This window comes from Ahaetulla prasina, chromosome 3 (assembly GCF_028640845.1).
Source record: "Ahaetulla prasina isolate Xishuangbanna chromosome 3, ASM2864084v1, whole genome shotgun sequence".
In the NCBI taxonomy this organism is placed as follows: Eukaryota; Metazoa; Chordata; class Lepidosauria; order Squamata; family Colubridae; genus Ahaetulla; species Ahaetulla prasina.
In genome coordinates this window covers 146,126,083-146,270,261 of record NC_080541.1, presented here as the reverse complement: position 1 = coordinate 146,270,261, position 144,179 = coordinate 146,126,083, and the positions used below count along the sequence as shown (strand labels likewise).

The 144,179-nt window shown below is 39.4% G+C and overlaps 1 protein-coding gene across 1 annotated transcript; it reads right to left on the bottom strand.

Annotated features, from left to right (window-relative positions):
* Window positions 1-35,442: 35,442 nt before the first annotated feature.
* On the bottom strand, window positions 35,443-99,711 carry SNX7 (sorting nexin 7). Its single transcript, XM_058175870.1, has 9 exons — window positions 99,458-99,711; window positions 79,442-79,624; window positions 72,563-72,673; window positions 71,974-72,138; window positions 69,934-70,138; window positions 65,649-65,848; window positions 63,334-63,420; window positions 54,061-54,213; window positions 35,443-36,244 (listed from the first exon to the last, which is right to left on the bottom strand). Exons 1-9 carry the CDS (start codon window positions 99,644-99,646, stop codon window positions 36,161-36,163), a joined length of 1,377 nt encoding a protein of 458 aa, XP_058031853.1. The 5' UTR covers window positions 99,647-99,711; the 3' UTR covers window positions 35,443-36,160.
* Between the last annotated feature and the right edge of the window lie 44,468 nt (window positions 99,712-144,179).

Below are 144,179 nucleotides of genomic sequence, written 5' to 3'. Positions count from 1 at the left end.
AAAAAAAAAGCTTATATGCTACTTCAAGTTATAGCCAACTAAAATATTTCTCCTTGGAAGCATGGTTCTGAATAAGTTGGGAAAGAAAATATATAGATATATTACTGCAGCAAAAATCCCTGTGGCAATTTTTTTTATTAATAGTACAAATAAACTCTTTGTTCTAAGGAAATGAAATGGATTCTGTATCAGCAATAATCCAACTGAGTAATGTTTTAATAGAGCTGAGCATGTCCAATTTGAAATGAATAATTTAGTGAGTTTACCCATTTTTATTGATTTGTAGATTTTTCTTGTGTTTATCCTGGATTCTTGGAATAGTTTGTAAATTAGGTGTTTGGGGAGATATATGTATATATAAAAAAGATTCTAGGAATAATTTGGTTTAAGGCTGGGCAAGACGCTAAGGAAATGATTAGAGTCAAATAAAATAGGAAATTATATTATGTTGGGGAAAATACTGCAGACAAAAAATTAAAATAGAGAAACAGCAAGAATACAAGTCTAGTACCAAGTTATTGTGAAAAATTATGCAGACAAACCTGTGCTTGTGTTTCTTCTGCTTCTTCTCACACATTCTGATTTATTGCCCCTGTGTTTAATTTAGGCACAACACATAGATCAGATTCATATATATTATATCCTCTGCCTCCACTGTGGCCATACCTGCACTATGGAAGAGCATTCCTTCAAAATTTGAATAATCCCAACTCTGCTGAGCTTGGTGACCTTGGCTTTTTCAATACCACTGGAGCAAAATGATTCCGTTGTAATCCATTGGTTGCTGTTTTAAATATTGTGGTTCCCTGAAGTGTCCTGACATGTTCCTGCTTTGTAATGTTGTATTTTTTTTCAGTCTTTACTTTTTCATGTGCTTGCTAACCATGCCTTGGCGATTGAGGTGGCCAATGCCTTGATTAAATACTAAATAGCTATTAAGATACCACATGGATTGCTATCTTTGATGCTCTCTGTTCAGCTGTGTCCAATTCTCAGTAGTTCTGTAGACCAGCACTCTCCTCTGTTTGGGTTTCTCCTCTGTTTTGATTTACATCACACTAAATCAGAGTTGTTGCAAGCTATAAATTATAGATTAGCACAAGGAAGTAAAATATGAGGTGTGAGATTACCTGAGGTGGTGTCTTCTGACCACATTTGTAAAAGAAAAATTAAATGAAATCTTAGTAAGCTTATTTGTATTTGCAATAGTAAATAATTTGAGATTCCCCCCCCCCCATTTGAAAAGACCTGTGACACCTGGAGTTCAGTACACTGCGTGAATCCAGAAAAGTATGATTTATTCAATAAGCCATGGCTAAATATATGGCTAAGAGGAGCAAGTCTGGTACAGTGGTTAAGACACTGGGTTACAAAATGGGAGTTCTAGTCCCTCCTTAGGCGCAAAGCTAGCTGGGTGACCTTAGGCCTGTCACTCCCTTTCAGCCATAAGAAGAGGGCAATTTCCAACTACTTCCAAAATGCCTTCCCAAGAAAATTTCATGGACTAGTCCAGGCCATTGGAGTCAACACTGACTCAAAGGCACCAACCATCACCTCCAATCAAACTCTGGTTTAATGACTTCGTGATTCCTGTTGGCATGGGCACAGTCATGGCCATAGCAGAAGCAGAGGATATAATATATATGGATCTGATCTATGTGTTGTGCCTAAATTAAACACAGGAACAATAAATCAGAATGTGTGAGAAGAAGCAGAGGATGCATAAGCACAGATTTGTCTGCATAATTTATCACAATAGCTCGGTACTAGACTTGTATTCTTGCTGTTTCTCTATTTTAATTTGTTGTCTGCAGTAGTTTGGCTTGAAATTTGAATGAGACAAATGTTGTTTCTACTAGGTGTGGACTCCCTTGATCTTAGAACCACATATGGCCTTCTCCATCAGCTTTTTTTCAATGATGAGTTTAGATTTTTGGCAATTCACCCATTTTGAAACTGGCTGAATGATTATCTTTACTGTCACGGAATTTAGACCTCTAAGAACAGTTTTGAAAATCAGTAGATCAATAGGAGGGAGCAAAAATTAAAATTCAATCTGTCCTGCCCTCTGAGTTACAGAAGCTCCTGATAAGAAATGAAAAGGTGACTGCTCATCAAGTCATGATTACTTTTGCATATAAGGAAGTCTTCTTGGCAAGATTTCAGAAGTGGTTTGCCATTGCTTGGTTTTCAGGTCTGAGTCAGAGGGGCTGGCCCAAGGTTATCTGGGTTCATGCTTAAGATGGGACTGGAATACATATTCTCCTGGTTTCTAGACTGGTAACTTAACTTCTAGACCAAACTAATTCTTGGTTATAGGCCACAGGTGTAGAATTTCTATCTATCTATGTATGTATGAGGGAAGAAATTGCTTCCTGGAGCCCAGACGCTGGGAGGGAAGATCCTGCAAGATTTGGATTCACTCTGATTATCTGTGCAGGAAAATCAAGGCAAGCGTACTTCTAATTGCTGCACCAAGAACTCTATACAATGCAATGCCAGGCTGGTAAAAGTGCCATGTATTGGGTGCCCAGAGGGTTATTTACTTTCTTTTAGCTCTAATCCTTTTTCCAATGGGTTATTCTGATAGGAACTTAATCTTTAACATTTGGGGTATTTGTCCCAGAAAATATTAAAATCCTAAAAGATTACGTACTTATTTTGTTGGAGATAAGGTAAATGAATTTACTTCCATATAATTTCCTAATTTTATTCAAGTGTTCACTTTTATTTCTTTTTTGTTCAGGGTCATTTTAGGGTCAGTGGAGAATTTCAAACTCTGATTTTGCTTATGTTTCTGTGTATATACCAAGCTTCAGTTTAATTTTTAAACATTCATCTTTTTAGAAACAGTCATGTTATAATCAATCATAAATCTGCATACTTTAGTGTTATAACAGGCTTGATCAATTGAGTTTTATAGAAGAGGGAATTTCCAATAATTATATTTTGCTTTCTTTAGTTTCATAATTATCCATATTTCCCCAGACAACAAAACCCATAAAATAACACACTTACAGTCAACACAGAGACCTGTTTCACACAAATAGCAATGTTGACCTATTTCAGAACTCCATTTTAGAATCTGCTGGGAAATCATGTGCCTGAATTCATCCATTTCTTTCTCCTAGAAAAGTAGATGTCGGTGAAGCAAGATTTATCTTGATTAATATGCAGTGAATGTGCAATGCTTTTGTAAACCAATAAATGTTCTGAAATCATTTCACTTTTTCAACTGAGTTTAACCGCAGGAATAAGTACCGCAGGAATAAGGGAAATGATCACTAGGTTGCATTACTTTTTTTTTATTATTTATTTATTTATTTTTGTCACAACAGTATACACAAACAAATGTCATAGATAAAACAAAATAAATTAGATACTTTACTAACTTCTCCTTGCAGCAAAGAATAACTGTGTGATTATTTAGCAAAGGGCAGAGATAATTGCTTTATTCCACATCAGATTCGAGTCCAGCTTCATCTGTACTGCCATACATCAAGTAGAGTCTCCTTAAATGTGTTGAAATTTGAGTTCCCCAAGTTTTCAGTCAATGATGAATTCTGATTCTTCAACACATCTGGAGATAATTAAATTGAGTCAGGCTTCTGTACTCTGTGAGGTGGTGGCTTTCAGAGTCTTGGACCAATGAAAGTACCTGCTGCTTGATAGGATGTCAGGAACTACATTTGTGATCCTCTGCATGTACAATACATGATGAACTTTGCTGTTTGGTGACTCCATCTCCTCTTTCAAGCTGCCCAGCAGGGATGGATGAAACTCTAGCATATGGCATGAATATCTCTATTTTTTTCCCCTTTCCTTCACAATCTAATTTTAAAATCATTTATGTTTATTCCCATAAAATCATTACTTTTGCATCTTGTGCTGGTAGCTGATTTCTTAACATATATGGGAAAAAAGTCTGTCAGAAGAACCCACTTATGTTCGCTACCGGTTTGGAAATGGGAGTGCACACGTGCTCGCTTCGCATGCGCGTGCACAGAGCACCCGTGATGACATCCAGGTGGGTGGGCGGAGCCTCCCGCTGCCGCCACTATTGGTTCACCCAAACCAGGGCGAACCAGTAGAAACCCACCACTGCTGTCAATCCAAGGTAGCCTGGAACTAGATTTTTTTAATGGAAGATCATTTTGCTTCTCTCATGTAGCACGTAACAGACATTATTTAGCAGGCAGCATGGAATCTGGTCTTGCATCTCTGTAGCTTGACTATTTTAATTGTAAACGTAGATAAACTTTTTAAATTGTAAGCTTAGATAAACTAGACATTGCTGATTTCCGTGTGCCCTTCTCCCCATCCATGCAGAGAAAGGAAGATCGATTGAAAGTGTGAATCTAGCTGGGTTTATGCCCTTACTGGAAAAGCAAGAAATGGTCTTCTCTTCTACTCAGAGGAAGAACATGCGGATTTAAAATGTAGATTCACATTTTCAAAGCGTATCATTGTACGGGCATAGAGTTGTCTAAATAAAATGTCCAGATGGAGAGAAAGCTGCACTGCTGTGAGCATTTTATAGAAAGTTGCAAGTAAAAGTAGACAGCTCATCTGGCAAATAAGGAACTTTGGAGCTTAATAATAATGGCATCCACAAGGGAAATAATTTTGTTTATGGATTTGTTGCAGTTGACCAAATGCAGCTATGTATTTTTGTTCTAACCATAGAAATATGCATATTTAAACCTATGAATCTCACCAAATACTGCATATGTTCTGAAGATGTTCAACTGAATCACACTATGTACGATTTCCTGATAATATCTTATAGTTATTAGCCATATGCTGCTGGAGGAACAATGGAAAAGAATAGATTCAACTTACAATTCTTACAATTACATTACAGAAATATTACAGAAAACATTATCGTACTGCACATCAGGCAGCACTTTATGGTCAAACTGACAGATCTCAGCAGCTAGTTTTCTATTAAGTTAATTACACTTAGGCTATGATTAGTGCTGAAAATGAATTTTGGTTGCATGCTCTCTTCCTGCCCCAAATGGTTAGAAGCATATTTGATTGCTATGCAACCAATTTTCCTAATTATATCATGCTTCTCAACACTAACTCTTATGCCTGACTTCTATTCCAGCTGTCCTAACTACATGGTCTCTAATAGGTACTTTCTCACTGATGTCAGGAAAATCAGTTGCAGTGATTTGTATTGTTTTTCTCTATACTTTCTGTAGGTTTTACTCCTCATTTCAAATGCCACAAGGTCTTTGGATTGCTTATTTGAAAAATTTTTCTTGACAACGAAGGCTAAATATATTGCTAATGTAAAAGTAAATGCTGAGGCCTGAATGGTTTTTTATTTATTTCGCAGCAAAATGCCATACCAAAACATTTGCAAGCGATTAAAATTATTGTAGTAGAACCCCAGCTCCTTTTCAGTCATCCGGTGTTCTTTCCTATAGCAATACACGAGAATTTGACTTAATTCCAAGAAAAGTTAATACAAATACCGTATCTTGCTTATCCTCCAATTGATAGAAAGGACAATCAATCAAATACAGGTAGCCCTTAACTCATGGCTGTTAATTTATGGATGGTTCAGAATTACTCCTTGATATCAACCACTCTGCTATTCCAGTTCTGAAATCTTATATATATATTTTTTATCAAGTCAATCTTTGGAGCAAAAGTATCAAGTGATCTAAAGTTCACATATGCCCTTGGATCCACGTGGCAAACATTGTGACAGCTACAAAGTTTCATTCCTTTTTTATATATATACATGTGATGCATGAGACACACATAAAAAAGGTGGGGCTTCATTATCTGGCCATATCTTCCATTTGGATGGCTCTGGTTCAGGACCCGGTAATGCAGATAAAGTAAGAACATTTCCTGCTTCAGACATTCACAGTGACTAAGGAAATGCTTCAGGGAACTGGAGGCTAAAACATACTGTATGAAGAATGGTTATAGGAATCGGGTATGTCTAGTTTAAAGAAAAGAAGACTAGGGATGACATGATAGCAGGATTCCAATATCTAAGGGGCTGCATAAAGAAAAGGGGGTCAGCCTATTCTCCAAATCACCCCAAGGCAGGAGAAGAAGCAATGGATGGAAACTAATCAAGGAGAGAAGCAACCTAGAATTAAGGAAAAATTTCTGACGGAACAATTAATCAGTGGAACAACTTGCCTCCAGAAGTTGTTGGTGCTCCAACACTGCAGGTTTTTGAAGAGATTGGACAACCATTTGTCTTTTTTTTTTAAATTTACATTTATATCCCGCCCTTCTCAGGGCGGCTTACACTATGTTAAGCAATAGTCTTCATCCGTTTGTATATTATATACAAAGTCAACTTATTGCCCCCAACAATCTGGGTCCTCATTTTACCTACCTTATAAAGGATGGAAGGCTGAGTCAACCTTGGGCCTGGTGGGACTTGAACCTGCAGTAATTGCAAGCAGCTGCTGTTAATAACAGACTGTCTTACCAGTCTGAGCCACAGAGTCCCCTATATCTGAAATGATATAGGGCTTCCTGCTTGAGCAGGGGGTTGGACTAAAAGATCTCCAAGGTCCCTTCCAACTCCGTTATTCTGTTATTCATGATGCTCACATGTCAACAATATATGGTTAGAAGAACCCTCTGCATATACAGTAGAATACAGCACATGAATTAGCCAGAATATGAGTTCAGATCCAGAGAAAACAATAATAAAGAAGGCTAGAAGTGAATATATCATGAGAATGATCCTAAGTCCAAACTTAGCAGAGGAAATTCCATCAAGTCAACTAACACTTGGGGAATTTCAGTCATTCGACACACTGCTGGAATCAAGAACAGGACTTAAACAGAACTAAAAGCCTTGGACAGGAAGACCAGAGAAATAATGACAAAGCCCTTCAACCAGACAGTGATGTTGACAGACTCTGCTTGGACAGCAAAGAGTGAGTGATGCAAGGGGTGGGGCTTAATCAGATAAATCATGTGTTAAGTAGTGTTCTGTTTTAGATAATGCCTGAATGCTGCAACTGTTATTAGAGACAGCAGTGATATTAAGCAACACGCAAATTTGTTAATTAAGATATACATGAAAATAATTATTTTGTTCTTTTCTAATTGATGTTAAGAATAGATTCTGGTCTACATGTCTATAAATCATTACAAGTAACTAAAAACTTAAACATATGCTTTCTATGGAATAACATGAACCGGGAGTTCATGTGCATATTTTTTTTCCCAGTTTTCTTACTCATTTCAGAAGAGTGAAATGGACCCTTAACAGTCTTAGCATTAGAACACTAATTTTGCCATAAATTTAGAAGGAGAATTTCTGAAACACAGCACTGCAGTCCATATTGCAACAAATCCTTCAAACTCATGAAGCTTATGTGAAATCACTAAAAAAAACAAACCCAACCATCTATAAATGATAACGGTGCCCTTTACCAGAACAATCTATGGGTTACTATTTCTTGAGACTTATTGAAAATTAGAGCAAGCAGTTCGAGTAGCTTGCAAGCACAGAACAAAATGGCTGTTTTCAAGACACAATAAAATATGCTTCTTACTACTTGTGCGCAGTCAAAGGCCACATAGCAGGAGGAGAATTTAAAGGCCTTTATTGAATTTTATAGAAACTGTCAATCAGCTGCACAAAGGAATAAATTATGCCCTTGGTTTTCATCAATACAGAATATGATTGCAAACCAACAGCAACTGCAAATATATTTCCAAGCTTGAAGCTTAATTAACCTTATAAAAGAATTAAGATTATTAGGCTGTGTCCAGTGATATTAATGAGAAGTGTGAAGAGCATGAGGAAATTCCCCATATTTCTAGAGGTTGATCTCTCTACCTTTTGATTTTCCCATTACATCTTAACTCTCCCATTCTGAAGAAAAACTTGTCAAGGAATATATAGCACAGAAATGAGGAGGATAGTTCCCCTGCATGGAAAGACTTTTGCTTACACAATAGGAGACATGATTGAAATGCCTTTGATTGATTGCAAAAGGCAATGAAAAAGCCAACTGCTTCAGAACAAATGTAACATTTCACTTTAAGCTACCTTAATCATTCTCTGAGAATCGCATAAAGATCCTGAAAGGTTAATATAATTTATTAAGAACATGAAGCAATTGAAATTAATGTTCTATAGGAAGTCCTTGACTTACGACTAAAACTGAGCCCAAAATTTATGTTTTTTTTTTTTTATTATTCAAAAAGTTTTACAAAAAAAAATTTTCCCCCCCTTAAAACCTTAAGTCCCTTAAAACAGTGTTTTGTCAACAAAATTGAGGATCCCATCTTAGGGTGGATCCTGTTATATGGCTAAATAAATAAACAAATAAATAAATAAAGCATTGGGTTTGCTTCCTCTAACAAGCAACAATAACAAGTGGAGAATGGCAATTTTGATTGCAATGGGGATTTAATCTCTGGGTAAAACAGGTCTGGTGAATATAGGTTGGAATTGATACTATCAGTTGTCAGGCTATCATTTGAAAATGATTCCAAGCTTTCCAATGACTCAAAATAATACGCATCAAGGTGCATAATTTATTGAATGGCTATGGGCAAAATGTCTCAGGCAAGTTCTGTTTTTCTTTAAAGAGAAAACAGAAGTGTGAAAAGAATTCTCCAGCCAAGATAATTCTGGAGGTTGAAGTCCACCCATCTCAAAGATCCGAGATTTGAGAAACAAGATTTAGCAAGAAAAAAGTTTAGGAAGCAGAGTCATTGAGATGTATATGGAACTAAACTAGTTATTTGGTACTAAATGTCATTCCACCTTCAATCTAAAGCTTGAAAGAAACCTTTGTTTGGCCAGGGCATTCATTTGAAGATTGTCACCCCTACAACTTCGCTGTGTTTTTAGCCCTGCACTTTCATTAAGCAAGAGGATGAAATTATAATCTTCACTAGGCTTTTGTACAGCTGAATTGCAAAAACACATATAACTGATGAGAAAAAAAAGAAAGGGTTGAAGGATGGTTTGGAAGACTGAGGTACTCAAAAGGAAATGCACACACCCTTTCAGCTGGTCAAGAATAAACAGACTTTTAGATCAACCTTCCCTGATTGGTGGTCTCCAAATATATCGGACCTCATCTCTCACTATTTCAAACTAGTACAGTCTACTTTGGCTGGGGAGTATCATCTGAAGAGTATTATGTTGATAAAAAGTTGCTTTAAGAAAGAGAATTAGCTCTGCTTGAAGGAGTTAAACCCCTCTATTTAACATGATTTAATTTAGAACTACACAGCCTTTGGTATGACCTGAGCATAGCTCATAAAATCATCTGCTACAATGTCCTACCTGTCAATGACTATTTCAGCTTCAACCACAACAATACACGAGCACACAATAGATACAAACTTCAAGTGAACTGCTCCAAGCTCGATTGCAGAAAATATGACTTCAGTAACAGAGTTGTTAATGCCTGGAATGCACTACCAGACTCCGTGGTCTCATCCCAAAACCCCCAAAACTTTAACCTAAGACTATCTACTTTTGACCTCACCCCATTCCTAAGAAATCTGTAAGGGGCGTGCATAAGAGTACCAGCATGCCTACCATCCCTGTCCTAATATTCCCTTTAATTGTATTCATTTTATGTATTCAATTCATGCTTATACTTATATATATTATCTAATATGTACTCGACAAAATAAAATAAATAAATAAAATAAATGATCATTTATAAAAAGTTCCAATGTGCTTTTCTTTGTTCCTTCCTAAGGAATCTATTTTGAAGTCAGTGCTTTCTTTTTGACAGAGAATTGGAACCTGTAAAACACAATGGAGCTAATTTGGCTGGTAGTTTATCATTCACATTAAGGGGTCCTCCTTTTGATCACGATCGGAAGGGTCCACAACATGAAACTTCAGCTCTTTCATCCCAAAATTTGAATATTATTTTCCATGCCAGAGGCTCAATATTCAATGTGAAAAAAAAGTAGCAGTCCTGGTGAGTTGTACAGAGATCTCATGGGTTCCTGCTCCAGGTACAAAAATCACCTGTGCTATCACCCGCTTTCTTTTCATTTATTTATTTATTTATTTATTTATTTTTATTGTTTGAATTTATATACCACCCTTCTCCCGAAGGACTCAGGGCGGTTTACAGCCAGATAAAACACACATATAAACATATAAAAGTTAAGAACATTATTAAAAAACTTATTCAAATTGGCTACTAAAATCCAATAGAACTAAAAATTCAATTAAAAACTCCATTTAAAAGACATTAAAAAACCCCATTAAAAACTATCAGGCCAGCCCTGCACGCCGAAACAAGAATGTTTTTAGCTCACATCTAAAGGCCCGGAAGTCAGGGAGCAGACGTAACCCTGTGTGTAGCTCATTCCAGAGGGCAGGAGCCCCCATAGAGAAGGCCCTCCCCCTGGGGGTCGCCAGTCGACATTGCCTGACCGACGACACTCCAAGGAGGCCCTCCCTATGGGAGCGCACAGGTCGATGGGAGGCATTTGGAAGCAGCAGGTGGTCTCGTAAGTAACCCGGTCCTAAGCCATGGAGCGCTTTAAAGATGGTAACCAACACCTTGAATTGCACCCGGAAGACCACCGGTAACCAGTGCAGCTGTCGTCTCACCGCACTGCTATCTTGGACATGCTCAGTCCACATTCCAAGCCTGTAAGTCAGAGAAAGTGAAAGTAGTCTCTGCTGCATTGTGTTAAGAGTTTACATGGGCATCCTCCATGAGTCTGAGCTGATCAGGTTGCAGTACACAGGGTTGGAAGTGTGACTTGGAGAGAGATGAGTTGCCTGTGAATCAAATAAAACCCGAGGGGAGAGTGCCAGTAATGAAATGAAGCTGAAAATCTTCACTAGCATCATTCCTAGAAGCTGAGTAGGAGGAATGCACTGTTTATCTACTGTGTGCTGTTTGCTAAACAGCATCTTGAGTTTGTAAAAGAGATGCATGCTTCTTGACAAGGAACTGCCTGTACCAAAAAAGTATTAGATGGAATTATTGGTAGGAGAACCTCTAATTCTATTTTAAGAAGAAGGACGTTCATTAAATCTTTGGAAGGGGTAAAAGATTAATGGAACATTCAGCTCAGTGCAAATACATTCAAGATATCTAATTATGATTTGTGTGCAATGATTATTTGGGTTGCATTATACACACAGAAACATAAATGTAAAGTAGTGGCCAAAATTGTGGAAACCTTTTGGGAAAAGTATATTTTTGAGGTTTGATGGCTAATAACACCATTTTTTTTTTGGAGTAGTACCATAAAATTATATATCAATGGAAAGATAATTTAATCAAGAATGTAATGCTTTTCAACCTTTGATTGAGAGATAAAAAAGTGGCTTTTTTTGTGGAATTCTAGATTTTAGGCCAAATTCCTGCAGTCTCTGCCAAACAGTCCTTGCACTCAACTTCACATTGCATTGCGCCATTTCATCTTGTATACATCCAGATGATTTTCTTTTGCCACCTAGGCACAGTCTCTTAATTCTTCTATCATCACTTGCTATTGTGCACCTTTTCCTGCATTTACCAGTGTGGTTTTGTAGTGACTGAATCTCCTTACACCTCTTCAAAAACTTAGAAATGTCACCTTTGGTTAAGTTTCTACCAATTTTTCTTCTATTTTCTTTATAACTGTAGCCTTGTTCACTTAATAATAATATATTACATTGCTTTCTTTTCACCATTACTTCAATTTTTTTACGTTTTACACGCTCACTAAATGAAAGAACACAAAAAACCCCAACCAACTTGATAGCAATCACATAACACACTGATAAATGTCCTCCTCTCAGTTTCAATACATGACATCAATAACTGAATCCTACTGTGATCTGATTGGCTCATTGTCAAAGCAAGATGGTACCTGATTGGTTCTCTAAACACTCATGCTCATTGGCTACAATCAAATGCTACCTGGTATCAACCTAAGCAAGATGTGCTTTCTTTTTCTGGTTATTTGGCAATAACTTTTCATAGAATACAGATAATTGAACAAACTTTGTTGCATTACATTCTTGATTAAATTATCTTTTCATTGATACATAATTTTATGGTACTACTAAAAGATAAATGGTGTTATTAGCCATCAAACCTCAAAAATACACTTTTCCCAAAAGGTTTCCATAATTTTAGCCACTACTGTATATAAAATATACACATGTTTTAGAAAACATTTGGCAGGAACCAGCAGCAAAGTAAAAATAATCATGAGATTTTCCTATAAAGGTGACCTACCCTAAGGGATAAAGAAATGGAATGAGTTTGGTCAAATAACTTTTAAAAATAAGTTTCATTTACTTATTTAATAAGCTAGATCAATCTTTTTCATACATGTGCAGAAAGGGGTAAACCTGCTGTCCTTGCTGTGCATCTATTTTGTTTCTTCCCCATTTATTTTTTTCAATTTCCCACAATATAGTTTTGCTGAGCATGGCACATTTCAAATCAAAACATAAATGTGTCCCTAATACATGGAGAATTAGGGTGGAGGCAATCCGGGGTTGCTATTCAGCAGGTTCTGAGAGGTTCTGGAGAACCGGTAGCGGAAATTTTGAGTAGTTTGGAGAACCGGCAAATACCACCTCTGGCTGGTCCCAGAGTGGGGTGGGAATGGAGATTTTACAATATCCTTCCCGCAGGAGTGGGGTAGGAATGGAGATTTTGCAGTATTCTTCCCCTGGAATGGGGTGGGAATGGACATTTTGTAGTATCCTTCTCCTGCCATCCCTACCAAGCCATTCCCACCAAGCCACACTATGCCCACAAAGCCACGCCCACAGAACGGATAGTAAAAATGAATTCCACCACTGAGGCAATCTAATGGCCTTTGATTAAAAATCCCAGAATCACCCGACCTATTAGCGGGGAAAAAAGGGGAATTGTAGCCCAAATCTTTCCAGGTCACTAATTCTCTTTTCCACCATTTGTAACTGAATTAAAAGTATTGATCATGCAACAACTATACATTCCAATAATACCAGTCAAGCAATACTCATGCTATTTCGCTTGGGAATTAATAGATGCAAATTTGGATAACCATCTCCATATTTATTATCATTCAACTAAACATATGCTTTCCCCTTTTTTTTTTTTTAAAAAAAAAATCAAGCTCAGTTGGGCCTGGCACAGGAATTCTTGCTGTCAGATGTCTTAGTCTGGCTCTGGAGAGATCTGATCACTGATCAGGGACTTGCTTTGGCAACTGTCAAGAATGCCCTACTAATGCCCTTCCCAATTATATAAACAACCTCTGAGCAATCCAGCTGCAAGATGGAAAACATGGAATGGATCTCTCTTCAGAAGGAAAGAAGCCAAAAGAGAATATGCTTCTCTGCCCTAGTGCAGTTCCCCCAACTCTCCTTTCTAATAGTTTATAGTGTTAATTACCCTGTTAGTAAAAAGTAAATGTTAAAAGACACGAGAGCAATAAACAAGCACCTGCATGGGATGTGGCCTGCTGGTACTTTCTTTATCTCTCTCTTTCACTCGGTCTTTTAAAATGTTCTGGCATTTAAAATCATTTAGACAGACGGAATGGAAGTGTCTAATAAAATGTGACATTTCATTTTATTATCTATGTTTGTTAAGTCAATTCTTATGATCCTTTTTTTTTTTTGCCATCAGTGCTGTGAAATACTCTGATTCGGCTAGGTACAGTTAATACCAAGCCAACGTGATTTTTCATGGGGCAAAATTGGGAACAAGTAAATACCAAGTACGGCCATGTTCCTAATGTTCTAAGGGTGAAGACAGATAGCGTGTCATGAAAACACAATTGTGAAAAATCTAAAACATCGCTATGACTCATTCTTGCTAAACTGAACTTAAATCCAATCTAATATTTTTTTAAATAATAATAATAATAATAAAAAATTATTATTAAATAATAAGAACAACAACAACAACAACAACAACAACAACAACAACAACAATAATAATAATAATAATAATAATAATAATAATAATAATAATAATAATAATATAAAATGCAAAACTACTGTGGGATTTTCGAATACAGACTGATAAAGTTTTGGAACACAATACCCCAGATATCACGACTGTGGAAAAGAAAAAAGTGTGGATAGTCGACATTACTATACCTGGTGACAGCAGAATTGATAAGAAACAACTTGAAAAAGTCACCAGATATCAAGATTTGATAATCGAATTGCAGAGACTCTGGTATAAACCAGTGCAAGTGGTTCCATCGGTACTCAGCATAATTCGCCGATACATCACACAGTCCTAAATGCTTGGGAAGTGTTCGACTAGTGATCTGTGATACGAAATCTAGCATAGTTATCTCGTTTGCTGTGTATACTGTCATTTTGTGTAAATAATAATAATAATAATAATAATAATAATAATAATAATAATAATAATAATAATAATAATAGTTGTTGTTGTTGTTGTTGTTGTTTACGTCCTGGCTCATATTGATGCTAATATCTAGCCTGGAAAGCTGACACTAAGTATAATATACAAGGTAGTGGATCCGATTTGGCTTAAAACCTTGCACAAACATGCATTTGCAAGCCTAATTTTAACACTTTTTCCGGAAGGATATTGTTCTATTGTGATCCTCTTCTGCGGACATCTGCAAGTCCTGCATTTGATCAAATATTGTTTTAGGACAGGGCTGTCAAACTTGCAGCCTGTGGGCCGGATGCATCATGTTCTGGTCACACCCACCCCATTTTAGCGAAGGGGAAAAGTCACGATACGTCATGTGATGAAAATGTGACGCCATGAATTTGACACCCCTCTTTTAGAACTTCCTAGAACATCTTTCCTCTACCTGATACTCTCTAATCACTGGGTTATATTCTGGATGTTGTAATCCAAAGGCACCTGGAAAGCACCACGTTGGGGAATACTGGAGTTAGACAAGCCTCCCTCTTAATAAGCTACTCAAAGACATCTTTCAAATACTTTCGACCATGGTGCCCACAATTCAGTGGTGAAATCCAAATTTTTTTACTACTGGTTCTGTGGGTGTGGCTTGGTGGGTTTGGTTTGGTTTGGCTTGGCTTGGTGAGCATGGCTTGGTAGGCGTGACAGGGGAAGGATACTGCAAACTCCCCATTCCCTCCCCACTCCTGGGGAAAGGATATTGCAAAATCTCCATTCCCACCCCACTCTGAGGCCAGCCAGAGGTGGTATTTGCTGGTTTTCCGAACTACTCAAAATTTCTGCTACTGGTTCTCCAAACTGTTCAAAATTTCCGCTACTGGTTCTCCAGTAGAAGAACATGCTGGATTTCACCCCTGCCACAATTCCTTGGCATGCTGGGCAGAACTGAAGGGAGTTGAACTAAACGTATCCCTTCTCTGCCCTTATTTTGTTTCCTTTCAGGTGCCAGTCATTCTGTGGCTACTGGGACCTCAGCTTGAACGACGAGGTAAGAATAAATATTCTTGCTTATCTGTTTTATTTCTCGCAATGAATTTAACTGCATTTTGTTGGGGTTGCATTTTTCTCTGTCGTTGCCTACATACACATAGTTGTAACTTTCCTGCTTAGGGAACCCCAGGAAGCTCCTTTCTTTTATGGAGAATGACTCCTTCAACTCACAGCCGTATACTGTGCCTAGTGAACCTTGAACAGAGCGACAAGTTGAGACTGGGCTGTCAGCATTTCTGTGCCCTATTTCTATGCAAGCCTGATCATCCTTCCTGTGCTACCTCCTGTGGTGTTGTCTGTTGTGCTCCTTATGCAAACAGTGAAGTCCAAGCTTCCTCTAGTATATATATATATATATCTCAAAGTGTTTAAAAAACCAGTAATTTTTAAGCAGAGATAAAGGCTGACATTACAACTTGAATCACATTTTCAGCCAAAACCAGAAAACCAACTTTTCATGAAAGCATTATCAAAGCTCTGGTTGGGCTTTCGGTTTAAAATGAGCCTTTGACTAACTGTTTTTCCCAAGCCTGGTGTGCAAAATCCAGATAACTAATAGACGAGAGTAAAAAATTACAGAAAATTCCTAACTCTTTGGGGCCATCTAACACCTTTGGCAATCCAGATCTGGAAGCCCTGATGATTCTCCCATTTTCCAGATAATTCATGGTTGCCTTAGCTGTCATTTATGAGCCAGCCAGAAACGTAGGAGTAGCAATAGCAATAGTACTTAAACTTATATACTGCTTAACAAATGCTTTTACAGCCCTTTCTAAGCAGTTTACAGAGTTAGCATATCGCCCCCAACAATCTGGGTTCTCATTTTACTGACCTTGGAAGGATGGAAGGCTGAGTCAACCTTGAGCCGGTGAGAATCGAACTACAGAACGGCTGGCAGCCAGAAGTCAGCAAAATTAGCTTGCAATACTACATTCTAACCAGTGCCCCACCTAGCTCTATAATATAATATAACAATATTGGGGACTTCTGGTTGACATCACGGCGAGAAGAGCTAGAAAAAATAGCAGAGCTCCGCCGTGTTCCGTGAAATGCAGCCGGCAACTGATTGCTGAGAGACCCTACAAGGTTAAGCCGCCCTGGAATGGTGGTGAAGAAAGGAGAGGCGCTTCATTGATCACAAGGAAACTGCAATTTCTTCGTTGATCCGAAGAAAACTCTCCTGAACAGCAGGAGGGAAAAGGCCATTTTTGGTCAGTCACAAGCTGGGACAACTGGGATACTAAGCTCTTGTGCTGGAGCAGTGTGTGGACAGAGCAGTGAAACTGGTGAGAAAATTTCCAATTGTTACCTTAGAGACTTAATTTAAGATAAAAGTTCCAAAAAATGATCTCCAAACACTAAAAAAGTGGCGATTAGATTTATGGAGAAAGATTAAAGACTAAAAACTAAAGAGGAAGATTAAAGATTTAGAAGTAAAAGAAAAAGCTAAAGGATGATTTAAAACATAGAAAGCCTGGAAAAGCCAAACAACATTGTGAAAAGTGACTATTGGGAGAGATTTCTAAACTTTATTTTCTAAACTTTATCTCTAACTCCCCTGACTGTATGACAATCAGCTGTTTCTGGTTTTTTACATTCTGTGGAAGGCTGGAATTGGGAACAGGGGAGCCATCTACTGGAGGAAGAAGATTACTGCAGTGTGTAAAATCCAGAAGGAATGGTGAGAAAGTAAATAACATCAGAAAAGCTACCTGACCTTGACTTTATCTTAGTAGGCAACTTGGGCGCTGGGAAATATTTACTGAGCTTTTTGAAGATTCAGAAGGCAAATTAAATTAAACACTAAAACTCTATTGGAGCTGTACACTGAAAAGTGGATTTGAAAGATTTGAAGCTAAGTTGGATTTGGGTTATTAACATTATGTAATAGATCATCTTTAGAAGGCCAGATCCTGAAGATGAAACTGAAATACTTTGGCCACCTAATGAGAAAGAAGGACTCACTGGAGAAGAGCCTAATGCTGGGAAAGATTGAGGGCAAAAGAAGAAGGGGACGACAGAGAATGAGGTGGCTGGATGGAGTCACTGAAGCAGTAGGTGTGAGCTTAAATGGACTCCAGAGGATGGTAGAGGACAGGAAGGCCTGGAGGAATGTTGTCCATGGGGTCGCGATGGGTCGGACACGACTTCGCAACTAACAACAACAACAAATAGATCATCTTACGAAGCAAAAGAAGAAAAGTGACAGAAAGGGAGGAAAAAGAAAAAGAAGAAAAGATTAATAAGATTTTAAAAGCTGGACAATTGGGAAGGTGTAAATTGAAAATTATAAAGCCTGAAAAGCACAAATTTATAGACATTTTTGGGACTTTGGGATTGACCAAATCTTACCAATAATTGATTTTTTTTCTGGAATTTTCAAATATTGGGATACTGGGATATTAGGGGTATATTAACCTGTTACAAAACGATCCAGCAGGAGACAATAACATTTTATGAAGAAATGTTATGAAGAGATAGCGACAAAGAAGTAGATAGGAATATTTAAAGATAAAGATGTGAAAGTAGAAGGCTCTCAACAAATGGTGCAAGGTATTAGTAGAGCAATGCTGTTGTTTGAGAAAGGAAGAACACGTGAAGACAGATTTAAAGATCTTCAGATATTATTTTACTCAATGGGATTCTTGGTGGTCTCTGAGCTTGGTTGTTTGCCTGCAGACATTTTATTATCTAATTAGGTAACACCATCAGTGTGAGTTACTTAGCATCAATAGAAAAGAACATCTGTTGGTCAGAATTGAGCTGTGGAGTCTTTGGTGCTCTCTTAGCTTGATTGTTCACTTGTAGGTGTTTTATTATCCAACTAGATAACATCATCAGCACTTTATATCAGTGCTTAAGCATCAGTTACTTAACACTGCTAAGAGAGGCAGAAAATCATCACTCTTTGCTGCCACATAGTGGTCATGCAAAGTTTGCATCCCAGACCTGGCAACCGTATTAGCAGGAACGCACTCTATCTATCTATCTATCTATCTATCTATCTATCTATCTATCTATCTATCTATCTATCTATCTATCTATCTATCTATCTATCTATCTATCTATCCATCCATCCATCCATCCATCCATCCATCCATCCATCCATCCATCCATCCATCCATCCATCCATCCATCCATCCATCCATCCATCCATCCATCCATCCATCTATCTATCTATCTATCTATCTATCTATCTATCTATCTATCTATCTATCTATCTATCTATCTACCATCTCTCTCTCTCTCTGCCCCCTTCCTCCCTCCCTCTCTCTCACACACATTATATTTCATGTTTGAAAACCATCCATCACCCTCAAGGAGAAGCTCTACTATTAATAGGCACATGCTAATAAACCAGTTTAAAACTATTCAGTATTTGTAATATCTATCTGAGTTCTTGTACAAAATCAAACATTTTGTTTATAAAAAAATCTTCTATTTTTTTTTTTTTTTGCAGATCTGTATGTTTACCCTTATTTAGTCTTCAGCAGGGATGCAGTTAAAAAAGGCAAGATAGTGGCCACAGGTGTGATGGAAACCACGCTCCTGTGTATATGCAGGCAACATCAGTGCATTTACAGAAGGGGTGGAGATTTAATCCCACTGCCATTTCTTAGTTGATAATGTTTGATGAGTAACACTCAATATTTAATGACAGCATTTGATGATTCCAGTTTGAAAATTTTTGACAAGAGTTTTAAAAATAATATGTAATTGCATTTAGTATCTGACAGGTTGAGATCATCTCAAGCCTACAAATTAAAATGAACAGCAGATGCCCACTTCCCAAAAATACTTGAATTTCTGATGTGAATTTAAAGCTTCTTGTCTGAATATGGACCAGTAAGATAGGAAAATATGACAATTTTCATAATAGTCATTTGTTCCATCTTATAAAGTGATGGGTTGTGGTTTAGGGCAGGGATCTCCAACCTTGGCAACTTTAAGTCTGGAGGACTTCAACTCCCAGAATTCTCCAGCCAGCAAAGCTGATTTAGGGTATAAAATGTAGCCGAAGTGATCCCATGATGTTGCAAACATTGAAAATACATGCTTGTTGCCGTGTGCCCGGATTTGGATCACATGACTGTGGAAATGCTGCAATAGTCATAAATGCAAGAACTGGCTGCAAGTTAATTTTTTCAGTGCTATTGTAACTTTGAATGGTCACTACGTGAATGGCTGTATGTCGAGGATTATTTTTTCTGCATCTCCGTTATTTAATTGACATCCCAATTTTTGCACCCCTATTCTAGCAGAATGTAGTAAAGCTTATTCCCACATTCATAAATTTAGGATTAGAGCTTGCATGAATGTTGTGTATCTAATTCTACTGCAATAAGAAATGTGCTAATTGGAATGCTAATAACCCCCAAAGTAGTCCTTCAAAGAAAAACTACAAGATGATGTAATGAATGTTTTTAATTTGGCACAATCTGGGTCTAATTAGAGCTGCCAAAATCCACAAGCAGTATTAAAAAGTGAAAATTCTCAAGTAACTTCAAGACACCAAAGAATGTTCTCTATGTTAGAAAACATACTTTTCTGATGTTTGTTCAGCTGCTTCAGATCTAGGAATAATATCAGAAGGCAAAGGGACTCAATGCATATGTGTCACAAGAGGAATTTAAAAATAATTTAGGTAGAAGTCACTAAACTTTTAATTAAGTTTTAAAAACATACTGCTAATCAGGAATATAATAATAGTGTGTCTGTAAACATATGAATGTCCTTTTTGGGGAAAAAATGATGTTGTGCTTCTACTGCAGGGGCCACATTCTTTGGTCAAATGATTCCTTGGAGTAAAGTTATGAAAAATGGAGAGTTAATGACAATTATAGAATAGAATAGAATAGAATAGAATAGAATAGAATAGAATAGAATAGAATAGAATAGAATAGAATTCTTTATTAGCCAAGTGAGATTGGACACACAAGGAATTTGTCTTTGGTGTATATGCTCTCAGTGTACATAAGGAGAATAAAATACATTCATCAAGAATAAAAAGATGCAATACTTAGTGATAGTCTAGGTTACTAATAAGCTATCAAATCATACTACGAAACAAATAAAAACAATATAAATTGAAAGATGGAAGCAATATGCTTATAGTAATAAGTGGGAAGAGATAGATACTACTAAGGAAGAGAAGAATAATAGTAATACAGTCTTAGTAAATTGTTTTACAGTGTTGTGGGAATTAGTTACTAAGCAGAGTGATGGCATTCGGGAAAATTATTTTATTGCTAAGACCTTTTTGGAAGGGCCTTATTTCCTTGTGAGGTTCTGTGAATGATAATTTCCACTTTTTGTCCCCATTACATACAATAGTTGCATCTCAGCCCACAACACCATTTATTTGACTATGAAGCCATCTTTTTCACCTATTTCAAACTCACCTTCTCTCTGACTCTGTACTGAGAGTTGCCTGCAAAGTCTCTCCGGGAATTAAGGGGTGTGCATAAGAGCACCAGCGTGCCTACCGTTCCTGTCCTAATGTTCCCTTTGATCGTATTCAATTTGTGTGGTTATTTCATGCTTATACTTATATATATTGCTGTGCTTGACAAAATAAATAAATAAATAAAACGTTTGCTGCCATGACCTGCAGTAGTTGTTTGAGATGAGATTGGCTCTGTAAAGCCCCATAGACAGAATCCGAAATTCCACTTACATCTGGCCTTGTGTCACTTTGAAAGTCATTGCACAGCCATGAAGTGGCAAAGACGTTTCCATGACTTGTCAGAATCATCAGGAAAATGAGAAAGAAAAGACTGTTGCAAACTCCGCATTTTTCAAATTGCAGGAAAATCAAACAATTGCAGAGAGATCCGTGTTCTCTTTTATGGCATTCAACTGCCTTAGCAGGATATTTTGTTCTCTAGGCTTGTCGTCAAGTACCTCTAGAACTCCTCGTTTCCTAATGGATTGGACTGGTTTGAGAGTGGGGTGAACAGGTTTCTGCCTGTTTTCCCTCTAAATAGAGTTTGTCAACCTCAGCAACTTTAAGAGTTATCGACTTCATCTCCCAGAATTCCCCAGCCTACATGCCCTTAGCAACTGTCTGCAGCCACATTGACATTCCTTGATCTTCAGCCTGACCCTTGTCAGTTCTTAAGTTTCCTATTATCCTGCACAACCTCTTTCTATGTTGAAACAATTTCTATCTGAAATTTCTGGAATAACCCTTTATCCCAAATACCAATGGCACACAAGAACTTTTGCTGGAAGTTCCTGGAAAGAACAAAAAGTTACATAGTCGCTACAGTGTCCCCATGAGGAACCTAGGAAAATCTGCCCTGAGACAGAGAAAGCCACCAAAAGTTAAGGCATATGAGGTAAAGGTATTCAACCTATCAGATTGGCAGATGTCATGTATACATATTTATTCCCACCTACGTTTGTGTGATTATTGGCTAACTCACATCAGATGAAACAAACCACCCAGCTTTGGGTTGGGCCAACAATACCACCAGCCAAATGTTTCAAACAATCAATACTATTGATTTGGTCAAGAGCCAGCATACTAAAAGTTTCTTTTTTGTTCTCTCTCCAGTCATCTGCCAGAGCTTGTTTAAGAAATTTGGGGGCTTAATGCAACACCTGGCATGGAGGTCTTCACTACTAGCCCTGAATTTACATTGCTATGCAGAATAAGATGATCAAATAATGTATGCCCAATACTTGAACTAAAATTAGATATTTCTAGAAGAAATAAATAAATACTTAGCTACTCATATTTTTTTTAAAAAAAATCCAATTCTTCTTTAGAGAGAGATATGCTTTCCGGAACGTAGAGAAACTGCTTTTATATCTGAAAGCTATTTTCTTTACTTTCTGTCCCTCTAATACTGCTATCAGTTTATCAGTGTTCAAAGAGTGAAAAATATCACTTTCAATTGCAATTCTGGTCAGACCATTAAATTCTTCTTGACTAGTTGTCAAACTTAAATATCTGTTTATTAGTTTCAGTTTTTAGAAACTTCACTGTCTCGAAATGGGCACAGACAAGACAATTTTGAGTGTGGTGGCTACATTTTGAAGCTTTTTCTTCAAAATACATTCAACACCAACAGACTGCTGCAAAACTGCTCTAGCAATTGCCTCCATTTCAGATATACACAGAAAACAACATCCATCACCATGAAACTTCTAGAAGTGATATTTTAGTCTCTACTTATTTCTGCCCTTTGTTTCCTGTCTCTGAGACAGTTTCCTGTTCTTTCATTCACCTGCTTCATTTATAGCATCTGCACCCAACTGAATCACTCATTTAAATAATCTCTCATTTGCAAGAATTTGCATAATTATATTTAAATAAACATTGTATGCAAGTCTCGAATATTCTGCTAATGAGAATGCCCATTTTTGCAGAGGTGGCTAATGGATTAGAAAGGGTAGGATATTGGACTGATTGAACAGACCTTGTGAATATAAACAGAAGGTTATAAAATCAGAAAAAAGAAACGGAGAAAGAGCAGGGGGCTATCGTGGCATCTCTAGATAGGGAGAAATAGAGAATAATTTTTTAAAAAGAGGCACCATACTGTACTGTAACCTGGGCATTTGTCTTTTATTTTTGTTTTTTGGTGGGTCCCAAATATTCCATAAGTATACCAGATGAAGCAGATGGGAGAAAATGGAGAAATGATCTCTCTGCATTGCAGAGAATAAACATAGTAAAAACTAATATCTTTTTTAGAATGTAGCAATTTACATTGCGCTTGGTTTGCAACTCGCTATTCTGCAAGAGTAATTATGACAAGTGACAGGGAGAGCACAAAGCATGATTTCTTGAACTCTCTTTAAACCTCTGTGTGGGAATGAATCAGTGACCCTCCATTACACAGAAGGAAGTAGGGCAAGAGATTTGAAGGAACATAAGAACAGTATGCTCTTTAGAAGCTATTCAGCAAAGCCCAGAAGTTAAGTAAAACATGTCAAAGAAGCTGTTCCTTTGCTTTAGAAATTTTTTAGAATAGTTTGAGAAAAGAAGCAAAATATAAAACATTGTGGAAGAGGAGGAAGCAGGAAAAAAAAGAGACTTTAAGGGGGAAATAGCCCTTAGGACAGACGGCATGATCTGAACAGCATCTCTTACCAATGGACCAAACACCTCCTTACAGTAATGGCCATTTCATCGGCTAACGTGGAACTATGAGTCTAATCTGCTTCTTGGCCAGCTTAGAGCTACATTAGTCAATGTGTAGACTGCTGGCTCTTCTTGTCAGTTAACATGGAGTTATGTTAACCTATGGATGGACCAAATATTATTCATTGTCTTTTTTAATGACCCCATAATCTCTTGTGGGGTGGAGTCTGGGCAACTGAATGGAGCTGAGTATTTACTGGCCGGATGCCCGTCCTGTCGCCAATGCGGAGTTATATTCAGCAGATACGTTCTCATTGTGCCTAGAGAGAGAAATATTTGCCTCTACCTAGGATCCAACTCACAGCCTCTGGATTGTGAGGCTAGAGCTCCACCTCTAGGCCACCGCACCACTCTCCCTCAAACATCATTGCCCAAATATTTTATATTTCTGGCAGGAAGAGGAAAATGTCAACGATAAATATTTCTTTCATTCACCAATATCCCTTCTACAGCCACAAGCCGTTCTCTTAGGGGCAGAGTAAACAGGAAGGTTCCCTCAGTCTTCTTCCTTTTTCTACCCCCTGCATTTTGCTTATTACTCTGTTTAGCCCCCCCACCCCTCTTTATTCTTTTATTTTCATAGGCTGTGACCTTCTGAAATTGGCTTGTCACCTGCTTTCATAATCTGGCACTTATTCAAGTTTCAATAGACTCTTCTGTCCCCTTAGTTGAAGGAAGACTCTTGCAGATTGGGTTTTTTTTTGGGGGGGGGGACACAAAATATACACCAAGCTTTCTGGAGACAAGGAAATAGTCCTTCTTTCCTACCTAGTAGGGAAGATGAAAGGTTTTTTAAAAGTACTCTATGGCAGGGGTCTCCAACCTTGGTCCCTTTAAGACTTGTGGACTTCAACTCCCAGAGTCCCACAGCCAGCAAAGCTCAGTGAGGTATTGTAGCCTCAGTGAAGACTAAAACCTGGATTCCCCCCCCCCTTTTGCAGTCAATTTTTTTTTTTTGTTTACATTTATACCCCGCCCTTCTCCGAAGACTCAGGGCGGCTTACAATGTATAAGGCAATAGTCTCATTCTATTTGTATATTTTTTACAAAGTCAACTTATTGCCCCCCCAACAATCTGGGTCCTCATTTTACCTACCTTATAAAGGGTGGAAGGCTGAGTCAACCTTGGGCCGGGCTCGAACCTGCAGTAATTGCAGGCTCTGTGTTCTAATAACAGGCTTCTCTATTTCCTGAGCTATCCCGGCCCAAGGGAGCAGTTCTATAATGGGAAATACTGTTTCTAGTCCAGGGATATCCAACCTTAGCTGGCTGAGGATCTCTGGGAGTTGAAGTCCACAAGTCTTAAAAGGACCAAGGTTGGAGACCCCTGGTCAATAGTGGGAAAAGATTGCTTTGCTCATTGTGAAAACTTTCAGGTTTCTTCTAAAGCTTTCTGGCACCTTGTTTGTTCTTTATCAAATGATCAAAGATTTACAGATAAATAAGAGTAGCCTTGTTTATTTATGATGATCGTGCTATATTACATATACAGCAAACAATCTGCTTTTCCTACTTAAAAAAAAAGACCAGCCTTTATTCTGAACTCCTGCTTTTTTCCTGTGTTTTTTTTGGGGGTGGGGGTGGGAAATAGAAAGGATTGATTACAATTAATAGCTATGAACCAGTGGTGAAATCTAAATTTCTTTCCTACTGGTTCTGTGGGCGTGGCTTGGTGGGGGTCATGTGACTGGGTGGGCGTGGCTATGGGACTGGGGGATCAAAAGACAGAAACTCACTAACAATGTCCTGCTGGAGCAGGGTTGGACTAGATGACCCCCAGGTCCCTTCCAGCCCTGGATTATCCTCTGAAGCTGTGTGTAGTGCCAAGTTTGTAGTCCTTCTTTCCTCTCCTTTTTGCTCCCTCCCTCCCTCCTCCTTTCTCTTTCTTTCTTTCTTTCTTTCTTTCTTTCTTTTTTTCTTTCTTTCTTTCTTTCTTTCTTTCTCTCTCTCTCATTCTTTCTTTTTCTCTTTCTTTCTTTCTTCTTTTCTTTCTTTCTCTCTCTCTCTTTCTCTCTCTCCACCCCCCCCATGTTTTGCCTGCAACCCCCATTTTTTCCCTAGCAGGCTTCAGCGTTTTTACCTTTTAAAAATGCTTTTAAAAGTTAAAAAAAGACCAGCCTTTATTCTGAACTCCTGCTTTTTCCTGTGTTTTTTTGGGGTGGGGTGGGAAATAGAAAGGATTGATTACAATTATAGCTATGAACCAGTGGTGAAATCTAAATTTCTTTCCTACTGGTTCTGTGGGCGTGGCTTGGTGGGGGTCATGTGACTGGGTGGGCGTGGCTATGGGACTGGGGGATCAAAAGACAGAAACTCACTAACAATGTCCTGCTGGAGCAGGGTTGGACTAGATGACCCCCAGGTCCCTTCCAGCCCTGGATTATCCTCTGAAGCTGTGTGTAGTGCCAAGTTTGTAGTCCTTCTTTCCTCTCCTTTTTGCTCCCTCCCTCCCTCCTCCTTTCTCTTTCTTTCTTTCTTTCTTTCTTTCTTTCTTTCTTTCTTTCTTTCTCTCTCTCTCATTCTTTCTTTTTCTCTTTCTTTCTTTCTTCTTTTCTTTCTTTCTCTCTCTCTCTCTCTTTCTCTCTCTCCACCCCCCCCATGTTTTGCCTGCAACCCCCATTTTTTCCCTAGCAGGCTTCAGCGTTTTTACCTTTTAAAAATGCTTTTAAAAGTTAAAAAAAAAAAAAGCCTCTGACATCAGGCACCTTAGCTGGGATCATCAGAGCCTTGTTTTAACCCTTTAAAATCATTTTTTACAACCTCTTTGGCCGAAGAGTTTGTTAAAAGAATGTTTTTAAAAGTAAAAAAAAAAAAAAAGGCTCTGACGATCAAGTGGCTCAGCTGGGCATTGTGTGGGAGGCAGGGATTTTTGCTACGGGTTCTCGGAACCACCCGCCGCCATCGCTACCGGATCGGGCGATCCGGTCCGAACAGGGAGCATTTCACCCCTGATATGAACTGCAAAATTCCTGATGACCCCGAGATGGCAGCAACAGAGCTTTCTATTTCAAAGTTGTTTGCAGCCCAAATGCGTAAGCTCTAATATTGGATCTCCTTCTCCCCTTTTTTTGATTAGGATCACATTTAACCAGACAGTCAGTTATACATGCTTCAGTGTAACTATTAAAAAGACAGAGATCCATACATTTAATGTTTCCCAGGGGAAATACTCCTAGCCTGGCCTTCCTGCTGATGAGTTGATTTTCTGTTTGCCAGTGTTTGTTTTATAAAGAGGAGACTCAGCTAGGAAAGCGTTGTAATGGGAACAGGCTAACTTGCATCTTTGTCATCTGATCGAAGAATCGTTGTTTTCCTGGTCGATCTGTGTGGATAAACCTACCTGCATATTACCAATCAAACTCAGACTCAAAAACAATAAATAAACTGCATCTTTGCTATTGCCCTGAGGCAGTGATCCTGCAATCCATAAAATAGTCAAAGTACAACGATACCTTATCCCTCAGTTGAAGGGAGGAAAAAAAAACCCAAGTCATTTTGTTGCTGCATTCTCAGTATGCTTCATCAAGCTAATAGCCATACAACAAGTCAATGAACCACGGGAGAGTTGTAGATTCCAGAGCAACCATTGCAAGCTCCTTGGACAGGAAAAGAAAAATTACCAAGTGGAAAACATAGCCAACTTACTTCAAGAGCTGCTAGTCATACCAATCTGATATAAACCGAAAAACATTAGTTTTCGTTCCATTTCTTGCTACTAGTTACACTCTTTCCTGACAGAAGGGCAAAATTGTCATATTCTCTTTTTTCCAGTTGGAGGTTGGAATCAAAGTCCATTTTGTGTCTTGGATAGATTGAGGAAAGTGGAGTGAGACAGTAGGAAATTGTCTGTCTTTATAGAGTGGAAGTTCCTACAAGGTCCCTATCTAAAAATGACCCTCCCCCCATCCCAAACAAACCCTGTGTGACAGGGGTGAAATTTACTTACCTTCCTTACCGGCTCAGAAGTCCACATATCCCACGCGCGCACTTGCTTTACTCGTGCATGCGCGTCATACGAGCGTGTAGACCTGCGCACGTGCAAAACCTTCTGCGCATGCACAGAAGGTTAAAAAACACATTAAAACCAGGAAGTAATGACACCTGGGTGGCAGGTGCCGCCGGTGGTTCGGTGATCGCTACCGGATCGCTGAACCACCAGTCACGATCGCTACTGGATCGCGAGATCTGGTCAGAACTGGGAACATCTCACCCCTGCCATGTGAATTTACTATATCTTCCTTCTCAGGATAGGTCAGGGAAAGACTTCTAGACTTTTACTGGTAGCTGCTCTATATTCAGATATTTCCACCTTCCATGTAAATGAGAATTTAAACAGTTGTGATGGACGTTTTAAAACTTTACCCTTTCAACAGGCCTCAGTAAGGTAGAAAATGGAACATTACTGGCTCTTGTCACCACAAGTGATCAAGCTGCTTTGTGGGTCACCTCAACTCTGGTCACTTGAATTATTTATATTGAGGCAATAAGTTGCCTCAGTATAAGTCAGAAATGGTGTAGGGTCTCCTGTTTTAGCGGGGGGCAGGAGGGTTGGACTAGATGACCTGTAAGATCCCTTCCAACTCTATTAATCTTTACTACATTCAGAAGTTGACTTGGACGAACCAGGTACTCCAATTTCATGCCTCCAACTGAATTATCAAGATGAGCTGCTGTGCTTCTGCCAATTGGTTCAGCCAAAATGGTGGCAGTAGAATCTTCTATGCATGAAGACCACTGAAGGTCAACAAAGTAATGATTAACCTTCATAGAGATGCCTCAAAGGGCACGTTGATTGAGGCTTTGATCAAAGTACCCCTTCAAGGCATCGCATCTACTTTGTATTTTTGCCAGGTTTTTTTTTTAAAGAGAATGTTTAGATAGGCATACATAATTTAAATCGGCGACTTGACTTATTCCGTTAAAGCCATCTCCTTTCTGATCTGAGACGCCTGCCTTAGCAGCACTGCTGCCCTTTCAGATGAATAGGGCATCAGTTGCTCATATTCTCCCTATAATGAGATACAGAGAAGGTGATTTCCTTATGTAAGAGTGACTTCTAACTATTCAGGAAGAAACAGAGAACAGACAGTTTGCAGAGGTAACAGCTGAACCAAAATGAATTTTGGACACTGCTTTAGACAGTGTACTAAAAAAATGTGTGTTTTTCAAACAATTCAATTTGACTGGAAATAAATTGTTTTTGCCTTTTCTGTAGTTTTATTTTTGATATGATTTTTGCAAAAGGATTAGTTTTGATGGGGGCTGGAGTTCTTACACTGCCTTAATTATGAATACATGGGAGTGATTTCAGATTTTCTCCCTGACTTCCTATGCTTGTCATGCCAGGAGTTTGCAGTTCAGTCTGAACTAATTCACAGCTTTAGTTAAATGGGCTGGAAACTGAAATGTAGGACTTCTGAGAGAAATATTTTTTAGCCAATTCTCCTAATTCATTTTTCATTTTGTCTAATGAATTAGTGATTTTCCTCTCACAAAACCTTGGAATTGGCTTTCAGCATCACAGTTTAGTCAGAACTACTCTAAAGCTTGCAATTTCACTTGGCATTGGGTTTTTTTTCTATGCCTATAACTCAGGGCTTCTGGTCACATTTTCCACTCACCATGAGCATGCAAATACAAACTAATGATGCTTGTAACTCAAGCCCAAGTTGCACCAGTATATCTCTGAAAATGAATGAACACACACACACACACACACACACACACACACACTCATAGAATCATCTATTGCAATGTCCTTCCTGTTGAAGACTACTTCAGCTAAAATCACAACAATACAAGAGCAAACAATAGATTTAAACTTAATATTAACCACTCCAAACTTGATTGCAGAAAATATGACTTCAGTAACAGAGTTGTTAATGCTTGGAATACACTACCTGACTCTGTGGTCTCTTCCCAAAATCCCCAAAGCTTCAACCAAAAACTGTCTACGATTGACCTCACCCCTTTCCTAAGAGGTCTATAAGGGGCGTGAATAAGAGCACAAACCTGCCTACCGTTCCTGTCCTACTGTTTCCTTCATTATATACAATTTATATAGTTATTACATGCTTATACTCATATATATACTTATGTGTTGTATAGATACTTCATGCTTATGCTTATGTATACTGTTATGACAAATAAATAAATAAATAAATAAATAAATAAATAAATAAATAATAGTGAATCAATTTCATTTTAAAATCTTGAATTATAAGACGGTGGATGTTTCTTCTAGCAGATATGGAATATTTTAAAACCTTCATCCATGGGACTAGATATTATTTCAAAAAAACAGGAACTGTAGGGAAAATCAGCACTTTCTCCATCATTATATCTGTTAGATCAGTCACAATTTCCATTATTTTCAACTGCTGTAGTCAATGACTTGTAGGTCAGGAATTGTGATCTTGTGATATCTGAAGGACACCATCTGGGAAATGTAGGGTACTTGGAATCCTGTACTGTTTATAAAGGGAAGAGTGGCTACACAATATTGCTACATATCTGTTTTTACATTCATCCTCTCATCCCTCCCTCCCATCTAGCTGGCTGTCAGTCTATTTGCCCATCAATCAAGCAACCAACCATCCATCTAGCCTGCTGTATTTATTTCTTCTGAAATAGCAAAGATAATTGAATTTCAAGCATGCAGTGCTGTGATTCGTGGCTATAATCTTCCACCCTTCATCTCTCTCTTCCTCTTCCCCCTCCAATCTTTCATCATTTCTGAATTAATGACTATAAGCAGATGGTTTAGCTACTGGAACTAATTCTGGTTCTAGGCCCAGTAAGAGATGAATCAAGGAAAAAGGAAATGAAACTGTGTAACACTACGGTGTAGGTGTTGGAACCAGCAAAGCAAAAGCATCGCTTTGCCCTTTAGGTTTCCATGGAGTGATTGCCCGAATCACATGGTAACAAGCTTATTGCTAGAACTCTCTTCTTCCTTTTAAATGTTTTAAAATGTTGCTTGCTGGTCTGCTGCTTGAAATGTACACAAATGAAATTGTATTTTCTCCCATTGATACCTATAAAAACAAACGCAATATGCCAACATCTGCAATCAGAAATCCAGTAGTGCAAGAATTACACGTTGATCCGTAATTGAATGAAGTGTAAGGAACATGGATATAGACATATAGATATAGATTCTTTAGACAGAGAATCAAAGGGCTAAAGAGGACCTTAGAAACCATCTATGTTGGGCATCCTGCCGGAAAAGTATGACAAAAGGAATATATATTTGATTTTACAGGTACTAACTGCAGCCAGAATTGTATTTGCACAATAATGGAAAAGCAAAGAGATCCTGACAGATGAGAGTGTAATTAAAAAAAAAAATAGAATGTGCAGAAATGGAGAGATTAACACTTACAATTAAGGAAAAAGAAGGAACTGAATATTTCTTGACATGGGACTTATTTTACCAGCGGTTAGAAATATGGGGATATAAAAAGGACTAATTTTATAAAGGAGATTTGGTAAAGTAGACAAATAAAATATTATCATTATTATAGAATTAATATTATTGTGATGATTATTATTATAAACATTTTGATTATGATTTCCTAAAAATAATTGTACCCAGACAACACACTCTTTGATTGAAATTGAATTTTTATATGCTATATAAATAAAACAAATAAAAAAATTGAAAAAAAAGAAGTCATCTAGCCCAACTCACTGCCCAAGGCAAGAGATTATATACCATCCTGGTATATTATCCAAGTCCTTTCTTGAAAACCACCAATGATGGAGCATCCACAACTCCTTGAGGCAAATTGTTTCATTGATTAATTGTTGTGTCAGGAAATTTCTCCTTAGTACCAGGTTGGATCTCTATTTGATGAGCTTCCACGCATTACTTACTGTCCTACTAAAAGTGCTTTGGAAATACAAATCCCTTTAGTGGAATGGTTTCATTTTTAATTTCCCAGGTTTGCTTTCCTTAGGGAGTTGTTCCTTTCTGTTTTACTGATGTGTGCAACCAACCTAGATTTACAACTGGCCTTCTTCTCATGTCACAAATAAACCATCCTTTTCAGTGGTGAAATGTAAAATTTGTTACTACTGGTTCTGTGGGCATGGCGTGTTTGGGGGTAATGTGATTGGGTGGGTGTGGCCAACTTTCTTTTTTCTTTTTTACTTTTAAAAGCATTTTTTCTACAACTTCTTCAGCCAAAGAGGTTGTAAAAATGCTTTTAAAAGGCTCTGATGATCCCAGCTGAGCCGCGTGATCATCAGAGGCTTTTTTTTTAACCTTTAAAAGCATTTTTTCGGCCGAAGAAAAAATGCTTTTAAAAGTAAAAAACAAAACAACCCTCTGATGATCGTGTGGCTCAGCTGGGCATGGGAGGGGAGGGGCAGGGATTTTTGCTACCAGTCCTCCGAACCACCCGCCACCATCGCTACTGGATCGGACGATCAGGTCTGAACCAGGAACATTTCACCCTTGATCCTTTTCCTCTTCCAGATGTCACCCTGTTTTCTATTAGCAGCATATGACATGGAATGTATGGGTCTAGTGTTCTCAGCCCTTGCCTGTCCCACATGCTGTTCTGGATTAGCAACAAAAGATAATTGGTGGCATAACGGGTTTTGGGAGCACAGGAGAGTGAAAAACAATATAGAAAAAAAGTGGCCATAGATGGCCCGTTATGTGAATTGGTGTCGATAGGAGGAAAGCTTAGCCTCCAGCCTCTGCTCTGCAGGTACTGCATTCTTGACTCTCCCCTCACTTCTATTCCTCATCTACTTGAAATCACCATTCCTGCTCAAGGAACAAGTGGCAGCTGTTGACAGGAAGGCTTTTGCACAAATCCATCTTGTGCCCTTGTAATGTCCTTTCCTGGATCAGGAAGACTTGTTCCAGTTGGCTTATGCCTGATGCTTATCAGATGGATTATTGCAATGCACTCTAAATGGGGCTGATCCTGAAAAGCATTTGGAAGGTCCAGAATGCACAGTTCACCCCTATAATACCACTCTTATGCAATCTTTGCTGGCTACCAGTAGGAGGTTTTGGGTGTGATTTAAAGTGTGGTTGTCACATTTAAAGCAGCCTACATTAAATGGGGGCAGATGAAGTAAACCTCTTTTTTTATCATTACATGTAATACTGGTTAAGACAATCAGCCAAGTAAATTTGTTTACTAAATAAATAAATGTTGCCTCAGTCTTAGAAAATGGGTTACTTATTCTCTTATGTAGTTTTTTTCTATACTTTTGCCAGACAAACGGCGAGTCTGCTTTTAGCACTAAATCTAATATTCCTAATTGGCTGGAGTTAGCCCTATGACCTGCTAGCCTTCTTCATGACTCAGTCAAGCATGTCTTATGAAGAGGCCTAAGCCATAATGTGACTACTTTGATTGTAGCTGGGAACTCAGCCAATGTGTTTTGTAAACAACGGCTCATGTTTTAATGTATCCGATTAATTGTGGTTTATTTATTGAACAATTAAGCAAATAATGGTTTATTGAAGTGCATAGATCCATCCTATAGGTGTTTATTTAAACATTGCTTTTGTACAGCATTTTGCTGTAAATTGTACCCCGTAGAGAAATTCCATTAGGGTTTTTTTTGTCATTCATAATTCAAAATATAATTCTAAAACAAATGTGGGCGTGGGTGATATTCTTGCAGCCAAACATTGCCATCTGTGCCATGGCTGCTTCTATACTGGAACTCTTAACTACTATTGTGAAGCCGAATTCTTACTCGGGTTCCCAGGGAGGGAGATAAAAATGTCCTGCTTTCCTACTTCTCTAGCGGCAAGCTGGGTTGAAATATGTGTTTCCAAATTCCAATTTTCTACATGTTGAGAAATTATTAATACTATCCCCATTGCTACAAAGCAGTTTCATATAAATTCAAAGAGTGGGAGTGACTCTGATAGACCACTTAGGTCAATTCTCTGCTTTGAATGAACTCCAGAATCATAACACTCTTGACGGAAGGCTATCTAGCTTCTTTGGCAAGTGTTCCAATGAAGAAAAGCCCATTACTACCTGGTAAGCTAGAGTAATTGTATATACACACTGCCATATTATTTCCTTTACACATTGCTCATTCAAACAACATAGGAGTCTTATTTGAGATTCAATGTTTTGTCTAAGCTTGGAGTAGCCGTTATTCTGCATATGAGGGAACCAGAATTGAAAACCAAGGACTGACACAAGTTTAATTCTGACTTTTACTAACCCTAACCAACTTGGGTTGCTTGGCCGTTACCTAAGAGTCAAATCTCTGACACGGTTAATGAATAAGACAGCAATGTGTGCAGCCTTGCTTCCTCTTTCCCCTGGTTTAGCTTAAGTTTATGACTATTATGGTAGTTATACAGGAATATTAAGACAAAGGCGGTTAAAGAATGGACAGAGGTTTATCCTTATGGGTGACTAATGACATTTTTAACTTTTTAAAGTGTATGGCTTGATTGAATAATGGAAGGAAAACTGTGAATTAGAAAAATGCAGAAAAAAGCAAGAAGAAATATATTGGTCTGGTCTTTGGAAATATGTGGTCCTCTAGTGTTGCTGAATTTGTTCGGCCAATTTAAAATTAGTTTTTTAAAATTGTTCTTAACTTTTGTAACTTCTTAACTTTTGTATTGTTGTTTTTTACTTGGCTGTAAACCGCCCTGAGTCCTTCGGGAGAAGGGCAGTATAAAAGTCGAAATAATAATAATAATAATAATAATAATAATAATAATAATAATAATAATAATAATAATAATAATTACAACAGCATCCCTTAGCTCCTCTAGTCGATACTCATGTAAAATATAATTTACTCATTGTTAGACGACAGCAAGTTCTCCAAGGGCAATTGACTTCAAGGAGTTTTAAGTGTAGGAGACAAGGTTATCAAAAGCCCTTGAAAAGTTGAGGTTATTCATAAGGTTGTCAAAAGATTTACTTTCAGAATGAATGGATATCTTATGTTCCTTTGGAGGAATTCCAGGACTCACAGGATGAGAGAGATCTACCCTCAAGGAAGACATCTGATTTGAAAAATAACTGATTTTGTGCCTACTATAATTTCAACAACCTAAAAATGAAATGGGGGCAGGGTGGGTGGTCTTTTTTTGTGTGTGCAAGTTGAAATAGAATCAGGAGTAGAGGTGTCTAGATGAGGTAGGCGGCATATAAATTGAATAAATAAATAAATTAAATTTAAAAAGGCTTTGGATTATCAAAGTATTCCCATTCTCTCAATATGCCATAGCAGGTGGCAAACCTATAACAACCTTGGAGGAAGTAAAGATTCATTTTCTTCCATTAGAGTGAATGGAATTACTTGAATAAAACTTGGAAGCATGGGAAATCATAGAGAGGAGGGAAAATGAAAATTTCGGCTCCTTTTTCATTCATTTTGGATCTGGCAGACCTTCCACTACTGATTGCCCTTCTCTATTCTCTTAGCGCAGTGATAGATTGGTAATTTACTAAGCATAAGCAACTATTTATACTATGAAATTATGTGTGTATGTATTTTCAACCCAATATTTTACTACTGAATCAATGAAAACTACCACTTATTGTTAATTTTTTTTAACAAAATATACAAGCTAATATCTTTTAAAAGGAGAACGAGGTATTCCTTTGAAAAGAACAATTCTGTGACAACATAAAAAATGGCTTTTTAAATAAACATCTGTCAGGAAGCCAATTTTTTTTTACTACGCTAAGAAATGCATTTCCTGGTGTCAGACTAATTGGAGTAGAAACTGCATTTCACAGCTTCCCTATTCTTTCCAGCGGTGAATATTTCATTGTCACTATAATGTATTAAATATAATGTTCATTTGAACAATATTATGAAACTTTAGAATAACGGCCAGGTTAGAGCTTAGCTATAATCATAAAGAGAAAATGGAAGAAATTCCTATTCAACATTTTATTATTAAAATGCATATTTAAAATATTTTATATTCAAATTGCACAGTATTTTAAAAAAACAAAAACAAAGTATCTCCAGAAAAATGCTGGCAATCATATATTCTCACCTCAGTGGCCCAATTTGTATGTAACCATTGTTAAATATTATAAGAAAGTATTACAACCCACAGTTTAGTGCTAAATCATAGTTGTAAGGTATTACTATCACAGTTTAATGTTACAAGAATGAATATAATGTCTCTCTCTCATTGCTTTCTCTGAGTTTATTTTGAGTAGACCTAAGCAAAACTAAATTCACTGAAACTGTCTCAGAAATGGACTTGTTTCTCAGTTGTTGGTTTGGATTTAATATTAAGCTATAGTTAATGTGGAACTGAAGGGAAAAATTCTAATATAACTGTATTTCCATCAAAAGGAGAGGAGGCTGGGGTGCATGAATTGAAGTTCTAAACTTGTCCCCACAGTATTAATTGAGGTTATTGTTACATCTGAACTGGGCCTCTCTCTTTCTTCCCCCCAATACCAAAAACACATACACAAACCATGATTCAAATAAAGTCCAGGATAATAGAATACCTGACATTTCAGTAAGATTTCTCTCCCCCTTCCCGAATCTTAATATCTCTACACAATAAATGAATTTCATCTCAAATATAAAGTAATTCTTTGGTGAAGAACAATTCCAGAGGAGAATGCCTCGATCAAGACTGATCTTCAGATTCTTCTTCCAAGGTAATGTCTGCTTCAGTCTGAGAGGTCAAGAAGGACTCCCAGGTGGCAAGGCACTTTAAAAGAAAAGGAAACAAAAAATTAACTTGTAAGCTTTGGAATTCTATGAACCAGGGGTCTCCAACCTTGGCAACTTTAAGCCTGGCGGACTTCAACTCCCAGAATTCCCCAGCCAGCAAAGCTGGCTGGGGAATTCTGGGAGTTGAAGTCCTCCAGGCTTAAAGTTGCCAAGGTTGGAGACCCCTGCTATAAACCAACCTCAAGCTGCTTCTCCTCATCGATTGGACAACGAAGCAAAATTTTATGATGTATACATTTCTCAAATGATAGCAAACATTTTGTATGGAAAAAACATTTTGTATGTCTTCTGCACAATTTGGGAGGCTTCATGTCCTTGTTAATGCTTTATGTTCCTATAAATTTCATCCCAGACTTGTGTAAAACAAAATGGGAGTCCTCTGATTTCTCTGAAATTTGGCCCATTTCATCCTCACAGCATCCTAATATTTTTGCCAACTCCCTCTTCTTTTTGGATTAAAACCCCCAAAGGCACATTTACAGTTTCCCATGTCAGATGATAGAGGGCATGGGATAATCTGAGGTGCATGGGAATACTTTTGAGTAACCCAGAATGGCTAACTCATTTCTGTAACTCCAGATCTCATTCCCAGAAGAACAGAATGGTCTCAGACCCCTCCTGCTGAGTATGATATTAAGTACTGAAGTTATACTTTAAAGGCAGCGCTTCTCAAACTTGAGTAAATTATCCAGAATTGGGTAAAAGTGATTTTTCTCTGGGTAACGACACCCAAACTCATGATCCAATCACAAGCGGGATATTTAAAGAAGTATTTTCTGATAAGCGATAAACGGGGCTTTCTGATAATCAGTTTCGGATAATGAAGGAAAAACTTAGGGAAGCACTGTTTTAAGAAGTAATTAACCTGCGCAAATAAGGTAGTAAACTATTCTAGATTAACTAACAAGTTTTTGTAAGTGTATTATGATTATTGCTTTAATTTGGCATCTACTTGTAAAAAAACAGACCACTGAACTGGGAAATTCTAAGACAGCCACAATTCTGCTGAGGGCTGTGATAGTCTCATATAGAGCAAGTCAAGAGAACACATTATTGCTCTCAGCGCAACTACTGTGAGCCAAGGGAATGTTTGATTGCTCTCAGCTCAGAGATCTAATATTTACTATGCTGGCAAAGAAATTACTTCACATTCTTAAATACTTCACGATCCTCACTAATGCTCCAGATAGGATTAAGGCATAATCATCATAGTTGCCAATGTATTGTACACACAGCTGCCTGCAATATCAAAATGTTTTGCAGGCTTAACCTGCCATTGCTGAAACTGATGCCATCATTCCTATAAATTGAGATAATGCTTTAATGCAATGTGCAGTTTCAGGCAAGCTTCTTGCCTGATTATATTTTTGGGTAGTTAACTCCTGCTGGTAACCGGTAAAAAAATCGTGAGTAATTGATGGCAAATCCAGTCATATAAGAGCTGTGGTGGCACAGTGGTTAGAATGCAGTATTGCAGGCTAGTTCTGCTGACCGGCTCAAGGCTCACTCAGCTTTCCATCCTTCTGAGGTCCCAAAATGAGGACCCATATTGTTGAAGGCAATATGATGATTCTATAAACTGCTTAGAGAGGGCTGTAAAGCATTATGAAGCGGTATATAAGCCTAAGTGCTATTGCTACATGCCTAAATTAGGAATCCCTGTATCATGCTATTCTTTCTAGTTAGTTTGCACTAATGACTCTTTCTCAAGATCAAGAGCCATGGTGGGGCAGTGGTTAGAATGAAGTATTGCAGGCTAACTCTGCCCATTGCTAGGAGTTCGATCTGGACTGGCTCAAGGTTGACTTAGCCTTCCATCCTTCTGAGGTTAGTAAAATGAGTACCCAGATTGTTGGGGACAATATGCTAATGTTGTAAACTGCTCAGAGAGTGCTGTAAAGTACTGTGGAACAGTATATAATTCTAAGTGCTATTGCTATCAACTCATTCAAGCTAAGGAACTGGAAAAGAACGAATTTCAGAGCTGCTTGCCTCGGAAGGGATGGCAATTCCACAGCTGATGTTCTCCAGAAGCAAAGCCTGGAGCCCAAGGCGCAGAGACCTACTTTTAGGTTCACGTGGCTAATTATGTATCTTGTCAATTGGAGCAGAGCACTTAGCTTAAATAACAAAATATGTTACAGAAGAATCTGAATTCCCAAACACATATCTGATTACATAAATGAATATAAGTTTAAAAAATTGAGAAGATGGCTCTGCTAAAAATGGAACCATAGTAAGCCGGTGAGTAAATTGGCTCTTCGTAATTCTGCTCTGGACAAGATGATGACTTGAAATCACTCACAGTCGCTTCTTGCAAGGAGACCACAAGGCAGTGGTTTCTGATGGGTTTAGAGAACTGGGAGATGAGGGAATAGTCATCTCGCTCAAACCATGTTTGGTGCCTTTAAAGACATTTAACATACTTTTTTGTAAACACTTTCACAAATAGCTTGTTAACTGCCTTTCACCTAATAGCTAATTTGGCTCAAAAAGTTTTATAGCCCCTCACGATTTGCCTTTAACCCTAAGCAAAAGAAAATTTAAATACAAGTTTCAGGACAAACTTTTTCTTTTGGAATAAACAATAAAAAGGGTGATTAGAATTTTGATATTGGAAAGTTACAAATGGACTAAGGATCGAGATGGATTTGAAATAAGAATTTGGAATTAATTATAAAAACACTTCTCATGGGAAAATGCTTTTCTAAAAATCCTCTTAATAAAAAGGTCTGATAGGACGAGACTTTGGAGGCTGAATACCAGAGGGAACCAGAAGGAACTAAATATTACAATTAAAGGAGAACACTTAAGTTTGACCTTCTAACATAGAACTGAGCAAAACATTTTATTGAAGGATATTTTTGAACAATGGACGCAGACATTAATTTTAAAAGTGTCTGTCTATTATAGACAGATTGTGTTTAAAAGAAGTTGTGGAAGAGGAACACTTTTTACCAGAGAACATTGAAATTGCTCTGAAAGTAAATTTAAAAATGACAGGTTACAAGAATGATATGGAAAGAGGCTAAAATAGACATACAAAATAAACTGGTTGATCTCTTTACAATTAAAAGGGATATACAAATAACAAGTCAAATAACACACCTGCATAATTTTTCTATATTGGATTTACAATAGAGGCTGGTTAAAGCTTTGGAGAATTTTGTGAGAAAAGACGAAGAAAAAAATGAAAAGAAATCAAGTTCTTTTATTTGAAAGACTAAAGATCAAGATTGTAAAAATAAAAGGAAGAAATATAAAGCAGGATTATTTTCCATCAAGGTTAAAATAGGTACGTTGTCATCTCTGGTAACCTTTAATGGACTTTTGCTGATAAGGACTGAAACAACGAGGCTTTAATGATTTGATCATAGGTAGGAGATGAGATATGGGAGGAGAATATCATTTGTTGTATTTTAAGAGGTGATAAACATTACTAAAATCATTTATATGTGTGATGATGGGGGAAGTCATTTCTTTATATATTTCTTTTCTTTTTCTTTACTATATTTATTTTTTCCTTTTCCTTTTCTGCACTTTCTATTTTTTACTTTGTAGTAATTACAACTGCCATTGTAAGCTGGTATGGTCACATGGTGTTGCACTTTACAATTTAATTGCTTAGTGACAGAGTTCCCAGTCCCTATTACTGTTATTAACCAAGGACTATCTGTACTGAAATTGCTCCTTACGTTCCTCACAGTTGCAGTGTTTTCACTGTACATCAGGAGTGTCAATTTCATTGAGGGCTGCATCAGGGTTGTGCCTGACCTTGAGGGGCCAGGAGGCTGTGGCCAGCTTGACATCACTCATGTCGTGGGTGCTTTGTGTGTGTGTGTGGGGGGCTTGGCCAGCTCAATGTCACTCGTGTCATGTCCCCCCCCCCCACAAGCTCCCTTTTCGGCTGCAACGGCCTCCTCCAGCACACTGCCAGCTGCCATCAAGTTGCAGATCAACGTCCAGTTGGCCTGGGCCAGGTCGAGGCACCGTGGGCCATCCCTTCGCTGTTTCCAGGGTGGCCCCGTGGGTCAGATCTAAGCATCCCAGATTTGCCCCGTGGACCTTGAGTTTGACACCACAACTGTATGTGGATAACCCTCAAGGATTTGCTGAGACCAAAATTGGATGATCAGCTTGCAAAGGCTACTACTGTTGCTACCGTTACAACTTATTGTTCTCTTTCTCTGTTCTATCTATTTCACTGTTTTTGTTAAACCACTTTTTATATGTTACTTTTTTGTCTTCTGTGTTTCCTTCTTTCTTTTTGTTATTAAGAAGCATTAAAATAATATATATATATATATATTTAAAAAATAACTACTTACTACAACAAACAACCACATCAGATATTTGGATCATGTACTTTACGTGCAATACAGTAGCCTTCTTTTTCCTGTATAAATTACAGGATGACACCATTTATTGTCTATGGAGATTCTCAGTCATCCAGGTCATTATAAGTAGTGCAAATGGTGCGGAGCCTTCTTGGAACTGCTGAAAGAACAGCTGCCTCTTGAAAAAGCACCTTTGGGACAACCAAGACCTGGACGATGTGAATTTCAGTAGTTTCCAAAAGGCCCCACGCCCATTTGCACTACTCAGGTGACCCTGAGGACATAGACAAACTTCCAAGTGGCCTCAACGACTCTCTAGAAGAATGCAAATGACCAGCAAATGACTGCAAGGAATATAAATCCTTCCATTCCCCACCAGCCAGTCAGAGCTGAAGAAGCTTCTTGGATGAGAAGCAAAATGTCTTCAAAGAAAACAAGGAAGTCCAAATGCCTCTGGAAAAAACACCTTTGGGACACCATTTATTACAACTCTTTATTCTAGATTTCACGCAGTTTAGCCATGACAAAACTAATGGATGTTTCAGCTTATCCACGGTTTAGTTTTTTTAAATTATTATTATTATTATTATTATTATTATTATTATTATTATTATTATTATTATTATTATTATTATTTATTAGATTTTTATACCGCCCTTCTCCCAAAGGACTCAGGGCAGTGTACAGCCAAAATAAAAACAGTAACAAAATATAATTAAAATAAACAATTAAAAAACTTATTATAAAATTGGCCAAAATTTAAAACATATTTAAAATTTAAAACCCATTAAAATACATCCAAAAAATTAAAATTTAAAATTTAAGCCAACCCCGCGCGAGTAAATAAATACGTCTTCAGCTCGCGGCGGAAGGTCCAAAGGTTGGGCAATTGGCGCAAGCCAGGGGGAAGTTCGTTCCAGAGAGTAGGAGCCCCCACAGAGAAGGCTCTTCCCCTGGGGGCCGCCAACCGACATTGCTTGACAGACGGCACCCTGAGAAGACCCTCTCTATGTGAGCGTACGGGTCGGTGGGAGCCATGAGGTAACAGCAGGCGGTCCTGTAAGTACCCAGGCCCTAAGCCATGGGGTGCTTTAAAGGTAGTAACCAACACCTTAAAGTGCACCCGAGAGGCCACAGGCAGCCAGTGCAGTCTGCGCAGGAGTGGTGTTACACGGGCACCGTGTGCGGTTCCCTCTATAACCCGCGCAGCCGCATTATGGACTAACTGAAGCCTCCGAGTGCACTTCAAGGGGAGCCCCATGTAGAGAGCATTGCAATAATCCAAGCGAGAGATGACAAGAGCATGAGTGACCGTGCATAAGGCATCCCGGTCAAGGAAGGGGTGCAACTGGCGAACCAGGCGAACCTGGTGAAAAGCTCTCCTGGAGACGGCCGTCAAATAATCTTCAAACGACAGCCGTCCATCCAGGAGAACACCCAAGTTGCGCACCCTTTCCACTGGGGCCAGTGACTCGCCCCCAACAGTCAGCTGCAACTGCAGCTGACTGTACCGGGGTGCTGGCATCCACAGCCACTCCGTCTTGGAGGGATTGAGCTTGAGCCTGTTTCTCCCCATCCAGACCTGTACGGCTTCCAAGCACCGGGACAGCACTTCAACAGCTTCGTTGGGGTGGCCCGGGGTGGAAAAGTACAGCTGAGTATCGTCAGCGTACAGTTTGTATCTCACCCCAAAGCCACTGATGATCTTGCCCAGCGGCTTCATATAGATGTTGAACAGGAGAGGCGAGAGAATCGACCCCTGTGGCACCCCACACGTGAGGCGCCTCGCGGCCGATCTCTGCCCCCCTGTCAACACCGTCTGCAACTGGTCAGAGAGATAGGAGGAGAACCACCGATAAACGGTGCCTCCCACTCCCAACCCCTCCAACCGGTGCAGCAAGATACCATGGTCGATGGTATCAAAAGCCGCTGAGAGATCTAATAGGACCAGGGCAGAGGAACAACCCCTGTCTCTGGCCCTCCAGAGATCATCCACCAACGTGACCAAAGCTGTCTCCGTACTATATCCGGGCCGGAAGCCGGACTGGAACGGGTCTAGATAGACAGCTTCATCCAGGTATCGGGGAAGCTGCCATGCCACCACACTCTCTACAATCTTTCCAACAAAGCGAAGGTTGGAGACTGGACGATAATTTCCCAAAATAGCTGGGTCCAGGGAAGGCTTCTTGAGGAGGGGCCTCACCATCGCCTCTTTCAAGGCGGCAGGAAAGACCCCTTCCTGCAAAGAAGCATTAATGATCCCCCGGAGCCAACCTCGTGTCACCTCCTGTGTGGCCAGCATCAACCAGGAAGGGCACAGGTCCAATAAACACGTGGTGGCATGCAGCCTCCCCAACAACCTGTCCACGTCCTCGAGAGCCACAGGGTCAAACTCATCACAAACAATCTAGACAAGACGCGGCTCTGCCCTCTCACTTGGATCATCCCAATTTTGGTCCAAACCATCCCGGAGCTGAACGATTTTATCGTATAGATAACCACTAAAGTCCTCGGCACGTCCCTGTAAGGGGTCATCCCGTACCTCCTGATGAAGGAGAGCGCGGGTCACCCGAAACAGGGCGGCCGGGCGGTTATCTGCCGACGCAATGAGGGTGGAAACGTAAGAATGCCTCACCTCCCTCATTGCCACTAGGTAGGTCTTAGAATAAGACCTAACTAGTGTCCGGTCAGCTTCGGAATGGCTGGACCTCCAGGTACTCTCTAGGCGTCTTCGCCGGCATTTCATCTCCCTCAGCCCCTCGGAAAACCAAGGGGCCGGTTGAGACCTACACCGGATCAGAGGCCGCAGAGGCGCGACACGGTCCAAAGCCCCAGCCGCGGCCTGCTCCCAGGCCACAACTAGTTCTTATTTCTTTCAAAAATACTATTATTCTTACTTATTCACTTGACACACTTAAACTATGTGTGTCATACTTTTCTATGAACACAAAGCACCGATAATTTTGTATTTGGAAGTCCTTAAGATTTTTTTTCTCATAATGGGTACCCACTGCTATTGGGATTTCTGTATGAAATGAGATGGCACAAAGACCTCTCTGCCTAAAGGAAATCTCCTATGATGCCATATTATTTCAGCCTATTAACCTGAACAGTTGTTGTAATTTGGAAGTTGAGTACAAAACTCTTGTCAGCCAGAAAGATTTTTAAGGAAGTGATGGGCATGTCTCATCTGGCTGAATAGCAGATTACAAACATATTTACCAGTCAAACTGGTGGCCTTATTAATTTTATTTAAGCCATAAAATTTTAAGAGATTTCTAAGTTGATTTTTAAAAGAGAAAAGGATGTCAAGGTTCTGCTATAAATATAATCACACTTCAACATAAATATTTAAACTCATAAAGCAGAAAAGGCAGTTTATGAGAGATTCCTGGCCAGAGATCACATCATAAATTTTGAAAATGCTGACATGCAACTTAAAAACTAGAAGAGCAGCAACCTTACTTCCTTATCTTTAATTAAAAAAACAACAACAGTTTTCTTCATCTTTTAAAGGCTTCTGTGCCTATATAAAGCAGAAAAAGAAGTAATCTTATTTCTTGCCAAGGTGAATATGAGGCTACTGCTAAAGGACCATTTTCTCTCAAGTACACTGCTCTAAGTAGCTTAATTCTCAGACATCTGAGTATAACTTCTGCAATTAATCATCTTCTTGGCCAAGATACAATAGGCATAGCTAATTCATTAAAGCGGTGTTCTTCAACCTTGGCAGGTTTAAGCTGTGTGGACTTCAACTCCCAGAATTCCTCAGCCAGACAGCTAACTGGGAAATTCTGGCAGTTGGTCCACATAGCTTAAACTTGCCAAGGTTGAGAAACACTGCACTAAAGGTCAAGGTATATACAACCAGGCAACTATTCCAACTGTATTAGTAAATTAACATATAACATCTTTATAAGCAGACCTACTAGAATCTACAAGCAACTGAATGTGCTCGGGTAGAAAATTGGTTTTGCTTATGCCCAAGACTACAGCATAACATTTAGGCTGCCTTTTTTTCAGTAATGGCATTTGATACATTGGATGAGAAAACCTACATTGATTCTGATACCGCAAACTTCAATATTGCTTGCATACCCTAAGACACATGATCTAGGCTAGGGGTGTCAAACTCGATTCCATTTTGAGCCATATTAGGATTTTGTTTGCCCTTGTGGGGCCAGGGTGGGTGTGGCCTGGTTGTCGCAGCCGAATGGGTAGGCCGGGGCTGGGGTGGCACGGGCCGGTACCTTGCCATCTCTGGGACAGCTCAGCAGGACAACTCTTGGCTTATCGCTGGCCGGATGTTGCCTGTGGCCGCGTGTTTTAGACATCTGATCATCTCCTTTTTACTGTATCTTTTGAGATGGTTCTTCTGAGAAATTGGGACTAATCTTAGATGTGAGTCAAGGGATTACAACAGACTTAATAAACTGGCTAGATTTGGATGCATTGTCTCCTGGGAATACTGTAGTAACCCAAAACACCAACTGGATGTTTAGCTATATAAATTCCCCTGCCTGCCCTCTCCCTGGTGCTGTGCAATCCCCGTACTAGGACATCTTCTCATGCAGTGACATTACCTTCCAATGAAATGATGCCTATCCATATACACAGAGAGATGTGTCTTTAAGACTTACTATTACTAGGACCACGGTTGCTCATGATTGGGACACTGATGATCAGCAAGCCCACGTTTGAGACCCAAATTCAGCTGTGTGGTAGGGTGAGCTCCTGTCATTTGCTCCAGCTCCTGCTGATCTAGCAGTTCGAAAGCGAGCAATCAGAAGTAGGTAGACAGATAGGTACCATTTCAGTGGGCACATTAATGGGGACATAAAACCAGGCGTTCCCGGGCAACAGTGATGTCACCCGTTAATTCTTTCAACATGGAAGTGCCTTAGTGCTTCCGACGTGAACACACAAAAAAACCATTTTATGTAGCCTTAAACTGTTTTTTGCTTTCTCTGGAAGAACATCCCTTCAAGCATGATAATATGATAACTAATGAACTGTCCACTAAAACAATGAATTAAATATAGATGTAGAATGCCTCATAAACTCTCATCTTTTCTTCTCACAGTTATGTGTTACAAACTCAAATCGTATCAGCTGCCCCCGTTTTACGAACAGTACACTCTTTTGATTGTCAAACAATTCTATTTGTGTATTCCTCTTTTTCTTCCCATTCCAAATTCTCACTATTGTTTTTCTTTTTGTTTTGGACAGAGATACTTGGTGCAGTATGTGTGAGAAATGGTTCGCAATGCCAACACGGCATTGTATTTGCACTTTATGCATTCTCAATATTTGGCAGTTCAATGCATGATAACACTACAGTAAATAAAGGTCATGGAATGACATATAAAATGCATATATGATAGCTCATTCCTTCATATTAATGCCTATGTTAGGAACCAATCTTGCTTATCTAATCTTTCAGCGTGCTAGAAGATCGAAGTTATTGCTGTAGTTGTGTTCACACAACATACTCAAATGTGGCTATTTTAATTACAGTTTAGGAAATGAATCCAATTTTCTGGATCTCCACAGCCCATGAAGCTTTAAAAGAGCTAGGGAGTTTGGGGTAAAAGTGTCCCCACAGGTTTTACCTCGCTGGTCATGACTGACTTTAGGGGGCAGTGCTCATCTCTATTCCTTAAACCAAAGAAGACTAGGGTAGATGTTTCTATGGTCATGTGGCTGGCATGGCCACAGCAAAGTGTGGAGAAACATGGAACGCTGTTACCTTCCCGCATGTTTACATGTAGTACCTATTCATCTACTTGGGCTAGAAAATTTAGAACTCCGCTGCCTTCGGCATGACCTGAGTATAACTCATAAAATCATCTGTTACAATGTCCTTCCTGAAGACTACTTCAGCTTCAATCACAACAATACACGAGCACACAATAGATTTAAACTTAATGTGAACCGCTCCAATCTTGATTGTAGAAAATATGACTTCAGTAACAGAGTTGTTAATGCCTGGAATGCACTACCTGACTCCATGGTCTCTTCCCAAAATCCCCAAAGCTTTAACCAAAGACTATCTACTGTTAACCTCACCCCATTCCTAAGAGGTCTGTAAGGGCACCAGCATGCCTACTGTTCCTGTCCTAATGTTCCCTTTGATTGTATCCAATTCGTATGGTTATCTCATGCTTATACTTATATATATTGTTGTGTTTGACAAATAAATAAATAAATAAAATCGATTTGTAATTCCGTGACCGGAAGCTGCAAAAACACCCAGAGTCTTTCCTACCACCTCACCTTGGCCTTTATGTAAAGATTCGAAAAAATCGTGGCGGGTGAATTGAGACTCTTCCTGGTAGCCGCAGCTGGGGAAGCCCGATGTAAATGTTGTACCTTGATGAAGGTATCTTTTCTTTTATGTACACTGAGAGCGTATGCACCAAGACAAATTCCTTGTGTGTCCAATCACACTTGGCCAATAAAATTCTATTCTATTCTATTCTATTCTACTTGCATTTGCATGCTTTTGAACTGCTAGGGAGGTAGTTTTGGGGTGGTAGGGTTATGTCCCTGGGACTAGCCTGCCCCACCTGAACCAGAAGAGGCTTGCTGTGGACCCTGCCTGCTAAGGAATTCTGGTGGATGGGCCAAGCAGAAGAGCCTTTTCCACTGTGGCCTTGTCCCTGTGAAACACTACCGAAGTTGAAAACGGCTCCCATCCTTTTGGCCTTTTGGAAGGATATTAACATTTGGTTTTGCCAGCTGGTTTAGGGTCCTGAGACAGGTGCTCACCACTGGATGTGATTGATGGGTAAGAAGACCTCATATCTGTATCATCTGTCTCTTGGTTCCTGACTTTTTGCATACTTTAGAATTTTTAGCTGCTTTTCTATTTATCTTTTTACTATCCGTAAGTCGCCTAGAATCCCAAGGGAGATGGGTGGCATATAAATAATAAAATAAAATAGCTGTAGATTTCTGGGGATTTGCCCATTCACAAAAGGGCTGGCACAGGAACACTGATGTTATTACAAAACATCAATATTTTCAGAGAGCAACCTTTTATATACAGTGATTTATTTATCTCTGCTTTTTTACAGGGTAACAAAGCCTATTTTTTTTCCACACAAAGTGCTGGGCTGAAGCCCAGTCACTAGATTATATCAGTAAGAAGGGATTATTACCCAGACAGTTAACTGACTAAATGCTCTGTTGAACTGGATAGTCCTTTGAACGGATGCAGCGTAGCTCTTCCTATATTTTTATGATAATAGAATCTTCTGTATATCATTTAATTAAAAATCAGTGTTCCACAGAGAATATAAAAGACTTGGAAAGCACTTTTCCCCGCTAGCTCATAGTGCGGCAGGTAACATTCCATCTTGTCTCAAGCCATCCACCTCAGTGTAATCCATACGGGTTGAAGCTCATTTTTAATAGTAATTTTTATTAAAAATTACAATTAAAATGATAAAAACTAAAATAAAGTAAAACAATAAAAAGAAAAAAGTGTAGGAGAGAAAAATAGTACAAAAAGTAGAAAAGAAATGAGAATATACTAAAGACATATATAAAGGATTGACTTCCGTTTTCATAACATATAAACAATTTTAGTAATTTATCCCTTTCTCTTAAAATACAAGCAGTTATCTCTTCTTTCCATATCTTTGCCATTTAGTCCTAATCAGCCGAGTTCCATTGAGAGTTATCACAGATAGCAACATACCTATTTTTTTCTTTTCATTCATTCATTTTTTTAAAAAAGAATTTAGGTCCTGAAACTTTTATTTAAAAATTCTTTTGCTAAGGATTAAAGGTAATTCATCAGATATTTTGCTAAGGATTGAAGGAAACTGACTAAATGCTGTAAAATGTGGAGCCAAAGGTTCACCTATAAAGCTGTCTGAAAATGATTAGAAAATGTATGCAAACACAGTGTCCTTTTGAAACTGCCCTAAAATTTCAGCAATGATGTCTATTCCCTCATCTCCCAGAGCTACCAACCTGCTGTGGACTGCTTATCTTGCAGTCTCTTCAAGAAAAGCAACTGTATGGAGCAGGGGTCTCCAACCTTGGTCCCTTTAAGACTTGTGGACTTCAACTCCCAGAGTCCCATCTTTGCTGGTTAAGGAACTCTGGGAGTTGAAGTCCACAAGTCTTAAAGGGACCAAGGTTGGAGACCCCTGGTATGGAGCACTTGTCAGCAATCTCAAGTCCTCTCCTTGTCCAGAGAGACATTATAAAGACTTCGTATATTTGCCGACTCTTTCATTCTGCAGCAGTTACTAGCTTCACTTCTGTCTGCCGTTTCTTCACTGGGAAGGGTTTGAAACTTCAGACCAATTTTCCCCTACTGTTGCTATCTGAAGTCCCTGAACAGGAGATAAAAACACTTTGCAGGTATAAAACCTGCACCCTGCAAAAAACTGAAATGTGCCTCTTCTGATGCTTGTAGTGCTAGTTCCTATCAGATTGAATGGCTCTGAAATTAATTCTATATGTATGAACACACAATAAAACAAATAAGGAAAGACTGGAAACATGCTCACTATTTTATTCGCAATAGCGTTTTTATTCCTTGTCCTAAATTTGCTAGTTGCTGCCTGTTGGGCTAACCATAACCGAGCATTGCTTACTATGCAAGTTACCCTATTATGTATTAGTCATTCAAGTTCGTAGAGCAAGTTGACAGGTTGCAAATATAATTTCAAGGAATTATTAGGGCTGTACAACATTCAGATTCAAGTCCAAATGCTTTGGAGAATCTGGGGCTGCAAACACAGCATCTGTTTACAAAAGATAAAACAGCTGCATGTTTTCCCAGGGCTGTGTGGTAACTGCTGATGCATTTGATTATAATGCTCTTAGTTACAGGTACAATTTCATTTTATGTGTGCTAGCAATGTTTATAAACTTATTTGCAAGCTTCTTGTAAAGTGTTTTCAGGCTGAATTTCTAATTAAGCTCTAAGCAAAGCACCTCTATCATTTGATGTTTCTCAGACTAGTTATCTACTTAAACAAGTCTTCCGATAATATGGAATGAAACAAAATAGGAAACCTATTCCAGCTGAAATCAAGATATAACGATGCTTACATAAGACACGTTGAGAATTCCCACTGATTGCAGTAAAAAGGTAAAGGTTCCCTTCACACATATGTGCTAGTCATTCCCGACTCTAGGGGGCGGTGCTCATCTCCGTTTCAAAGCCGAAGAGCCAGCGCTGTCCGAAGACGTCTCCGTGGTCAAGTGGCTGGCATGACTCAACGCCAAAGGCGCACGGAACACTGTTACCTTCCCACCAAAGGCGGTCCCTATTTTTCTACTTGCATTTTTTATGTGCTTTCAAACTGCTAGGTTGGCAGAAGCTGGGACAAGTAATGGGAGCTCACCCCGTTAGGCGGCACTAGGGATTCGAACCACTGAACTGCCAACCTTTCGATCGACAAGCTCACTGTCTTAGCCATGAGCCACCGCGTCCCGATACTGATTGCAGTAGTCCTATTTTAACTCACTCCAGATTTCACCTCAAATATCTCAAAATACCTCCCCCTTTCCCCCATTTGGCAAAAAGTTTGATAAAATAGCACTGGTTTTAGATCAGGGGTGTCAAACTGGTGGCCCATGGGCTGGATACATTATGCACAGGCCACGCCCATCCCAGCTCTCCAAAGGGAAAAAACATCATGACATGTCACGTGATGGCAATGTGACGCTGTGACTTTGACACCCATGTTTTAGCTCAACTTAAAAAAGAATATCCAGACACAAGCAAATGTGACCAAACCAAACTCTCAGCTGGATCCATTGGAATCTAAATTGCTGTTGGCAGATTTAAAGGAGAAAGAACTTGGGTTTGGAAACTGCAGGTTTGTTGGAGAAGGCTGAAGGGGATATGGGTTCTACATATTTGGAGTTAACAGAATTAATGAGTGATGAACTGGACTTTCTTGAGCAGACTGATGGTGATTGGGGGCTGTAGGCTGTGTCAAATTTTTCAACTTTTAGTTTCTAAACATTAGGAGTGCTCAAAAGTTGTGACATGCCTTGGGGATTGTAAAGATATTTTGGTTACGTTAATATATTTTAGATGTGCTTTGTAAGTAACTACATAAATATCGTAACTGTTTATTTTTTTTTTTATTTGCATTTATATCTCGCCCTTCTCCGAAGACTCAGGGCGGCTTACACTATGTTAGCAATAGTCTTCATCCTATTTGTATATTTATATACAAAGTCAACTTATTGCCCCCAACAATCTGGGTCCTCATTTTACCTACCTTATAAAGGATGGAAGGCTGAGTCAACCTGAGTTTAATATTTTATTTGTTTGGGGAATCAATTTACTATATCTACTGGGAAAACAATTTGGACTGGATGTTTTGGAGAAAATGGATTGACAACTAAGGTTTGTGATTTTTGGGGAATAAGGCACAATTGTTTAGGAAAGTTCTCAAACAAAATCTTAAGGAAATGTTTTATTAAGAATCAAACAAAGATATTTGATCTCGGATGGATCAGAGACAATGATTGTGGTGGTTTATGGTAGATAAGAAGCTTTTGGAGATTTCCTATGAGTTAAATACAATAACAGATTGTTAACAGAAGGCTTTGAAGTTTCACTTTGTTTTTGGTTCACCTGTTAACTATTTTGCCTTTATATACAGATAACAGATTGGTTGCAACTGTAGGTAATCCTCCACTTATAACCATTCGTTTAGTGACCGTTTAAAGTTACAAGGACACTGAAAAAAGTGAATTATGGCTGTTTTTCACCCTTAAAACTGTTGCAGCATCCCCATGGTCACATGATCAAAACCCGGCTGCTTGGTGACTGGTTCATATTTATGACGGTTGCAGTGCCCCACTGTAACAGGGTCATGTGATCACCTTTTGTTACCTTCTAACAAGCAAACTCAACGGGGAAGCCAGATTAACAACCATGTTAGTAATTTAACAGCTGCAGTGATTCACTTAACAACTGTTGCAAAAAAGGTCATAAAATGGTTCCAAGCTACTTAGCAACAGAAATTCTAGGCTCAATTGTGGTCATAAGTAAGGTCTACCTGTAGAGGTAGAAGTTTATAAATTCTGGGTCTGCTTTGCAAGGGGGAAAAGTAATATATTGTTCCAATATATTGATCAGCATTCAACTAGAGGGGGACAATATATGTGTGTGTTTTGTCTTTATCAATGCACATTCTTTCTCTTTTGTCTATCTTTGTTTTGTTTTAGTAAATTTTTTCTCTTTTTTCTCTTTCTCTGTTTTACCTTAATTTTCTGAGTTACTTAAAAAAAAACTCCTATTGCTATATAAGGAGCTCACAGTATTTTTCAGACACCTTGGAGTTCATTATAACACCAGAAGAATAAGAAACAGGAGTTCATTTTTGCTTCCAGTGCAGTGATCAGAAGTATGGTTGCCATGAATTCATTAGGTTTCTGAATTGAATGGAGGCTGAGTGGTTGCAATGCTCAAAACTGATTGCTTTTCTTGAGCAAGTTACCTTATTGTAATGCATGTTAGAGGTGGGCAAGGGCCATTTACAACATTATTGCAGGATTATAAAACAGGAGAAAGGCTGAGTGTTTTAGGGAAGTTACTACAGTATAGAGAGATACTTAAATGGCTGGCTTAGTTTTGCAAATCTTTTCTCTTACAAAGGAGACAAAAACCCCATCTATCCGTGAACAGTTTTTAAGCCCACAACATTTGTATGGTAACCTTTGGGGCATTTCTCTAATATACAGTTGAAAAGACACACCAGGATAGGAAGAGACTGAGGAAATAAGAAGGATCAGCAAGTCTTCTGATATGAGCAATGCTTTGATTTTGATCTGGAAGACCAGATTTTCAGTCCTTTTGCATTTCTCAGTATAATTAAACACTCTTGATTATCCAGATCTCTGCCTTTCAACTGACATTCCTTGTGAAAAGATGTGTACTTCCAGCATGTGTCAGATGGTAACAACTTCAACTACGAGGAAATGCTACAGCATTGTTAAAAGAACAATATTCTTTAACGAGAACCAAATCCAAATCTTATAATATGAAATTAGGTGTCTTTCAGAGGTGGCATTCAGCTGGTTTGGATCAGTTCGTCTGAACTGGTAGTTGAAATTGCGGGTGGCCCCGCCCACCCATCCCAGTCCTATGCCATCCTATTTAGGTGCGTTTTTGAGGACAGGCACATGTGCGGAAGGCCGAGCGTGTGTGTGGACAGGGCGCTTGTGAATGAAGCGCGGGTGCGTGCACTCATTTGCAAACTGATAGGGAAAGTACGTGAATACGACCCCTGGTGCCTTTGCAATAGGAAAGATCGTTCAGACATTCTACGGAGGATTCATTTGTTCAAACAATCCAATTACAAGCCATACTTTAGGGGAAGGAGTGGCAAATGCCTCTCAGTGACCCTGCTGAGCATAAATAATGTAGGGCAGAAAACCTGCAGCATAATAAGACCATGCCTGAACCTAGCTGGGTGCCAATAAATATTGCTAGAGGTTGTCATTTGTTTAGTTTCATTTGTAAAAAGAGTAGCTAATTCCCTTTACTTTTAGAATTTCATACTGGATTAATAAATACTCAAAGAGGTAAATTGTAGTTTAGTGAATTGGATCCATAATTAGGAATATAATGGAATTTTACTGAAAATTACGGTCGACCATTTAAGATAGTTAGTTAAAAACTGATCTATAATCCCTTCCTACTTGGTTCATTATATTGGCTATACAAGTACAGAATAATAAGCCGCGTTTGATTTCTGGCTGGTTTAAGGGTTGGTTTTGCAGGAAAGTGTGAATAAAGCAACTGTTTGCCCCATTGACACATAGCTTGTTCCCAATAACTCAGATTGCTGGTTTATATACAAAGTCTGTGCAAACATTGCTTTGACGGAAATCAAAGTAGCGTATCTCTCATTTATACATCCTTGCTGACTTGAAAACTGTTTATCCTTCAGCATTTTGGAAATGTTACTTTGTGAGGAGATTAAAGGACCAAGAAGACTTGATTAACTTGATAATATGAAGGCAAGGCAGATGGCAACTCTACCTTGAATCTGCAGGTTACTTTCTAATTTTAATGCTGATTAAAATGTGTCTCTATTGATTCAAAATTGCCCCCCTGACTCATCATCTAAAGCGATAGGGGATTAATCTGCTGATCAGATCTGGCAGTCTTTCTTCTACAGCCCGAGAAAGCAAATCTCTCCTATCCCGAAGCTTCCTTGAACTAAGCAAAAAATTAAATATATAAATAAAGATGCTTTGTGCTTTTTAAATCAAGACTGCCCTCTGTTGATCGAGAACTTAAAAGCAATATGTGTGTGTGTGTTTGCATGTGTGTGCACAACTAACTGTGAAGTGCATCTAAGAAAACAAAGAAAACAGCTCTATTTTTAAATACTTCTTTTTAGAAGCAAACTATATAGAGACATCACACAATTGTATATCGTTTTTAAAAAGCTTGTTTTACCTCTTCATAATAGCGGAGATTATTTTCTGCCATGTTGCCAAATGCTGATTTCATATCAAGACGCAGGCTGTGCTTCCACCTATCCCAATCCGCTTGCAGAGCATTATTGGCACATTCTAATTTATCTTCAAGTTTTCCAATCTCTTCAGGCAACTAAAAACAAAACAAAACACATTAGACTAAAGTTAAGCAGCTTGGCAAAAATAACATCAGGAATGGAACATTAATAGCATCATAACAAGGATCTCACTCCGTTCCAAGAATGAAGTCGGGTCTCCTTTTCTCCAACCTATTTTCCTCTAGGAAACTATGGGGTTCCTTAGAAGTTTATCAATGATCTGTCACTAAGCAGATCAGTAATGCTTGATGAGATTTCCTGAGACTGCTTACCTATTGCTATTGACTACCTCCTATTGTTTGCAGCTGCAGTGGAGTGTTATTCCTCTTGTAGAGGCACTCTTAGTTCATAAAGGGCAACAGCGAGTCCCTATAGAGTTTGTTTGTTTGTTTCCTGGCAGGGCTCCTGGCTTATAAGAGCAACAGGACTGACAAAAATCGAGCAGGTTAGCAGTATGAAGGTAGAAGCCTCTTTTAGAATCTCATACTTCCCAACTGCCTACTCTACCTGGACTTATACAATGCAATTTATTGCTCTTAATCTCCTTTGGATCTACCCCTCAAAGCATCTTTGAAGACCTGGCCTGGATGAAGACTTCAAGGTCTGAAATTTTCTGGGCACGATCAGGGTTGGGAGAGCTTGAAAGAGCTGCATGACCAAGTCCTTTGAGCACCTCTGGTTTCTTCACTGGCTTGGGAGGAATGGCTCTAGAATGAAATAAATGTAGATTTTCTGTTTAGCCTACCTAGATCCGTCTCTCCTTGTGATGCATCCCTTTTGTTGAATTTCAGATTACATGGTCCTTGCAGGAAGGACACTCATACTCTGGTCATCTCTTGGTTGGATTACTGCAATGTGCTCCACATGGGGCTACCCTTGAAAAGTATTTGGAAGCTACAGCTAGCATAGAATGAAGTGGCATGGACCGTTCTGGAGGAGCCTAGGATGATGCATATAACACTGCTACTGTGTGAGCCAATATTGGTTACACGTTTGCTTCTCGGTCCAATTCAAGGTAATAGTCATTACCTTTAAAGTCCTTTATGGCATGCCCCAGTGTATCTGTGATGCCATCTTGCTCCAATGGGATTCCCTTCAACAGAAGAGGCTTGCTGTGGACTACATATGTTAAGCAATTTCAGCTGAAGGGTATCAAGGATAGCCTTTTCTGCTTTGGCCCCGACCTCTGGAACATTTTACCATCAGAGATGGGATTTGTTCACAATCCTGGCCTTCTGGAAAGGTTTGGCCACTTGCTTTGGGGCCCCGTTGGAGGTGCTCCTTGTTCGATAGTTGATGGGATAAGAAGAAAACCTCACTTTTGGTCTTAATTTATGTAACCCTTAATTTTAATTGTTTTTATATTTAGCTGTTTATTGTTTGTAAGCCGCATAGCGGCTTGCACACCTTATTAGTGAGATGGGTGGCATATAAATTTAATAAATACATAATAAATAAAAAATAATTCTTTAAAAGTGTAATCTGCAAAGAATTTGTCAGTCACTCTTATTTCATGCCAAATGAGGCTTCATCTGAAACAAGAGAGTTCATTTGATTTCAGTCCAATTATAAAATAACTGTGATCTGTAAACGGTTTAGTGATATAGTATATGTAGAACTATTATGGCATTGTATTGTGTGCAAATCTTGCCACTAATTCATTCCAGAAATTATGAGCGATAGTGAAAGTTTGAGTCAGGCTCCTGTATTAACCCAGGATTATTTCCAAACTTTCATGTCTGAGCCAGGATTCCGAACTATGATATCTTCGATCCAAATTCAATAGTCTATCAATGTTACCCCTTTACAGGTATAAAGAAAAAAAGTTGATAGCAGACAAAAGATCCTAAAAGGGGTTGCCTGCAAACAAACCCATATTATGGACTTCAAGAATAGAGCTATTATAGTTCTTCCATGACAGTTCTAATCAGAACTGTTTTGTTAGAAATCATAGTTGTACTCCCCATAAGGTCAATTTTATGTCCAATTCAAAAACAATGCACTGCATTGCATTTTCATCTTTGCAATTCTGTCTATTTTGCCCAAATGCCCTTCAAATAAAATTTGGGGACATGTCATTCACTGTCAACATTATTTCTAGGTCTCAGTTTTCAGAGGTGAAGTCAACTGGACAGTTGTGTAGAATTCGTAAAAACCATCCAGCCCAAGTAAAGGAAAGGGGAAGACTCAGAATGGAAGGATCAATAAAAGTATATTCCTGTCTCCACATTTATTATCTTGTAAGGGGCTGCAGACTTCCGATATGCAATATAGAGAGAAGTATCATCTTCCACGGGTAGTCCTCGACATACGACCATAATTGACACCAAAATGTATTATTAAGTGTGACATTTGTTAAATGAGTTTTGCCCCATTTTACAAACCTTTCTTGTCACAGTTGTTAAATGATTCGCTGAAGTTGATAAGTTAGTAACCCTGCTGTTAAACGAATCTCGCTTTCCCACTGACCTAGCTTGTCAAAAGGTTGCAAAAGGTTGGGACACAGCAATGATCATAAGTATGAACCAGTTGCCAAGCATCTGAATTTTGATCATGTGAATGCTACGAAGTTCGTAACTGTGAAAAATGATCATGTCACTTTTTTCAGTGATGCTGTAAGTTTTGAACGGTCACTAAATGAACTGTTATAAATTGAGGACTACCTGTATACAGTAACAGTCAGAACAAGAACTCCCAAGACATTTTGGGCAGCCAACTCTCCCTTTCTTGCTCTTGCTCCTGCTGGGAGCCAGAAAAGTGCATAGCAATGATTTTTGTCCCAATTTATATAATCATTTGTATTTGCATTTTTCTTTGAGAACTCCGAGCTGCTTAACTGGGAGGATCTCTCCTCATTTTTGTCCCATAGCAACAATCCTGTGAAGTAGACTTGGGTGAGGAAAAGAGACCAACAGAAGTCATTCAGCGATGCTGTGATTAAAGGAGACTTGAATCGGGAACGCCTTGATTCAAGTCTAACACCATAATCACTTGCTACACAACAGGTGGGTTATAACGTGGTGGGGTATGCCCACTTTGGACACTGCCATAATATGATGGAATGAAATTTTAGCAATATGACCAGGGCTCAGGAGGGAAGTGGTGATGGGGGAGGGATTACAGAGAGTATTGCATGAAGTCTGCAAGATATAAATTGCCCATCTCATTTTTCCAGAGGATATTAGTTCCTCTGCAAACTATTTATTCATGAATGTTTGAAGGCAGACTGTTGTTTTGATATGCTCATTTCCTAAGAAATTTTGCAAATATTTTCAATTTTTTTTTGCTTCCACCCTTGGAAGTTACACTGATGTTTTGCATATTCATTTGTGCTCCTATCTATCTATCTATCTATCTATCTATCTATCTATCTATCTATCTATCTATCTATCTATCTATCTATCTATAAAAATAAAAAATAGATATGTAGAAATTCATGATTTAGCCTTTGTCCAATAGTCAGGTTCTTCCAATAACAGCGATTTTAGCATGCTTTCCTGAATTTTTGAACTAATTGGATTGATAAGTTTAGTAGCATCAGTCAAGTTTCCTTAGCAAAGGAAATATTAAATACAAGTTTAAGGACTGATTTTTTTTCCTTTTGGAATAAGCAGCAAAAAGATGATTAGAATCTTGATTCTGGAAAGTTACAAGGGTGCTGCAGATAGATTTTAATTAATATTTTGGAATTAATTATTCACAGAAGAAAAATAAGCATACTATTATATTTTTTTACTCCTTCCAATCATTCTGAAAAAGGGACGCGGTGGCTCAGTGGCTAGGACGTTGAGCTTGTTGATCGAAATGCCGGCCACATGACCACGGAGACATCTTCGGACAGCGCTGGCTCTTCGGCTTTGAAACAGAGATGAGCACCGCCCCCTAGAGTCGGCAACGACTAGCACGTATGTGCGAGGGGAACCTTTACCTTTAATCATTTTGAGATGGGATTTGGACCTAGAAGTTTATAATATTACAATTTCCTTTTTTATTTCAATGTTTACTACAATCCATTTTCGACTTGTGGATCTTGATCTTAGCAGTACAATTTAACTCCATGAATTCAAGTAGCCCTAATTCTGAAATATATATAGTAGCACTCCACATTTTTAGTCAGGTGAAGAAAAAAGCTTTTCTTAATAAATAAAAGTATGTGTACAAGAACAATATTCTTAAAAGCAACAGAGGCCATTTTTTAAATTAGCATGAGATTATTACCGAAACTATTCAGGTTCTGCCACTACTAATATAAAAAATATTTATATGCATATAACAGGAAATAGCTTTTTAATATAGCTTGTCATTCTTCTTTCAATATCTCCTATAAGACAAATTCATGTATGATTTGGCAATACTAATATTTTGAGCTATATTTAAGATGCACTGTCTCTGACCCATAATGTAATAAATATAAATATGATGAATCCCAAGTAACATTGATGTTATTTGGGATTTATTGAAAGATTAGGGATTTTAACCAAAAGTAAAGAATGTTAGAAGGCTTTAAAAATGAAGTGCCTATATCAAAATAAAATCTATAAAAGGTGAAAGAATTTACTACATGTAAATATGGGAATTATTACTATATTGGATGTTACCCATAAAGTTTGCACGAACTCCAATTCCACCCATATCCACTCAGATGCAAATAAATTAAACTGTAGGTTTTGTTTTGCCATAAGAAAAAAAAAGAATTGATGAAGTCTTTATTGAGCTAGGGAATAAATTGCTATCAGATATGGTTTAGGAGGGGAATGGAACAACAAATGGATCCTCAATTTGGGATATGAGAAGCTTCAGACTATTCAATAACACCTGGTGTTTTCAATTTGTTAATTTTTAAATGAATTAGGATTATACTTTCTTTCATGCTGTCTGTTGAGGTTGTGGGAAATATAGTGCCTATGGATGTTGCATTGTAGATCTCTAATTTATGGCTCAGTGCAACTTGTGAACCCAACTATACCATTTATTTAGCAAATTAAGATTAAGCAAAGATGATCCTAATCACTGAATAATTTTGTGTCAATATTGTTCTCTTAGTCTAAGCTACTCATTTTTCTTACAATACAAGGAAAAAATGATGTAACTATTTATGCTAAAGTCTCAAAGAAATATTGAAATTAAAATACAATTATATATAACTACTATTACTACTATTTAAACATTCATGTCGGAAGCATATTCCAAGATGCTTCCAGGTTGAAAGGCTTAGCCGGTGACATCACCGGAGCCCAGGGGACATCCTAGGGGCCCCTATCGTATGTCTGTTATTTTCCCTCCGAAGTGGTACCTATTTATCTACTTGCATTTACATGCTTTCAAACTCTTAGAGTAAATTGATGGGAGTTCATTCCATCATGCAGCTTGCTCTTGGTTTTCGAACTTCTGAAGTTTTGATCTCTCAATGGTCTTTTGACTCAGTGTCCTAACCACATGAGCCACCCTAACCCAGGGGTCTGCAAACTTGGCTCTTTTAAGACTTGTGGACTTCAACTCCCAGAGTTCTTCAGCCAGCTTTGCTGAGGAGTTGAAGTCCACAAGTCTTAAAATTGCCAGGCTTGCAGACCCCTGCCCTAACCCATTATATAACTTAGGTCTTGGTTATAGTTTGCCAGTTAGGAATGCCAATTATACTTAACTGTCCTTATATCTCTAATTACCAGATTAATTGAGCAAAAAGCTTAGATGACAACTGATCCTGAAATAACATGATAAAAAAATGATAAAAAATGAGTTTCTTTTTTTGTATCTGTTCTACATTAATTGTCCAAATTGAGCTTATAAATTTTGAGGCATTAGTATTTGTTTCAAAATCACCATATTTGAAAAATATTTACTACGTAACTATAGTAATATATTGCTGCATTTTTCTTTTAAATTTGTAGATGCCCTTCTCTGTGCCTCTACCCTAAGATCCTTCAGAATGGATTTGTTTTTTATTATGGCAATCTGAGCTGTTAGTGGCTAAGAAATACAAAGTCCATGCCTTGAGGTGGGGCAAAGTTCAAAGACATTTGCTGCTATACTTCCTTGTTTCTTCTGGCTAGGTTCACTTTTTAGAATAACATTGAAGGGCCTAGCTCAACTTGGTCATTACAAATTGCGATTTTTCCTTTCCAGAAATGTTTTTCTAATGTTTTTCTACCATGAGAAATACCTGTATCTCCCTTGGCTTTCCTGTAAATTGTAAAGCAATTCTCTCTAAATCTGGTAAAAATGAGAAAAAAGCAGGGGTGAAATCCAGCAGGTTCTGACCGGTTCTGGAGAACCGGTAGCGGAAATTTTGAGTAATTCGGAGAACTGGCAAATACCACCTCTGCCTGGCCCCAGAATGGGATGGGAATGGAGATTTCACAATATCCTTCCCCCAGGAGTGGGAAATGGGGATTTTGTAGTATCCTTCCCCTGGAGTGGGGTGGGAATGAAGATTTTGCACTATCCTTCCCCTACCATGCCCACCAACCCATGCCCATAGAGCCAGTAGTAAAAAAAATTGAATTTCACTACTGGAAAAAAGCATATACAGAAACAGAATTTCCTATGAACTAATTACTTTCTTTTTCGGTACTTGCATTTTTCTTGGTTTTAGTACTATTAATATTGTATGACGACCGGGGTGTTATGGAGTTGGGCAGCCTTCTAAAAGAATTAAACAATTAAATCAATGTATGTGGGCATGCTTGAATTGTCTTTTATCAACTTCCTCAATAAGATCTATGTGACCATGTGACTCTTACTCTTGGAACTTCTATATGCAAGAGACTTACTATAGACTGCAAACTTTGGCTCAATCAAATGATCATTTTGATCCTTTACAATTGTTGGAGAGTTATTTTTGCCATGTCAGATACTGTATATGCTCTGTCCAGAATTTAGAAATTCAATTGAGACTTTAAGCCAAACAGCCCTTCCTAGACTTCTCAGCTAAGAATTTATCCAGCCTCCTTTTCAAATCTTTTCAATCAATGTTTCCCTGAAAATAAGACATCCCCTGATAATAAGCCCAATTGCGCTTTTGAGCGCATGCGCTAAAATAAGCCCTCCCCAAAAATGAGCCCTCCCTGAAAATATTTAAATGCATGCACAGCCAGTGTCCGCCACTTCCTCTGATTAGGGTTAGGGAGACAGAGCTGTAAATCAGGTAAGATGGCAAGAGGAGCCCCATCTTCTTCCACGCGCCCCAAAATAATAAGACCTCCCTGAAAATAAGGCCAAGCGCTTATTTTGGGGTTCAAAAAAAATGTAAGACAGGGTCTTATTTTCGGGGAAACATGGTAGTAGCTATCATCATATTTAGGCTAAAAAAATCTATACATTAATTTGCTATGTGAAACCTTGCTTCCTCTTGTCTGTTCTGAGAGAGGGAACTCCCATGCTAGGCTGGAGAAACAAAATGGATCCCAAAGATCTGAGCTTTGTTTTTTCAGCCTGATTTCCCCACATACTCTGGTGCATGGAGAAGAGGGAAAATCCTTCAGCAGGTGGCAGCAGCTTGCAACCTTCCTGCCAGCTTCCCCACTGAGTTTCTGGGGAAGCCAGCAGAGAAAATTGCCAATGATGATCGCAGGGCACTTGGCAACCGATCATAAATGTGAATAGGTGATCAAGCACTCAGATCATGATCACATGACAGCAGGGATGGTGACTGGCACGCCATTTTACAACTCTGGAAATGCTTTACTATAAAGAAGAGGTCACCAACTGGTGGTCTATGGACCACTGGTGGTTAGTGAGAAAACTTTGGTGGTCCACAGAAAAATTATTTGCTTTTATATTGCACTAAATCAGGGGTCCTCAAACTATGGTTCCTAGGACGGATACGTGCAATGAACATTTGTCTTGCTGTAGAGAGTCTCCCCCTTCTGGGTCTTTTTGTGCAAGTTGGAGGGGGGCAGAAATTCCAACTTGGGGTCTGCTTCAGCCTCCTGGTCTTTGGGTGAAGGCTGGAGAGAAGTGCCGCTGGTGGTGAAGAGCCGGAGGGCCTTGTTCCAGTGAGACTGCATCATGACCTGGAATTGGCTGACCATCTCGGCCCGCTGAGCCTCCTGGCGCCAATACCTGGCCTTGCACTCTCACAGGTCTTCCCTTTGCTTGGAAAGCCTATGCTCGTAGTGATCAGTGAGGTGCTTCTGCTGAGTCTCCTTCTTGATCAGATCCAATTTTAACTGAGCCAGATGTTTTGCCAACTCTTTCTCATGGTGCCTGCTTAGCTCCAACAACTGCTTCCTGTTGGTGCCCTAAGGAGCCTGGGCGGCAGGTGAGAAGTAGTGAGTAGAGGCTGGCAAGGCGCCCCTCGATGTGAGTGACATTGAGTTGGCCATGCCCACCCAGTCACATGACCACTTTGCCATGACCACCCAGCTGGTCATTAGGCAGATCATATTAGTGGTCCATGGGATTTAAAATTATGGATGTAGTGGTCCTTGAGGTCCAAAAAGTTGATGACCCCTGCTAGAAAGCACCCTTTCTGAGCTGCTGTAACTTCAAAAGATTCTTAAAAGACCGTAAATCAAGGACTGCCAGATACTATCACTGAGAAATATAGAATTGTATAGCATGCCTCAATATACTCTCATGCTTACAATCCGGAGTGGAGGCTTGTAAGGGATTAAACTGATTTCAGTAATATTATGATGTCCCCAACTCTTTTGTTAATAGACACTGCAATGTTGGATGATGCACCAAATCGTTGTAAAAGCTTGAAACATGATGCTGTTTTTGTCATTTTGACAGCAGCAGCCATTTCTGTGGGTGCCTTGTGACAGGGACTAAGCCAACCCTATCCTATAACTGCACATTTTATCAGTACAGAGAATGTTGTGGGCAGAGGAATATTTAACAGATGGTCTTCAATCTTTCCTCCAAAGCAATCCAGAGTGTGGGCTGAGGACTCTGCCAACTGCTTTTTCAGAACACGTACATTACTCAACTCCACATTCTGTCTCTGTACAGCTTTTTGTAGTTGTAGGGCAACATTCAAGGTTGACTTTCTTCATGTACCTACAAATCTGCCAAAAGGATAGCAGCCCTGAGTAGCTCATAAAGAACACAATGGGAATACAGTACATAGGGGAAAGCGACAACAACCTGTGGTATAATCTAGATTTGAATTATAGCAAGAAAATGTTGTCATTTTATTTTCAATTGCTTACCGGGCCATTTTCAGCTTTTTTATTATACATAGCATCAGTTTTGGAATCCAGTTCTGTTTGGATCTGGTCCCTTCTTTTCAGAACACCCTGAAATATGAAATAAAAAGAAATAAATGCATTAGAAATTTTGCACAAGTAATCCTGAGAACTCTTGGCTTGCGTTCTGGTCAAAATTGGGGAGAAAGAGATTTTTGATCCACAACTCTCTTCTATGTAACACTAAGTTTCTGGGTTTTCCTGGATGTCATTTTTCTGTCTGCTTGACAGGAGAGGCTAAAAGCTTTATTGTTGCATTGGTACAAGTGGGTCCATAAAGAGCTGTGCTTTTTTTTTTTTTTTTTTTTGCTCAAAGAAAAATGACATTTATTAAATGAGTGCTATTGCCTGCTCCCCACTATGAGAATCTACAGCTGAATGCAAGTCTTGCAGCTGTCAACAGAATAGAATGGAAAAGAAATGAAACCGAGGAGCTGTGTTAATGGAAGGATGAACCACCCCCTGCCTGCACCAAATGCAGCCTAATTGTGCAGCTGAGGAGCTTAAGGGTCTAACAAACGCAATAACATCCTTTAATTTCTCATCTCACCTTCCCTGCAATTAATCACACAACCTGGCACAAGACAGGGGTCCCATCAAATTGAATTCTAATGGGCCACACAGATGTTTCTTTGGACCTTGTTCAACTCATCCCGAGATGGTTTTCACTGAGCCTCCTCCGTAAGGTGGCTCTTTTTGTAAAGTCCTTTTGCAAGGGCTGACATTCTGCTCTTCCCTGTGGTTTGCCCACCTGTCCTCCATCCTGTAGTAGAAGCCATACAGAATATGATCCTAATTCAACCTCTGTAATTTGCAGGGCTCTTCCTGTCTGACTCTCCTTATCTCAGTAGGCTTCTGCAGTCTTCATTAGGAGAACTATTTGGGTGAAGGAATTTTATTGCGTTATCTAAATGTCAACTGAAAATGTCTCCTAAATGGGTAATTTCCATTTGCTGAACTAAGTCACCACGCACATGACAAATGAACCAGGGCAATAGTAATACTGTCAATATATATTAAAACAATTTTTTCACGTGCATCACACAGGGACTGAGTATTTGAAGGACAACTGTATCTCCAATAGTTGCTGCCTATCCTGTATGATCAGGCAGAGTAGGTATATTCCAGATCCTTCCACTGAACAGTGTCATTTACTTTCTGTCATGTTGCTTCCCCTATGGGAGAGCATCCCAACAGCGATCCATACGGCTGTTCCCCCACCACAAGTTGCTGAAACCTTGCCTATTTTCCCAGGCCCAGGAATAGGAGGGATACTGAGCCATTGTAGACTTAAAAAAAAACCTGTTATGGATTCTTTTCATCTGGATTTCTTTGACTTATTTAACATGGAACTGAGGAGCTATGAAAATCTGCATTCCTTGCAGAGACCCATACAAAAGTAGGTTTATAAACAGTGGTGGGATTCAGCTGGTTCCCCTATCAAAATGGATCCTGGGTGCTAAGCTGCAATGGAAAAATGGGCAATGGAGCAGCCAGTGTGAGGGAAGGAGAAAGCTGATTTCCCTCTTCTTTCTCCCTGCTCTTCCTCCTTCCCTCATGCCGGCCACTCCGTTTCCCATTTCTCCATTGCAGTGCAGTGCCCAGGATCCACTTTGATATGGTGGGGGGGGGGGAGGGTACTTTAACAACGGGTTCACCCAGGGTCAGGCTGGCCATCATGGGAAGCTCGTTCTGCATGTGTGGCAGAGCGGGAGGATGGGGATGGGCCACGCCTCCCACAACAACCAACCTGACCCTCGGCGAACCTGTTGTTAAATTTTTTGAATCCCATCACTGTTTATAACGTACTTTGAAACTACAAGTGTCTATAGATATTCTCTCTGTGAGGTAAAAAGTATCTCAATTCAAAAGGAATCCCTCCTTTCAAAACATAACCATCTCATGCAGAAGGGAGTTCAAATGTGAAGATGTATATACTCTGGAAACCTACAATATTCTATTGTTAAAAGAATCATTGGTACTCACAAAACAATCACTGATACACCTCCCCTAAACTAACTAGCTTTATAATCATGGCTCTTTGTTGCCTTCTTGCTATTTTCTCCCTAGGGGCCTATAGATCATGTATAGTTAAGAGAAGAAAGAGGTGTATTTTGAAGGAAAGCACATAGGCATCATGTAGGAAAAGAAAATACAAAATAATCCTTTCCTGCAGGGCTGCACTATTAGCACTGACTAAGAAAGGACCCTGGCAACTCATGAGAACATCCACTGCAGCAATGACATCAGAAGAAACTTAGCTTTCCAACCCATCTTACCATCAATATTTCATTGTAAAGCAAATATTCATGTATAACAGGGAAGAAGCTTTCGGTCAGAGCTGCCATCCATTTGTCTCCAGCTTTGCAACACTGGTCAATGCCTGTAGCCATTCCTTTTAAGGTATCTTCCAGATCTTCTTCCGAAGTAGACCAGAGCGTGTGAATCGGACCAAATTCCTTCATTTCATAAAAATAGTCTTGGAAAAAGGAGGGGGGGGGGGAAAGACACTCAGGACTTCATAAACAATCTCCCAAGCAATTATCATAAAGAAAATAGAGCTTTAAACAGAAACTCTTTCTGAAGAATACAGGTAGTCTCCGACTTACAACAGTTCTTTCAATGACCGTTCAAAGTTACAACGGCACTGGAAACAAGTCACTTATGACCATTTTTCACAGTAACCACCTTTGTAGCATCCCCATGATCACATAGTCAAAATTCAGATGCTTGGCAACTGGTTCATACTTAGGACCACTGCAGTGTCCCAAGGTCATGTGATCAACTTTTACAACCTTTCGACAAGCAAAGTTAATGGGGAAGCCAGATTCACTTAATAACCAGGTTACTAACTTATCAACTGAATTAATTCACCTAACCACTGTGGCGAGAAAGGTCGTTGAATGGGGCAAAACTCACTTAACGGAAGTCTCACCTTATTTATTTATTTATTTACTTATTTATTTATTTATTTGATTTATTTGAATCTGAAATTCTGGCATATAGCAGTAGCAATAGCACTTTGACTTTTATACCGCTTCACAATACTTTTACAGCCCCTCTCTAAGCAGTTTATAGAGCCAGCATATTGCCCCCAACAATCTGGATCCTCATTTTGCTGACGTCGGAAGGATGGAAGGCTAAATCAACTTTGAGGCGGTGAGAATCAAACTGTCGACAGCTGGCAGCCGGCAGTCAGCAGAAGTAACCTGCAGTACTGCATTCTAACCACTGTGCCACCACGGCTCTTCATATAGAATCAAAGAGTTCAATAGTAGAGACAAGGGCCGGTGAATGGCGCAGGCTGGTAAGGCCTGTTATTAAGAACAGCCTGTTATTAAGAACACAAAGCCTGCAATTACTGCAGGTTCGAGCCCGGCCCAAGGTTGACTCAGCCTTCCATCCTTTATAAGGTAGGTAAAATGAGGACCCAGATTGTTGGGGGGGCAATAAGTTGACTTTGTAAAAATATACAAATAGAATGAGACTATTGCCTTATACACTGTAAGCCGCCCTGAGTCTTCGGAGAAGGGCGGGGTATAAATGTAAACAAAAAAAAAAAAAAAGTGATCCCCCAGTTAACAACTGTCCTGTTAAGCAAATGTTTGAAGTTACATTGGTGTTGACAAAGTAACTTTATGACAAGTCCTCAAAGTTACAACTATCACAGTGACCCAGGGTTAGTAGACTGTGATTCATAATTGGTATGCGTTTATTAATGTCACAGCAGTCTGCAGTCACGTAATCACTATTTGTGGGCTTCACAGCCAGTTTCCAACATGCAAAGTAAATAGAGAAGTTGGTAGTAAAATCGCAAATTACGATCACACAATGTCTCACTTAATGACCCGGATCAGGGGTCTCCAACCTTGACAATTTTAAGATTTGTGGACTTCAACTCCCAGAGTTCATCTGCAAAGCTAGCTGCAAAGCTAGCTGATGAACTCTGGGAGTTGCAGTCCATAAGTTTTAAAATTGCCAAGGTTGGAGATCCCTTACCTGGATGATTTGCTCAATGACTGCAGTTGAACAATTATTGTAAGTCTGGTACAATCACAGGATGTTTCACTTAACAACTGCACTGCTTAGCAACAGAATTCCCATCCTAATTTTGGTCCTTAAATGAAGGTTACCTGCATCTTTCTACCTTCTTTCCCATCTTTGTTTATTTTAACTAATTTAATGTTACTATTTATTGTTTTAATGCTTTTATTGGATTTAAATGATTCTAAACTGCCTAGAATTGCCACCAGGCAGCGTAAGTTGAATTCATTAATTAAGAAATTTGGGGCCATCTTACCAAACATCAATTTGCAAAAGATTCCCATTTAAGGATATTCAAACATATGGATGCAAGTTTAAGCCAGGTTTAAATTTTAAAAAAAAACCTAAAACTTTTGCTTTTGCATTCAAAATGTATTATAAACTATGGAAATGTTAATAGCTCAGTATGTGAATTGCTACATAAAATCCATGTAAGAATTATTAAAATATTGTGCCTGAAGCACTTTTAAAAAATCTGAAAAACAATATATAGATGATAAAAATTATTTAAAGGAGCTATATTAAGGGTATGAAGACAGAACATTTAACACCATTCATGTACCCGGAATAAAAGCTTGCTCACAAAAAAAAAGTATGCATTGATAAATCTGCTAATTCGTCCTTAAAATCCCAAAGAACTCCTGGATTGGCTTTTCATATTTTATATAGGCTTCCATAGCAACCTCCTGGCACAATTTTCCCTCCCCTTTTCCAGGATTGACAAGGCTGGTTGCCAAGTCCTACACTGTGGGTGTGCCTCTGTGCCACAGATTTCTCCACAGCTCCGAATTCAGAAAACAACCTTCTTCTTGTAAAACTTTTGGCACGATTATTGCTGTGAGCCTGGTAAAATACATTTCCAGGCGGGGTGGGTGGGAGGGGGGAGAAGGGATGGTTTTAATGATACAGTAGTCCTGAACCATCTGTTCATTTTTTTAACAACAACAAAAAAAGCTTTTTTTTGAAAAAGAACACAGACCATGGACAAAATGCAAGGCCACCTCTGAAAAAACTTCTTATACATTGCTGCCAATGTTTTCCTTCTTAAAGTTTACTTTACTTATTCTTTAGTTGTATATATTGGCTTTTATTCACAAGCTGAAGGCAATGTGTATAATTGCTACATGCATGTGGATATAACTACAAGGCAACACCCCTCTTCCTGGCAATTAAGGATTGAAAATACTATCCATTTGGCATCATTAGAAACTGTTTTTTTTTCCTAGGCTTAATTACCATGTAAGGAATTAGGCTTATATTTAGGGGATCTCAGTGTTAAGGGAATAGAAAATTAAGCGTCTTTTGCTTCATTTCTGTGCCTGAAAATTCACCTGCTCCCTTGTTCACTCACATATATACAGCATTTTCTTTAGGAAATTTCCTTTTACTGGCATCAGCCTAAAATTTTAAATCCAAAACCTGTAATCTAAAAAGCAACGTGGTAGGTAGGTGGATTTTTCTGGGAGCTACAGCACTTAAGGAGAGAAAAGTCAATTCTTCTTTCCCGAGATGCAATCTCCTTAAATGTTGTCCTTTTAGGGAGAAAAATTGTATCCACGGATTTTGACAAAATTCAGTGGCTTGGGAAACAGATTAGAAACCAAGGCCAAGTTGATCCATGCAGTTGGCCATGTGTCTTTCTGAAAACATCACCCACAATTCTAATTGCTCTCTCCACAGGAGCCAACAATCCCTCCCGTCCTTCCTTCCTTCCTTCCTTCCTTCCTTCCTTCCCTCCCTCCCTCCCTCTTTCTTTCTTTTTAAAGCTCTGAGTGATTGGCTAAGAAGCCAGGGATTAGATGAATTGGTGTGAGAGACGTATCTGCCAGGGATAGCAATGACACCAACCAGTTTCTGCCCATCTCCATACAGCGTTCTTTCAGACAGTTCTTTTCCAAGGAAGAAGGAAAAGGGTATCCTAATTCCCATCCTTACACACCCTTTTCCACATCGCTTCGCGCTTGATATACAAAAGAATGAAAATCTGACTTTGGTTTTTACCGATTGGACTAGTAGATCTTTATAGAAATGGCTCGTTCATATTATTATGAAAAAGCAAAAAGTTGTGATTTGGTGCCTTATTTTACTGTAACAGAGAGTGTGCTTCTTTTTCTCTTTTTTCCCCTTATCTTTCCTCACTTCTCCTTTCCTTCCACCCGCTGCTTCTCTATTAACTTTGTATTTTATAATACTTTATAATTCAATAAAAAAAGAGGACTAACTCCCATTCTTACACACAAGTCAGGACTTACAGGAGCAGCTGTTAACTTCTTCCATGTTTAAGATGTCAGTGCCAAGGCTGTTAAAACCAATGGTTCTGCTAGAATTATTTCACACAGAAAAAGCATTCCCTGTGATTTTCCATTTGTCAGGTGCACAGAAAAGGGGAAAAAAAAAAGGAGGGGGGGGGAAGCTATAGGCCTATGTCTTGCTATGAAGCTGTATAATTTGGCAGGGGGGAAGCATGGTTAATCGATACCCCAGGATTAATTTTGCGTTTCCCCCCCCTCCTCCACCAACCTTTTCTTTCTTTGTAAACTCGGTGGGAGATTTTGTTCAATAGATTGATTTTCTGGTTAAACACGTCCACATAGTCACTCATTTCTGTAAATATTTCCGGGCGGTTTTTCACCGCACTGCCTCGCATTGATGAAGCCACTGCCTTGACTGTTTGTCCCATTCTGCTAAGTAAGCCAGGGCCCTGCTTCCGGTGAGATGAAAGTTCCTAAAAATTAAAGGAGGAAATCCAGTTTCAAGATGGATAAATAGCTCAAACAATATGAAGGTCACACATAGCAGGCTTATATGCTTCACAAACTTAGAATAACTTTATTGTCCCTTTAAATTTACACTAATCGGCATACATTAAAATGAAAATTTGTTGCATACAGCTCTCAAAGGGTCACCACTCTAATATACAGTACATAAACATGACAAAAATATAAATAAATAATTATGCATATACCCACATATATTATATGACACAGAGAAACAACAAATACGTCAAGTTCAGATGTATAAATGTACCTGGTGAGCAAAACAAATCACACAGAGTCACTAAGAACAGCTGCCACCTGACTCCCTCTGAAGATTTCTTTGGATGCCACCATTTCATCAACGATCATAAAAGTAAATTATGGTTTCATTTTAGATTAGGTGAACAGCAATTAAAAACATAAAATCACAATTATATCACAATATTCATGCAATCTGTTTTCTCCCCAAATAATAATTTTAATTTATCTTATGTTCTAAACATCTAGCTATAGCAATACTTAAAATTATACTGAAAGGTGAGTGCATAAATGCAGCTCATGATTATAATGCCAAAACCTGTCTTTTTGTTACATGTAAACACAGCCAGTGTTTTCCATTTTGACTGTACTAAGCTTCTGGCCAGCCTGCTGTGAGAATCTCTGTTAGGCCAGGAGAAGAAAATAAGGGAGGAGAGGGGGTCAATTTGGTGTAGTGATGAAGGTGCTGACATAAAAATCAGGAAATGGTGAGTTCCAGTCTCCCTTCAGGTATGAAGGCCAGTTGGATGACTTTGGATCAGTCAACCCAACTCATATCCCAGAATTGTTGTTGTGGGGAAAATAGAAGGAGGAAGCAATATTGGTATGTCTACCCCCTGGAGGTATACAAGTAGTCCTCGTCCTACGGCCACAATTGAGCCCAAAATATATGTTGCTAAGTTGAGAGATTTGCCCCATTTTATGACCTTTCATGCCACAATTGTTAAGTGAATCCTTGCAGTTGCTGAATTAGCAAACGGTTGTTAGATGAATCTGGCTTCTCCATTGACTTTGCTTGTTAGAAGGTCACTAAAAGTGATCACATGACCACACGACACTGCAACCGTCATAAATATGAGTCAGTTGCCAAATGTCTGAATTTTGATCGCGTGACCACGGGGATGCTGCAAGGGTCGTAAGTGTGAAAAATGGTTATAAGTCACTTTTTTTCAGTGCCATTGTAAGTTCGAACTTCGACTTACAACAGTTCATTTAGTGAACTGTTTTAAGTCGAGGATTACCTGTGTATAAAAGAAAAGGCAGGATAAAAGTTTAAGTAAAACACAAAAACCAGTCAAGGAGAAAGAAGAAAGTGAGAAGGGAAAAAACTGAAGGGAAGATCTTTGCTCAGCAAGAAGAGAAGAGAAGAGAAGGCAGCTCTTAGCGGGATAGGTTTCTTAGATAGTATCATCCTATATATAAACTTGGAAAAAAATTATATAGCAAGTCAGTAATAAAATCAAATATGGGTGTTTTGGTTAATGAAAAATAATGCTGGCTAAGAAGTCAGAGTGAAACAGTTCAGTTTTGCATTATGTAATTTATTTATGTTTAATGGTTTCATTTTCTTCATGTTTGACTCGAAGACTTTTGTATCAACATATAAAAGGTTTTGGTGTTGTTGTCTTTAGGCTAATGAATTCATTTGCATGAGGAATGTGTCTAGGACCCAGTAAAGAAATTTATCTTAACCCAATTTGTATCCTATTTTGCTCAGACTTGGCAGATTTTATTGTATCAGAGAAATATCTGAAGGTTTCATTACCTCTGCTTGTGCAGTAAGAAAAATTTTGAAGTCCTCATTAAAAGTTAAAGTAGGATGATCAGCAATCCGGTTTAAAAACTTATGCAAAGCTTTCCTTCTTGTTTCAATGAATTCTTCGTTAAATCGTTCCACAACTCCTTTCATTATGAATTTTTCAGGCAACGGCTAAAGAAAGGAAGAAGTGGAAGAATGAAACTAATTAAGGTGCATTCATGCATACATACCTAAACCGCAACTCTAAAAATACAATTTCTATGCATACTATGCCTTAAAACGGAATGACTCATGACTCTTTCTTTATTGGCACAAAAGTAACAGAGAAGGTGGGTAGAGGGAAATCTTTGTTAACATATCCACATTTTCACTTTAGCAACTTTGTTTGATTTGGGGGCAAGATTCAAAACATGATTGGAATAAAATGGCATGATTCCATTATTCACTTTACAAAAGGTAGGTTGTTTCATTATAATGAACGCAATAGGGAAACAGCCCAAAAACTCTGTTCTCTGGTAGCCTGCCATTGCCAATTTTAGTGCTCTATCTCCTCGCTGGAACCCGGCTTTTTATGGAAGTCAATAAAAAGTCTTACTGGAATAATAAGTGTTGGATGCGCTTCTTCAAGTCTTCCTTTCAACCAAAGAAAGTCCTGATAGCGTCTTCTAACTTCATACTCACTGGAATCAAATTCACCACGAGTTGTCTGAAAAGTAAAAAACAAAAACAAAATGAGAATGAGAAACTTCTGTTATATATATGGTGACAATAATAGTGTATGACAGTGATGGCTAACCTTTTCTGGACCAAGTGCCCAAAACGCACGCATGTGCATGTGGCCCCCCCATGTGTATCTTCCTCAGTACAGCCTTGGATGAGGATGATCAGACTTACATCTTGGAGGGCACCACTTGAAGAAGGCTGCTCTAAAATCTACTAAGCTTTCCAACAACTTTAGAAGACATACCAGAGATCTTGAAATGGTACAAAACTTGAGAGCATCTGTCTTGCTAGCAAGAAAATAAGTTCTAGAATAATGGTGGGTTGCTACCGGTTCACCCCGGGTCGGGTGAACCGGAAGTGGTGGGAGGCCCCGCCCATTCACCCGGATGTTTCTGCGAATGCGCAGAAGCATCGTGTGTGTGTGTGCACACGCACCCACGAGCAAACCAATAGCAACGGGATTTGAATCCCACTACTGTCTAGAAGATATAGAAAGGCTCACTTCCAAAGAGAAATCATGCATGAACTGGTTGTCCTACAGCAGGAACGTGGGAAAGAAAATATGGTTGCAAAAATATAACTCCAAAATACTTAAGCACAAATTGTGGATAAATATAGAGTTGAAATGAAAAGACTGTATGTATAGGAATAATCTAGAATATATATACAACGTGTAAACATATTGAAGCTTCTCTACAGTCCAGTATAAACCAAGATTTCCTATTGCAGTATATGTTAACTTTGATTTAAATTGATTCATAAATTCCTACCTGAATTCCAATTGCACTATTCCCTTCTGGGATAAGCAATCACATGCAAAGTGCAAAGAAGGAATAAGAAACAAAAAGTCAAAGAAATGTAGGCATAAAGGGGGGAAAAAGAAAAAGTTAAATCTACTTTACATCAATATCATTCACAATACATCTCCTTATCTTTCTATCCCTGCAAAATGTCATTATAATCACTATGTTTATATATTGAATCATCAGCCACTGACTTTTGTTCTCGCCACTCCCTTTTCCAATACCATATCAAATCCCTTGAACCATAAACCTTTCCAGGTCTTCTTTCTTTCTACTCCACTCACTCTCCTGTTATATACTTGTTCTGCAATTCAACCCTCTTTCATTTTCTCTATATGAGTAAAGTACTTCTGTGATAGGGGTCATTTATTTTTGTATCAAATCCACATTCATTCATTAACTGAGCAAAGAATCTTGCACTTTTCTTCCTTGTTTGACCACAAACACTTCTTGAGTGCACTGTTTCTTCTACATTCAGCTTGCTTTACTGTTTCTCTTAATATACCCAACTCTTATTTCCTGTAACAAATTGTACAGAAACAGATTTACAGCCATCTTGTTCTACAAATCCTCCTACTCAGAGCAGGCTACATACCACCTACTACTTTCCTATCTTCATTTACATATTTCAAAACTTTGCCCGTTTCCCCATTTTTGTAAATATTTGACCAAAATACACCAATTCATCTAGTTGCTTTGTTTTGTTTTTTTAAAAACCATACGCATAACTTGCTATCATTCTCTCTCAATGTTCCCCATCAAACACAAATACTTTGGACTGTGATGCATTAATTTTCAGAACCATATTTTGCATTGGCATCGTATAATTTATCTCAACTGACAACATGACATCTGCTGCATACAAAAGGACAGGCGCATTCACATCCCCAACTAATATATCTTTAAGATCCGACTTCTACAATTCCTTATGTATTTAACCATAAATACATTAAACAATAAGGAGAAATCCCACAACATTACCTTTCTCCTTGTTCAATGTTCAGTCATTTCATAAAGTTCCATTTGTGCCTTATAGCAATAGCGCTTAGCGCTTAGTCTTATATACCGCCTCACCGAGCTATCTATCACATTTTGAGATCATCTCCTCAACACATCTCAGGGTAGTGTACAAACTAAAAACGTAACGGGTCAGCCTATTAATCAAAACCATAAAAAGGAAAAGATGGTCAAAGAGGGAAAATAATAGACAGATAACAGCAAAACCACCCTACCATGGGCCCAACGCCTGAGAAAAGAGTCAGGTTTTTAAAGCCTGCATTAGAGAGAATAGGATGGGGGCTGTGTTTCAAAAAGGATGCTGTTTCAGAGGGCAGGTACCGAAACAGATATCTACTGAATCTTATAAGATGACACTGATATACTACTCTTGTAATTAGAAACAACCTTCAACTCCAGATGACACAAACCATTCCGTAATTCAAGTCTGTAAATCAACAAATGTGCAATAAACCTGCTTTCTCACATTCAAATATTTCTCAGTGATCTGCTGATTAACAAAACTATGCCCTCTAAATTCCTTACTTGGCATAAAACCATACTGCACTTCTCCAGTTTTGCTCAATGTCACCTCTTGTGCCCTTTTTAATCAAACATGTCAAACATATTCCCAAGCACACTTAACACACCAACATGGCTATGCTTTTTGATTCATTTCTCACTACCTTTCCTTTTATATAAGACGGATATATTTCAAATGTCAGGCATGAATACAGTCTTCAAAAACATTTTAACCAAGTCATACAGACACTCCATAACCAAACATATTTTAATATTTCTCCAATTACATCATTCAGCCTAAACAGTTTTCAAAATTCTCACAGCACTTGTGACTTCCTTTTCATGGTTTTTTTTCTCACGCTGTACTCTTTATAGGATTTGTTTAATTTCATTTTTTAGACTAACATTTCCATATAAATCTCTAAAATATCCCTTCCAAGATTCCTTCAGTTCAGGTTCATTCTAAGCAGACACAATTCCTGGTTTAGCTTTCTTCACTCACTTCCAAAGCCAATTTTGTTTCCATTATAAGTGTTTTACATTTTCCCCATCTCTTTTAATTCTAAGAACTGATTGCACTCTATTTTCCTCACATGTTCTTTTTCTTCTATACACATTACACAATCTATTTATCTCATCCTCGGTTTTTATAGCATTCATTTTCTTTATATGTATTATTTTTTTCTCCACCTCTTTCACTATCATTCCAAAAATCATCCTACAATGCATTTCCTATTCACGTAACTTCACATACGTCTGTGGAACTTTCCAATATAAATCTTTTTACTTAGTACCAAACACCTTTCATATTCTCTTTATGTTTATTCTTCGTGTAGCAAAATTAAGCTATTTCCTAATGCTTTTTCATATAGGACTCCCTACAGTCATTCTATTTTCATATTCTCAAATGTCTTTATTTTCTTCCCGTATTTCCCAAGATTATCTCTTGGTAGTGCCAAGTAATGATTTGCCCCATATTCAAAATCTCTCATTACTCTTGTATCCTTCACTAATGCTCACAAATTTTCATCACAAACAATAAGATCAGTCACTTCTTTTTCTTCCATGCCTTTTCAGGTGTGTAAATGGATGTGCTTATGATTAAAATAGGTATTAGAAATTAACAGATCTTTTTCTAAGCAAGGTCTTTCAATGGCCTAATCACTTTTTTCTGCATTCTCTCAGCATGTTCCTACACATCCGTTCACATCAGTTAACAGCATATTAGATTGCCATTAATTCTGAATGTTGCATAACCTTTCCCAAATGATATTTTTAATTCTTCAATTATCAGGATTCATTGTACCACAAGAGGCAGCATTGCCAATATATGGATTCCTGCTTTCATTCATACCCATCACAACCTAGATGGCACAACTTCCTACTTTTTGGCATATAATTAAGGCCATTCATTCAATTAACCATTCACTGAATTAAACCTATTAAACCTATATCTCTGGATTCCAAAGGCACTATATACATACTAATTAACTCCGTTCTACAAGTTTTAACTTCATTCAGATGTATTATCTCCTTTTCCTTTCTCTGGAATTCACAGACACACACTTTCTTTACTTTCACTTATTAATTCATGCTATTTATCATTAACTCTTTTTGCATTCCAAGTCACGGTCTTCCATGAGGATGGTTGAAGGTAGAATCACCACATTTTTATCTAACAGTTTTTAAATAAATGTAGGCTATATTACCAGCTGTAACCATGCCCATCGCATATTTAGCATATCTTGTTAGTTATTAAGGATAATACTTGTTAGTTTGGGCACATTTTTGCCAATATGCCACACAGACTTAATCTTAATCCAAGATCAAAGAGTTGGGACTTAATGGCTTCAAAATGAAGGTGCTCCTTTTTTCTAAGAAAATTCTTAGAGATTATAAAAAGGAAATGAATGTTTTCCAAGTTGAGTAGATAAAAGATGTTCAAATATGTCCATAAATTACCTTCAAATTTAGATACTTTTATCTATTTTTTGATAAATACTTCCACATTTATTTATGCTCTTTGAGTCCTCTATTTCCTGAATGCAGCAAATAGCACATGCAATTATTAGATTTCCTACAATGCAAATATTTAAAATCTTGTTGCAATCAATCTATACAATGCAAAAATACTGAGTTTTTTGCTGTTTTGTGCTCTTACCTATATAGCACTTTGAACCTATTCAGTCAACATTTATTAGAATTATATTGTGAATCTCCATCTGTATTCCAAATGATCTCCCCTTTGGGTAGGATTAGGAAATTCTTCTATAGCAGCCTGAATAAGAAACGTCGACCTAAAATCCTAGTTAAGATAATCCTTTCAGATGAAAATCTGGCTGAGGTGAATTTTGATGGAAAAGTTAATACATGAGGAAACTTTTCTTTCAATTAAAAAACAGTTTTGTACCATGTTGATAATGCACAGGATTCTTCTCAGTAAGCATAATCTTGTGCCAAATGTGCACAGAGGAATCAAAATAATTTAATGAACATTATAGCCCTCAATAAGGAGTGTTGGCTGATACTGGTTAACAGAATATGTAGAATTCTCCTCAGTGAGATCCCTGTCTTCTAATATGGTTTCAATTCTTCATCAGAGAGGATTTTAGGATTGTAATTCCAATGTAACTCTGAAGAGATTCTGTTTTGGGCTTCTATTCCCTGTCAAATTTTACAAATCCTGTAAATAAGATAAGTAATTCATAAAGGGTACAGATAAACAAACACAGTTGGGGAAAATGATAAATACATTCAATGCAAAGCAAATGAGTTGTAGTTGCTACCCAGTAGCTTGCTTTCCTTTGATCTTTTTACAACTGTTTCAAAGCCAAAATTCATCAAGTTACTTTATCACCAATCTAAACCAGAGTTATTATTATTATTTACTTAATAATTCAGCTTTTCTTCAGTGCTAGGTTTTTTCTATGGGTGTATCTCTTTGCATTCCATCTCTATACTTGTTCACAAATTGTGATTACACAATTGTGATTACTGGGATATTTTCTTTGGACTGCTTTTGCCAGGGCACTCAGTTCATTCGTAACACAAGGTTTATCCCCAAGAGTCTCATCAATTGTCTTGAACAATGATGTCACTGGTCATGGATGACATCTTGCACAAGAGAGTAAAATATGGGCCAGCAGGCATAGCTAAAAAGATGGACATGTAAGCATAGCATTGCACAGGAACATAGCTTAAGTAGCCATATCCCAGCTTCTGAAAAATTAATATCCTGCCAAAGCATGTTTTCTTACATTTTTGATTAAAAAAAAAATCATGAAAGTCAAAGAGCTTCACCTCTGAATACAGTCATCATATAAGTTTGTAGATCCAACTTCAAGTACCAAAAAAGGAGTTTAGATGTACATATACAATCCTTCCTGGTCATATCATCTAGCAAGTCCCAGGAAAGGGGTTTTCTTTGTCACGGTACCTACTCTCTAAAACAGCATCCTTCTAGGTACCATACATTACTGGACTTTAGAATAGCATTAAAATATGGCTCTTATGCAACCCTTAGGTAGGGTGTTTGGGGAAGTCAATCATTTGTTTCTATCAACATGGGGACCATAGAGAATTGGCTGTTAAGCTACCCAGAGGAGTTGTAACTGACTGACCTGGAAATTTGAAAAATAAATAAAGGAACTTCCTCTGTATAATTATAAACAGAGTCATTATATTTTCTTGAGATCTAATAAGAGCACCTGCTGGCTGCATGATTATTTTTTTTTCTTGAAAAGCATTATATTGGCTGTCCCCTCTGCAATCAGGAATAAGCTTAATGAAGTCATCTTAAACATAACTTAAATAAATAAGTAAATAAGTAGTCCCATTAGAAATTTCATGCAGTTTCAAAAACAGTTTGCTACTACTGTCAGGGAAGTCCAAAACAGAATCTCTCTGGAAATCTGTTGCAATTATAATTTGGAGAGTTGTAATCCGGAAAACACCTGGTTTGAAAAGCTCGTACTCTATCACTTTCTGGAACTAATGCAAATGTCACAACTGCTCTTATTTACTTTTTAAAACTTACTGTCTTCTTCTGAACACTTTACTCTGATAATTTGTCATAAGCATCTATGTAAATGAAATCCAGGTTCTTTTAGCAGACCATGGAATAGGATGATATGTCACCCAGTTTTGTTGTTGTTCTTGCTGTTGTGCTAGTTCATTACTATTTTATATTTGTGGGTTCTCTAAAGTGAGCAGTTAAAAGTTGATATTGTTATAGCTGGTTTTTCTTCACTTTTTGGTCTAAAAATGTATTTAATGTACATTATAAGTTGCCTAATGTTGCTATGGCAATTGGGGCAGCTTATGCATTTATTGATTGGTCAATTAATAATTAAATCATGGTTTGCTCTAACAAGATCCATAAGGCCTTAAATTTTTTTAAAAGTGGTACTTTGCTATAAGAAGAAACAAACCTTGGTGACAATTCTGTAAGTGATGAATGTCTCAATGGCAGTAATATAGCTTTCTGGATCATCAACCGTTATGAAAAGATCCTTTCCTTCTGGTTCATCCTCAAATTTGTACTGATTTATCATCGAAGATGGAGATGTTGGGATCAAAGGGCTGAAGGAGTTTGCCTCCATGAGTGACGCATCCTGTGAAAATAAACAAGGCAATGGGGGGAGAGGGGAAGTCATCAGGGTTACCAAAAGATAATGCCATAAAAGCAACGTGGGATTGCCGCTATAATATACAATTGATGAATCACGGTTTGTAAGCCAAAATACACAAGGCTTGTATTTCATGCTCAGTCTGTTTTTTTCTTTTTTTTTAAATGAGTCACAGAAGACTAGTTGCCATTAATGAATGTCATGCGGCTTTGTCCAGGAGTTTGAAGGAAAAATTATATATATTGAGTCAGTTCTGAAATTTCAGCTTAAATAATAGATTTACTTTATTTATTTATTTACCTTATTTGGTGAGAAAGAACAGTATCAATAGTGCTATGTGTATATACTTACAACAGAGGTGGGTTTCAGCAGGTTCTGACCAGTTCTGGAGAACCGGTAGCGGAAATTTTGAGTAGTTCGGAGAACTGGTAGTAAAAATTCTGACTGGCCCCGTCCCCATCTACTCTCTGCCTCCCGAGTCCCAACTGATTGGGAGGATATGGGGATTTTGCAGTAACCTTCCCCTGGAGTGGGGTGGGAATGGAGATTTTACAGTATCCTTTCCCTGCCATGGCCACCAAGCCACGCCCAAGCCATGCCACGCCCAAAGAACTGGTAGTAAAAATTTTTTGAAACACACCACTGACTGACAATTATGTCTCTTAGAGCAGTAATTATATTATATATATACTATCAGATTGCATCTGCGACTTATACCAGCTTGTACCAGCTTTAAGCCAGCCACCATCTGTAGACATTTTGAAGATGGGTATCCACTTGGACTTGGCATTACATCCTGCCACCCCAGACTTTACCTTGCTACCTCACGTCGTCTTCTCTCTCCTGTTTATGCTTTTAACTTATTTATGCGATATTCTGCCTTAGAACTCTTGCGCCTGCGAGGTGCCCCCGCCTCGCAGGAATGGCCCGCCGCATTATCAAGGGCCGGCCTCAATGACGGGTCTTGGGACCCACAGAGGTGGCATGCGAAAAAAAAGAGCCTTTGGGGGTTTTTAGATAGGGCTTTTTTAAGGGGTGGGAGGGTTAGGGCGGGCGTTGGGGGTAGCCCGTCGGGAGGGGAGCCAGTCCTTGCGCGTGCTCGCGGCGGTTTTTAATAGGTTCGGAGGTTAGGGGAGATTGCGTTCCTGTTGGTGAGGGTGGCCCGATTTTCACGGTAAGTGGGAGGGCAGATATGGCGGAAGGGGATCATATCGTTCTGGGGGGGCGCGCGCCCGATGGTTGCAAGCGGTCGCACGCCCCGATCCCTCGGCCTTTTCCCGTTCCCCGGATGGTCAAGACCCCAGAGCCTGAGCCTGCGGCTGATGTTATGCAACGACGGTCCGTGGTTAATAAGGCCCCTAATATATGACCTTATCCAGGGGCGCCATGGACCTTATAGGCGCACGGAAACCTGGCTGGGCACGGAAGGGGTGTGCCTTGTGGAGATGTGCCCGCCGGGTTTCCGTGCATTCCATCAGCCGAGGGCTCAGGGTAGGGGTGGCGGGTGGCGGTTGTGATTAGAGAGTCTAGAGCCGAGGGAGACCACTGTACCTCAGATTGCGGGTGCGAATCCCTCTTTGTGAGATGGGGTCATAGGTGCCAGATGGGTTTGCTGATCACGTACCTGGCTCCTTGCTGCGTGACAGCTGCCCTGCCCGAGCTCCTGGAGGTGCTGGCCGGGGTGGCAGTTGAAACCCCCAGACTTTTAGTCATGGGGGACTTTAACTTGCCATCGTCCGGCTCGTCATCGACGGCAGCTCGGGAGTTCATGGCTTCCATGACGGCCTTGGACCTGACCCAAGTAGTTGATGGCCCTACTCACATTGGGGGTGGCACTCTGGACCTGATTTTTGTCTCTGGTCAGTGGTCGAGAGATCTGGACTTAAAGGAAATAGTCACTGAACCTTTGTCATGGTCAGATCACTCTCTCCTTCGTCTGGACTTTCTGACCGCCATTCACCACCGCAGGGAGACGGAGCCGATACGTTGGTTCCGCCCCAGGCGCCTGATGGACCCGGAGGGGTTCCGGACGGAGCTTGGGCCATTTCCTGAGGGTCTGGCTCACGGCTCGGCTGAGGAACTTGTTGCGGCCTGGGAACGGGCCGCGGCGGGGGCCTTAGACCGTGTCGTGCCTTTGCGGCCTCTGACCCGGCGCAGGTCCCAACCGGCTCCTTGGTTCTCCGAGGAGCTGAGAGGGATGAAACGCCGGAGAAGACGCCTAGAGAGTTCCTGGAGGTCCAGCCGTTCAGAAGCTGATCGGACACTAGTGAAGTCCTATACTAGGACTTACCTAGTGGCATTGAGGGAAGCGAGGCGGAGCTACGCCTCCTCCCTCATTGCATCGGCAGATAACCGCCCAGCCGCCCTGTTTGGGTGACCCTCCCTCCTACACCAGGGGAGCCGTGGATGACCCGTTGCAGGGACGTGCTGAGGAGTTTAACGGTTATCTATACGATAAAATCGTTCAGCTTCGGGATGGTTTGGACCAAGATTGCGGTGATACGGGTGAGACAGCTGAGGGTGGTCTTGGCGACATTTTATGGGATGAGTTTGACCCTGTCGCTCCCGAGGACATGGACAGGTTGTTGGGGAGGCTGAATGCCACCACGTGTTTACTGGACCCGTGCCCCTCCTGGCTGGTGCTGGCCACTCAGGAGGTGACACGAGGCTGGCTCCAGGCGATTACGAGCGCTTCCTTGGTGGAGGGTGTCTTTCCGGCCGCCTTGAAAGAGGCGGTGGTGAGGCCCCTCCTCAAGAAGCCTTCCCTGGACCCGGCTGTTTTAGGTAATTATCGTCCGGTCTCCAACCTTCGCTTCGCGGCGAAGGTTGTAGAGAGTATGGTGGCATATCAGTTTCCCTTGCACCTGGATGAAACTGTCTATCTAGACCCGTTCCAGTCCGGTTTCCGGCCCGGTTACAGCACGGAGACGGCGTTGGTCGCGTTGGTGGATGATCTCTGGAGGGCCAGGGATAGGGGTTGTTCCTCTGCCCTGGTCCTATTAGACCTCTCAGCGGCTTTTGATACCATCGACCATGGTATCCTGCTGCGCCGGTTGGAGGGATTGGGAGTGGGAGGCACCGTTTATCGGTGGTTCTCCTCCTATCTCTCCGACCGGTCGCAGTCGGTGTTGACAGGGGGGCAGAGGTCGGCCCCGAGGCGCCTCACTTGTGGGGTGCCGCAGGGGTCGATTCTCTCGCCCCTTCTGTTCAACATCTACATGAAGCCGCTGGGTGAGATCATCAGTGGGTTCGGTGTGAGGTACCAGCTGTATGCGGATGACACCCAGCTGTACTTTTCCACACCGGACCACCCCAACGAAGCCATCGAAGTGCTGTCCCGGTGTCTGGAGGCCGTACGGGTCTGGATGGGGAGAAACAGGCTCAAGCTCAATCCCTCCAAGACAGAGTGGCTGTGGATGCCGGCATCCCGGTACAGTCAGCTAAATCCGCGGCTGACCATCGGTGGCGAGTCATTGGCCCCGATGGAGAGGGTGCGCAACTTAGGCGTCCTCCTGGATGAACGGCTGTCTCTAGAAGATCACTTGACGGCCGCCTCCAGGAGAGCGTTCTACCAGGTTCGCCTGGTGCGCCAGTTGCGCCCCTTTCTGGACCGGGAGGCCCTATGCACGGTCACTCACGCTCTCGTGACGTCTCGCCTGGATTACTGCAACGCTCTACATGGGGCTCCCTTGAAGGGCATCCGGAGGCTGCAGTTAGTCCAGAATGCGGCTGCGCTGGTGATAGATGGAGCCCCGTGGCTCCCGTGATAACACCCATCCTGCGAGGCGGCACTGGCTACCTGTGGTCTTCCGGGTGCGCTTCAAGGTTTTGGTGACCACCTTTAAAGCACTCCATGGCATAGGGCCGGGTTATCTACGGGACCGCCTACTGCGACCAGATACCTCTCACCGACCCGTGCGCTCTCACAGGAGGGACTCCTCAGGGTGCCGTCAGCTAGGCAGTGTCGTCTGGCGGCGCCCAGGAAGGGCCTTCTGTGGGGCTCCCACCCTCTGGAACGAACTCCCCCCAGGACTCCGTCAACTTCCAGATCTTCGGACCTTCCGTCGCGAGCTCAAGACTCATTTATTCATCTGCGCAGGACTGGCTTAGATTTTTTAAATTTAGAGGGGTTTTAAATCGATTTTAATATTTATATTTTTATTTTTAACAATTGGTATTATTAACTATTGGCATTAGAATAAGTCTTTTAATGATTATTTTAATTTGTATATTGATGTTTTTTATATGCCTGTAAACCGCCCTGAGTCCTTTGGGAGATAGGGCGGTATATAAGTTTAAATAATAAATAAATAAATTAAGCATTGCTGCTTTAGAATTGACCTGGCTTTTTTACCCCTTCTCTATGTAACAATTCTTCCAGAGTTTTTGAAGGAGGTTCCCTAACATTTCCCTTTGTTGGCAAAAAGATCTCAGCCAAGCTGTTCGTTTCTTTTCTGGCCTGGAAAACAGGCTGCTCGAGTCTCAAAAATCAGCCAGAGATAGGTGGGAAGACATAGCAATCAATCAATCAATCAATCAATCAATCAATCAGCTACAATAGCCCTTATGTCTTGAAAATACACTTGGAATTGAGGTCTAAAACTTTCCCTGACCTCCAAAATTCACTCATGTTTTCTTCTTCTTTGCAGCAAGAGTTCCCTTGTAGTATGGCACTGAATTGAGCCGTGCAGATCCGTTTTTTCTTATATAATGCTGACTGAATTATACAATGATAATGTTGCATGTATCTTTTCCTTGGAGATTATAATTACAAATCATTAAAAAACTCAAAAAACAATAATGGTGCTTCTGGAAATCACCAAATTGCTACAGAAGCCCTCGTTTGTACTCAGTCTTGCAGGGCAGAAGTACATAACACAGGAACACTGTCTCCAATTTGGTGCTATGAAAACACATTTATTTATTTGATTTTTATCCTGCCTCTATTATTGTTTATAAGCAACTTAAGGCAGCAAACATATTCAATGCTCTTTCTTCTTCCTGTTTTCCCCACAACAACCCCCTGTGAGGGTTGGGGCTGAGAAAGAATGACTGGCCCCAAGTGATCCAGTCAGTTTTTCATGCCTACGGCAGGATTAGAACTCATGGCCTTTTGGTTCCTAGATCAGCACTTTAACCACACTATAATAACAAGCATGGAAATTTTTCTTAGTTTTATTATGAATTAATTTAATTAATCGACTTTACTAATTTTAACCAGGCCACAATTTTTCATGAGCCTGCACTATAATAATAAGGCTTAACCCAGAGTTAAATGTTTAAATGTGATATTTAAAGAAGTACTTGGAATTAACCTAGCCAATTTTCAAATATTGTATTTGTAGGCTTTTTGATCTTGAAGTGTGATGCATTAGCTCATTCCTCTTGCACCATTTTCTCATCAAAATGGTGCTTGCTCTACTTCAAAATCCCATTTTATTTTATTTTATTTATTTATTTATAATTTAATTTCTATACCGCCCTTCTCCCGAAGGACTCAGGGCGGTTTACAGCCATATTTAAAAACACAAAATACAAACAGCAAATTTAAAACAGAATTAAAACCAAATATTTAATAGGCCGAATCAAATTAAAACGGTCGTAGACCGACGTAAAACCCATTTAAAAATTTCGATTTAAAATTACCCTTAGGCCAGTCCCGCACGATGGTATAATAAAGTCTTAAGTTCACATTTGAAGGTCCGGAGGTCGGGGGGTTGGCACAACCCCGGAGGCAGCTCATTCCAAAGGGCCGGTGCCGCCACAGAGAAGGCTCTCCCCCTGGGGGCCGCCAATCGACATTGTTTGGTCGACGGCACCCTGAGAAGGCCCACCCTGTGGGAGCGCACGGGTCACTGGGAGGCTATCGGTGGCATTATAAAATATGTACAATATTATAGATTAACTTTCCTCATTCCAAAGGGAATTGTTTTTCAAAGAATATTTGGTGCAAAGTGTAACCAAATGAGTCCAATGATTATCAGCATCTGTCTAAGAATGTCTATATTGTGGTAGCTCAATACCGGTAAAAATGTTATGTAAAATACTGCATTTCTTTAAAAACAACCCAACAGTTCAACAACAGATACTATTGTAATTCATATTTCAGCATCAGATAGCTCTGCTAAAAGATACTGGTTCAACCATTACAGGCAATCCTTGACTTACAACTATCCATTTAGCAACCATTCAAAGTTACAATGGCGCGGAAAAAAGTGACTTATGATTAGTTCTCATGCTTATTTGGGCACTTGGCAATTGGTTCATATTTATGATGGTTAGAGCATCCCGGGGTCATGTGAATACTAGCTGCAGCCTTTCCTAGTAGGCTTCAGACAAGCAAAATTAAAGGGAGAAGCTGGATTTGGTTAATGACCACATGATTAATTTAACAGTGATTAGCTTAAGAACTGTGGCAAAAAAGTCACTTAACCACCATCTTGCTTGGCAAATTTTGTTCTTTAATATGGTCGTAAGTCAAGGATAAGATGTAGCTGATCACAAGGAACTTTCTTGCTGTGGCACAACTGTTCTTCCAAGGAACACTTCAAAGACAGAATATCCATTCAGACATAACTTTATCCTTTGGAGTAGTGGGTCTTCCCCCCCCCCCCCTTCATGATCAGAATAACTGTTTTCCTGTTTGTGGAGATTGAAGACAAACTTTTTATTATGAAGACTGGAAATTTTCCTCTACAGAAACTAAAAGGAAAGACAAAAAGGAAAAGACAAGATCTAGTCTACTAAAACCACAGAGACTTTTAAGGAAAGGCATAAGAAACTTGAAGTGAAGTTGAAGGAGGAAAAAAATAAAGGTAACGGTACGAAATCTGTGCAGATCTGTCAAGTTCAATTTTCTTCTTTCTCCATTTTTTGACCTTATGTTAAGTTTTCTGACCCTTTCTCTTACAGCTTGTTCCTGATGAATGCCCTTCCTTCTGAAATCCTTTCTCTTTTATTATATTCGAGCACCTCCTTACTTCACATCTATTCATTTTAGCTTTTTCTCTCTCTCCCTATCGACTGGCTTTCGTTTGTACTTTCCCTTTTCCCCCCCTCCGTGTCTTCCACAATGTGTCTTCCACTGCTGATTGTAATCCTGCAGACAAACCTAGTTTAATTTTCATTTCTTGAAGCTGTGGATATGTTGGAGAGAGATTGGCAGAGCCAACAGATGGAGTCAAACAAGGAATTAGTCTGGAATCCCAATATGGGCATAAGAGGGCAAACCCCAATTCTCCCTTTACTGCTGTCGAACCTTAACTAGTCTTACCCGGGTGCGAACTGTCTGGCTGAGAATATTCCTGTGTTTAGGCTTGAGCAATAAACCAGCTAATTGGACTCTTCACATGTGATCCTGGCTATTCATGCTTGACAGAGTGATTTCAATAGTAATTTAAAACATTTTCTCCTATTAGTTATTCGTCACAGTTAAACTCATATATCTCTATAAAAAAAATCTACTGCACAACCTGGAAAACAAAGTCATGGATAGGTTACCTCAAGGATTATTTTTTTTTGTAGCTAAGTAACCCGTCCCTTCTCACTTCAGTCAGCTAGTACAAAAATTAGCTCTTTCTCTTCAGCGCCAATTCTGTCAGAACCTTTACATTACAGGTTTGTGTTCCAGAAGCAAAAAACAAACTGTAATGAATAACTAATCAATATAACCTATTAACTATTTTTTGAGACTTTGCTTTAAAGGCAACAGATAATGAGCAGTTGACAATTTATGGGGAAGGTTATTTAAAGCTAACATTCAAAGCACTCAAATAAGTACCGTATATACTCGAGTATAAGCCGAGTTTTTCAGCACGTTTTTTGTGCTGAAAAACGTCCCCTCGGCTTATACTCGGGTCTATACGGCTTATACTCGAGTTTTTTTTTTTAAGCCCCTCGGCTTATACTCGAGTATATACGGCTTATACTCGAGTTTTTTTTTCTTTTCTTTTTTTCACATTTTACCGGACAGCGCGGGGAAGCCCTGCCGGTGCAGTGAGAGGGCGGGGCGGGGGAGCCGCCAGCCTTCTCAGCTGAGGGAGGGAGGGTTTCCCCAACCGGTAGGTGCCTCATTTCCCACCCTCGGCTTATACTCGAGTCCCCAGTTTACCCCAGTTTTTGGGGTAAAATTGGGGACCTCGGCTTATACTCGGATCGGCTTATATTCGAGTATATACGGTAATAGTGGTGCAATGCATTTAGCATATTAGGCAATTCACTGAGAGAAACGCAAGGAGCCCAGAGACCAGCGGGGGGTATAGGGCACGTTTACATCACGAAGTAAACTGTTCTACACAGTGTTTAGCTATAAGAGATACACGAAGTAAATCAGAAAGACTGTTTTCATCACAAGGAAAGCCACCATTTTGGAGGCTGTTTGCCACTGGAAAGAGGGCAGGAAATGTGTTATATGGGTCCCACTAGTTAAGGTTCAACAGCAGTCAAAGTTTATCTTTTGCACAGATACCAATTCACTTGGGAATAAAAATAGCACATCTCTGCGTTGAAAAGAGAATGCAGCGAGAAAAGAATTTATCTGCAACTTGTTCACTGAGTTCATGAAGATCAGGGTTACATGGATCCTTGAATAGTTGGTATGGAAAGAAAAATAGACACTCCTTATTAGTAACTGTTTTGTCAATGCTGTTTAATTGGGTTTGGGCAGGGTGCTCCTTGGCTCCTGAAATACCAGTTCTCTTAGAGTTGGGGATCAAGACTAGTTTAAAGATTGCAAGGTAATAAATCAATCCTCCGATTCTGACCAGGAAAATCCAGATCAGTAAATAACACCTAGGAAAACAGGGTCTAGGAAAACAGGAAACAGGGTTTCCAACGTCTAGGAAGAAAAAGTACAATAGGAAGAAAAAGTACACTCCTGTAAAATATAGCAATCTAATGAGAGCAGCACTGCAAATCCAACTCAGTGGATGATTCTTGTTTGAGGAAGATACCAGCTGGTTCAAGTCTTCTTCGTGGGGTGAACTATACGTGGATTCAGATGACACGAATATGTTTCTGGGATCAACCAAAAGCTGGCAAAAGAAAGGAAATATCAGAGCTGGCTGTCCCTTCTGCATTTCTTCTGAGTGACTTCAGATATGCGTGGAGATAAAAAGAAGAGGTGGGGGGGGGGGAGCAACAGGGTCAAAAGTATTGCTAGATCAGATGGTCCTACCTGAAAAAAATAGGAGACCAAATACATGACCAATGTTAAAGAAAAGGAGACACAACAAAATAAAAAAGAGTTGGAGTGAGGGTTGGGCTTGGTGGGTTGCTACCGGTTTGCCCCAGATCGGGCACACCGGTAGTGGCAGCGGGAGGTTCCGCCCGCCCACCCGGATGTCTCTGTGCATGGGCAGAACCAGTAGCGAACGAAATTGAAACCCACTACTGGGCCAATGATTGGATTGGGTTAATACTCCCCACTCCCCTTTGTGGCTAAATAAAAGCAATTCCAGAAAGCTCATGATCTTAAGTTTTCCAAATTCTTCATCATTATCAAAACAGGCGCCAAAGAAAAGCAATTGAAAAGAAGTTGCTTACTGGTTTGATTAATAGAAGGAATGACTCAGGGCTCTGACATTAGATAATATTTTGCTACATGTATCACTATTCCACTAAAACCCAGCAATCAGTGAGGCAAACAGAAAGAACTGAGTAGAAAGGTCATCCTTGCGAGGTTTTTAATATAAATTTTATTCCCTGTCGCTACTAATATATCCGGGGCCCTTTTCCTAACTGGATATCCCTGCCTGACTCTGGTGTCCTGCAGAACAGAATGGTTATTTTGCAATCAGTGTTATTGATCTCTTGGCTTTACAAATTCAGTATTCAGCACCATCTGAGGATAATATTTATTGTATTTTTCAGAGTATAAGATGCACCTTTCCCCCCCAAAAAAGAAGGTGAAAATCTGGGTGCATCTTATACTTCGAATGTAGCCCCATCCAGCTTCTCAAATGGATGTTTCAGAGGCTGAAAAAAGCATCAGAAACAAAGCTTCAGAAAAGAAGCTCCCAAACAGAGCTTCAGAGGCTTTTTTTCTGAAGCTGTTTTGGAGGCAGGAAAAAAAGCAAAAAAAAAAAAAAAAAAAAAGCAAGGCACAGAGCTCACAACCAAGGAACTTAAAATTCACCTCTGGAAACAGCTGGAGGCCGATCCACCTGCCAATCAGCCTTTTTCTTATTTTCCTCCCCAAAAATGAAGGTGCGTCTTATACTCCGGTGCGTCTTATACGCCGAAAAATATGGTAGAAGGCTGTATGTGGGGCAAACATTAGGAGGGAAATGCTGGAGGGAGAAATGAGGAATCATGGTCTTTGTTGTTCTAAAATCGCAATTGGGACAAGTTCTTCTTTTAGCAGCTCTGAAAGCAGCATCCTGAACTGTCTGGCAGGACCTTATAACTTTCTGGAGAAACACTGTTTCCAGGACCTTCCTTAAATTAATTCAGAATCCATAGTAGACTTATGTAATTATTTCCTGAACACCAATAACACTGAATCTGTCTAGATCACACTTGACTAATAATAATAATAATAATAATAATAATAATAATAATAATAATAATAATAATAGGACAGTTTCATCCAGGTACCAGGGTAACTGTCGTGCCACCACACTCTCAACAACCTTCGCCACAAAGCGAAGGTTGGAGACAGGACAGTAGTTTATCAAAACAGCTGGATCCAGGGAGGGCTTCTTGAGGAGGGGCCTCACCACCGCCTTTTTCAGGACTATTGTTTACCAACATCATTATTATTTACACAACTTTATCTCAAGCCACACTTACACAGCCGTGAGTGTCAAGCCATGGTGGCGCAGTGGTTAAAATGCAGTATTGCAGGCAAATGCTGCCTACTGCCAGCAGTTTGATTCTCACTGGTTCAAGATTGACTCAGCCTTTCATCCTTCCCAGGTTGGTAAAATGAGGACCCAGATTGTTGGGGACAATATTCCAACTCTCTAAACCACTTAGGGAGGGCTATAAAGAACTATAAAGCAGTATATAAGTCTAAGTGCTATTGCTATTGTTGACATGTTATTGTATTTTCATATCTTGCAGATGATTAAGACTGAAAGAATGTGGATTGTCTTAAGAGGCATGAACTGGGACCTGATCTTCTTATAACCCATACGCCTTGACTACACTACACGACACTAGCTCCCAGGAGGTCATTGTGCTAATTACCTTGAACTGATTTCAAAGAAGATAACCTGATGCAACTAGAAATGTATTTTTTTCCTTAGATACAGTACAGAAAGAATCTAAGAATATGAGTCCCAACTTTCATGCACGACAGGAACATGATACGTTCCACGTTATCATCTTCTAAGGCTCCATTCAAAGTTTTTGTGCTCCAGGGGCATCTTTACGCCAGACAGCCAAGCATTTTCTAAAATGTATGTACTTCGAGTTTATATTTTGAGTAATAATCTGGATTATTAAACTTGACAGTTTTAAGATTCTCATTTTTCACTACTTAGAGAGCTATTTTATTTCCACTGAGCAAGCAGCAAGGAATGATATATGAAGTCAATTTGTTTCCAGGTATTTGTGTGCTAAGAAAATAATGTTTTGGTTAGGCAGCAAACTTTGCAGATGAATACATGGAGCAGTATGACAACAAGGGAATTTCCTTCCTATTAATATTGATTTTGCAGGAACACTTCTATTAATGTTTGCAAAATTCAGAGACAACAGTAAGCGATACAAGCCCTGTCTTTAAAATAAGCGACACAAGCATCTGAAGCGGTATTTCAAGGCTTTGTTGTCTAAAATTTTTGGAGTTAGTTAGCAAGCTGTGTTCACAAAGGCTTGAAACTAAACACTCAGTTGATTGGAAAGCTGACAAACTGATCTGAGAAAGTGAAGGTGCTTAACTGTAAAATAAGCTGAAAAGCCCTAAAAGAAGGCGAATTGTGGACTGCAATGATTTAATATATGAATTCCAAATGTCTGCATAAATCATTACAAGCTGAAGCATTTACTTTCCCCTCTCTATTGTCTCTATGAGAAAAAAAAAATTAAATGCCTCATTCCAGGACTCATTGTTCACTACCTATAAAATAAAATCATTCCTGAAATTAAACAGAATATCAGAAAATGGAGAGGAGAATATTTGTGATTGATTTTTCCCTTGTTCATAACTTCCTTTTTCTACCAAATCCTCAGAGGTCTCAATGCCGTTTTTCATAATGCTAGATGGTGCTTTGTTTCTATATCTGTAACCAAAAAAGAAATTTTAGGGGGCAAATAGTGGATAAAAATTGTTATTGGGATTATTAGTAGTATTTTGCTTTTCTGAATCGGTCATAGCAGGTGCCTGGGTCTACCTGGCCATGACTGATCTCAGAAAACTCTGCAAGATGGAATCTGGTTAGTGAGTGGTTAGGAAAAACCCTTGGACTGTAAGAAAGACTGAGAATTTTTTTTTAAAAAAAAAAGCAAACCCAAAGAAGGGAATTGCAAATCACCTCCATACTGTTGCCAAGAAAACATTGTGGATGTGTTTCTATAGTCGTCAGAAATCACACCTGACTTTCACATTTTTTTCCTTCCTGAAGGAGCATGAAACAATAATCCCAAACAATCAGTAACAGAACCTTCTGCATTCAATAACCTTCTCCCAGACTGGTGATTAGATAGTTTTTAGGAGGTGTTTGCACTTTTTTCTAAACAAACTTTATGAAAAGAGAAAAACAGATTCGCCACAGCTATCCGCGATTTAATACTACATCCTGCAATATTTAAACAAAATCTTCATTTTGCTTAATATCTACAGTTTTTATAGATCAATCTGTTTCCAAAGGAAGACAGATTCCAAAAAGCACCAATCCAAAATGGGGTTTTAGGAAGGGATCTCTGGCTTTCATGGCTGTTTGAGCAGATTCCACCTCTTGCTAAATATTAATTTTCGAGTTCCTCGAGTTACTGGATTCACATTTTACTGGTTCCCATAGTGTGATTCATAAATAGAAAAGATGATTTATTATAAACATTTATATAGCCACCCATCTTAAGCAACATTAAGCAACGATGCAGTCACTTTATCAGTAAAGTGGGCAGCATATAAATGTAACAAACATTCATTAATAGTTTCTTATGCACATTAATAATATAGGTAATTTTACTGCAGATGCAATATGTTCATCCCCAGTTATTTTGAATTTTAGTGTCCTTTAGGCCAATATTGCAAAAAAATAATAATTAATGGAACTATGCTATCTATCTTTTCAAGCCATATAAATATATTTGAGATATAGTGATCCCCTCCAAGTCTCCAGGATCATTTTGTATAACACACTACAATAGGTTTAAGTGAAAGTGAGACTGGGTAATTTGTACTTCAGCATGTTATTTGAGTGTCCTCAATTCAAACTTGGCAGAAGTCCGGCTAGATAAAGATCTTTACTACATATTAGAAAAAGGTCACTTTAAGCAATTGATCGCCCTGTGTCAACATGAGAATATAGTTCCCTCTTAAATCCATTGCAGTTTCAACTTGACACTTCTTTTTCCATTTTCCCATCGCTTAATAGATACCTAGGTGTTGACATCATCAACATTTATGCACTGGGAATAGTAATAAATTCCCACTGGGTTGGAAATAGTAATAAATTTGGGTAAGGTGATGAGAAGTTGGCAATGGAAAAGAGAATAAGAAAGGGAGAATAGGTCAGGTTATCCCTTCGCACCAACCCATCTTTTTCAGATAATAATAAGATCAAAAGATACTTTCAAAAGATCCAAGTCCCAGAGCTCACTGTAACATTATTGCAAAAAAGGCATTAAGAGTTGTAAATCTTATTTTACGAAGGTTTCTCTCTGGTAGTGCTACACTCCAAACTAGGGCATATAAAACCTTTGCCAGACTTATACTTGAATACTGCTCACCTGCCTGGAACACTCACTGTATTTCAGACATCATTATATTGGAAAGGGTCCAGGGATATTTTACTAGAAGAGTACTTAAATCTTCTGCTCTAAATAAAATTCCCTACACGACCAGGCTTGAAATTTTAGGTCTAGATAGTCTCAAACCACATCGTCTCCATTCTGACCTATGCTTAGTTCATAAGATTATTTCCCAAAACATTCTACCTGTAAATGAGTACTTTAATTTCAACATAATGACACAAGGGTTATCAATAGATTTAAACTCAATGTAATTTGCTCTAATCTTAATTGTAGGAAATATGACTTCTGCAATAAGAGTAATAAATGTCTGGAACACTCTACCTGATCCTGTTTTTGGTCTCTCTAATCCTCATACCTTTTACCTTAAACTGTCTACTGTGGACCTTTCATGTTTCTTAAGAGGTTCCTAAGGGAGTGTGCATAAGCGCACCAGTGTTCCCAATTATATGTAATCCTTCTGTGTGTTTATGGCTATGTTTTGCCAATTTATATCCTTTTTTTTGTGCCAATTTTTTCACGTGTCCATGTCTATGTCTATACTGTTACTTGTTTCCTTGTTCTTGTTGACAAATAATAAATAAATAAATAAATAAATAAATGTTATCCCACTCGTCTTGCCAAAGTCCAATCAAGAAACATTTGACAAATATCTAAGGTTAAACAACCTTACATATACTACACCCAAGTATAAAAATATTCACTTTTAGTGTTTACTAGAGGAAAATGGAGGAAAAAATGAAGATGATCCTGTACACGGAACGGAAATATTTCCTGATTAACTGAGTTTATTTTTAAACATTAGGAAATGTACAAATCATAAAAGATTCATTAATGTCTTTTAGGCTCATATTCAATGGCAAATCTAGTACTTATCTCTAAAATGCTGACGTTTAGATTTTTCGTTCCATAAATTTCTGCCATACACATAACTGAGCACAGTGTTTCAAGAATGAAAAATGTCTGTTGTCTTGTACAGCTACTCTATGAATGTTATTTCCCTTAATTTTTTAGGAAACCACATTAGGGTTTAGTATTTGCCCTGATGAACATCTAACTTCAAACCAGTCATCAAAACAATGTTATAGCATAGAAAAGTTTTCACATTATAGATCTATCATGGAAATAATTCGTATTTGATGCATTTAAAGATTATTACCATCTGATCACTAAATCCTCACACACCCAATCAGGGTTTCTGATAGATTACACGCTCTGTATCAGTGACTTGTGGTTTTCTAGATATTGCTGACCTACAGCTCCCACCATTATTTGCAATTGTCCTGCTGGCTATGGCTCCTGTGAGTTGCAATTTAGTTAGATCTAGAGAATTACGGATTCATTATCCCAGTTATATATAGACCTTCTTGCATCAGAAATATGTCTAATTTTTAGTATTTGCCTTTCTTCAAGTTAGTTGTACCATACAACTCTGGCTTTGGTTATAGTTATTAGACTCTACTTCCAAGGCCTTCACTACTGTCTCATTATTTCCTATTTTTCTGTCAAACCACACATTACTTCTTTGACATTGACCAAGTTCATACATCATGCTACGTCACAGGTTTTGGCTTAATGGACTGAAGGAATAAATAAATGTGTGGTTTAATAGCATTGTGCTAAATCAAGAAGAAAAAAGCAATATTTGGGATCACATTTATTGGAAAAAAATGCTTAAAGAAACAATATCTTAGCCCAAGACTTAACATCTTCTTGGCTTCTTTGAACTAATCAATCTATCCGTTTTGAAGAATTTTTTTGAATCCTCCTGACATCTATATTGCAAGTCACTAGGATGGAGGCAAAGGCTTTCTCTCTATTGCAAATATACTTGAGAGAAGTCAATTCACTGCACCTCTGATGGCCTTTTGGCAAATATATAAAATATTTTCTTCAGGCATTTGATCCCCATTTCCTCAGGTTTTCCACCCTGTATCTTGTGATGTGATGTGGCCTTTTTATTACTACCCTAAAACATACATGAGAAGTGCGGTAACTTCTCTACAGAAGGCTTTAATTTTGGGAAAGTTGAAAGAAAGAGAAAAAGGATAATGACAAGCAGCAAGGTGGATAGACTCAATTACAGAGGTAATAGATGCAACATTGGAAGACCCAAAAGACCAGGTTAAAGAGATATTGTCATGGAGAAAATCTATGTATGTGGTCATGAAAAGCTGACACAAACTGAATGGCACCTGTACATAATCAACCATAATGCTGTTTTTCCTCCCTGCAAGTGGGCAAAAGGTTGACAATGAATCTTCTGAAGGTTTGTAACATCGGATCTGCTCATCCTTGACATTCTCAAGAGATGCAGGATGGACAGCCATACTGAGTGTATCTGCTTTGCACAACCCTGAGAGAGGCTGTATGGGTATAAAGTGCACAACTTATCATGACAAAATTTTTGAAGACCTATGGCCAAGACACAACTCCCAGAATTCAACCCCAGATACAGACAACAACATTCGTTTCACTTGTTTGACTAGTTTTTCACACTTCTGCTAATGAAATGCATCAGCCATACAGAAAGCACCTGTATCAACTTGCTTGATTTTTCAACGGATAAGGAGATGATTTATGAGAAAACAGCAGAGAAGATTTCTGTGCATTGGCAGCCAATTCTTTTTGGTAGCAGAGAGAAAATGTAGTAGTAGAACCAGAGAGTTATTTAAGTTGCGGGCAACTTTGCAGTTCCAATTATGACCTTTCACTGATGTCTTTGATCTCCTAATAATCAGCTGCAGTATGCTAACTACCTTGAGAGAAAGAGAGAAACTAAATTGGCCATACAGGCTTTCTCCTTCCAAGTAATATAACTAGTGCAATACACAAAAATAAATAAATGAATGAATCCGAGTGAATCCCCAAGTCCTGATTTTCGTCCAAATAATTCTCAGTCAATCTGATAAAAAAGAATTTGCTTTTGAAATTATTTCAGACGAGAAGAAAATTCAAAGATACATGTTATACCTGCACCTATCCGATGACTAGATAGCCAAGGAGTGTTTGTGAAAGTCCTGTTTTCATGATACAATTATCTCTTCAGATGTCTGCACCCTTCCTTGTTTCCAAACCTTTCATTAAATCCCAAGGGAAAGCATTATAAAAGGACTCTTTCTGGGAACCCCCTTCCCTTCTCTCAGGTTGGAAATGAAAGCCAATCAGAAAGGCTTGGGGGGGGAAATATATGACAAAACAATGATATAGCAACCCCATTCCCTACTCCAAGTATAAAGTTTAAAACCACCATAAAGAGAAATCTGAAAGAAATTCTGAAGCACTCAAGATAGAAAAACAGGGACCTCTTTCTCATTAGAAAACTTTTGAGAATTGCTAGGTCCATTTCAATACATGATTAGCTGTATGGATGAGTGGCTTCAAAGTTTCTGAGATATACCCTATAAAAAGTAGGATGGAGGCAAAAGCTCCAGCAATCTTGGCAAAGGCAAACCTCCTTTAATTCTCCTCAATGCTACTTGCCAGTCCTGGCAATGGTTCATAGTCAGGATATCTTGCAAATGTTCTGTTAGCAGGAGGAAAAGCAAATTTGATGTCATTGACCTGGGCTTTAGAACAGGCAAAATCGGCTAGAGAATACTTCCATTTCTCCTAAAGCTCAGCACAATACGAGGGAAGCAGAGAAGGCAATTTTTTGTTATGTCAACTTTCATTTCAAAACAATGCCTACTCCTCTTTTGTTGTCCTACAACAAAGATTCTTGCAATGTCAGATATTTGTTCCGTGCTGTATTCTCTGTGCATGGAAGAATGGCCAGTGTTGACCACAAATTATGTGTTGACAATATGACAAAATAGTGATTTGTGGAGCCTGTCTTTTCTGGCACAGTAGCAATAGTGAAGGACAAATCCGAATCAAATCCCTGAGGAGTGCCAGAACTACAAAGCCAAAGGCAAGACTCAAATCTCTCCCTCTCTCTCTCCCTATTATACTGTGCCTCATTACAAAGGTAATCCTGTTCTCAAAAAAAAAGCAAGAAGGGACATTAGCCACCTCCAGTAACAGTCTCTAAACGCTCAGCTCAACCCATGAACCCAGCCTACTTCATCCCCAGGCCCTCTCTCTAATCTGCCAAGCATGGAAACACAGCACCAAGATACTACAGTGGCTATGCAGAGTGTGGCCCAAATATTTAATTCCACTGCAGCCTGCAAATACATGAAACGAGGCCAATACCCACAGCAGGCCTTTGGCAGAAATCATCCTTTAGCTTGGATCACTTTGTTGCTGGCAATCCTTATGATTTATATTGATATATTGACCATCAATTGTGTTGTAAATGTTGTACCTTGATGAACGTATCTTTTCTTTTATGTACACTGAGAGCATATGCACCAAGACAAATTCCTTGTGTGTCCAATCACACTTGGCCAATAAAATTCTATTCTATCACTGAAATGCAGCTTGCTGTCTTTTACATGTGGTGAATTCCCATCTCCATTATCCCCGGCCAAAATGATAGTACTTGTTGGGAACAATGGGAAGTGTAATCTGACAGAATGCCTTTACCTTATGGAAAACTTTTTGGGAATCTTAATTTTTTGTGAGCTGCAGAAACAATATCGGGCAGAAACAGATAAGAGCCGTGATGGCAGTGGTTAGAATATAGTATTAGAATATAGTACTGCAGGCTAACTCAGTGCTCACTCCAGGAGTTCGATTCTGAGACGCTCAAGGTTGACTCAGGGCTTCCACCCTTCTGAAGTTGGTAAAACGAGGAGCCAGATTGTTGGGGGTAATATGTTGACTCTGTAAACCGCTTAGAGAAGGCTGTAAAGCACTGTGAAGTGGCATATAAGTCTAAGTGCCTGTATAAATTCTTAGTCATTCAGGTCACGGTTGACCCAAAGGTGCCTTATCAGGAGGCAACTGGACTTGGTATGAACACCCTTTGAATAGCGTGGGAGTAGGAATGGATTTCCAGAAGAAAAAATGGCAGACTACAGGAACCAGGAGCACCACTCAGGTGATCCTGAGGACACAGATAAACCTCTAAGTGCTTCAAGGACCCTCTAAAAGGATGCAAATGACCATCTGCCTGCAAGGAATATAAATCCTTCCATCCCCCACCATCTTGTCAGAGCTGAAGAAGCTTTTTGGATGAAAGTGAAACGTCTTCAAAGAAAAAAAAAACATAAGTAAGTCCAGTTGCCGCCTGATAAAACACCTTTGGGATAAGTCTAAGTGCTATTGCTATCCTGAAAGGGGAAGGCCATTCTTAAAAGAGGACACTCCCTTATCCCAAATCCCTTCCAACTTGTCCTGCTTCTTCTGGGCAACTTGGAAGCCTTTCTTTCTTTCTTTCTTTCTTTCTTTCTTTCTTTCTTTCTTTCTTTCTTTCTTTTCAGAACGTATTAGATAATATATGTAAGTATATATATGAATTGAATACATAAAATGAATACAATTAAAAGGAACATTAGGACAGGGACCGTAGGCACACTGGTGCTCTTATACCAAAAACCCAACGCCAGGGCTCGGCTGTCCACTCTAGTCTATCCCATCCTCCTGCTTGCTAACTCAGTCGAAGGTGGTTTCCTCCAAAAGCTTGTTTAGGGCAGACCGTGTTTTGCAAACTTCTGGCCCCGCTAAGTTCTTTCTCTTTCTTAGCCTTGGAGGTGGCCGCCACAAGCGGGACAAGCAAGTTTAGCTCAACTCCACAGTAAAGGGCGGGGCACGGACGCGGGGGTGGTGGTGGTAAAGGACGGACTTTCGACAAGCCGCAGGACACTCCCGTGTCTCCCGGGGTTCGTGTGAATTCAGGGAAGGCGGCGAAGGGAACCTGCCCTTATACCCCCCCCCACAGCGCCCCACGGGGAAATCGGAGGGCCGGCGGGCTCTCCGGGAGCAGCCGGCAGAGGCTCCCCCGTGCGCCTGTACCTTGCTGAACACTTCCAGGTCCTCGTCGTCGTCGAACTCCAGCAGCTCCGGGGAGGAGGGAGGCAGGAGCGGCCGCGCTGAGTCCGCGAGGGGCGCTGGCGGCTCGGCTCGGGCTGCCGTGGCCTCGCCGCCAGGGGGAGGGGAGGAGACAGGCCGCGGTGACTGCGACGCGCCCCGCTCGCCCTCCATCCTTCCCCGGCTTGTGTACGTCTCTATGTGCGAGGCGCCCTGCTCGGGAGGCGGACGATTCCCTAGGTTTGCGCTCCTCCTCTCGGCGCGGTAATTGGTCGGCGGAGCTCTCGGCCGCCCCTTTGCTCGCACTGCGCAGGGGCGGAGAGGGACGGAGGAAAGGCGGCGAGCGGGGTGTCCGCGCGGAATCCTTACCGAGCTCGGCCTTAGTTTTGGCGCCTAGTTTTAATATCGCTGTTTGCTCCCTTCTCCATCTCCATCCTGGGAAAATTGATTGTTTCCTGATTGCTTAATTGTAGCCTATTACTGTCATTAAGTGTTGCATCATTAAGTGTTAAATTTGTACCCTATGACTATCATTAAGTGTTCTACCTTGATGAAGGTATCTTTTCTTTTATGTGCTGTAGGAAGTTAGCAACCACCCGACTCCTGGAAGAATGAAATATTTTAGAAAATATTTAAAAGGCAGAATATATTTCCCTGGATGAGAAATGGAGAAACATGTTTTAAAGACAAAGCAGCTCCCTGCAACATCCTGCCACACACACACCCCACCTTTGTCAATGGGTCAGAGGTAGAAACTCATTCTCCCCACCTTTGTCAATGGGCAATTAAGGCTTCAGCCAAGCTCACTCAATCCCCCCACCTTTGTCAATGACCATCATTTGCAACACAATAGAACAGAAACTCACCACATGGCAAGGCTCAGGCAAGCTTGAGGGACAACCTACAATGTTAGCTAAGACCCCCACCCCCTGGGAGTCTGACAACCAATCAAGGTACTCTTCTTGTGCCCCAGGAAATTCAAAGCTCAGAGAAAGCATAAAGCCAGGGAGTGCACAGGATCTCAGCCTTTTTTTCTGTTCAGGAACTCAAGCCATGTGATCCTGACCACCATTAAACCATCTTTCCAAGCAGTCTCCATGTTTCCAGTGTCTTTGTCCCCACTTGGAACTGAACCCAGATGGATATTTCTTCCAACAGTACACTGAGAGCATATGCACCAAGACAAATTCCTTGTGTGTCCAATCGCACTTGGCCAATAAAAAATTTCTATTCTATTCTTCATGAAAGGCAGGAGACAGGGCGGGGAGCAGATGCCGCTCCCCCCACACACAACAGCCCTCTGCTACAAAGGTTGCCTCAGTTCCTCCCTGGGACAAGCCTTGCAACAGGTGCGTAGGTGTGTAGGGGGATGGGGAGGCATTTGGAAATACAGGTAGTCCTCAACTTGCGGCCACAATTGAGCCCCAAATTTATGTTGTGAGAAATTTGTCAAGTGAGCTTTGCCCCATTTTACAATTTTTCTTTTTTTGAACCTTTGCAACGTTAATAGAGTAGAATAGAATTTTTATTGGCCAAGTGTGATTGGACACACAAGGAATTTGTTTTGGTGCATATGCTCTCAGTGTACATAAAAGAAAAGATACCTTCATCAAGGTACAACACTTACAACATTTAATGATAGTCAAAGGGTACAAATTTAACACTTAATGATACAACACTTAATGATAGTCATAGGCTACAAATAATCAGGAAACAATATCAGTATAAATCGTAAGGATACAAGCAACAAAGTTACAGTCATAAGTGGAAGGAGATGGGTGATGGAAACGATGAGAAGATTAATAGTAGTGTAGATTTAGTAAATAGTTTGACAGTGTTGAGGGAATTATTTTTTTAGCAGAGTGATGTCTTGTCTAGTTCTGGTGTGCAGTGCTCTATAGTGCCGTTTTGCGAGTAGGAGTTTAAACAGTTTATGTCCAGGATGTGAGGGATCTGTAAATATTTTCACAGGCCTCTGATTCGTGCAGTATACAGTCCTCAATGGAAGGCAGGTTGGTAGCAATTATTTTTTCTGAAGTTCTAATTATTCTCTGAAGTCTGTGTCTGTCTTGTTGGGTTGCAGAACCGAACCAGACAGTTACAGAGGTGCAAATGACAGACTCAATAATTCCTCTGTAGAACTGGATCAGCAGCTCCTTGGGCAGTTTGAGGTTTTTGAGTTGGCGCAGAAAGAACATTCTTTGTTGTCCTTTTTTGATGATGTTTTTGATGTTAGCTGTCCATTTTAGATCTTGTCACATTTCTTAACTGAATCACTGCAGCTCTTAGATTAGTAACAGGGTTGTTAAGTGAATCTGATTTCCCCGTTGACTTTGCTTCTCAGAAGGTCACAAAAGGGCATCATACGACTCATGCTGCCACCGTCGTAAATGTGAATCAGTTGTCAAGCATCCCAGTGTAAATCATTGCGGATGCTGCAACGGTCATCATACGTGTGAAAAATGGCCATAGGTCGCTTTTTTCAGTGCCATTGTCATTTTGGATACTCACTAAGTGAACTGTTGTAAGTCGAGGACTATCTGTACCCCCTCTGCCCTGAAGAGCAATTCAGCATAATCCCATGGAAGTGATGCTTGTAGGCTGAGGATATTTGAACAGGTGCAACTTTACTCGCCATACCAATATAAGCTAACTGGGGATTTTGGGGGTTTCCATGCTTAGGTGTAGAGTGAGAATATTTTGGTACAGGGACTTACAGTAGTTCATTTAGTGACCATTCAAAGTTACAACAGCACTGAAAAAAGAGACTGGTGACCAGTTTCCACATTTATGACCCTACTGGCATCCTCATAGTCATGTGATCAAAATTCAGGTGCTTGGCAGTTGACTCACATTGATGACAGTATCCCAGGGTCATGTGATCCCCTTTTACGACCTCCTGATAAGTAAAGTCAGTGGGGAACTCAGATTCACTTAACTTCAGTTTGATTAACAATTCAGTGAACAACTGTGGCAAGAGCCATAAAATGAGGCAAACTCACTTAACAAATGTTTTGCTTAACAATAGAAATTTTGGGTTCAATTGTGGTCATAACTTGAGGACAACTTTTATTTATTTATTTATTTATTTATTTAATCATATTTATATACCGCCCTATCTCCCGAAGGACTCAGGGCGGTTCACAGGCACTTAAAAAACACATAAATACAATATAAAAGCAATTAAAAAACTTATTCTAAAAGCCCGTTAATTAAAATATAAAAATAAAACCCAATTAAAACCATAAATTTAAAATCTAGCTCAGTCCTGCACAATTAAATAAGTATGTTTTAAGCCTGCGGCGGAAGGTCCGACGGTCCGGAAGCTGACGAAGTCCGGGGGGTAGTTCGTTCCAGAGGGTGGGAGCCCCCACAGAGAAGGCCCTTCCCCTGGGCATCGCCAGACGACATTGCCTCGCTGACGGCACCCTGAGGAGACCCTCTCTATGAGAGCGCATGGGTCGGTGAGAGGTATTCGGTAGCAGTAGGCGGTCCCGTAAATAACCCGGCCCAATGCCATGGAGCGCTTTAAAGGTGGTCACCAAAACCTTGAAGCGCACCCGGAAGGCCACAGGTAGCCAGTGCAGTCTGCGCAGGATGGGTGTTATGCGGGAGCCACGAGGGGCTCCATCTATCACCCGCGTAGCCGCATTCTGGACTAACTGTAGCCTCCGATGCCCTTCAAGGGGAGCCCCATGTAGAGAGCATTGCAGTAATCCAAAACTTGCACTCGCTCTGTGGCTTGGAGAGCAATTCAGAGTAATCCCTTGAAAATGATGTTGGCAGGCTGAGGTCATTTGAACTGGTGCAGTTTTGCTCGCCATACCAAGGGAACTTAGGTGTGGAGCAAGAGTATTGTGGTACAGGGAGAGTATTGTGGTACAGGGAGACCTTGACTTAACAACAGTTCCTTTAGTGACCATTCAAAGACGACACTGAAAAGTGACTTGGGACCAGTTTTCACACTTAAAATCATTGCAGCATCCCCATGGTCACATGACCAAAAATCAAACACTTGGCAACTGACTCATATTTATGAGGGCTACAGTGTCCTGGGGTCATGTGATCAGTTTTTGCAACCATCTGACAAGCAAAGTCAATTGGGAAGTCAGATTCACTTAACAACAGTGTTACTAATTGAACAACTTAACTGTGGCAAGAAAGGTTGTAAAATGGGGCAACATTCACTTAACAAATGTTTCCCTTAGCAACCGAAATATTGGGCTCAATTGTGATCGTAAATTGAGGACTACCTGTTTATGTAGCTTCAGGTGTAGTTCCACTTGGTGCTTAAGATAGGCTTTGACTAAAGAGACTCTTGTTGATTTGTCTACCAATCTCTTCCTTACGTATTGGCATTTTACATTAATTTTCCACAATAACATTTTTTAAAATCTTTGCATAATGCTGTTCCAACCAAGTTCTCCCAGGGCAATTTACATCCCAGATTAAACTCTCACCTGTTAAACCCATGGCATTTAAATGGCAGAAGAATGAAAGCAACAGCCAGAATAGCTAAGCAGTTTCTCAGTGGCGCATATGTCCATATGTAATAAGATAATAATATCTTATGGAAACAGAAGTCTTTGTCCAAGAAGAATGCAGAACTATTCTGAGGCATTTCTCATTAGTAAGGGCTCAGAGCTGTTACAGAAAAAGGCTGTCTAGTCCCTCACCTTAGAATAATGGGCAACCCAAGCAGGTCTTCCACTGATTATTTTTGGGGTACGGAGGGGAACATAAAGTCACTTCGGTGAGATGGGCAGTGTAGAAATGTAATGAAGAAAAATAAACTAAATTTAAAAAAAGGATGAGGCACACCTTTTGCGAGTCCCACCTTATGGCTTTCAGCAAAATTTCTAATCAAGTCAAGTAAAGGATTTAATATTATTTAATAGTTGTTCTACCTTAAGTGGCAAACTCAGTATGCTACTCCAGATCTTTTAATATGCCTCACATTGATGTTAATGGCTGCAACCATTTCCTTCACAACCATTTAAATCGTAAAACCTCAGACACCTAGCTAAGTCAGGGTGTGATCTGAACTAGAGAGATTAAATCAGACATACAGAGAATCCTCTATCAGGGTATGTGATCTCCAAGTATTAGCAGGCGGTTAGAACATCTGAAAATCACACCTAGGTTTTTTTTCCCCTTTCATTTCTTACAATCTACCTACTATTTCATTATTCTGTACAACCGGTGTCAGGTTGAAACAGAATCTTCATTTCTGTTGTAGACAAATCAGTCAGTTTAATTTGTCCTTGTTATGAAACAATATTTACTTGCACTGTAGAAAAAAAATATCTGGAATGGTATATATATCAGTGATACTGCTGTTTAATGCCATTAAATGGGATCAGTTTCCTGAGTACAGATCAATGGTTAATCTGTTCTGCTATGGGATTATCCTTCAGGACAAAGCCATTAAGCCACAATAGGAATTGACCAACAAACCCCTTCATTTTATCACCCTCAGAAACTTCAGCCAAACTTAGCTCAGATAGACAATTTGTACTTTGCCTATAAAGCCAGCTATGGCCCCTACACAACCCCTACAGGGCCGCATGGGAGTCTGACAACAGCCATTAGAATACATGTTCTTGCACTGGAGCAGGAAGCTCAAATACAAAGCCTAAAGAAGGTATAAAAACTCACTCGCTCTCAATTCCATTTTGTCAGCTGCCCTGAACCAACCATGTTCCACTTCATCATTAAACTATTTTTCCAAGCAGCCTCCATGTTTCTAGTGTCTTTCTCCCAGCTTGGAACTGAACCAGGTGTTTCTTCCCACAATACAAAGGTTACACAGATCTAGCCTAAAATCAATACAAAGGTACACAGATCTAGCCTAAAATCCATTCTTGGTCACTGAAGTTTACCGGGTGACTTTAAACAAGTTGTTGTCTCTTCCAACCTACTTCACAAAGTTGCTATTCTGAAGAAAAAAAACGGAGGAGAAAATGCTATGGCTACCGTCTTCAGCTTTTGGAGGAAAAGCAAAACATATACCATCATTTTTTATTCCTCGATCTGTTCTGAAATTTCTGAGTGTTTGCTTTTAGGATGTAAATGGCAAGGAGCCTTTTTTTACTGAATTTGGGGGTGTATAAATACAACAAAGAAAACCACAACAAATTAATATATACAATTAAGTCTTGGATTCATGTTAATTTCTGTGTAATCTTTTCATGTAGTTCATTCCGGATACCAGATAGGGAAATTATTTTCCTGGCCACTGCCTGCTTTTGGCAAGCATGCCTGACTACCACCTTAAAGACTTGCTTTCCCTGTTTCTATATGATGGGCTAAAAATTAAAAAAACAAAACAAAACCCACTGATCTGTGCTTTGTGGTAATGCCTGATATTTTAAAACCAGCACTGGAGCTTATGCTTTCTGTGGCATCTTTGAATAAACAAATATCTGTCCTACCAGGTTTAAATCTATAACAGTATCAGCATAATGGCCAGCACAGGCTATCCATTTCCCCACAAATATTGCACATTCATTTTAAAAGCAATGGCACTTATATAACCGCTAGTGCTGAGTAGGGTTATTTATTTCTTCAAATTTCTGGCAGGATTGTTGTTTTTGATGTAAACTGGCTTCATACTTTGAGTGCCCTGCCAAATATGATCCATAATACCACTCTGGAAAGATCAGGGAGAAGGGAACGCTTGAACCGAATCCAGCACCCATTTTACTCCAAACACAAATGACAATAAAAACAGTGCATTTTTTAAGTCAGGCTCCTTCCATGTGACCCTTTTCCGTTCATGGATTGAGCAAGAATCTTCAACATTCTATCGTATTTTAATTGAAATTTCGTCAAGTTAAGCTCAGTTCTTTGATCATGTGGGTACACATCCACATTGTGTTCTTGGCAACCGTACAGGACAGCAATTTGCCACTGCTGGCTTCCCATAGGCTTGGCCTTTCCTGATGGTTTCCCTTTCAAGTAATAAGCAGATGGTTTTAAAGACTCTACCGGCTAACAAGAATCTTTTGAATGCTGCTGAATTGACCTGGAAGTAAGTCTATTGGAGTATGTAAAGATTCGCCTCTCTGCAAACAGAGGGTTTATGGGAAAATTACAATTGGGAAAATTGGCAGAAAAAAAATATGTCACAATACTTTCACATGCACAAGTCCCAAATTTAACTATGCTCCAATGAACACACATAGAAGCTGTTAAGAGCATATACAGTTGCTGCCTTGTACTGTACAGTTAGTCCTCAATTTGCAACCTGTTGCTTAGCAACCATTTGACGTTACAATAAACTTACTTACAACCTGGATTCCAAGTTCCGACAGCTGCCCTGCTCCCCTCAGTAGTCACATAATCCACCTTTGGGCGCTCGGCAACATGACCGTATTTATTGCCGTTTGCATTGTCCTACAGTCATGTGACTGTGCATTTCACAGTCCATTTATTTGCTTAATGACCGCTACAGAAAAGGATTGGTCCATTTTACAACCATGATGGGCAGGTGTAAGGACTATCTGTATCAGATAAAATGGGTCCATCTATTTCAGAATTCTCTGATTTGGGCTACAACTAATGGGGGAACTTCAGTCCTGGCCGTTTTTTTTCCAGATAGCAATATTGCATTGCCCATCTCTTACAATAAAGTCGGCCTCAAATGCCACCAGAAGAAATTTGAGAGAAATTCTCAAGCATTTGGGGAGTAAAATAGAAAAGCAGAAACTTCTCCGGGGAAGTAAACTGAAGAAATACAAGGCTAATTTCTACACAATGCTACAAATAAAGAATAAAAATAAAATAACCTGTAGCCCCTCAGCTGCAGCTATCCTCATATTTGCACTTAAACAACAAAATTGTAGTTTCTCCTGTCAATTCACACTGGACATGCCATAGAACAAAGCCAGGGATGCAGAACATCAATATCCTGCTTCTTTCTATCTGTTGCTGAATATGTTTCTCAATCCCATTTCACAGAGTTTGAGCTAAAAGGCGTCTCATTTTTGTCACCAGGAATAGAATATATATATCTAGCTTGAAAATGCTATATATTTAAAGAAAGTGCTTTACAAAAATCACCAGGCTTTTATTCTAACAAAAACTATGGTCCGCGATATTGTTTCCTTAGCTACCCATTGGCCGTTCCAATGGAATCTCACAGAATCACGAGATATGTTGTTTAACATCTGGATGGAACTATTGGGTGAATTGTAGTGTTTTTAAAAATCACCAATTTGTATGTTTATTTTTGTCATGCTTTTGCTATTCCTGTACAAATCATTTCAGAAAAAGAATTGAAAAGGAAAAAAAACCCCAATAACAAGCATTTATAACCCAAGAGATTTAGGATAAACTCTGTATTTCTTACTGAGGAAAAGACAAAACACTTTCCCCAACAATTTCACATTCACTTGTTTCTGGCAATTTATATTAACTAGAAAATATATGTGGACATTTAACCTGTCAGTTTTTATTTCAATCACTTTTAACTCAGTAACCCAGGGATCAGCCGCTTTCTAACTGCACGGTCCCACTCCCATAAAAGCATAACCATTCCAGAAAGCATATTTTTTTTCCTCATTGTTGAAGTAAAATATTGCGGGTGACTCATACAAACTCATTTTTAGGCCATCACTTCCAGTGGTGGGTTTCACTTAACCTTTGCTACGGTTTGCTCGCATGCGCAGAGCGTATTTAATGACATCCTGGATGGGTGGGCGGAGCCTCCCGCCTCTGCTGCTACAGGTTCACCCGAACCAGGGCAAATTGGTAGAAACCCACCACTGATCCCTACTCTTTCTACTTTGGATGGATGGATGGATGGATGGATGGAGATATATATATATATATATATATATATATATATATATATTTGTTTTCTGAGTGGTGTTTGTATGTTTATTTTTGTCATGCTTTTGCTATTCCTGTACAAATCATTTCAGAAAAAGAATTGAAAAGGAAAAAAAACCCCAATAACAAGCATTTATAACCCAAGAGATTTAGGATAAACTCTGTATTTCTTACTGAGGAAAAGACAAAACACTTTCCCCAACAATTTCACATTCACTTGTTTCTGGCAATTTATATTAACTAGAAAATATATATATATATATATATATATATATATACATATATACATATATACATATATATATACATATATACATATATATATATATATATACATATATACATATATATATATATATATATATATATATATATATATATATATATATATATATATATATATATATATATCTAGCTTGAAAATGCTATATATTTAAAGAAAGTGCTTTACAAAATCACCAGGCTCTTATTCTAACAAAACTATGGTCCGCGATATTGTTTCCTTAGCTACCCATTGGCGTTCAATGGAATCTCACAGAATCACGAGATATGTTGTTTAACATCTGGATGATATATATATATATATATATATATATATATATATATATATATATATATATATATATATATATATATATATATATATATATCTAGCTTGAAAATGCTATATATTTAAAGAAAGTGCTTTACAAAAATCACCAGGCTCTTATTCTAACAAAAACTATGGTCCGCGATATTGTTTCCTTAGCTACCCATTGGCCGTTCCAATGGAATCTCACAGAATCACGAGATATGTTGTTTAACATCTGGATGGAACTATTGGGTGAATTGTAGTGTTTTTAAAAATCACCAATTTGTATGTTTATTTTTGCCATGCTTTTGCTATTCCTGTACAAATCATTTCAGAAAAAGAATTGAAAAGGAAAAAAAAACCCCAATAACAAGCATTTATAACCCAAGAGATTTAGGATAAACTCTGTATTTCTTACTGAGGAAAAGACAAAACACTTTCCCCAACAATTTCACATTCACTTGTTTCTGGCAATTTATATTAACTAGAAAATATATGTGGACATTTAACCTGTCAGTTTTTATTTCAATCACTTTTAACTCAGTAACCCAGGGATCAGCCGCTTTCTAACTGCACGGTCCCACTCCCATAAAAGCATAACCATTCCAGAAAGCATATTTTTTTTCCTCATTGTTGAAGTAAAATATTGCGGGTGACTCATACAAACTCATTTTTAGGCCATCACTTCCAGTGGTGGGTTTCACTTAACCTTTGCTACGGTTTGCTCGCATGCGCAGAGCGTATTTAATGACATCCTGGATGGGTGGGCGGAGCCTCCCGCCGCTGCTGCTACAGGTTCACCCGAACCAGGGCAAATTGGTAGAAACCCACCACTGATCCCTACTCTTTCTACTTTGGATGGATGGATGGATGGATGGATGGAGATATATATATATAGATATATATTTGTTTTCTGAGGTTTTCGCGGGTGTTTGTATGTAGGTCTTTGGTTATTCGGGTTATCTCCCGCGTAAAATTGGAAGTGTCTTGGCGACGTTTCGACGAAGTCTCATTCGTCATCTTCAGGCTTCAGCTTCGTGCTTCTGGGAGCAAGAAGCTGAAGCCTGAAGATGACGAATGAGACTTCGTTGAAACGTCGCCAAGACACTTCCAATTTTACGCGGGAGAAAACCGGAATAAGCAAAGACCTACATACAAACACCCGCGAAAACCTCAGAAAACAAATATATATATATATAATATTACTGATAGCCAATTCATGTTCGAATGGGTCTTTCAGATGACTATAGTCTCCGTTAACTTTATTTCATGTTTCCCACAGAAATGCTACCCATTTGTTCATCCATTCACCTTAGTCAACCTGTGTAGAATGCGGAATTTACAGGGAAATATTCCTATTGCAAAAGCAAAGAGTGATGAACAGCACCAGAAAAAAAGGATGCTTCCTTAAGTGGTTGTATCAGTGTTGAATTACAATCAATAGTTTAGAAAACATTCAAAATGATAATGGTTTGGAAAAGAGTGACTTATGATTGGTCCTTACATTTACGACCCTTGTAACATCCCCACAGTCGTAGGATCAAAGTTCAGGCTCTTGGCAACCAACAGGCATTAAAATAGTTACAGTGTCATGTGGCTCCCATTTGCAACCTTTCCAACCAGTTTTTGACAAGCAAAGTCCATGGGGGAAGATGGATTTGCTTAACAACTGTGGTTCACTTTAACAACTCGAGTGATTGTCTTGAGTGTAGCCATTTCTCAACCAAAAGCTTGTAAAGTCTGGTGCCACCCACTGAACAGCTGCCTTAGCAATAGAAATTTTGATCTCACCTGTGATCATAGTTCAAGGACTGCCTCCATAGCGTTAACTTTTGGAATAAGCAATGGCTATAATCAGTCTGAGGAACACGGTGGCTCAGTGGCTAAGATGCTGAGCTTGTCGGTTGAAAGGTCAGCAGTTCAGCGTTTTGAATCCCTAGTGCCGCCTAATGGGGTGAGCTCCGGTTTCTTGTCCCAGCTTCTGCCAACCTAGCAGTTCGAAAGTATGTAAAAAATGCAGGTAGAAAAATAGGGACCACCTTTGGTGAGAAGGTAACAGCATTCCGTGCATCCTTGGCGTTTAGTCATGCCAGCCACATGATCACGGAGACGTCTTCGGACAGATTTGGCTCTTCGGCTTTGAAATGGAGATAAGCACCACCCCCTAGAGTCAGGAACGACTACCACATATGTGTGAGGGGAACCTTTACCTTTTACCTATTAGGAGTCTAAAACTCCTAATCAATGGAGCGTCTCTTTGTGTTTGTTTGTTTTTAAAAACAGGCCTTTAAATCCACTTATAAAATCTCCTGTTGTTGCCATTTATCTCAGCACACATACAGAGAGAGGTGGGGGTGGGGAGAGAGAGAGAGAATAATTATTTTCTATCTACTTTCAAAGAGGAATGAGAGAATGGGCATGCTTTTTTAAGAGTCCTATGAATCCCGCAACACTTGGAGAAGTCTGAAACCTGAGAATTACAGTATTTCCCAAACTTACTCTGACTATTCATTTATAGTGAAGCTCATGGTGTTCCAAATTCCATTCATTTTCCACTCATTTATCTTAAACTCAGTGGCAGCAGTAAAGAAGAGGGAGGGACAATGAATCTATTTCTTTGTTCGCTGCCTGGGAAGAAAACAGAACTGCTCAGCGCAGCTATTTTTTAAACAGCCTTGATCTTGCAAACCCATTTCTAGAGAATCCTGCTAGTGGGAGGGAAGTGGGAGAGAAATTGAGTGGAGTTATCATGATACAGAATAATAGGAAAATTTCATTTAATTTTTGTGCAGGTGTTGCATTTTTTTTTTCAAATAGAAAATGGTGAAGTGTTTTCAACTTTTTTTTTTTAATAAAGAGGAAGAAGAATTGAATGGTGGATAGGTGAAATAAAAAAAACTAGTTTATTTAAAAAACAATTATTTTGAATGCTTTGTGTGCACCATATGAAAACCGTGATATGTTACAAAAAAACGTTTGTATCTCTCTAGTAAAAGTTGATATTTACAATCTGTAAATTCTTTCTAAATAGAGTTTATAAAGAAGTTGAGGCAGTGGGTGGGATTCAAATTTTTTTACTACTGGTTCTGTGGGTGTGGCTTGGTGGGCGTGGCAAGGGAAGGATACTATAAAATCTCCATTCCCTCCCCACTCCTAGAGAAGGTTACTGCAAAACCCCATTTCCTCCTGATCAGCTGGGACTTGGGAGGCAGAGAATAGATGGGGGAAGAGCCAGTCAGAGGTGGTATTTTCCGGTTCTCCAAACTACTCAAAATTTCCGCTACCGGTTCTCCATAACTGGTCAGAACCTGCTGAATATCACCTCTGAGTTGAGGATTTTTCCACCATAATTTGTTAGTATTAAACTTTTTTTGTAAGAAGCATTTTCTAGTTTCATTGTTTTGTTTGTGCTGATTGCCATAAAAGTGCTTCCAAGTTTTTATTTTCTTCTACATTTGAACTTTTGAATTTTCAGTTTCAAAATCACTACAACCTTGATGGCTATGATAAAACAAATCTAAAATGCACAGATCCCTCACATCCTGGACATAAACTGTTTCAACTCCTACCCTCAAAACGACGCTATAGAGCACTGCACACCAGAACAACTAGACACAAGAACAGTTTTTTCCCGAAGGCCATCACTCTGCTAAACAAATAATTCCCTCAACACTGTCAAGCTATTTACTAAATCTGCACTACTATTAACCTTCTCATTGTTCCCATCACCAATCTCTTTCCACTTATGACTGTAACTTTGTTGCCGGCAATCCTTATGATTTATATTGATATATTGACTATCATTTGTGTTATAAATGTTGTACCTTGATGAACGTATCTTTTCTTTTATGTACACTGAGAGCATATGCACCAAGACAAATTCCTTGTGTGTCCAATCACACTTGGCCAATAAAAAATTATATTCTATTCTATTCTATTCATTAAGACATTACATTTTCAAGACTCTGAAGCCAATATTATTTTCTTCTTTATTCTTCCCAGCAAGACTTGGGAGAGTTTTGGGTGTGCCTTAACACCACTACTGTATTTTCAGTATGTTTAATTTGCAGATCTGCAGATTATTCCTGGTTTCCTCTAAGACCCCTTCTCCCTTCCGTCTCCCAATTGAGTCTAATCCCAAATTATCCTTTCTTGTGTCCCTCCAAATTTTCATAGATATTCAGAATTGTGAGAAGATAAGATGAATGCTTTATCTGTCTGCAGCGTTGCTATAGTAAAAAAAAATGCCATCGTTTGAGATATTTAAAATCAAAACAAATGGAAAAGCTCTTGCAAACATCTCTGCAGTTCTCTCTTGACCCTTGAAAATAAGGGGGTCTACCAATAATCCATTGCTTTATTCTTATGGTTATTTTATGATTCACATATTGTTTATCATGCCTGCCTGAGATCACTTCCAGTAATTAAATTAAAACAACTAGGAAGTTCTAGTTCTAAAAAAAGAACATTATAGAAATATGGCAAAAGCCATACCCTTTAAAAAGAAGTCACAAGGCAATAATCAAGCCAGATCCATCACTCCTTCAAAAATTAATCCTGAAAACAAACTTGATCTGACCTTCCTGCCTGACGTTCTACGCAATAAATGGCCCTTTCATTTATTTCTTAATGGTTAAGAAGATGACCATTGATAAACTTCTGAAAGGTTGTTTCATAAGGCCTTGCAATCTTGACTGATTGTGATGTTCATTCTGGAACTTGCTTTCGGGTCTTTTTCTCTCTTAACTTTACTCTTTGAAGCTATAAAGCTAAGAGCCTTTTTTAAAAATCAAGGACAAGCATCAGCAAAGCTTTAACTTGGCTAACTTCCCTAATGTATTTCTAGTAGGCTTTGCGTATTGAGATGCGGTTAATAATGGACATTGAGGCTTGCCAGCAGCTCGCTGCCTTTGACTGCAAGATTTAGAACAAAAGTGGCTGTATTCTATACGGGTTGTATAATTAATTTTGGAAATGGCATCTTCCTCCCAGACCAGTTCCAGTACTTTTGCTGTCAAGAATTAATAGAAGACTCGAAAGTTCAAAAAGATGATCATGTGCTATATCCAATCTAAAATCATATAGGCTTTTATTTTATATTAAGTCTCATTACTTTGATGGAATTTATTTCCGAGAAAACATGTACAGATAAGACTGAACAAATCTTATATTGGAGATCCAATATAAGCAGATTAAGATGGCCTCAAAAAGAATTAAAAAATAGTGCCTTCTTATTTGATACATCCTTATTCAGTAACAAGGGACTTTGTGTTCACGGAAGATTTTATTCTCAAGTAAATATGCAAAGGATTGCAGTTATAATCAGTGCAACCATTTTATCAAGCTATCCCTCTGCAATGTAGATTTGACTTGTCAGAAATAAACAATTGGTTGGAGATAGGAAGAATTAGCCACTTTATTGCTCATGCCTAATTTCACAGGAATCTTCCCAGTCTGCACCTGGGCCAGACTAGGTAAGATTCCATAGCGTTCAAGTGGGATCAGACCTTGCCATCTCATGCCTACATAATAACTGATTCCATCAATGGATCCATTTCTGATTACTTTTAATTAGTCAGAGGCCCAAGTAGGATTTAATTTCTTTTATTTAACTTCTAGTATCTAAATGCACAAACTTAGCTACTGAACAAAAACCATTTGTCAACTTTTTTCTTCCATGTCACCCCAGAATTAAGCAATAAGTTAATTAATTAAAGTAGATAATTAAGTAGTTAAGCAGTCTTTTACTGACAATAAAACTATAAACTGAAATTTAATATGAAGAAGAAATGGAGAATGACATAACTGACTGAATTTCATCCCCATTTCTGTTGCTTTATTAGATGAAGATATTAGGTATACTTTTATCAAAGTAATGGATGAAATTATAATGAAATTATGAACTGTGAGGTTTTGTGGGTTTATTTATTTTAATTTTTGATTCCCCAACTGCTCAATGAGTGCTAGAGGCAATATACAAGTGAAGCAATGAAAAGCCCTTAGTATACAAACAAGCTTATCTTCAAAACCCTCACAATGCAATTTCAATAATATTGGGATATAGCAAAGAAAAAACTGAGCTTTTTTTTAATATCATCGATTGTATATCATCAAATTCAAGAGTGTAATATTGATCTTTGTTATATGTCTGATTATAGTGCTATTACTTAAAAAGTATCAATAAGTTGTTATTTTAATGAATGATAAAGAATACGTACAATAAACCCAGGTAAAGACCGCATAGTATTTTGATTTGAATTCAGAAACACCCAAATGCCTGAATGTTTGAATGGGAAGCACATTAAGCATATATTCAAGTTAGAATTATTGCTTTCGCATGGTACAAAATTAAAATTAAAAATAAAATGGAAAATAATTTGAAATCATGAGGAGTTTAATAAGGAGAAGGCAAGCCAAACATCTTGGGGTTAACGGGCGTGGAATTAGTTTGCTACTGAAAAGAACTCTCTTCTCTAAGAGATTATATTTATAACAGATTGTCTGGTGCTGAAAACACATTTTAAGAACGTTCATTAAAAATATTTGTATACAGAGATGCCACTTTTCCCTCCTTTTTTATTTTTTCAAATATATGCATCCTGTTTTTCTTCCAGAACCCAAGGCCCAAAGTTAAGTGTTATCTTATTTTATCCAGTAACAATCCTGTGGGTAGATTAGACTGAGCCATTCTTCATTAGTTATTTACACTATCTCCAGAATGGCCTGGCAACCTCCATGATGCTCCATTGTTTCTTGTCTAGGCCTAACGTATGCAACATTATCCCACTGTTTTCCATACCACCAAAGCACAGGAGAAAGAAGCAAGTGAGAGCAAATGAACATTTTGCCTATAGCTCTTGTTATTTTTTATTTTTTATTTATTTATTTATTTATCAATCATATATAAGATAACAGGTAAAAGTATAAACATAATTTGGATTTGAGTTTGTATCTATTATTTGCTCGTGTATTGTTGTGGTTGACGCCGAAGTAGTCATTGACAGGTAGGACATTGTGGTAGATAATTTTACAGTGTAATTTGACAGATAATTTTACAGGCACAGTGAATAAGCTGCTATAGGTTTTCTGGCAGAATGGGGAAATAGAACCCAAGTTGACTTGACTGAATTAAAAGACTGCATTTTAGATCTCTTTTGGCATCATTAACATGCAAGGATTTCTACATGTCACTCTCACTCTAAGGACATCAGTGGCAAGGCTCTGAAGAAACAGAATGTTCTATGCATTCTGAGACAAAGAAGGAAATATATGGAATCAGAACACAGAGTGAGATATTTTTCTGACTTAAAGTAAAAGACAAGATGCACCTCCAAATCAGATTGGCAATTGAAACTTTAAATGACACTGAATGAGAAAATTTTCTCTCTGGTATCAATGTATAGCTTGGAGGTCCAAGTCAGTACACATGGTATTCATAGCACCATTGTCTTATTCCTGAGAATCACTTCTTCTGCCATCTTCTTCCTGACTCTGCTGGAAAAGTTAAACTTAGACAAGGAAAACTCTGTCTAAGAAATCCTACTTTCTATAGGGTTTCTAACCTGATCATATATTTTACTGGAGATACAGATCTAACACCATTAACTTTTTGCACATTTTATCCTATTGACTATTGACTAAGGATAGGATATTGACTATTGGCATAAGGAGAAGAGATAGCAAGTGAGGAAACTCCCTCTTTAAATCTCTTTTTTGACTTCTGCTTCTGTCTAATTGAAAGATCTTCCATTTAAGATGGCTTCCTTTCTGGCAAATGCATGGTGCCCCAAAAATGGAAGAATAAGATACACTCATAAAGTATTTGACAGGCTTTTTTCTCTGAGGTAATAATTATGTTACTAGATTTTTATCCTTAATTCAGATTTATGAGTGTGTGTATGTGGGGGGGAGCAATGGTTGAATTTTCTCATGCAAAATCTTTGAAAATAGTCTCCCACCATCACCTTTCTTCTCCTGCAGATAGCACTTGCGTAATTTTTGTCTCATAGATTGGGGAAGAAAATATTGCTATGGGTAGAAATAAGTGATAGAATATATTTGTATTAGGGTGCATTCTACTCAGGGATGAAATGTAAAATTTGTTACTACTGTGGGTGTGGCTTGGTGGCTCAGCCAAAGAAAAAATTCTTTTAAAAGTAAAAAAAAAACCTTCTGATGATCGCGCGGCTCAGCTGGGCATGGAGGAGGGACAGGGATTTTTGCTACCGGTTCTCTGAACCACCCGCCGCCATCGTTACCAGATAGGCTGATCCGGTCCAAACCCGGAGAATTTCACCCCTGATTCTACTGTAATGTACGTTCTGTTGGCCAAGAGGATTTATAAATAATGGCATTATTGTTAATCACAGCAAGCTCTCAAAATGACTTATTAAAACCAATTCAACCCCATGTTTCACAGAGGGGGCCAAATCTTTTCTCCAAAGCTCCTGAGGGAAGGACAAGAAATAACAGATGGAAACTTATCAAAGAAAGATCCAACTAAGGAGAAATTTCCTGTTAGTGAGAACAATTAATGAGTAAAACAGCTTACCTCCAAAGTTGTGGATGTGCCATCACTGGAGGTTTTTAAGAAGAGATTGGAAAGTCACTTATCCAGAATGGCATAGGGACATCCAAGATCCCTACTCCAATTTTGTTAATCTATTCCTTTTTCAATAACCAGCATAGCAATGGGTCTGTTTTTATGACTGTGTTTCTGGCATGAGAGGTTCAAGACTGCAAGTGGCAATTCAGTTAGGTAAGTTTAGATTCTGGGTTTAACTGCTGAAAGAAAGGTGCTTGGTTTAGAGAGTAATATGTACTAATTGGCTTATTTTAAAACACAGAAAGCCAGTTCGGCTGCTTATTCTCCTGACACTGTAGCACAGTGAAAGTACCCACCCCATATCTCACCCTAGTTTGTATCCTGATGTCTTCATTTAAGTTGTTTGCCTGAGATAACAGCAGAAAATGTTCAATGTTGGATCTTGCTCTAGCTGGTATTGTAAGAATTGAATCCTAGTCAAATAGTGACTTGCCCTCTCCAAGTGATATGTCAGGGTGAAAGATGTGGGCTAGATGTGGGCTAGATTTGTATCCCACAGTGAACAAAAATGAGAAAAATGTGAAAGTGTTCAGTCCAAAGCAGGGGTAAAATGCTCCCGGTTCGGACCGGATTTCCTGATCCGGTAAGGATGGCGGTGGGTGTTTCGGAGAACCAGTAGCAAAAATCCCTGCCCTTCCCCCATGCCCAGCTGAGCTGCGTGATCATCAGAGGTTTTTTTTTTTTACTTTTAAAAGTATTTTTTCTTCGGCTGAAAAAATGCTTTTAAAAGTAAAAAAAAGCCTCTGATGATCACGCAGCTCAGCTGGGATCATCAGAGCCTTTTAAAAGCATTTTTTCTACAACCTCTTTGGCTGAAGAGGTTATAGAAAAAATGCTTTTAAAAGTAAAAAAAAAAAGTTGGCCACGCCCACCCAGTCACATTCCCACCCCACCAAGCCACGGCCACAGAACCGGTAGTAACAAATTTTACATTTCACCACTGGTCCAAATTAGCTTGAGCTAATCTCGGTGTGGCTTAGTCCCTTGTGTGAATGTGTCCCTTGACTATTCACAACATTAAAGGAGGAACAGAAATAAATGATGGAGCTAATAGCTTCTCATTGATTTTTTTTTTAATGATGAGTGAGTTTATTACATAGAAGAAATGCATTCAGTGCTTTTCTTCTATTATAGTAAGTAAGAGTAATCATTTATTAATCACTAGTCTCTTCATCTGTGAAGGAAGGTATTAAAAGCTTATGTGATTGGGAAACAGAAAGTTCTCTGAATTCTGAACTTGAGGTACAGATTTGGTCACATATCCTTCATTTCATCCTCCCTATGCAACTGCTGATTAAGTTCTTAGCTAGCATCTTAATCTGACCTCACTTTACCTTTACTTGAATGCAACAACTAGTTTATACAACCAGCAGAAGGAAGACATACATGTTTTTTCCTTGGGTTGCCTGGCCTCCGACTGACTGACTGATGGCATAAACGAGATGCTAGTATCTTAAAAGGGAAGACATGCCTTATTTCATGCTACTGGTTAAAATAAAGTCTTCAAATCAAGCTTTGGACACGAACAAGCAAAATTATAAGGTGATTTCCCATTGTTCCCTCTGGATGCTTTTCAACTTCCCAATCAAGCCAAAAGCTAAATGGGATTTTCCCTAAAAGGTTAACTGGAGACAACCGAGCTTACCTTCCAATATTAGCCATCACTGGCCAGACACTGCTAGATGTTCCTAGTCATTTACTAGCATGCTCATTTCCAAAATCCATCTCCTCCCCCCCCCCAAAAAAAAAGCAGTCGGAGAGCTTAAGCACAGTGGTTGCTGTGGAGAGAAACTGCACATTTGTTTCGGGTAATGGCTCATTTAATCCTAAGTATGAATTCTTAAAAGCTGTAGCTTTAGAATGAGATGGAAAGATGGAACAGGGAAGTCAACAAGGGGCTGGAGAATATTCTTTTGTTGAGCTCCCCTTGGTTCCTCTGGGAATCATCCTTTAGCTCCTTGTGAGCAGAATTCCATATGCCTTATTTTCCATCAGCTTGAGAGATAACCTTGGCTGCCCCGCAGGTATCAATGTGTAACTCGGTGCTGGGTTGCCTCCTATTCCTTTAGAATCCGTGGTTTTCTATAGTGGCACAGCTGCGGTTTTATTATTACTTTGTGATGTTTTAATATTCATTTGAATATTATTGCACATTAGAAACTCTATTATAACTGTTACTAAGGACATGAGCCCCTCCAAGTGTCATTTATTTTATCAGATCACAGCTGCAGCATGACAAAAAGCCTTGGGCCGCCACAGTGGGAAAGCTAAGGGAATCAGCATCTTGAAAAATTGTGGAGAAAAATCTTTAAAGGGAGGGGGGAAGGTTTTGCAAGCATTTCGGCACAGCTCTAAACACCCTTGGGTTTCTTTCCCTGCATCTGACTTGTTCCCTCTTGTTTATTTTTAATTGCCAAAGGGTTTTCCAAATTGGTTAGCAGAAATAAAGAATGCTGATACAATTTTTCAAGTGTTTCAAGAATGTCTGCCGCATATGATGAAAAGCTCTGCCAAACAAAGAACTTCTTAAAAAGATGTCGGAAATTTGTTTTTCTTTGTTCAGATGTAGTGCAATTATATTTTCATTGTGGTTACAGTTCCAGTTACTCCCTCTTCCTTCCCACTCAGAGAAGAATATTGAGTTGGAAAGAATACAGGGGGAAAAGGGTCTAAAATTATGGTGGAATTGGAAGTTCTCCTTATAATGGAAGATTAAAGATTGGCTTTTGTTTCTGGTTAATTGGAAAAAAAATAACAACAAAGATGGGACATATAATAGCACCTCATTTTGCAACTGAAGTATATCTGTTTTTGTATGCTCTGTTGAAAAGCCTTTTCTTCCTCAGGGACGAACCAGAATGATGCTATTCAGCCAGTAAAAAAAAAAAATGCTTGATTTTTTTTAAAAAGTAAAATAGATATTGGGATGAGGGGCAATCTGGATGAGGAACCTGGATGAGGAAGATGGCTCGAGTCCTGGTATCATTCTCTGGAACAGTGATTTTGCACCTGCTATTTGTACTGAAAGAACAGAATTTTGAATGTGAATGCAAGTTTTCTTTCTTTGCAAACAACTAGTATACAAACTTCAGTGTAGAGCAGTTTCTCCGCCAGTTCCCATGGCCAAGATGAGTGTTCTCATGCCTACTACTTTTGTTTGTATAATAGCTATTACATTTATGAATTGCCTTAATTCCACCATATTTAATTGGACTCCTAGCTTTGTTGTTGCAGCATCATAAATAGTAAGGGATGATAACATTGCAGCAGCACCCCAATCTGCCCCTTGTGAGATTTAGCCAGTTTTATGCAAATCTCTGTTGTGAAAATTTTGGTTTGTGATTTTCTACTAATGACAGTGCAGGTATAGCATGTTTCCCATCAGTCTACAGTGAAATGTCTTCTGTAGTCATTTAGACACTCATTTTATATTAGAGATGTATAACTTTTTTTCCTTGGTGGAAGATGGAATTGGGCTATTGTGAATTTTTGAGTTCTTCCCACTTCTGGGACTGACGTGCTATGCTCATTTATGGTACATTTAGTCTCTCATTTTAAAGAAGAGAAATAAACAAATGTTTCATTCTTCAGAGAATTGGGTTGGGTTAGATGCTGTGTAGGTATCGTATTTCATCATTTAAAAGATGTGAAAGGAATTTAATCATGATAATATAATCTCACATTTCAAATATTCAATACACAAGGAGTATTTTTACAATCTCACAACTGCCCTAGAATCCGATAAGGCTTATATTCTAAATGAATGTCTCTTGCTCTTCAAGCTAGTGCATGTAATCTCTTCTAATAAATAAGAAGTGATGAAAATAACTAGTGACACCCTTCCTCCTAGGTAGACCAAGTCCAGAGGGAAAGATGAAATGAGGAGAAAATCCTGACATGGTAATGATGATTTATTGCCCAAAGCTCTCTGGGCAAAACGTTACACTAATATTGTCCCCATAAGCAAACATTGAAGAGACACTGTACTTGTGAGATGCTTAATTTATGACTGAAGGGAAGTTTGAACTAGGAAACTCCTCATAGTTCTCAGATTTCTATTTGTTTTCAGTAGACAGTGGAGGAACTAGTATTATATGCTTGAAACATTGAAGGAAATATGAAGGAGTAGAAAACGGGAGATCATTTGTTGCAGGACAAAAATCACTACATAATAGCTGTGATTGCAGGTTCTAGCGTTGACACTTCTTGTGTCCTCCTGGAAATCTCTTTCAAAAGAAAAGAGCCTAGGTTTCTTGTGTTGAAAGAGTAACAGCAACACATTCCTCCTGGAAACTCTGACAATGAAACGGGAGTTCCTACTTTAGTGTGGGAGACTTTTTTGGGATGTGTTCCTTCAGAAGCTTTTCCTTTGCACTAAGGTGCGAGTTGAGCTATGGCTTAGCAGTAGGGAGCATAACAGAGGTGGTATTCAGCAGGTTCTGACCAGTTCTGTAGAACCGGTAGCGGAAATTTTAAGTAGTTTGGAGAACCAGTAAATGCTACCTCTGACTGGCCCCACCCCCATCTATTCTCTGCCTCCTAAGTCCCAGCTGATTGGGAGGAAATGTGGATTTTGCAGGACCTTCCCCTGGAGTGGGGACGGAATGGAGATTTTACATTATGCTTCCCCTGACATGCCCACCAAGCCACGCCATGTCCACCAAGCAACGCCCATAGAACCGGTAGTAAAAAAATTTGAATCCCACCACTGGAGCATAAGGAACAAAGGGTGCAACAAATGCAACCAATAGACACTGCAATCAAGCAGAACTCTTGGTGAATAAAGATTTGCTTTTGAGCAGGAAAGTATTAGAGCAATTTTGGGAGGCTAGCAGCTGCATCCCAAACAGGTCATTGAATATCCTTGAATTAAAAGCTACCTTTTGGAAAGCTGGTGGCTGTTCTACTGTGAAAGATGTTCAGGATTTTGTTCAATGGGACTGAATAAAACAGGCCGCATTTGTGAACTTCTGTTAAGATATTGAGGAGTAGTTCAACATTGAAAAAGCTGCATGAGGTCATTGTGGGGTCTATCATGCAGACCATTTCTTTTGGAGCGCCTGATTTAAATGGATGGGTTCTTTTACTGCATGAATTCAAATTATGACCTCTTTAAATCAGAATTCATGGACTAAATAAAATTTATGCATCATTCTTTATAGTAAGAGCTCCTTTTTACTGTCCATAAGAATTTTTGATAATTTGCAGTTGAGTAAAACTATTTTTTTTTTAGTCAGTAGATGTTGCGAATTGAACCTTTGCAAGTAATCCTCATTTAGTGACCACAATGGCTAAATTGGTCGTTAAGTGAAACCAATGCGAAGTAAAATGACAACTGTCCTTATAATCCTACTTCAGCTTTCCTTGGATTTACAGACTTGTGAAGGTTACGAATGTGGAGAATGTGGTTGTAAAATTACTTTTTTCATCATCATTATAACTGCAAGCAGTCACTAAACAAGGTTTGTCTGATTTTGTGGAGCTACAGGAGTACCTGTATTGACTTTGTTATACTTTAAAATCCAAGGAGGAGACTAGCTTCCAGAATAAAATATTCATCTTTTCCCTCATTACTGCCATTCTTAACAAGTCACCTTTTTTCTCCTTGGACTCAGTGCTTGACCCATGACTTAGTTCCTTCTATTGAAAATTCGATCTATGTCAACAGAAACCTTATTTTAGGGTTTGGGATTCTAAGTAGTATTGGCTTCCAGCAGGTCTAATTAACCCCAGTCAATATTTCCAAAGGTGGGGATAATGGGAGCTGTAGGCCAGCAAATCTGGAGGAGTTTTCCATGTTTTTTTTAAATTTTTTAGTCACTTGGCTATACATTTAATTTATAATTCTGTATATGTGGAGTTCTTGGAGCTTCCCAACTAGGAATGTTACCTAGTTGGGTGATGAAACATCTGCGAACCAAGACCAGAGAGTACCAAGGAATCCACAATTCAACCCTGAGCTAAATATATTCCTTTCTGTTGGTATGCTATATATGCCCGTCTCATTTTCTTTCCATCTTTCTTTTAAACAATACAGCTAAGATTAGAAACTAGTTATATTTGGAATAGTTTCTCCTTTATATACTTCAGCTTTTTCCAGTCAGCACTACAGTTCTTAGATTTTTCCAGCCATCTGCCATAAGGATTTTTCTGCACCAAGAATTCCGGCACAGTTTTTAACATTATTGCTATTAATCTACCACCACAGAGAGATGGCTTCTGAATTTATCTTGGTAGGTCTGCAGGCAACAGCTGCACAACCCAAATTTCGAATCATTGTGTTAAATCAACCTTTTTCCCAAGTCTCTTCTCATCAATTTGTCACCTAGATAAGTCCAACCATCCCCAGAAGCAGAGTCCCATTATGCACAGTTCTGGCTGTTTCCTTCCACAGATTTTTCATCAACCTGCACAGAGATTCTTTTATCCCAAGACATATGCTGTTGTTTTCTTACCTTTTTCTTACTCTGCAGCATGCAGAAAAATTCCCAGACTACTTAGCATTCTAAAAATGGAATTGGTTGTATAGAGCTCTGTTTCACCTGTTATACAGTACTGGGAGCTCAGGTGTATATTTTGAAGCCTAAATACTTCCCTTTCTCATTTCCAGGCAGCCAATGAAATAAAAAAAAAATCCAAATGAGGAAAGAAATGCAAGGGAATATCAGAATTGGCATAGCAAGCAGTAGCCATGAATAGGGATCATTTTGCTGTTGAAACAACTCAGCTTTCCCATTCTCGTTTAGCACTATCCTTAATATTATGGGGGTGGCACGATGGATCATCTGTTAAGATGCTGGGCTTGTTGGTTGGAAAGTCGGCAGCCCAGGTTTGAAACCCGAGTGCTGTGTGACAGGATGAGCTCCCGTCCTTATCTCAGCCCCTTGATTTCCTGGGATCTACTTAGCCATTTTTATGGGATAGGGATTCTACTGAAACTGTAAAGAATAACAATTACAACAACAAAAAAAGAATAATTGGGAATGTTGATAGTCGTGGATAAGATCTTGAGTAGAAGCAGGAAAATTTGAATTTGATTTCAAAATCCCAGAGATTGTGGACTTGAATGAATCAAACCATTCTGATACTGGGCTTCAATGAAACTCTGGTCCCAGTATATTTCCCCATAGCTTTGAGATGCTGCTGGTATCAGGATGAGCCTCCCATTTCAGCTTTAACTGTTTTTGTAATATGCTGGGGCGGAGAAAGGAAGAAGGAGATGTTTATTATTATTCCCTTTTTTGTCTGGCACTAGTGAAAGAAAAAAATCTCGCATATGAAAAGTTTTTGCCTGAAAAGCAGAAAAATTTGCATAGGCAAGTTCTACAAACTTTTACTAATCAACAATTCAGCTGCATGAATATTAATCAACAACTCTGTTACATCAATATTGCACAGTTGTGTAATGTAGAATGCATTAAAAGGTATCTTCCTCATGATGAAGAAACTTACTGGTGGGCAAAAACTTTGAGCAGAAAATAAACTGCATTGAATTTCAGTAGGAAGCTAATAATCCAGCTGTCACTAAACACCACAACCATGGCATCTTGTGGCTGGAGAGAACTTGCGCCGTTTGTTCCATATGGCCAGGCCACATTGTCACCAGTTCCTTACCGTGAGCAGCTGTATGACAGTCTTTTGTGAATTGCATTAGCTAGTGACCTGACCTATGATTGATTTTATTTATTCTATGGCTAGCATAAATTGTTTTATGATACACGTGAGGGCTACAGTAAGGTACAAGTCTAATTTATTGTGTAGTTCCCCCTTGATTAATTTCCAGAGAGCTATACTTCAAGTGATTAAATAAAGTCTTCCCAGAAAATTGCCAGGATGTGTAAATACCTATATGCCTCGCTGGCTCTATACATTTTTTTAAAAAATCTGTTTTAATAGTCAATTCAAAGGCTTAATAGAAGAATTATCAGAATCCTGGAACATTTCCATCTGCAATGTGTGGATGCCACCTGAGTATCCACTATAGTACATTTTTATTTGCATGCTGATGCTTGGTGCTTATTTGTCCCTCATAACATCAAACCAAATGTAGGTAAGAATCTCCTTTGGTTTTTGTTATAACAAATATTAGTTTGGATCTGCTCCATATGGAGCATTGATTCAAAACCACAGAAACTTTTGAAACTGTGGTTGAATATGAGATCCGCTGGATTTTCTTGTTCTGTCCTTCTAGCTCCCCAACTTTATTCAAGCTTTCCTTGGTCTCCAGAGCTGGTCTCCTTGCTTCTTTCTTTGTTGGTTTGTTTACCCAATGGTCAAGAAGGGGGCTTGGCATGTTGCTCAAATACCCTACCAAATCAAGGCCAAGAATAGAAGAGGTTAATATTCTTGATCCAAACCTGTCCTAAGAAATTGTATGGGGATAAAGCAGTGGTGAAATCTACATTTTTTACTACCGGTTCTGTGGGCGTGGCTTTGTGGACGTAGCTTTGTGGGCGCGGCAGGGGAAGGATACTGTAAAATCCCCATTCCCACCCCACTTCTGGTGGAAGGATATTGCAAAATCTCCATTCCCATCCCACTCTGTGGCCAGCCAGAGGTGGTATTTGCCGGTTCTCCAAACTACTCAAAATTTCTGCTACCGGTTCTCCGAACTACTCAAAATTTCCACTACCGATTCTCTAGAACCTGTCAGAACCTGCTGGATTTCACCCCTGGGATAAAGTAATTCTTCTCAATTATTTCATACCCAGTAGGACTGAGAAGATTAATGCAAAATAAGCCTTCTCTCCCTGCTGCTGATAGAGACAAAAAGGGTATCCTTCCACAGTTGATCTTTCTCTAGGTCCTGCATCTTCACTTTTACATTTTGTGCCAACCCACACGGGTGAAATGCTACCGGTTTGGACCGGTTCAGGCGAACTGGTAGTAATAACAGCTACCGGTTCAGACAAAATGCTACTGGTTCTGACGAACCAGTATTTCCGATGATCAACTGTGGAGCGCAATTTATATTCGCTAGAAAGCGGGAAATCCTGCTTTCTTGCGAATCTAAATTGCGCGGCACAGCTGTTCTCCCCCCCGCTGTTCTACTTACCTTAGAAAAGGCTTCTTAATCCTCCTTTTTCTGCGCTGCGCAGTAGTGCCTGTAGTGCGTCTGCGTGCACAATGCGCATTTGGCGCGCACCACGCATGCGCTTGCTCAGCAAACCGGTAGCAAAGTGAATCGATAGCACACTTCAGAGCATTTCACCCCTGCTCACCCACTATAGAAGAATAGAGAGTCTCGCCAGACTAGAGGCTGATATGGTTTCCTTGATTCTCTCTGTGGTTGAACAAACCTTGGCTGTGCTCTTTTAAATACAAAGCTTTTTAAAAAAAAAAAAATCTGAAGTGGGGAGAAGAACTCCCCCCCCCCCAAATGAAGTGATGGCTTCTTTGGTAGGGTGTGGGAAGTTTTGAACTTTGGTAGTTCCATAATTGATTAGGTGATCTGCAATTGTGCACCAATTGGGGGAATGGGTAACTCAATCAGTTGGGTCGTTTTCATATTTATTTTACAGATAACTAACCCCCAAACAACTGAACTGCTACTTGGTTTTGCCAACATTACTGCTAGGTATCTGGGAGTTTGTTGTATAAAATGTTGTTCTTGAGGGTATTTAAACAAGCTTCATATTTTTGGTTCTCTGAAATGTATAAACTAAGAGCTGGAAGATTAGAAGATAGCCTGAGTTTATAACATTTTTCAAAATACCCACAAATAATCCCAAAGGGCAGTATCTTGGAACAGATAATTATGATATCTCATGCTTTATTTCTTCTTCTTTCTCTCCTTGAAACCTATACATTTTGCCTCGAGGCCCTACTTTTTTCATTTCCATTTTAACCTTTGTTCGCTTTCTTTGACAAATACCAACTTCTTAGTCTTTATCCTTATATGTATGTCAGAGCTTTTAGAAGCAGTGTACTAGTTCCATACGCTAAATCAATATATTCCCCAGGCTGGGTTCCCCCCCACCCCCATTTGGGATGTGCACGTTTTGTTAAAAAATAAAGTCTGAAACTTGAAATTTGCACAGTTATTCCCCTATAGACAAAATTCATCCTCATGTTTTGAAGTACAGTGCAGAAATCTACAGGGAACATATCACACCTCTTGAAAAGGTCATTTATTTTCCATTCCATCGTTCCCTCTATACAAATGTACTTAGAGCAAGTTCATATACCGCATACAGCTGCATGCAAGTGCATGAACAACAGTCAGTCAAGGCTGTATTAAAAAGGAAACCAATTATGCTCAAATATGGATCGAGTTATTAAGAATAACACGCGTATGTACTTCTTTATTAACCCAACAGGACTTTGATGGAGGACGAAGTTTCCTTTAAATCGGTCTTGAGTCTTGTATGTCCCTACAGTTTTCTTATCAAGGTTTTTGAAAGTGGTTTGCCATTGTCTTCTTCCTAGGGCTGAGGGAGAGTGACCAATCACTAACTGGCTTCAACTGGTAGGATTAAAGCTTGATGCCTTTAACCACTATACCAAACTGGCTCTCAAACTCTTTTTTAAAAGATATAATAATTTCAGACAATGAGATTTATTGATGTTAAGAAATATTAATGGAGTTTAGTGAGTGTAAATTACTTTGTTGCCTACACAGATTACTATTGAATGAAAAGCCAAATTTCAATTAGTGGTAAAATCATAATATTTTTCACATCCAAGTTCACAGATACCTCCAAAATTATCCATTGGCCTTCAAGGAGACCATGGATGGACCCCCCAACTTAAACACCTCTGTCCTTGAGTATGACAAATAGAAAAATATATAAAGGTAATCCTTGACTTACAATCATTTGTTTTAGTGACCATTCAAAGTTACAATGGCACTGAAAAAAACCTATGACTGGTTGTCACTTAATGACCATTGTAGCATCTCCATGGTCACTTGATCAAAATTTGGACACTTGGCATGTATTTATGCAGTTAAATTGTCTCAGGGTCATGCAATTGCTATTTGTAACTTTCCAGCTGGCTTCTGACAAGCAAAGTCAATGGGTGAAGCCAGATTCACTTAACAACCATTAACTTAGGACCGGGATACCTTCGAGACCGCCTTCTGCCGCCGATTGCCTCCCAACGACCTGTGCGCTCCCACAGAGTGGGCCTCCTCAGGGTGCCGTCGACCAAACAATGCAGGTTGGCGACCCCCAGGGGGAGGGCCTTCTCTGTGGCGGCACCAGCCCTGTGGAACGAGCTTCCTCCGGGATTACGACAACTCCCCGACCTCCGGACCTTCAGACGGGAACTGAAGACTTTATTATTCCAGCGTGCGGGACTAGCCTAAGAATAAAAAGTTTTAGTTAAATTTTAATGGGGGTTTTATTGGTTTTTATTGTTTTAGTGATCAGGCCAGGATAATACTTAGTTTTAACTAGGTTTTAATGGTTATTTATTATATTGTTTTAATATGCCTGTGAACCGCCCTGAGTCCTACGGGAGATGGTGCGGTATATAAGTTTGATAAATAAAATAAATAAATAAACAACTGCAGGGATTCATTTAACAACTGTGGCAAAAAAGATAAAAAACAACAACAGGGGGCCACTCACTTAACAGCTGCCTTGCTTAGCAATGGTCTCAGTTGTGCTTGTAAGCTGAGGACTATCTATATTCATAAATGTATATGAGATACTTCCTTTTAATACATTTTTCCTAACTTGTGACTATGGCAGTAGGAGTAGACAGAATAGAAACTGAAATAAATCAATGAATCTACGGACACAGTATGTATGTAGCTAGTTCCCCCCAAAAATTATAGATATGAACTTTATAGATCTCTCATTATTCTTATAACAAACTGATTCAATTTACACAAGCATTTACTAATAAACTAGTGTCCATTACCGTGAGACACAATGTCTAAAATACATCTAAGAATAGTTTTCATCAGAAACTTGAGAATCGTATTGAAAAGCAATATTAAATTTAAAGTATTGCTAATACCAGCGATTGTGATTCAGAAAATACATTTGGTTCTGCTGAGCTGGGATTATAATAAACAAGTCACCCATGCGGCGAATAATAATAACGAAAAGATATACAGATCAAATTAATTAAAACACAATTAAAATAAAAATTACCCAATATAATCAGCAATTTAAAACCACAGAAATAATGTAAGGAGAACATTAAACAGTTTAAAAGGCTATCCTTCCTGATTTGCATAATTTAAGCAAACATATTATATTTTAGCATTTGGCCATTCAGGATTTGCTGAAGCTGAGTTGTAATACCTACAGAATAGATTTGTTTGCAAAGCAGTCCATCTGTTATCTTTACAAGCAGCTAGAGAAAGAAAAGGACCCTGTTTTTCACCCTCCTCTTAAAAGCACTTCAAATAAAATATCTATCCTGAATATGTATGGATTCTTCCAAATCAAGGGTGGCCAATTGCTGTATTCTGTTTAATGATAAGATTCTGGGCTGACTCGGAGAGTCTTATGGTGTTTATTTTTCTATCCACCCAAATTCCCTTCATAATCAGCTTAATACTCTGTAGGAACAAATATGATCAATATCTTTTATACAAAACATAAAAGAAATAGGACATTACAGACTAAACTTTGATTTAGCAGGTCATCGTGGGCCAGAAAAATTGCCTTGAGGTGAGGTGAAAGAAGAGGATTTGGCCCAGAAACTGTCTGCTGGCTGTCTCTATTTTAAACCATTGTTAATAGCATCTCTTGCAATCATAGAAACTAATTTTCTGGTGGTGTGAAAAAAAAACAAGTCTGTGTGAAATATCCTTTTCTGTGTGTATAGTCACTGAGAGCCTGTGTGTCAAATTATGTCTTTTCTAATTCTTAACCGGATACCCTGGAGTGTTTCTTAGAGTCGGCATTGTACCCACTTGGAAAATAAGTACGGATGGTACTGTCTACATAGGATCAAACTTTTATGGCAAATATGTAGTGTTGCCATGGAAATCCCAATTGTTGCAATCTTTTTTCCTTTGCACTTTATACTCTGACATTCTATGGTAAAGTGGTGATTATGAAGAAGCACAGAAAAATCAGAAAAGAAAAGTTTCTCTTACATTAGAAGAATGGAGAGAGGGAGAGAGAAAGAAAGAAAGACAGAGATAGAAAGAGGGGGGGGTGGAGGGAGGGAGGGAGGAAGGGACAGAGGACTATCCTTCCGCTATTATGAAATCTGATTTTCATTAGCTGCCTGTTTTATGCTGCTTGATACTTGATTCCTCTAGTAGCTCTCTTACTAGATTACTTATCATCTGCAGCCTCATTATAAGGGCCTGACCTTTGCAGAAAAAAACAGAGGAGACTGAATGGGAAATTAGATGGCACATTAAATGCAAGCAGACATTCATCATGTCCAATTTTTATTATTAGAATATTTGCTTTAGAGGAAATATGATCAGAACTGGGACCACAGTCTCCACATTGAGAGAGGGGGATTAAGGCTCTCTTATCAGCCATGGCTCTGGTGAAAATCACAAACCAACTCTGTTTCAAATAGAGTGGTGAAGTTATCAGAGGATAAAATTCAGATGATGTATCATCATATATATCTTGACTACATACTGTGTTTACTAAAGAAAACAATCACTATAAGATAATGTTAATTGATTACATATATTTAGTTAATAATGGGCTTGAGAGTGGTTCCTACCTGCATATAATTCATTTTCTCATCATTTGATTACTCTGATGATTTAGAGCTATATACAGTAGGTACAAACATTGTAAAACACAAATATGTTACCGTGTGTGTCTCATACACCGCAAGAGTTTTCTTGATGCTGTACTCAACAGCTTACAAAACATGCCTCTAGGAACTAATTCAATTCAGCCAACAGCTTTTTTGAATATGTTTCATTGCTGATAAAGATTCTAGAGAATTTTGATTAAAGGATCTGAGTTGGAACTCTTGACTCTCCAAGCTACTAAAGGAATTACCAATGCTACAAGGATAAAATATCTAACAGACAACAGCAGCAGACAACAGAGACATGGATTTATTACTAGAAATAATTTACAAGGAACTAGTTTGTTGGATAAAAGAAATGGCATATGTTTGCCGTAAAGACCAACAGCAGAAAATGAAGAATGCTAATGTGATGGAAATGGAATCATTGTAGAGATCATGAAAAACCAGATTATTATATAATTAAGGAAAACAGTGTGTCATAAGGATTCCTTCCTGGACTAAAAACACTGGCAAACTCAGCAGAAGTTGCTTATGGATTTTTTTTTTAAAAATGGGATAAATGAGTATTGTAGGTTTTTTGTTTTTCCCCCATCTAAGTAGACTTGGAATAAGCAACTGTACATGCATATTTTCCAAACAATCCAAATATAGCAATGTGATTTGGAGATCTTTGCAGGAAATTACATCCACGATGCTATTTAGCTCAGATTCTAGTTGTTTTGGTTCGGAAAAATGAAGGGCCACAGCATGACACTCATTACGGCTTTCTGGTTACAGCTTCATGCCAAATATTTTCCAAGTACAAGAAGCAGAGCTATACCAGCTCACTATCTGAACCATGATATGATCATTGGTAGAACAATAAAAGCTTGGTTTATCACAACATTGCTTTCAGTGGCTGGTTCTAGCAAGGGTAGTGTTATCTTGATAGGAATATAGAAGCCCATTGTAGCAATTGAGTGGGGAAAATGGGCTTTCCAGGATCTATGGATCTATGGATCTTTGTTAAAAATGTATAGCTCTCTCTCCAGATGTTTACTAAACTAAAACATCCAGCTACCCTTACCAGGATGGTTAATAATGAACGATGCTGGGAACTGTAGTTCAGCAACACTGGAAGAGCTACATATTCCCACTGCTGATAGTCCCCCGATTCTTGTCCTCTATACACATTCTCAACGCTTCAACATTTCTATGGAGTACAATCATTTCTAGATATGTGACTGAAAAAAGCTTATAGAAGAAGGCTTGCCAAGGGATCTATTTGAAAGGTAGCAGAGAAACTGGATTACTTTCTGGCTCAGCCCACTTTGCCAAGCACTCCCAATCTTCATACATTTAGAATTAGAGCCTCCGCCAACAGAACAAACTACCGGTACCAGCAGGAGTGCCTAAAATGGATGCCATTGTCACTTTCCCAATAATGCCATTTCCACAAGAAAAATCACAGCACAGGGTGGAGGGGGGGGGAGTGATTGAAGTCTAGCCTTCATTTATTTGGAATCAAGGGTTTACAAGCTGTTTGGCATTCTGCCCGGCTCTGCTTCCCTAAGCCCACTCGTTGCTCAAACATTTCATTGGATTCAGAAGGAAACAGATTTCAAACGCCTGTTAAAAGTGTAATGATGCACAGCTTTGGAAATGATTGTTTTAAATCAGTTTGTTTTATGGAATGGACTCCCTCCATATTTATACAGTAGGTACCTTCTTTAATACTGGTCTCCTTGCCTTGCTTTTCAATAAAACTAATAACCCCAACAGTATCCACTAGATGGAAGTATTGTATAAGCGCGGTAAGGCCAGCATGCAGCTTTAAGGCAAACTAATTTGCCTCCCAAACATATATGTATATAATTAGACACTGTCAGTGTCTTTCTTTTAAAATAAGTTTAACATTCCTAATTGGCTATATCTGATAAGCCGAAAAATCATTTTAATTGGGTAAAGTTATGCTGCCAGTTACTGGGGGTGGGGGAGGAACCTATTTATTTCTACTATTCTAAATGAGTGTATTCTTCCCTTGTTTTCTGATGGTGGTTGTCTCTTTTATTTTGACAAAAATATATATATGTAAAAGTAGGGTTGAGGTTACTAGTTAAAAACTGGCTTTGTTTTCAGTAGAATTGATGAAAATGATTGAGTCTCCTTTGTGCAGATTATGGAAATGTATCATATGAAGAAAATACGCATCAACGCCATGGGAATAAATAGGATTTAAGCAAGAGCTCTGAGTTGCCTTCATTTTGGTGTGGAAGCATCCCCCATAAGCTGGTTTTTGTGGCTGTAATCTTTCCTCTCTGTCTCACTTTCTCTGCCACTCATTCTGCAATTAGACCCATCTCTACTCAGCATCGGCAACAGACGTAGCCTGTTCAAGAGGCAAATCAGCCTTCGTTCTGCAGCCTTATGCACAACAGAGAGTCTTCCAAGTAGCATTTATTTGTTGCCAATAATTTTTGCTCTGAAAAGATTCACAGTAGAACATCCAGATGGGAAATTCTTGGTAGCGTGATCGTAAACTAAACATATCATTCCAGAACCTGCCATGAAAACATCTGACCTCCCTTCTGAATGTATCTCCTATTCACCGGAATAGAGTTGCTGTTGCTTTAAAAAAAAATCGCTGGTGCTATTTCTAATAAATTGAAAATATGTTCTAATTCGGAAAAGCCAGTTGCGTCATTGTGTTTGTGTGTGTGTATATACCTGCATGCGTGTGCAGCTATTGATGGAGCGGTACATTTAATACATCTTTCAACAAGTAGCTAATCTTATTGTTATGCTATGATATAGAACAGTTGTACCAAATCCATGTGATGGGGAAAGAAGGAAGGAAGGAAAGAAGGAAGGAAGGAAGGAAGGAAGGAAGGAAGGAAGGAAGGAAGGAAGGAAGGAAGGAAGGAAGGAAGGAAGGAAGGAAGGACCCTTAAAAGCAAATGAAGATCATTGTTTCCAGGGAGGTAAGGGAACAAAAGGAATACCCGCTTCTATAATAGCGTAACAAAAAAAGACTTGGGATGTTTCTGCTGCTAGATTTGAAAAGCAGAAACAATATGTCTTTCCTCTCTTTCTTGAGTGCAAGATTGGGCATAAGACTCGCAGGGGCATGTTTTTCTTTCCAAGAAGACTCATCATCTTGGACCAGATTGCCTCAAATGCAGCTCAGTCCCTTCAGTTGCTAAACATTGCCATGAACTCTGAGCTGCATATGGGAAATTGTGCTTAAAACAGCAGAAGCATGCAGCCCAAATTCAACCTGGTACAGGTTAATCTGAATCTTTGCAACTGGAATCTGATAACTACAAGTTCTGCCGGTACAAAGACAGAAGATTTGGAGACAAAAACAAGGTGCTGTTTAGAGCAGCTTGAAAAGCATAAAATCTGTGATCAGGAAAGTTGACACAGGGGGGGCTGATTAACCAGTGATAGTGAGACAATATTTATAAGGCATCCACTGCACAGGAATATCTTGAAGCCTGTGGAAGAGCAGGAGGCAAAATTGGGGTGAGGTGAGAGGGTGTAACAGAAGATAGTAAGGAGCATACATGTAAGAAATGCTAAGATGAGATCGGTCCTGTTGCTTGAGGAACCTATTAATAGGATCTAATATAGAGGAATCCTGTTCATTGTCACCTCAGAAGTAAAACCCACTGATTTCAGTAAAGCTTTATGCTTGAGGAAAACTAGGGAGCAGCATTACCCAATTCTACCAATGACTCTGAAGAGCATCAATTTTGGGGAAGGCTGGCATAAAAGATTACGGTGTTGAAAATTTCATTCTTTGGAAAACTCTCAATATACTTCCTTTTGCTTCTACAGACCTATCGAGACAGATGTATTCTGCTAATTAAAGCAGCAGACTTCACATTAATGAACAGCCTCTTTCCACAGCACTACTGACTATCCTAAAAATACCACCCAACAGGATTTTACCTTTAATTGGCAGAAAGTAGTTAACAAACATTTCTGGTGCCCACCCAATTAATTGCTACCATTTCTTGTAAAATTTCATCCAGGCTGCTTAATTCACAATCCAGGCGGTGGAAACTGCTAAACATTTGATTTTGCATACCGCAAGGAAATTTCATTATTCAATATGGTGGAAAATGAATTTATTTTTCTTTATTTATTAAACAAATTAATATAGCCATTCACCCTACTGTAAGTACTCTGGGCAGTACACAACAATGAATTAAAAAAATACATAAAATAGTAAATTCAAATATTAAAAAATCGTATTTTCTATATTTCCCCTACCCTACACACACACAAAGAAGAAGAAAACTCTGGTGAACTTTTTATGGGTATAATATAACAGGGGTCTCCAACCTTGGTCCCTTTAAGACTTGTGGACTTCAACTCCCAGAGTCCCTCAGCCAGCTGGCTGAGGAACTCTGGGAATTGAAGTCCACAAGTCTTAAAGGGACCAAGGCTGGAGACCCCTGCAATATAATGTGCTTGCATTATTTTCATTATAAAATGACTAAAATATTTATGTGTATGTATGATTTTTTAAAGCAACCAGAAACTTCTCAGTTACATTTCATGAGAAGATAATCATGAGAAATTCATCCAATGAGGTTTCATTTTTATTTACTTTTTTGCTGGGGAAACCAGAGGAAAAAAGGTGTAATGGGGAGGAGAAGAGAGAATTACCTTTTTTGTCCTATTGTCATAATAAAAGTCTAAAGAAATTCTAAATCATCCTCAGAATGAGGTAGAAAAACAAAAGCATCTTTTCCAGGAGAAGAAAACTTCTAGGAGATTGAAACTGCAGTTTTGCTGGAGTATTCGATTCCATTGTCCGATCACCATGTGATGTACCAGACATACCTCTGATAAAAGTTAGAAGTGTTTATAAAATTCAACAAGTACTTATTGGGTGTCTTTGAACAACAGATGAGTCTGCTTGTCTAGAACAGTTTTAAAAAGATACTGTCACAATATGTGCCAAAGATTATTGGAAAGTATATGGACCTTAGCATTGTTATGTCTTTATTCTAGACTCTTGAGCCGTGATGGAGAACATATAGTACATGTGGAAGAGGTGGCACACAGAGCCCTGAGACACTGGCCCAACCTTGTGGTGGCCAACAGTAACCTCACTAACATGAGGGCTGGCGGGGTGGGAATGGGATTCGGGAGGAGGGTACGATGGAAAGGGGGACAGGCCCGCAGCTGAGGAGCGAGCACCAATTGTGGCAGTGGCTTCCTCCTCCTTCTCCTCACACAACCTCCTGGCCGTATGTTGCGGGGCCAGGAAGGTGTACACAAGCGGGGATACTCTCCTCAAGTGAGCGGCCGGGCTCGGCCATAGTGCAGGGAAGGTGTGCGGGGTGGGCGGGTTGATAGCTGACAGGTGAACGTCTTTGGCGAGGGTATTTCAGCTTTGAGCCTGATCCTCAGGGTGGGCGTGTGATATTCGGCGGGGCCAGTCCCCCTTTCCCGCTGCCCTTAGCCTTTTTACTTCTCCAGCTGAGCGGTGCCACCAGTGGCATTGAGGTGTGAAGGGTCTGGTCACACAATGCTTCTTTGCTCAGTTGAAGGCTTCATTCAGCCTTCAAACAGTAAGGCTGGCTGTGGAATCAGAATCGGCCAGGTGCAGGAACCAATGCCGTCCATGGCCCTGGTGCGCTGCTCGCTTGCATATTCCAGCCTTACTGTTTGAAGGCTGAATGAAGCCTTCAACTGAACAAGGAAGCACTGCGGAGCCAGGCCCTTCACACTCACACCCAGTCGGCTGGAGTTCGCTGTGCCGGGGCAGAAATGAGACCCTGTCCTGCGGAGCCTGCTGTAGTTTGGGTGAGAAGGACAATGACGAAGATGAGGAGGAGAATGACGAGGCTTTGCACCAGCCATCAGAGAGCAGGTCAGTTGGGACTGGCTGGCTGATTGAGGAGAATACAATCATGATGCTTAGGTGGCTGCCGCCACCAGCAGCTTTCATGCCCTGACTGAAGCTGGAATTCATTGCGCCGGTGGAGAAATGAGAGGCCCTGCTGTCCCGCAGGGCCTGCTGCTGCTTGAGTGGGGAGGAGAAGGAGAAAAATAGCTGTTCAGTGGGCCCCCCACCATTGCCAGCAGCTTGAGTGCCCCGACTAAATCAGGGATCATGCGTGCTCTCTCTCTCTCTCTTATACACACACACACACACACACACACACACACACACACACAGTTTGGAGAGCCTGCTCTTCTCTCTCTGTCTCTCTGTCTTACTGTGGCAGCAGTTGCAGCACTTCAGTGCCTGGCTGACCGGGCGTTCAGGTAAGCTGGTGCGGGGCATTGGGGGGGCAGCTCTGTACCCCCTTGCCTTGCTTCATACTCAACCCCCACCACCACGCTGCTCAGGTGTCTCCCGCACTATTGCCAGCAGTTTGGGTGCCTTGGTTGAAGTACGGATCGCTCTCTCTCTCTCTCTCCCCCCCCAAAATTGGATTCCTCTCTCTCTCTCTCTCTCTCTCTCTCTCTCTTTCTTTCTTTCTCTCTCTTTCTCTCTGTTCTTAAATACTAAAGCTGTTGCACATAAAAAACATTTTGACAGTTTTGCTGTAGTCTGTGGACCCCCACATGAAATGCAAGCATGTGATCCACTGAACCTGGTTTGTTCTCAGTCTTTTTAGTGGCCACAAACTACTAGCAAAGTGGCATTTGATCACAGGGCGAGGAGGCATCAAGAAATGCATTTGAGCACCCAAGAAGGGACAGGAAAGACAAAGAAAAAGAAGGAAAGAGGGGAATGAAGAAGAAAGAATGGAGAGGGAAGGAAAAAAAAGGGAAGGAAGGAAGGAGATTATAATGAGAGAGAGTGAGGGTCTGAGGTAAATCCTGCCTTAGCATTTGACCACCAGTAGCCCTGCTGCCTTTTGCCATCCCCTTGTCCCCTGCTCCTGACTCTAACCCTAACCCTAACCCTAACCCTAACCCTAACCCTGACCCTGACCCTGACCCTGACCCTGACCCTGACCCTAACCCTAACCCTGACCCTAACCCTGACCCTGACCTCTCCTGCTGGTCTCCCTTCCTATCACTGTGGATGCTTTGGCTACAAAGCCAAGTCTCCTCATAAGGAGAGGGATTGGGCCTCCCTCTGACCCACATATTTTGCCCTCCCACACACATGAGTAACCTGGCTAAGAAGAGCGAGCACAGCAGCAGTGGGAGATGGCCACGCCCATCATGGCCACACCCACCACACCTCCCAAAGTCAACCACAATCCTGATGCAGTCCTCATTGAAATTGAGTTTGACACCCCTGGACTAACAGATGACCTGAATGCTGCATGTGTTGCTCTCAAACTTACAAAGTATGAGCCAAGGTTAGAAAAAATTATCAGTGTGCATACAACAGCAAAAGTCACATTAATCAAAAGAATGCCAAATGCAAACTTTTACCTTTCAATAAAAAGTGGTTTGATTCATTGAAACCTCTGTTATTGTGGGGGTTTTTTTTCCTGAGAAAAAACATTAATCATGTATGAGTTATTTTTTCTAAACTAAGACCTCATTATTCAGGTTAAATTGCTGTGTTGGCACTTTGCGAGAAATAAGTGGGTTTTGGGTTGCAGTTTGGGCGCTCGGTCTCTAAAAGGTTTTCCATCACTGCTCTAGAGCTTCAGAAAAGGGCTTCAGCCCTTTTTTTCAGGTCCATGAGAAAAGAAAGTCCTATTGAGGATGGGCAGAGAATGAAAACATATTTATTTATTTATCACACCTTTCACAAAACAGGTGCTCAGACCGACTAACAATAACAAACCCCAGATAATTTTCACACCATTAAAGAAACGGGGAAGCACAGCATAAATAAAAATGGAAACACCCAAGCGTGACAGTTAGAAAGTGAAATAAAACCAGCAACATTTGTAGTGATTTAAAACCATGTTTGCATTTATCTTCACCACAATGATCTCAGAACTGTGGATACTTAGAACAGCCAATATTTGTAGCTCAGGGTTGAAATGAGGGGTCCTCGGTGCTCTCTGAGCTTGGTTGTCTTCTTGGAGACGTTTCATTAACCAAACGTGGAAATATAACCAGTATCAGAATAGCCTGCAGATACTAATCATGGTTTTCTGGGTAGGATCAACGATGGGTTTCATTTTGTTACCACCGGTTCGCCCCACGCGCGCATGCTTGCTTCACTTGCACATGCACCTTCTGCACATGCGCCTGGCCTCAAAAACGTGCCTAAATAGGACAGCATAGGGCCGGGTGGGCGGGCCCACCTGTGATTTCTGCTACCAGTTCGCCCGAACTGGCTCGAGCCAACTGAATACCACCTCTGGGTAGGATATATCAGTTGGTATAATCTTGGAAAATACAGTTTCTTTTTTTTTTAAACTATAAAGTTTTTTATTTTTAAAACACATTAAAACGAAAGACAAAACATACAACATTTATATAAATATCACTGTTTATCAGCTATTCAAGACAGTCCTTTCCTATTATTTACACATATTTTAGTTTTATCTTACTCTACTTTTGTTTATCTACCATTCCTATTTTCTAACCATTCATACCATTTGCTCCAGACCTTATAATATTCTGTGTCCTCTTTCTCTTTAATTTCTTTTGTAAGTTTGTCCATCTCTGCACATTCTAATATTTTTTTAATTAGTTCTTCCTCTGTTGGTGGATTTTCATTCTTTCAATTTTGGGCATAGGCTATACGTGCAGCTGTTAATATATGGAATATTAAATATTGCGTATCATTTGTATAATTTTCTGTTGGAATCCCTAATAAAAATTGATCCGTTATTGGTTTCTATATTATTTCCTGTAACCATTTTTTAATTTTGGCCCAGAATTGTTTTGCCACTGTTTTGGTGCAGGTCCACCAGAGATGATAATATGTTCCGTAATTGCTCTTGCATTTCCAACACTTTGGTGAGTTATTGGGGGACATCTTTGCTATTCTGGCTGGTGGTATGTGCCATCTATGGAACATTTTCATCTGGTGGAAAAATACAGTTTCTAATATCAACATTGGTATTATTGCTAATAACAGGGCTATTTGGAGATCCGCAGGTCATTGTAATATCTACAAAACTGGATTTTAGAAGCAGGTTTTCTTAAGGAACATAGAATCAACTTGATATCAGTTTTAAAGGCCATACTATCATTTATTGAATTGGGTTTGACAAAAAGAAGTATAACAAGTGAATATTTTGAATATATTCAAGGGATTTTCCCAACAAACTTACATTCTCATTCTATAACTGGGATTGTTTTGCGTCGGCAGATAACCGCCCGGCAGATAACCTCATTGCGTCGGCAGATAACCGCCCGGCCGCCCTGTTTCGGGTGACCCGCTCTCTCCTTCAACAGGAGGGGCGGGAGGACCCCCTACAAGGGCGTGCCGAGGAGTTTAACGGTTATCTATACGATAAAATCGTTCAGCTTCGGGACGGATTGGATCAAAATTGGGTAGATCCAGGCGAGGGTTCCGAGACCCATCTTGTTGAGGTGGTTTGGGATGACTTTGATCCTGTGACTCCCGAGGACATGGACAGGTTGCTGGGTAGGCTGAATGCCACCACATGTTTACTGGATCCGTGCCCCTCCTGGTTAGTACTGGCTACTCAGGAGGTGACACGAGGCTGGCTCCGGGGGATTACAAATGCTTCTTTGCGGGAGGGGGTCTTTCCCGCTGCCTTGAAAGAGGCGGTGGTGAGACCCCTCCTCAAGAAGCCTTCCCTGGACCCAGCTGTTTTAGGGAATTACCGGCCAGTTTCCAATCTTCGCTTCACGGTGAAGGTTGTAGAGAGTGCGGTGGCATGTCAGCTACCCCAGTACCTGGATGAAGCTGTCTATCTAGACCCGTTCCAGTCCGGCTTCCGGCCCGGATACAGTACGGAGACAGCTTTGGTCGCACTGGTGGATAATCTCTGGAGGGTCAGGGATAAGGGTTACTCCTCTGCCCTGGTCCTATTAGACCACTCAGCGGTCTAATGGTCTTTTGATACCATCGACCATGGTATCCTGCTGCGCCGGTTGGAGGGGTTGGGAGTGGGAGGCACTGTTTATCGGTGGTTCTCCTCCTACCTCTCTGACCGGACGCAGACGGTGTTGACAGGGGGGCAGAGATCGACTCCAAGGTGCCTCATGTGTGGGGTGCCGCAGGGGTCGATTCTCTCACCCCTCCTGTTCAACATCTATATGAAGCCGCTGGGTGAGGTCATCAGTGGCTTTGGGGTGAGATACCAACTGTACGCTGATGACACTCAGCTGTACTTTTCCACCCCGGGCAACCCCAGTGAAGCTGTCGAAGTGCTGTCCTGGTGTTTTTTTTATTTATTTATTTTTTTATTTGCATTTTTATATCCCGCCCTTCTCCGAAGACTCAGGGCGGCTTACACTATGTTGGCAATAGTCTTCATCCATTTGTATATTATATACAAAGTCAACTTATTGCCCCCAACAATCTGGGTCCTCATTTTACCTACCTTATAAAGGATGGAAGGCTGAGTCAACCTTGGGCCTGGTGGGACTTGAACCTGCAAGTAATTGCAAGCAGCTGTGTTTATAACAGACTGTCTTACCAGCATGAGCCACCAGAGGCCCTTTGGAAGCCGTACGGGTCTGGATGGGGAGGAACAGGCTCAAACTTAATCCCTCCAAGATGGAGTGGCTATGGATGCCGGCACCTCGGTACAATCAGCTGCAGATGCGGCTGTCTGTCGGGGGTGAGTCATTGGCCCCGATGGAGAAGGTACGCAACTTGGGCATGCTCCTGGATGGTCGGTTGTCCTTTGAAGATCATTTGGCGACCGTCTCCAGGAGAGCTTTTTATCAGGTTCGCCTGATCCGCCAGTTCCTGGACCGGGATGCCTTATGCACGGTCACTCATGCTCTCGTTACCTCTCGCCTGGACTACTGCAATGCTCTCTACATGGGGCTCCCCTTGAAGAGCACCCGGAGACTTCAGCTAGTCCAGAACGCGGTTGCGTGGGTTATTGAGGGAGCGGTTCGGAGCTCCCACGTAACACCTATCCTGCGCAGACTGCACTGGCTACCTGTTGTTTTCCGGGTGCGCTTCAAGGTATTGGTTACCACCTTTAAAGCGCTCCATGGCTTAGGACCAGGCTATTTATGGGACCGTCTACTGCTGGCCTCTATCTCCCATCGTCCGGTGCGTTCCCACAGAGAGGGACTCCTCAGGGTGCCGTCAGCCAAACGGTGTCAACTGGCAGCCCCCAGGGGGAGGGCCTTCTCTGTGGGGGCTCCGACCCTGTGGAACGAACTTCCCCTCGGGCTTCGACAACTACCTGACCTTAGGACCTTTCGCCGCAAACTTAAAACCTATTTATTTCGTATGGCTGGACTAGCTTGATTTTTACCTTTAAATTTTAATTGAATTTGATGGGTTTTTAAATTTTTATAATTTTATGGGGGTGTATGTTATTTTAATATTTGGGCAAATTTAAATCAGTTTTTTAAGGGTTGTTTTAACTATTGTGTATGTCTGTATTTTATCTGCCTGTTCACCGCCCTGAGTCCTTCGGGAGAAGGGCGGTATACAAATTAAAATATTATTATTATTATTATTATTATTATTATTATTATTATTATTATTATTATTATTATTATTATTATTATTATTATTATTGTTTGAACTGGCCTTCAAAACATTACAATAATCCAGTATTATTAATATTCTGCTCAATGAAGTCAGTAAGAAGTATTACATTTAGCTCTCAGATACTTTTTTCAGCTCAGGGAAACTGAAGTTAATATTGCTGCAAAGCTTTATATGGGAGGGTTAATGGCTTTATGCTATTCACATTTTAAGTGTCCAGAATGAATTCATCAACAGAAATTTAAAATGATGGCTGTCTCTAAAACAGCACAAATCTCTACTTTATTGGCACTGACAATTTAAGGAGAGTTAAAGGGAAAGAAACAAAAATGCATTACAATTAAATACAAATCATCTGCTTGACAATTAGAAACTTTGTGTTGCCCTAAATAGTAAAACTTTTGCATCACTTTATTTTTTTTTTAAATATGTATCCATAATGCTTGTGAGGTGGCAAGTTTATTTTTGTACCTGCGGATTTTGTTTTTGTTTTAAAAGGCAAGACTGTGTCAGAGAAGAGGTCTATAATTGCTAATAATTCTGGTGAATGAGCAGTTTGGGGAGTCAGTCTACTAATTGGTGCATTTCATTCATCACTTTTTTCCAATGGGTAAACCTGGGTTACAGACAATGCATTTCTATCCATGGTTAACATTCTCAAGGGCTAAAACCAGTGGTGGGATTCAGCCAGTTCGCACCACTTCGGGAGAACTGGTTGTTAATTTTCTGAGTAGTTTGGAAAACTGCTTGTTGGAAGAAATAATTAGGGCAGAGAACCGGTTGTTAAATTACTTGAATCCCACCACTGGCTAAAACATAGGAAATGTATTCAGCTCCTAAAACAGAGTCTTTCAGTCGAAAAGCGGATCAAAAAAATTGATTGCTGCCATCAGAACCATTTGAGGGGGGCGGTGTAATAAAATTATAAATACATTTAAGGAACTGATATTTTTCCTGGCTTCTTTCAAATTTGCAATGCCACGGAAATTCTAAATTTTATTATATTATATAAATAGCATTGCATTGAAATAACATAATGTAACAAGATTTATAATGACATACTAAAAGAAAAAAAATTCATAGCATGTAACATAATAAAATATATACGTCAGACAGCCCTCCAATTTTTAAATTCCAGTGCTTCTTTTGTTAGCTTCATCCATCTACTTAGACCTCTCTAAAGCAGCAACCAACCAGACTGGATAACGAGTCTGCATGGTTGTCATACAATCCTAACAAATGGACGTAATAATGATGATAGATTAATTTTCAGGGCTGACATAATTCTGTGTCTCAGCTGACATCCTGCAATAATATTTGGGGGTGTGTAATACTTTGGAAATAGTGGGGAAAATATTTGTGAGGGAAGTCTGAGGAAGCACAGAAACAGCACCACTTACTTTAAAATAGCTGCACCTTTCTTTGG

What these genes read in the sequence shown, in the direction of transcription:
- SNX7 (XM_058175870.1), bottom strand. Translation starts at nt 99,646, where the DNA reads ATGGAGGGCGAGCGGGGCGCGTCGCAGTCACCGCGGCCTGTCTCCTCC. An exon ending in ACCTGGAAGTGTTCAGCAAG is followed by an intron (nt 79,625 to 99,457) that starts GTACAGGCGCAC and finishes TTATTTTCACAG; the next exon opens with GATGCGTCACTCATGGAGGC. An exon ending in ATCCAACACTTATTATTCCA is followed by an intron (nt 72,139 to 72,562) that starts GTAAGACTTTTT and finishes TCCTTTCTTTAG; the next exon opens with CCGTTGCCTGAAAAATTCAT.